This window comes from Triturus cristatus, chromosome 12 (assembly GCF_964204655.1).
Source record: "Triturus cristatus chromosome 12, aTriCri1.1, whole genome shotgun sequence".
Lineage (NCBI taxonomy): Eukaryota > Metazoa > Chordata > Amphibia > Caudata > Salamandridae > Triturus > Triturus cristatus.
Genome location: NC_140595.1, coordinates 453,222,231 through 453,366,409, shown reverse-complemented (window position 1 = coordinate 453,366,409; position 144,179 = coordinate 453,222,231). Strand labels below are relative to the sequence as shown.

At 45.9% G+C, this 144,179-nt stretch overlaps 1 pseudogene across 1 annotated transcript; it reads right to left on the bottom strand.

Annotated features, from left to right (window-relative positions):
- Positions 1–58,762: 58,762 nt before the first annotated feature.
- On the bottom strand, positions 58,763–108,780 carry LOC146776089 (uncharacterized; annotated as a pseudogene). Its single transcript, XR_014971948.1, has 6 exons — positions 108,710–108,780; positions 94,816–94,929; positions 90,606–90,750; positions 85,078–85,226; positions 66,428–66,567; positions 58,763–59,061 (listed from the first exon to the last, which is right to left on the bottom strand). The product of XR_014971948.1 is annotated as an uncharacterized LOC146776089 (transcript).
- Between the last annotated feature and the right edge of the window lie 35,399 nt (positions 108,781–144,179).

The following is a 144,179-nucleotide window of genomic DNA, read 5'->3' as shown; positions in this document are numbered from 1 at the left end:
GGCATCTATTTCCAAAGATCACCAATTTGGTCTTGTCTGTGTTTAATTTGAGGCAGTTGGACTTCATCCAAGAGCCCACTTCAGTGATGCATGAGTTTAAATTGCTACTGGTGCTGGGTGTTTTGTCCATGAGGAACAATATCAGGTGTGTGTCTTCAGAGTAGGTAAGTATGATGATGTTGTGTACCCGGATGGTGTCTGCCAGCGGCATCATGGTGATGTTGAAGAGCATCGGGCTCAGCGAGGAACCTTTCTGTACTTCACAAATTAGTTTCCAGCTTCTGAGAAATATGGTGTCATGTGGATTGTTTGTCCACATCTACCGGTGAGGAAGGAGCCGACCAATTTGAGGGCAGGTTCATGGATGCCAGCTTCGAGAAAAAGTCTAATCAAGATGGTGTGGGAGACTGTGTCGAAGGCTGCAGAGAGGTCGTGAAGGATGAGGGCTGCGTTTTTTACCTCTGTTGAGGATCATCTGGATGTCACATGTTGCTGCGATGAGGGCTGTGTCTGTACAATGGTTAGGTCGGAAGCTTGATTGCATTTAGTACAAGGCCTGAACATAAATTGTGAAAATGTTGTTGTTCATTATTCGTCCATGAGGCGACATGTCTATCACAAGAGATAAACAATTTCAACCTGGCTGAAGCCTCGACACGGAAGCATGGATACTGTTATTATAAATACACATGCATTTCCATGTTCAAATCAGAGGAGCACTCTACTGTCACTGCAAAGTCGCTGTTGTCAGAGTCTCAGCCTAGCTGATTCCTGTTAACACTCTGCGAGGAGGGATGTCCAAATTGTGACCAAGACAGGGACCTGCATACACTTATCTTCAGGTAATGGGGAGTTAGATCATCCAGTAGGGGATTTTTGGCAAAACACCCGCCCAAGTCAGCTAGGTTAGGGAGCACATAGTAGAACTACACTATACACAGAACTTGTATACCAGCATAAATACACTGTTTTAGCACAATGGTGGAATAATTTATCCGTTTCACTTTTCTCATACTGCTAATCTCTTTTATCTGCTTCTGTCTATTAATCATTGAGGCGCATATATTTTATAAAAGATTCACAATGGTTTAATAAATATTGAAAAACCCCTTTGTGTATTTCTTGTGTATCATACTGAGTATGCACGAGTGGCTGAGTGAAAAGGTTCTAAATCTGTTACCATGATTCCTTGAGAAGTCAGGGTTGTCATGTTGTGAGGTTGCCCAAACCATTTGTTACCTTAATAGCTTTAGGGGGCACATATGCTGGCACTGTAAACTAGCAGGACTATAGGCCCACATATCCTGAGGGAGTGCATATAATCAGTCTGGCACCATACCAACATTTGTGTTGTCCAACAAACAAATAGTTCCTACTGAGAAAGTGGAAACCGTACGACACTACCTGGTGGACACAGGTGCCACAAGGGAACAAAAGTGGATGTTCCATGTGAACAGGTTGAAGCCTTACGTCCAGAGAGACTACATAGTAAATGTCATGGATATGGCAGAGGAAATTGAGGAAGACAGTGAGACTCTACCTGACTTGCTGCATAGTGACATGAAGGATGGTACTGTTCAGTTAGCCCCTGAGGTAACACCTGAACGGCAGAGAGAGTGTAGAGATGTGTTGAAAAGGTTTTCCAACCTCTTCTTGCTGACTCCATGGTTGACAACTGTTTGTGTGCATACCACAGACAAAGGTGATAGTCTGCCAGTGAAGGACAGAGTGTATAGAATGTATGACCGGGTTCAGGGATGCATTAAGGTAAAAGTTACCAAAATGCTGGATATGGGAGTCATTGAGAGATTTCTTAGCCCTTGGTCTAGTCCTGTGGTTCTAGTACGAAAGCAAGGGTCAACGGACTTGCTGTTCTGCAAAAACTACCAAGCCCTCAATGAGGTAACTAAAACCAATGCCTATCCATTGTCCAGAGCGGATGAGCTTGTGGATTGGTTGGGCACTGCAAAGTATATGAGTATCTTGGATCTGACCAGTGGATAATGGCAGATCGCTTTGGCAAACAAATGCTAAGGAGAAGACTGTATTATGTGCGCCAGTGGGGCTATTTCACTTTAAGATGATGCCCTTTAGGTTGAAGAATGCTCCTGACACATTTCAGCACCTGATGAACCATGTTCTTGCAGGGTGGGAAGCGTGCTGTGTAGCCTAATCAGACGATATTGCGGTGTTTGCAAATTTAGGGAAAGACCACTTGAGGCACCTTGAACAACTGTTGTAAAGAATACAAGAGAAGAAACTGACCATCAAGGCAACTAAGTGTCAGGTGGGACAATACTTTGTAGTCTACCTTGTGCATGAAGTGGGAAATAGGAAGATTCACCCACTGAATGCCAAGATTCAGCTGTAATGAAGTGGGAGGCACCTACTACCCAGACTGAAGTGAGGGCCTTTTTAGGACTCACCGGGAAGTATAGGAACATAGTGGGAAACTATGGGAGTATAGTTGCCCTACTGACTGTTTTGACCTTTAGGAAGCAGCCCACAAAAATAATATAGACTGCAGGGTGTCAAAAGGCATTTGAGGAAATGAAGAAGGTGCTATGCACTGCACCAGACTACAGTCATCATTTCATTGTAGTGACAGATGCCTCTGACAGAGGAGTTGGAGCGGTGTTAGCTCAACTGCCTGACAAAGGTAGAGAGTGTACGGTAGCCTTTATCAGTAGGAGGCTACTACCCAGAGAGAGGAACTGGGCGGCTATTGAGAAGGAGTGCTTTGCCATATTGTGAGCCTTGCGTAAGTTCTACCCATATTTGTTTGTTACTAACTTTGTGGTGCAAATAGATCATAATCCACTTACGTGGTTGATGGCTATGAAGGGAGAGAATCCCAAGTTATGAGATGGTATTTTTCTTTGCAAGGGTTAGACTTTGTAGTGGAGCACAGAGCCAGACTGAGACACAGGAATGCTGACAGACTTTCCCGACAGTTTTAACTGTCTGACCCCCCAACTTATCGAGGTTAGTAGGTAGTTTGGGGTTTTCTGATCTGGGAGGGACATCTGTTGAGACGGAAAGTTCCTCTGCATGGTTACAGATGTATAACCCTGACCTGAGTGTCCGATTGTTCTGTTGTCTGTATACATAATGCAGATTTTTTGTCATAGGCGAACACAGATCATGTGTGTGCACCATGACATATGCCTGTCTCACAAACTACAGTGTTGTTGAACCAAGAGGGGCACCTAAAGTGCTACCCTCATAGTAGTGAAAGGCTACTGCCTTCATCAAGAGTTAAGCAGCACGAGTGTTGTGGTGGCAGCATATCAGGCATTGATCAGCATTAGTGAGCAGGTCCTTTTTATCCTGTGCCACTAGCGGGAGGCCTACAGGTTCACTCACCTTGTTAGATGTTCCTCTACTGTGCGATTAGCTTACCCCTGGCTGACATCAGCTAGATGTGGAGTGCTGTGCAGCACAGGAGTAGTGACTGCGCTGGATGTATGTGCGCCTAGGAAGGGTACAGTACCGGGATAGAGCACTACTGTGCAGTATATGTGTCTTTTGTACATGTACTGGGTGTATGTATGCCTGCGAGGAATACAATACATGAGAGATGTAGTGCTGTGCTGTGTGTGCGAAATAAAAGCATGTGCTGGGTGTATGTGTGCTTGCAGACAGTACGATACTTGAAGGGTGAAGTGGTGTGCTGCACGCACACGGTGAGCGAGTATGTTTGCTAATAGCACATCCTAGTGCAATACAGAAAAGCAACAGTACTGAACTGTGCACACAGACTGAATGTGTGTGCTTAATGTATGTGTGCCTCTAATGGTACTATGCATGCAAGTAACAGTACTAGAAAATAAGTGTGCTTTGAAAGTACACGGAGTGCAAGAGTGCTTGCAAAATACATTACAAATAGGACCCTTAGTCCCATTTTGGGAAGAGAAGTAGAGACACCCCCCCCCCCCCTTCAAGGCAGATTTGTGTATTGCTGCATTCTTGTGAGCATGGTGGGATGTAGACTGGAAAAAGGGGAGAAGGGACGTCAAAAGGTTGCTCTTTGATCAGTTGACATATCACAAGGAAGCAGCCTGGACACATCTAAGGAAGGGGATGGAGCTGATAAGAGAATCAGAAAGAGGAGGGCTAAGAGCCCGGAGTTAAAGTTCTGATGCACATATCACTGTGGCTGACATCCATGTGTGAACTCTGGTCATTTCCATTAAATCTATTGTGGGTCAATCAGCATTCCGAGTCTTGCCTGCTGTGACAGACATCCTTTCATGGGAAAAGAGCAATAAGAGATGCGGACACATCAAAAGAAGCCGAACCCCAATATAACATTTCTAGACTCAGACCCTAAATCACATTTTGGTGTCTGGAAATGGACTATAAAAAAGGGAGGTTGAGACCTCACAATTTGGCATCTGCCAAGCAGCTAGACAGATTCTGTGAGGAGGGGAAGCTCTGCAAGACTTCTGCCTGTGACTGGGGACAAAGGCCTGCTAGTCTCCCTGCTGGGTGAGGGGACATCATCCAGGAAAACCATGATCACCTGCCCTGGAGCCTGGAGCTCCGGCATGTGCTTTTGGGAAGAGGAAGCGAGGTACAGTATAGAGCCCAACCAAGAGGACACACTGAGTAAGGTGTGAGGAAAATGGCTGAGCACAAATCGGGTCATTGCCTGTGTGCAGAAACAGTCTGGTGACCCCGTATGCCAGGAGGGCCATTGTGATCTGAGCCGTGCAAGGAGTGCTGTGTGGGAAGCGCCAGGCCCGCACTGCCCCGCTATGATGACCCCGCAAGCCAGAGGTGCCCACCGTTGAACTTATTTAATTGTTAGATGGATAAAAACAGTTCAGCAGCTGACTGGGTAGAACAAAGCTGTATTCGGCTGATGCAAATGTGTATCACTCTGGGTGTGAATCAGTTGGAATACTTGTTTCTGGGAGGGCTAGCTGCACAACTAATATCTCTCCGTATGTTGAAGGTGGGATCCTAGAGGGGGCAGTCCTATAGCAGGTATCTCCTCTGAAGATCCTCTGCCCAGGGCTGGATGCCTGAGATCCTGTGCCCGGGTTGGATGCCCAAGACGTTAGGCCTATTTCCATTAGTGCAATTAACAGAGAAATTGATTGGATTATCCTAAATATAACTCCCGGCCTAAACAAGATCTCGGGGACCTCTTTAAGGCAGATAAGGACATTTGGGCCCCTTTTTTTGCTTTCTATTTTAGTGTTTTATTGTGTGGATCCCCTTTGCCTCCTTCATGGGCTGGGGCTGAGATAATCCCAACTTTTAAAAATGGATCAAGGTCGCTTCCCTCCAACTCTAGGACTATCGGCCTGTTCGACAGTTCCCAGAACAATCTTTAGTCGGATTGTGTTGAGTAGACTGCATGGTTGGATGGAAGATGTGGGCCTATTGATTCCCTTGAAAGCAGGCTTCAGGAACAGTATTAGCACAGTTGATCTGGTGTTTCACCTTCAATTAATATTTTGGAAATATGTCACCCTGGGGTGAGGCCGTTTATATATAGTCTTTGTGGACCTTCAGACTGCTTTTGATCTTGTACCAAGGGAGTTCCTGTGGAAGTTTATGATGAATTTGGGCACTCCAAAATATCTCGTTATTATCAGGCTCCACTCCAATAATTTTACCCAGGTTAGAGGTGGTTCTCTGGGTGAACTGACAGTCCCTATTCTTGTCACTCAAGGGTGTAAGGCAAGGGTGTGTGCTAGCCCTGACCCTATTTCTTTTATATATCAATGACTTAGTGGCCCAGCTGGTGCAGTGTGATAATGATGCCCGAGTTTTGCTAATGGGAGGGTTCTGGCTCTCCTGTTTGCACACAGTGGCGTAACGAAACTTGAGGGGGTCCCTCTGCAAAGTACATGTAGGGCCCCGCTCTGGGCTCATTCAGGAGCTTACAGGCCAGGGTACTCTGCTGAGGGGGGGCCCTGGAACTTGGCCCACTTTCCTCTGTTACGCCACTGTTTGCACATGACACTCTTTTGAACTCGAAATCCCCATAGGGGGTCAAAAGCTTTTGGAATTTTCTACAAGCAGAGAGGCCTGGAGATTAATCTTACTAAAACTAAGTATACAGTCTTTAATCCCTGTCCGTCGGCACAATCACATCCGATTCTAAACAGCATCCGCTTGGAGAGAGTCCGCATATTTGATTATTTAGGGGTTACGCTTAAAGAGCAGTTTAACTGGTCCCCCCATATTCAGAAGCATAGACTCAAGTTAGAGCAATATTTAGAGGCGTGATGGGGTCTCTACGCGGTTCTACATTTCGTTCAGTATCCCCAGCTCTCCAAATTTACAATTTGCAAGCCCTTTGGGTGTCACTATATGAAGGGGAGCTCTGGGGCCATGTGAACTTTAGGAAATAGGAGCTAGCAGAAAATAACTTCCTGCGCCTCCTCACTAATCTCTCCAACAGCACTCCTCTTGTTCCCCTCCAGTTAGATTTGGGCCACAGATCTCTTAACAGTTAAGTGTGTCTTAGACCACTATTGTATTTGAGGAGGTTCTGGGCATCCCCAGCACTTGCGCCATACTACTTGGGCTTGAAGGAGTTACTGAAGTTACCTAGGGTTTCTAAAACCTTGTGGTTCAGGTTTATAAAATGCCGGTTGACTGAGATAGGATGTGGGAAACTCTGGTCTACTCCAGAGGCTGCCTGTGGGACTTCTAAATAAACACTCAAGAGGCTTCATCAGCTTCATCAGCTTCATCAGCACTTTAATGATCCTATGACTTCTAGGAATTGGAGAGTGGGGTCCGTGACTGCGGCTTTCCTCGAGTGCAAAGCTGATTACATCACAGAAGTTTACCTAGATGAGATCGCGCCCCCTCTTGTTAAAGCACTGAACAAGAAATTCCGGTTTGGGGTCCTGACACTCTGTCCAGTTACGGCCAAGTGGTAGTGTACCTCTTCAGAGTCAGATGTGTTCTACCCCTTCCGTCCCCAGATGACAGAATCTATCGATCATGTTTTCATTTTCTGTCCACTCTATCACGGGTACAGGAAGAATTGGATCTAGCCGATTTGCCACAATATGGGGTTTAGAGATTACAGATCGGTGAATAGGATCCTGAGACGCGATACCAACCAACCTATTGTATTTGCTGTCTTCTGTTTCTTGCTGAACATGTGGATGATCAGGAAAAAAATCTAGCCCCTGGAAGGATGCTGCCTTAAGATAGCTTTTGTTTTAGAGCGGGAAGAAATGTGTTGTGACTGGCATATATTGCAAGGGCCCCCCACTGTTTTAGATATATGATTGGATCAGGTCATTTATGCTGTCATTTCAATTAAGTTTATGTACATCTTACTTATTTTTGCCGCTTTACGCATGCAATTGAACCATGCCCTTTGTGCACTAATTACTGATTTTATGTACTTTAATTATTTATCTTATTGTCTGTTTTTTATGCTTTTATTGTATTTTCGGATGTGCTGTTACTGCGGTTATGCCGAATAAAGATTTATTATGATGATGATGAACTTATTTGGGCCAGGAGTGTGAGACTTGTGTCTGCTGATATTAGCGACCCCCTATACCAGGAAGGGCCAGATGTAATGAGGGCGATAGCATCAGAAGAGTCTGTGACCAGACTGAGTATCGCGGTAACCTCGTATGCCATTAGGGGCTGCCAGTACCACTGTGGCCAAGAGTTCGGGTCATTGCCCAGATGGAAGGATTACTGCTTTTTCCAGCAGGTCAATGTATACAGTAGGCTGCTCAGTTGTAAGTTTGATTTTCTGTGATATGCCTTTGACAACACAGTAGTCCAAAATATAGCCCCCAAAAACTCGACAAAACCTCATTGGGTCTTTAAGCTGACTATTCAAGGTGCATGAAGTCTTCCCTTTCCTTCGTCTGTTAAAGTTAAAACGTGAATGCAAAGACACAACAGTGACCGAAATTTTAAGGTGTTATTTGTAGGTGATAGATCAAGTTTTGAACAGCCAACTGAGTTCGTCAGGATGTATAGCAGGCTGATACCAGGACATCAGAAGTAAAAGGCCCCAACAACCACAGTTGAGGCCAGTAGCCTGTGTGTGCCCCGTGGACCTCTGAAAGGGGTTCTGATAGACAGTCTTCACCGGAATTTCATGAGCCTTGCAGCTGTACAAACCCTGGCATCTGGATGTAGGCAGGAGGAGGAGTGGATAAAGTCAGAGAACTGTTTATGTTTGTTAGCTTCCCCTTTTTTTCAACAACGGAAAGAACAGGTAGATAAGAAGTAGATAAGAAAGAACGATAGCAGCACATGTTGAAACCGCACCTGTCCTCACACCGTGAGAATGTAGTCATGCTTTGCTGAGATTCCATTTTGTATAAAGCTTAACTTACTAAACCAACTGACTGCACACAGGTGTGACTCAGCTATTTCCATACATGTCAGTATATAAAGACTGCACCAGCTGCGTCTGGCAGAGCATGCTCGGAAGTTGACCACTTTGTATCTCTCAAGCTTAAGCTAACATATCTCCACAACTGTGTTTGATCGCTGTGTCTCATTCTCATTAACAGACAGGTATACCTGATTGTGCGTTCACAAACTGGGGGCCCGTCCAGGATCTAGGTCAATCCAGACTGACCATAAGGAGCCACGGTCAAGGAGCCGGTTGAAGAACCGACTGACTTTGAAGTATGTACCCGCTGAAGGGATTGTGTTTCCCGCGGTAGCAGTCTGAGGGGATCACCAGAGCCACGAGACACAAGGTTGACTCAGATGGCTCTAAAAGACCTCAGAGGCAACACAGTAGTTGAGACCTAGTAAGAAGTGCCACGGATGTGTGTAATGATGTGAAATGATATGAGAGACGTCTAAGGATAAATATGGCCTTAGGGACAGTACAGTGCGTTGTACTTTGTTACATGATGGTCCAGCATGTTGTCTTTAGTGGATAGTGGTAGGACGGGAAGCATTTGCATTGTGATAAAGAAGATTTAGCATTACTGCACTAAAATAATTATCTTATAGAAGTAGTGAACATGGTTAGTTGTTGTAGTAAATTGTGTGTTGTAAATAAACATTATGTAGATGAAGTACAGCCATGTCCAGTAGAAGGAACTCCAGCACGGAAGATGTCTGAACAAGGGATGGCGACTGGGCAGTTTTTACATTTATAGCATGAATATACTGAAAAGGATCCCTCATTACAGCTTCCATTGAATGGCACTTTTTATTTTGATGCATTGCATTATCTAAAGGAATGCATGTTTGAGAAAGGAAAGTGAGACTGTTGCAGTTTGATGTCCTGAACAGGTGGGAAAAATACGCCACGCAAAAACATATGAAGGAAATAATGAAGACGGAAAGGAAGAAAGCAAGGGAATATGACAGAAAGAAAAGGGCTGATGAGTTTGCTGAAGAGATGAAGGAACGTCATATGAAGGACAGAACGACATTTATGGCATATAAACCAGAACAGATGGCCTCGATTGATTCTATTTCAGAGGACACTATAATTAAACACATTTTCACTAAAAGACCACACCCGCCACTCTATCAAGCGGCTGCAGATCAATTAAGGCAAATACAGGCCATATCAAAACCCCTGGTTATGATATGCCTGAATTAGAAGAACAGGGAGACCCAACAGAGGATGACCCTCCTTTCCCTCCTCTTCCCCCAAATGTTCTGCATTTAGTGGGACCTGATAGAAGTCACTAAATTATTAAGAAGCATCATAACACAAGATATGCAAGATCAAATTTAAATATTCCGTCAGAACTGCACTAAACATGGCACTAAGCAGGATGCCGATAAGGAGGATAGAAATTGAAACACTTGTAAAAATGCAGTGAAAACCACTATAATACTAGAAATGGGAAACGTTACATCCTTTATGTATACGTTATAATTCAGTAAGGTTTAAACAAGGTCAGCTGCAGGACCAGTCGCTGCCCAATAATTTCACCTATTATGACAGTGGATCTGAGACATTTGCTTGACGGATGTTGAATGTAACACTGCATTTTCCCTATATCTTAAATGGATTGATAAGTAACAATCCATATGTGCTACTATGATAGCCCCTATGCGTGAAGTACAAGGTTTTGACGCCAAGCACCCTCATTATCATGTACATGTCCCCTGGCCTAAAAAGGAGCTCACTGCCTTTTCCAAACAGTACCCAGATATAAGGGAAAACCATGATGAATGGGATGCCAGGACGGAAAAGATATTGCGCAGAGGCCATTTAACATTGAATGACCTAAGGCCAAATGTTTTCCTGCATTCTCCCACCTGATATATGGAAGAAGTGCAGCAAACAAAACTTTGAAAATGTTTACTGGACCACAATTAATAATATTGGATGCCTGGAAAGCTGAGGGTCAAGTCACTGATGAAATAGCTGCACTGCCAGGCAAATTAATGGTTAGATTGCATAGATTAGTGCCCCTTGAGAGACAAGATTGGACAAAATTTAACAACTGTAAACAAGAAAAGGGCTCAAATGTAGCAGCTTTCGTCACCGAACACAAAAGCTGTTCTCTGCCTATAGTGGGATGATGCTGCTGACTAGGGGGTCCAACAAGCAATCTCCAGTTGTTTGGTAAATGACCATCTAGAATGTATAAGATTAACCATCCACACTTATGAACCAACATGGGGAGTAAATCCACTAACAGAAGTACTGGTCATTCCCCAATATTACACTGAGAGAAGGGCAGGGGAAGATTAGAATAAGGATAAGAAACATAAGGAGTTAAACAGTAAAGTGTTGTTCAAGCAACTACAGAAAGGCACAGTCAGGTCCACATTTCGAGAGCAATAAGGGGATACTCTGTACCAAATTACAGACCCCAGAATGCCAAAATATATAATAAGTGCCACTATTGCAAATACCCTAATCATTGGATTAGAGAGTGTCCATTACTACAGAAAACAAACAGGCGATGCTCCATGCCAAGTGGACATGCCTCAGGGGGATACAGAAATTCTTCTAAAAGAGGGTCACAACAAAATAATGATATGCCCAATAATAGCCCCTATGCCACATATTATGCTAATGACACTAGTTCCCGGGGATACTAACAAAACTACCTTGTTAGATAGTGAACAGATCCCAGATGATAACTGTCCCCTAGCCCAATTATGATTTTGTATAATAGGGAAGCCCGAGAAGGAGTGTGGAGCAGGTGGAGATCCCAGTAGATCTACTAATTACTCAATTTCTCAAAAAATAATCCCACATGCACTCCACTCGGGTAAGTACAACACCTCTGTGGGTTTTTCTGACATCCCCATATATAGCCCTGTCTCCGCCCCACTGACATATATCACTGGCCCAATAACTGAAAATAATCTTTTGTGTTAACAGATAAATATGCCCAAAAGTTGTTGGACATAGATTTGCTTAAAAACTGTACCAAAATGTACTGCCAATAGTATTTACCTCAACAGTACAGAAAACTCACCCCTTACTCACCCGCACTTACACTGTCCAATCCCAAACAACAATTCCATATTGGGTGTTTGACGGAGTTGACAAAAAGGCCTGGGTCTCTGGTAAAAATGACATGGGGCATATGACAAAAGCACCTGCACATATACGATTTAAACCAAATGTTCCCCTTCCACAAATAACACAGTAAAATATTTCACTGGAAGGGGAACACGGAATAGAGATAGTTATACAAGACCTGGTTTGGAAAGGGGTGATAAGAGAGATACAGGGTTTCCCATGCAATAGCCAAATCCTCCCTGTATTAAAAAAGAGTGATGACCCCACTAAGGAAGATGTCTGGAGGTTTGTGGTTGACCTCCACGAGATTCACAAAATATTGAAACCACATTTTCCCGTGGTACATAACATTGCCACCGTGTTAGCTGACATTCGTCCTATTGCATGTTACTTTTCTGCCATGGATTAGAAAAATTCTTTCTTTTCCGTTCCCCTGCATGTAGACTTACAATACCTATTCAGTTTTTCATTTGAAAATCGCTCCTGTTTCATATGTATTACACAGGGCTTCATGGAAAGCCCCTCTTCTTTTTCGCAGGCACTAAAAGCACAACTAGACACCTTTCAGTTGACACCAATCACCACTCTAATAAAATACACAGATGATATATTATTGGCCAGCACCAGCGAAACAGATTGCGCTTATGACATCATTGCCCTATTAAATTTCCTTGGTACATATGGCCACAAGGTCTCTCCCAATAAATTGCTACTTAAGCCACCTCCTGTTGAAGGGGGAAACGAGACTTGACCCTCAAAGAGTGAAAGCTATACTGAACATTCAATCCCCTACAACACAACAACAAGTACAAGTGTTCCTGGGTATGGCAGGCTCTTGCAGACAATTGATCCCTATTTTTTTCTTTCTTTTAAAACCCTTGTAAAAACTCACAACTAAAGACAACCCACAACATTTACTGTGGTTAACTGAACACCAGAATAGCTTTCTGCAAATCAAACAGGCACTTTGTGACGCTCCTGCTCTTGGAATGCCTGACTATACTAAAGTATTTCATCTTTTTGTACATGGGTAGATGTGTGCACACTTGCTGTTTTTGTACAATAGGACAACCAGAAAATGCCTTGCGCCACCTTAGAAATGGTTGGTCAAGGCTTACCAGCATGTCTTTGTGCAACTGCAGCAGCAGCTGTTTCTCTAAAACAAGCAGAAATACTGATTCTCAGACAAAAAGTGCATCTGTGTGTGGCTCACTCTGTAGATATACTTTAAAAAAAAAAAGCAGACACAACATTTGCCAAATGCCAAACTAACACATTATGAGTAATGTTTATTTAGTCCTCATTTCACAATACATTGATATACCACACTTAATCCAACAACCCCCTTGCCTTTTCCTCAGAATGATACGGACATGGCCCATGATTGTGTACTGATCACAGAAGAACTGACCAAAGGGAGAATAGATTCATAGGACACACCAATGGAAGAAAGCGATGGTGACTTATGGGTTGATGGCTCTTGCTTTAGGCTCAAGGATGGGACAACCACAGCAACCTATGTTGTTACCACCTTACACAATGCCATTGAAATGTGTATGCAATTCAAATTATTGGCACATGCAGCCAAATTAATAGTATTAACAAGAGCATGTGAGCTGAGCAGTGGATAAACTGTGAATATATATACTCCTAAGCACTCAGATCGGAACTCTCAGCCCTAGACAAGGCTCACTGCTGCAACCCAAACCCAGACATTCTTGCTAGCATTCGGGTTAAAACCTCCGAATATCATCCAATGTCAGCTGCCTGGGCCGCGAGGCGATGGCCCTGCAGATATGGCAAGGGTGAGCGGCCGGGCAGAACTCTGGCTAAGTTGCTGCATAAGCCCCACGTGTCTACTTATATGGCGGGGATACGCTCCGACTCGGGAGACAGACTCACAACACCAGATGATATTATAAACACAACGACTAGTTTTTATACTCAACTCTATACCGTGGGCTCCATAGAGGACCCTGACTCCCTTCAGCAATATTTTGATTCAATCAAGCTCTTGTGGCTCAGCCCGGCACACCATGAATACCTTGATGCCCCATTTACCAACGAGGAAATCACCCAGGATATTTTGGACCTCCCTGTCGATAATGCCCCCAGGACGGACGGCCTCACGCCCACCTTTTATAAAGAGTATGCCCCACTCTTGATACCCCATCTGGTGGAAATGTATAATGAATCCATCGAGGTCGGTTGTCTTCATCCCTCGCTCCGTGAGGCGCTCATCACACTTATATTGAAACCTGACAAATCACCAACATCGTGCGACTCCTACCGTCCACTTTCGCTCATCAATACTGACAATAAAATACTGGCCAAAGTGTTGGCAAACCGGCTGCTTGCCCTCATGCCACTAATAGAAACGTCCAGACCAATCTGGCTTTATTCCTGACCGCGACACCTCGCATAACTTCCGAACCATTTTCTCGATTATACATCAAATTAATCCCTCTCTCCCCGCGGTGGCTGCACTTCTCGACGCTACTAAAGTGTTTGACTCTCTCAAACGGCCTTTCTTGTTTCCTCTTCTGGCCCGCCTGGGCCTCACTGCGGGCTTTATTTAAAACATTAAACTGCTATATACTCTCCACACGGCTCACATCAAACTTAGCGGCCAGATCACCAACCCCATCAAAATCACTAGGGGCACACGGCAGGGATGCCCACTCTCGCCATTACTCTTTGCTGTTGCCATGGAACCTCTTGCTGCACGGCTCTGCCAACATCACACACACCGGGGCATTCGGTTCTCTGCCCGCGCTTTGGTCACCTCCATGTAAGTGGACGAGATTGCATTATTTATCCAAAAGCCGCACAAGAATCTAGATCCTATGACCAGAGAGGTCATATGCTTTGGGGGACTTTCGGGCATACAAGTGAACTGGAGCAAATCCATTTTATTCCCCCTGACGGATGCCACACAACCTTGTTCGACCGAGTTTCTGCTCAAATGGGCAACTGAGCCAATTAGTTACCTGGGCGTCTGGCTCAGCAGAAACACAGATGAAATCCGGTCCGCTAACTATGGTAGGGCCATTGAACGGCTGGAAGCCAAAATCCCAATCTGGAACAAACTTCCACTTTCCTTATCTGGCCGTATCGCAATTGCTAAAATGATTTTCTTGCCAAAATTCCTATATTTGTTCCTAAACATACCACTCCTGCTCCCCATGCAATTTTTTAACAGACTCCGATCCAATCTAATCTCCCTGGCATGGGCAGGGTGCCAACCGCATATCGCCTATGCTATACTGATGCTCCCTTTTGCACGCGGGGGCCTTGGGGCCCCTGACCTGCAACTATATGCTTACAGTGCCCAGGCTAGCTTCTTGCATTTTTGGCTCCACCCGATGCCATTTCAACCACACACAGCTGTAGAGGCGGACTTAGCCTTCCCCGGCCGCTTAGCACTGCACTGTTCTGCCCTATAAAAACCCCGGAAAGAGATAAAGACTATTGAATTATTGCGTTGGGCCGTGGAGGGACTCCGTAAATACAGCGGTACTGACACCTTATATGCTCCATCCATGCAACTTACTGCAAATCCCGCCTTCCCCCCGCTACAAAATACTGGCACGGTGCGCCGCACGAAATCGCTTGGTATTAGCATAAATGCTGACCTTTACCCAGACGGCCAGTTCCTTCCTCCCCCTAAACGCACCGCCACACTGACATCCACACTATTGGATAGCGTGCTGTATCACTAGATGCATGTGACACACAAATGCTCTAATAATTTACTACCAGCGCCACCTCCCACTAACGCGGCGTTGGAATAAATCCACACAGCCACTACACACCGTAAGCTTGTCACCAGACTGTACCCACTATCCATGGTGGCAACATCTGCTAGCGCCGAGCTGGCACACAGTGCCTGGTGGGCGGACCTGCTCACCCGCCCTACACCTGAGCAATACTGTTGCAGCCAAACAGAAAAACTTTCCCCTAACTACAGACTCAGACAGTTACATTTCAAGTTCCTCCACAGGCTATACCGCACTCCAATTGCGCTGCGCAGGATGGGCCTTATTACGGACGCACGCTGCTTGCACTGTGCGTCACCTGGCGCCTCTTTTATACATTTAGCTTAGTCCCCACAAAGTGGCAGACTACTGACTGGAAACGTGCACATCCATTGGTGCTATCGCATCAACCACCCTTGCATCAAACCCCCTTCTGTACCTACTTGGCTATGTCAAGGAGGTGCCCGATGCCCACAGGTGCCTTGTGGCAATGTTGCTGGTCCTGGCCAAACACAGAGTGGCAATGCACTAGGGGCGAAGACCGGTACCTACGCTCAAACTTTAGCTTGCTGATGCGGCATATTGTCAGACACAACTAACAGAATTTTGGAATCTTATGCCGAGCGCTAGCAGGCAGCACGATATATGGGGACCTCTGATCACTTATTTACATAGTCTGGTGGACAACACCTCGGATCACCACGACCCAGTGAGTAGCTCGGAGTGCACACCTGCGCGGGCGACAGATGCCTAGATAGGGGACACGTGGAACTCCACATATGATTACTGTTATGTCTGTATTTGCCTCTCTAAAACCCCTTCCGCTTTCATATGGGATCTGTTTCTTTCTGATGCGTATCTCAGAGACAATCACAATTCCGCCAAGTTACTAATGTACCGAAGAATGTGCCTTAAATCCTCTGTAACAGATTGATGCCATTGCTGAACAGCATGTATCATTGTGCTTATGTTAAAGCCTCAATAAAAACTTAAATCAAATTTTTTTTAAACTGTGAATGTATATACTGATAGCCAATTTGCATTTGAAGTTGCACATAAATTTGACAGGCTTTGGCCAGAAAACGGTTTCCTCACGTCTCAAGGAACAAAGATACAATATGGTCTTCTGATTAAATACTGAATGCTTTATCACTGCCAAAAAGAGTAGCCATTGTCAAATGTAATGTACACATAACAGCTGATGTGGTAAAGGGAAATGCCTTTGCTGATGAAACAATCAGACAAACACAGAATTTCATTAACATTAATTATTTCTACTTTTTGGTTTGCCCTAGATGATTCCAAGTGACAATGGGGTGCACTTCCACAATAAGGTAATGGAGTTGTTCTGCAAGGCAATGGGAGTACAACAGAAATTCATTGTGTATATCACCCCAAGGCAGCCGGTGCCATCAAATGGAGAAATAGTATCCTGAAGGCCAAGATAGTTAAAAAATGTTCAGAGTCCACAATGACTTAAGTGGATGCCTTGCCACTTGTCCTTATGAATATGCAAACTACCCCAGATACTGTAACACATCTCAGCACACATGAAACAGTGACTAGAAGGCCCCTCACCTGTTCGGGGGTCCCAAAAGACATTGCTAACAACACAAATAACTGATAACCTCCTCCAAGAGTATTGTGTTAAATTGACAAAACGTGTTTCTGCCATTCATAAACAGGTGAACGACCCCTTGCCCTTGCCTCAGTAGGGGCTTTGATACAATATTTAACCCGGCAAACGGTTGATGGTCAAGAACTTTCAGAGATCTAATTGCCTACAACCATGCTGGAAGGGTCTGTACGAGTTCCGCTAGCAACACAAACAGGCGTGAAGTGTCCAGGATGTAAGAATTGGATTCATGCCTTAAATGTGGAAAGAGCTCCCTTGCTCAGACCTTGCCACCGGCTGCAGCACACAGTATTACACCAACAAATGTGCCACCTCACCCCCCTCAGCCCATCAAGGATGCTGGCCCGCAATACAAGCCGTGCCCAGGCCTTACAGTAAGTCCATCTTCTTGACCCAACCAACTATAGTTTACTATCGGGTCCAGAGCTGCGAAGTACTGGTGACCTCTCAGGGCCTGGCGATGGTAAAGAATAAAGACCCTTACTGCTCAGGAAGGACAAGGAGAATGGAAAGGAACCATTCTGACAAAGAAATTGGGAATACCATTTGCTCTGATCATTACTAGCCTAACAGCCGTTGTCATCTGCTTGCATGATTTATACTTCCTGAAATTCCTAGGTTCAAATAATACCACACTTACTGAAGATCCGCACGATCACCATTCCAAAAGTACAGTGAAAGGGTTGCCATACAATGATGAATGCCTATCATAAGGAATTAAATGTCTCTGATTGTTGGATTTGTCTAAAACCTCCTTCTGTAACACAACACAAGATGAATGTGTTGCCTTCGAGTTTGACACTTAATGATTCTTGTTATATTCTATTTAAAGCAGTGATCACCTGGTTTTCTGACCCGAGGGGTATTGATGTCCGATGCAAATACAGAGATGAAATAGTGGTAAAAGATATAAACAAATTGTCCTAGGGAAGAATAGTTCAATTTACAGCACCTCTACCTTAATAAGCCTCCGGCCTTATGGGTAACATGAGGACACAGACAATTTTGTCAGTCATCAAATGGATCACGAGCGATGAGACGGAGTAACTGCACCCATGTATTCAATCTGAACAACGCCTCTTGGCCCTCATTACCAGTGGAGCTGGCGGATACCTCTGCTCAGGAGTTTGGTGATTTTCAGCTAGAAATACTATCTATGCTAGGGGTAGCAATGAATTCTAGAAGTATCAGGTAATTAGGCCGATTGCTAGAAGCATCAATAAATGAAACAACATGTGTCCTAGGTAATATTACGGTAGAAATGGCAGCCATGAAACAGGCAACTCTCCACAATCGTATGGCACTTGACATGCTCCTCGAAGAGAAAGGGGGTGTTTGTAAAATAATGTACACTGAATGCTGCACGTTTATACATGTAAAGCCCCGAATGTTTATAAGGCCATGGAGAATTTACATGACATAGTGTTACAAGTGCATAATTTTGCTGAACTAACATGTGGAATGATATTTCTTCACTATTAGGAGCCCGGGGTTGGACTATATTAATGGTAATAATAGGTATAATTATTACAATATTAGTCAAGTGTAAATATGCTTCCTGTTTGCTGTCAGGTATGTACCAAATTGTGCATCCCCCCCACCAAATAATGTTCACAGTTCAAGTGTCATGATACAGCAGGAAAAACTCTCCCCTCTAATGCAAATAAATATTGAATAGCAAAGCATGAATACATTTTAATGGTGAGAGGACAGGCGCGGTTTCAACATCTGCTGTTTATCGTTCTTTCTTATCTAATTCTTATGTTCTTGTTCCTTCAGTTCTTGAAAACAATGGGTAAGCTAACCAGCATAAACAGTTCTCAGACTTTACCCACCCCTCCTTATGCCTACATACAGAAGCGTACAGGGTTTGTACAAATACATGGCTCATGAAATCACGGTAAAGAGACAACATGGAGGAGCAGGTGCTCAATATCACATTTATGCTCCCGCAGGTATGAGGTGGAAGGCTGTTTGCATTATAAGAGGTGACTTGGAGGTTTGGAATTATATTAGCATCTGAAAAGACAGACTGAACCCCCGAGCCGGCATACTACCAGAATATCAAGAAGAAATATCAACATGCCAAAATATCAACAACCAGAATATCATGAAGGTAAGCATATTTGGGTATCGGTTTGCTACGCTTAAGTCCATATTATATGATTTTGAATAATATGTATCTTCCAGGTATGCAGATGTGGAATTACTGACAGTAAATCTATATTTATCAATATATACTTACCTTCATGATATTCTAGCTGCTAGTATTTTCATCATAATATTTTGGCATGTCAATATTTTTGTACTCAGTAATCTGACAGACTCCCGAAGAGTGCTAGCAATTATGAAAATGTATCTGGAAGGAACAAAGTGATCAGATGAGGAAGACACTATGTAGAAAGACCGTACTGCCAATGCGGGTAACTGTTCTCCTACCTTGCAGTGAGTACTGGAAAGAGTTAGTGAAGAATGATGAGGGAGTAGAGGACCTTCATGAGTAATTTCAGCAGCCATGTGGGCATGTAGTTATTAGGGGACGAGATGGAGATCTTTATCTATGTGGATTTCTAGGTCTGCGGCAATACCGCAGAAGCAATAACTATATTACTATACCCATAAACTATTACCATGAATACTAGCAGTTTGCACAGATACATTAGAAATGCCTTGCAAAAAGATCATTCATGCAAGCTTTAATGCAAGTATTTGTGCAGAGTAATCAACAGAAATGCTGATGATAAAAGGCTAGTTTTTTTCCACAATGTGATGCACAAGTACCACATTTGTAAGACAAGAATATTCCATTAATCTTAACCAGGCGAGTCTGATAAATGTGAGTAAACTGATTAGTACAGTTTTTGTAAATGTTGTGGTTGAGCGCCTGAGTGGAAGGTACAGATATTCTTAGATGTGATGGGGACAGAGGATTTTGGTCTTTACAGGCCAGCTTGTGCGCAGACAACTAGCTTGTCTTATCACTGCCATTTTTGATTATTTCCTTTGATAGTGCCAATGTGAAGAGACATTTTGGCCAAGCAAGTACATTTTAAAGTTAATGAGGGGGTCCTAGCCAGCTAGCCTGCAGAAAGGAATTTCTGGTTTAGTTCTCAACTGATGTGCCTGTGGCAGTCTTTCAAAGGAGTGGCAAATTTCTCCCCTTTGACAAATATAAAAAAAATAATAATAATTGCATCATATAGTGGGGGAATTGATTGAACTGGATTATGCTAGCCTCTTCGTGATGACCTCATCAGCAATATAAGGATATGGATGAGAAATGCCAAAGCCCGTTGCTTCAAAAGGGCTTTGTGGGCTTGCAACCAACTCAGCACGGAAAAGAAAGCAGAGCCAGATGAGACACACAGACTACCACCACCCCCATGGAACACCTCAGCTTCAAGTTCCACAAGGACAGCAAGTCAACCATCAGAGGGGCACTTGCATACCAACCGCGCCCCAGCTTCTACAACACCATTGCTGACTTTGACGCACCCCTCGACCTGGATTACAACTACATCTTCCTCAACTACCTCAACTTCCACCTCGATGATCCCACCGACAACACCGACAATCTTCTCGACAGCATGAACAACCTCAGACTCACTCAACTAGTCTGCAACCCCATTCAATCCACAGGACACACGTTGGACACCATCTTCCCCTCCAGCAACTGTGTCAAGTACAGCCACCTCACAGAAGTCACATAGACCAACCACTCGATCGTCCACTTCATAATCTCCAGGCCCTACACCGCCACCCCCAAGATGGCAAGTGCCACCCACTGCAGCTGGAGCAAAGTGTCAGAGATCCATTGAACAGACACCCTCCACACCTGTAACCCAGCTGCCACCACCAACGTGCACCAGGGAGTCAAAACCTTTAACACCTGGATCACCAACTGCGCCAACAGCATTGCCCCCATCAAGAGCAACAGACGCAGAAGATCCTCCAAACAGGCCAGCTGGTACACCCAATAACTGAGAAGGGCAAAACACGATTGCAAACTGGAGAGGAGATAGATGGCGCACCGGCAAGGTAACCTCTGACAGGGCGGCCTTCAAGACCTCCCTCAACCTCTAACACTGCCTGCTGAGGGTAAAATAGAAGAATTCCCTAGCCGCACGCATCGAAACCTGCTCCAACCACAGCAGAACTCTTCAACAGTGTCAAAGCCACTGAAAACAACATCACCCCCTCACAAGAGCTCTGCGACAACCTCACTGACTCCTTCCATGACAATATCACAATTTTATACAGAAACTTCAAACACCAACCCACAGGGACTTCCTAAACCAAAATACCCTCAGTGCAACCAACACAGACCCCGCCTGACCACTTGGAACCAGCTCTCCACCCTGGATATCACCTCCATCTAGAACTCCATCCCCTCAGGAGCTCCGACAGCTCATGCCCGCATCACATCTTCAACCTTAAAAGCCACAGGATCAGCCAGGAACTCACCGCCCTGCTCAACAACTTAATCACTACTGCCACTTTTCTAGAAGTCAGGAAACACGCCAAACCCCTACTTAAAAAGCCCTCCGCCAACTCAGCGAACTCATAAACTACCGGCCCATCTCATTGCTCCCATTCCGGGCCAGAGTTCAGGAAAAAACTATCAACAGACAACTCATGAAACACCTTGTGCAGAACTAGCTACTTATGCCTCCCCGACTGTATCTCGCAGCGATCACAGCACCGAGACCACCCTGATTGCATCCACCAACAACATCTGAGCTCTCCTTAACCAGGGAGAAATGGCGGCTCTGATCTTCCTTGACCTCTAAGCGGCTTTAGACACTGTATCACACCATAAACTGATTGAAAGACTTCACAACATCAGCATCCAAGGGGACACACTCAGATGGATTATCTCCTTTGTCACAGGAAGGACACAGAGGGTCTGCCTACCAACCTTCACCTCTGAGGCCAAGGATATCATCTGCAGCATTCCCCAGTGCTCAGCCCTACACTCGTCAACACCTACTTGACCCCACTGGCCAACATCGTCAGAGCACATGGGCTCAACATTATGTCCTACGCAGATGACACCCAACTCCTTCTCTTTGATTGCCCAAATGTATTGTCTTGTGAGTTAGAGATTAAAGGACCATTTAGTCCCATATGGACTATGCAGAACAGTGACGTAGGTGCTTGGGTGTGGGTGATAGAATTCATTCTGTAGAATCTTCAGTTAACAGTTGCACACTGAGGAATCAAGACGTGTAATACCAAGCTCCATGTGGGGTGTTATCCTTTACATGTACCCAGGCAGGAGAGAATGCTACAACTGACGACGATGAGAGGGTATTGCATAAATGCTGTGAACCAAAGAACAGAGCAAGCCCTCCCAGAGAGTTTGTTGTCCAGCAAACTGCTTTTGAGTGCCAAGTATGCCCCAGTCAAAAAGAAAATCGGCAGATGGCGTATGTGGAGTCAAATCGCCGCTCCAGCCAGTGCAATGCGAGCGAGAAAAGTGAAAGCCTAATCGAAAGTTTAACACAGCCTAACACACAGAGCAGTCATTCATGGGGTACAACAACGCTAAAGACATAGACAACGAGGTACAGCAAAGTGCTAAAGGCATTTATATCTGAGTGCAAAGAAGCGCTATAAGCGGAAATATTTCCAACACAAAGAAACGCTAAATGCAGTAGAAACAAGGCACAATACAAAAAGGCGAGAATGGTGAAGATACTGTGCAAGTAATCAAAACGCTACTCACCGCAAAAGAAAAAGACAGTACCTCACAAGCAGAGAGTGGGCACGATGACCCAAATATTGGCACATGGCTAGTGCTTAAAGAAGATACAGGTCTGATTGGGCAGCCGACACTATAGGAGTGGGCTCCGCTCTGGGCAGCAGAAGTTTCACAGGTTATGATGCTGTTGCATTCTTGAACCCACTGCCTCCATACGATACCGCCAAAAAGCAAAATGTAGGCGACAGATGGACTGCCTGGATCGAAGCATTTGATAATTTCATTGATGTACTGGAAGAAGTAAATGACAAAAAATATCATTAAATATCTGAAGAATACAGCGGGTGAATGAGTAAAAGAAATGATTAAGAAAAAAACACACAGTGGTGAAGTGAGGCACTGTGAAATCAAAGAGGCATTAAACACCGAGTCTAATCCAATGATGAATATAGACTACAAAAGGTATACATTCAGACAGGAAAGGCAGAAAAATGGCGAAATGATGGATGAGTTTGTTTATAGACTTGATTCCCTCATCAAGCTTTGCAAGTTCAAAATGAAGAGGACATGCATACTCATGGATGCTAGAGTGGAAGAAACAGCTGACAGACAAGCAGCTAACATGGAGGCCAGAACTGCCCAAAATGAATCTGCCCTGAGTGTGAAAAGTAAGCTGAAACACAAGGTAGAAAGCCATAAAGCAATGTCTCCAAAGAAAAAGAAGTTTTGTTTTTTTCGATGTAGATTTTCCTTTCCACATGAAGGTAAATGCTCTGCCAGTGGACAGATATGCATAGGGCTTCGGGAAAGAGAACAATTTTGTAACGGTTTGCAAAGCGTGGGGAAGATAAGCCGCATCACGTTAAGAAAATAAAATGACAGAAACATCAAGTGCATCACAATGAGAAAACACAATGGATGCCAGAAAGTAAAAGAAATTAAAACAACGCCTACAAGGCCAAGTGGCAACATCAGTTGAGGCAAGTAGAAACTGAACGATGTCGACTGACGTCAAAGTCCTTGTCTAAATGTTGCCACAGTCATTATCAAATGACAGCGACGAAGAGGGGTGTGTGATGTCAATGTCAACCACTGAACAATGTGCAGATGTAGGATTAGCTTCTTATAAGGAAGAGTGCCAGTCGAAACAAGATCGACAAGTGAAAGTGTGAAATTAATTTGGACACTCTTCCAAAATCACACTGAACATTAACAGGTGCTCCATACCGTTTATCATAGACAGTGGCACGTCGATAAACATTATGCCAGCGGAAAAGTACCATGAACTGTCTCTAGAGCACCGTTTAACCCCAATGAAAACCAAATTGTATGCATGGGATGCTTCAACGCCCCTGCAAAGTCAAGGCTCATTTATGGCAACGGTGAATCATAAAAAGACAAAAGTACACGCAGCAATTCATGTCCTCTAAGGCACTTCATCGAGTGCATGTTTACTTAATTTTAGCACTGCTGCTGACATGGAGCTGATTTCTGTAAACTACGTCAATGCCTATCACAAGGTAATACATTTATTTACATCTCTGTTTCATGGACTAGGAAGACTTAAGACAATGAAAGGACAACTTCACATAAATTAGGACATCCATCCTGTTGCTCAAAAACATTGTCGAATTACATTTGACTTGAAAGAGGCTGTTGAGAAACAAACTGAGACATTATTGAAACATGATATCAATGAGTGATCCACTGCTCCGACGCTATCGGTGTCCCCCATAGTGGAAGTGTCGAAGAAGAATGGTGGAGGAGCCGAGAGCGCATCTGTGTTGATATGCACGAAGAGAACAAGGCGATTGAAAGAGAACGACATCCAGATCCACATATTACTGTAATGATTATGCAGCTAAATGGAACCAAAGGCTTTTCCAGCCTTGATTTGAACAAAGGGTATCACCAACTCGAACTGGAAGAAAACTGCAGGTATATTACTACCTTTTCGACTCATGTTGGACTGTTTGAATAGAAACACCTACGTTTTAGAGTCTCCTCCACTGCAGAACTCTTTCAGGATGTAATTCGTTGCATGGTATAGCCAGTCACAAATGTTTTTAATGACAGTGATGACATATTAGTTTTTGGGGCCACACAAAAAGAACATGCTAAAGCTCTTACATAAGTGTGTCAGATACTTGCTGATGCAGGTCTCACTTTAAACTGCAGAAAACAAAACTCAAGGTCTTCTGTCATATCTTTTCAGATGGGGGAAGGACTCCAGATCCAAATAAAGTACAAGCCTTGTCATCCACTCCCCTCTCCCCAACAAGATGTAATTATGCTGTGATCCTTCCTTGGTATGGCCAGTTAGTATTGTTCAAGGTGTATATGTGACTATGCCACTGTGCCTACCTGTTAGAAATAGGATTTCTGGTTGGCTAAGGCTTGCGCCAAAGCCAGGCAGAAACCACCACTCTAGTCAGGGCAAGGGAGTTACACGTCAAAGATAACCCCTGCTCACCCCCTTGGTAGCTTGGCACGAGCAGTCAGGCTTATCCCGGTGGCGATGTGTAAAGCATTTGCGCAACACACACAGCAACAACATACTAGGCACACCACAAAAGGAACTCCACAAAAGGTTAGATATAAAAATAGCCTTTGTATTATCATAAAACACATTAGATGGTAATCATACAATATACACTGTGCCAACTGGCACTGGGCAATATTTACAGGGGATTATTTACACATGACAGGGCCACGTGGGCCACTGTCAGAATCATCACTTGGTAAAAATAGTAAAAGTAAGAACATATCATAAACGTAGACCACAACCAGTAATTACTGGCAAACACTATACTCAGCATCATCCTGTAACATAAATCATATCATGCACAGTATCACATCAGGCGAGAAATATATTCTGCGGCAACCTCATAAGCCTAAACATTGTAGACCATAACCTCCTAAACATAACTCGCATTAGGAAATAAACTTACTAACATTAACCACAGTACCTGGACCACAGTGGAGAATAAAATAAAACATACCACAGTAGGTAAAATCTCATAATCATAAAATCACATCTAGAAGCATAAATCAGGGTGCATAAAACATACTATATAAATTACATTTCCTAGCACCTATACAAATCACATTAGTGCCTGGCGCCCTACAAACCTAATAGTCCCCCTAGCCAACAGGCCATCTCTAAGGGGCTCAAATGCCCTACGTCCAGACGTCAGGGCACACTGCCAAAGCAGCGAAAGTCAAGGGTGCGCAATCTGCGCAGACCTAAACGTTGCAGCTGCCCACTACTTGCTCGGCAGCTGGGAAAGTATGGGGCAAAGGAGTGCATCTCACTCCTAACTCAAAACATGCCCCCAAAGAACTGTGCGCCTAAACGGTGCAGCTGCCCACTACTTGCTGGGCAGCTGTAAATACCAAATGCGGCCTGGACACTCCTGGTGCCCTTGGAATCAATTTGCCAAATGTTGCAGCTGCCCACTGTCTGGCGGGGCAGCTGAGAATGAGGAAGATGACGGGGCCCGGGCACATCTGTGCCCTCGGGGCCCCACTGGGTGTTTTCAATAAAATGTGCCCCCATGTTGGAGCACACAGGCTCTCCTAAACAGGTATGCCCTAAAAATAACTTGCCCCCAAGCGTTGGAGCATGCTGGCTCCTAAAACAAAACATGCCCCACAAAGGAACTGAACTGCTCCTTCAATGGTGGAGCGGCACGCTGCCAGCTGGGGCCGCTCGCCAACTGGGCACTTTGGGTGGGGACTCTGCAGCAGCCCACGGGACTCCCTCTTCACTCCGGGAGTCCTGCCTGGAGTATCCCGGGGTAGCGGCATTGCTCTCTTCACCCGGGCCCCCTCCTGGGACCCGGGACTCGTCATCAGTACTCGGGGAGGCGGGGTAGGCTCCCGTCCTCCCCCAGCACGCAGCACAGCTACCGGCCGCACTTCTCCTTCTCGCGTTCTCCAGCGGGCGGGACTTCTGGTTTTCGATCGGGCCGGCGGCGGTGAAACGCGGGGTGGGCTCCCGCATTGAAGTAAAGTACATTTGCGGCATATACAGCGGGGTGGGCACCCGCTAAGGAATAAACAACGGCCGCAATGAGGGGTGGGCACCCGCTATTTGAGTATAAAAATAAGCGGGGTGGGCACCCGCAAAGTAACAAGAAATGCGGCATGAAAGCGGGGTGGGCACCCGCCGCATTGGCATAACAGGGGAGTCCCTACGCAGTGGATGCCCCCCAGCAAGGGCTGCAGTGCAGCACTGCGCAGCCCACATTCTCCCCTTTCCTGGGGAATCATTAAAATTTAGCACTCACGAGGCACTAGCAGCACAGAGTCCTGAAGGATAAGGAAGAGGAAGCAAAGTCAAAGGGGTCCTAGCAAAAAGGTCCTCAAAGATGAAAAGGGCAATGCAAGGCCCAGGGAGGCAAGCCCTCATGGTAGCCCCCACTGGGCACAAACAGCAGCACGCTCTGGCAGGAACAGCACTCCAGAAGACTGAACATTTACATGGGGTCACAGCCCCTATATTTATACTACTAAATCCCTTTGTCTAAGTGCAGGGCATGGGAGAACCAGATACAACTGGTTCAGGGGCACTTTGTGTACATGACTCCTTCCTTCTTTTCACAGTACAAGCCAGGGACATCAGACGCACCACAGGAGGTTGAGCCATCATTGTGATGGGGAGGCACAGCCATATTCTGGTCCCAGGTGCAACTCCTTCCTCTCATCTACATGCAGATCTCTCTATTCACCACTGGGCAGACTCATCCTGGCTCCTGGAATTCCCCAGCCCTCTCAGCTCCTGTCAAGCACAAGCCAGATATGCAATTCACATCATGCAGGCAGACACATAGGACACAGAAATGCCAACTCCTAAAAGTGGCATTTCTAACATAACCACAATAAGTCTGCGCTCACTATTGCGCACTGCATTTTTTCACACGATTTCAGACATACCAGAGTTGACCACACAGCTCCTCTCATAACTGGAATTACCGCTGACACACACTGATCAGGGCATCCCTATGCATTCCTATGGGAGGGCAGGCCAACCTTCCAAATGTACCAGAGAGCGCACGCACTTTACACTGGGCCACAGTGCTAAAGTGCGCAGAGGCCTAAAATCACTACCACCATGTCAGAGCTTAAGGCAAAAAGTTCAGGGGTGAGCCTGCCAAAAAGGGCCAAGTCCAACACTGCCCATTTGAACGATTTAACGAAACAAAATGTTCCATTTCAATGGTCATGTGAATGTAAACAGAGCTTCGAGCATGCAATTGGCAATGTCACTGAAATGGCATATTTGGATCTGAAACCGCAGACCGAGGTTGTTGTTGATACAAGCCCAGTGGGGTTGGCTGCCATCCTTGCCCAGCACACTGGACCAGGGGTGTGGAATTCCTTTAGCCCAAAGCCCAGGAAAAATTGTTTGGTGTCAAGGACAACACGTTTTCAGTTTACTTTGTTCTTGGGACAAGTAGGCCCAACCCCCTGCAGCACAAACCCTTTGGCTGCCAGATTAGTTACCACATCATGGATCAAGGAAGGGCATTGTCTGCAGTCAAGGTAATAGTTGTGTCATATGTTAATGCCATTCCAACTTGTATTTTTGGTTCATTAATAGAAAGCCTTTATTGTTAGGGTGAGTGCTCTAAGGACATGCTGTAAGTTCAGACTACACTCCTGACACTGATTCCAGTATAAAAATGTGTAAGTATGTTTGCAAAGTTTAATAATATGAGGCTGCGTATAATGCTTCCAGGATGCTCTCTGATTAGATGCAAATATATGCAAAAGCTTGAAAGCAAGATTGATGATTCTTTAATTTCAAAATAAAATGTTCATTAAAAAATGCAACTAGAAACAAAATGTTTCCCTAAACTACACAGAAATTGTAGGTACCATTTCTTTGGAGCATCATTTAGTAAAATGTGTTGATGCATACTAGTATTTCCCCAAAAATATCTATATTCTTAAATCAATGTAACTAGTTTAAACAAAATTATAGGAAACATGACAACAAACAAGCACTGGCAAAGCCAATAGGTAGAACATTGATGATCAGCCTTTTGGTTTTGTCAATGCGTGTCCTGTTTTGGCATGGTGTATATACAACTTTATTGTTGTGGGAGCGGCTGGGCCCTCATCATTATAATAAACATTGGCAAAAGCAAAAATATTTTTAGTCTCAAAAACCACACATTGCCCCAGTAGTTCCTAGCACTGAACAAACCTACTTTGCGCGCCAATATGTTCCTTGTGAAAGAGAAGAATGCTGTCATTCACAGTGAAACCAGCCAGTAGATAGAGAGAAGAGGGAAGGGGGAGGCAGACAGGCAGATAGACAAATATTTTTTGTAAAATTCTTTTTATTAAACATAAGCAGTATGAAGGTGACATTACAGTAAAGAGGAAAGAATACTCCCCACAGTTGTTAAACAAGCTAATGAAGGTACAAATTCTTCACATGAGGATGCCGTTATCGTTAGCTGGGTACTAGTTACAAGCCGTCCCTACTATACTTGTGCGTTGAGCATCTTATGTCGTAGATCTTTATAACCCCTACCCAGCTATCCCACCCCCCACCCTCAACACAAACAATGAAAAAACAATTGCGGTGGTAACTAAATGGTGTGAACACTGGCCACGCAGCATGGTGTGTGATTCTGAAAGCGCATTTTGGGACTCCGGGGTCTGTTCAAACGTTTATGGAGGGGGACCCCCGAGCGCACCTGGGATTATCAGTGCTGGGTTCTGTTTAGCCTAAAACTGGAACAAGTGCATAGCCCGTAATGAGGGTGGGCATACCGCCAAGGGGCAGTCCTGCATGAGATATGCGACTAGAGGGCTCCATTTGTATTTCAAACATTTTTTAATCGTCCCTGAAAATATCTGCCATTCTTTCAATGATGAGTAATTTCCAGAGGTGTGAGTGTTATTGTGACAGCACCGGTGCCGCCTTCTTCTTCCATGCCGCCGCAATTGCGATTTTGGCCGCTCCTAGGCATGCCCATATTATAGCCAAATCCGCTTTCGTGTAATGTTCCAGCTCTGGGTCTCTTATACCCAGGAGAGCTCCTTCTATGGAGGTTGGAATGGGGTAGCCAAGCATATCCTTCATGTGAACCAAGATTTCCTCCCAGAAAGTTTTGATCGTGGGGCAACTGTAATTCCGTGTGAAGGTCTTGCACCTTGTCATGAGTGGCCATTGCTCGTTTGTCCAGTTTCTGCGCCTGGGTCCCCCTCTCCAACACAGAGCAGACATGCGCTCGGTTAGATCTGTTTTGAGTTGATCCATGTAAGACTTGATATCCAATTTGATTTTGGAGCGGATTTCAGCCTTGAATTCCCTAATTCCCTAAGAGAGGTCATTAGGTCGTCTTTAGTGAGCGTGATGGTGGCGGTATCTCCCCCTTGTTCCAGTGCCTGTCTTTTCTCAGTGGGGGTGATGAAGCTGGAGACTCAGCCTATCACTTTCTTCGGTGGCATAGATGCAGACCAGCCGCCCCCGTCTCCGTGAGTGAGCAACCTCCACCAGGTGACGGCGGGCCCCACAGCAGATGTGTCTTCCTCCTCTGGCAGCTAGTGGTGACTCAGGGGCAACCCCCCCCACGCGAAGGTTGCGCCTAAGAATCTGACACCCCCTCAGAGGGATACTGGGTTACCCCCTTGGACTCCACTGGACCATCTCTAAATCTGGCGCTGCACAACAGTCAACTTTAGGGCGATAGTCCCCTGGGCAGGGACTCAGATTTTGGTGCTGTTCTATCGTCACCGGTGTATGTTTGCCCTATGGAGGGCGGCCCTCCGCTCAGTGCCGCTTTAAGCTCCTGGTGAAAGTCGTGACGGCTGCCATTTTGAGGCCAGGCAGCCCGAGACCAGCACCCCGCGCCTGTCTAGATCCACTCACAAGTGCCCAAATGCTTGCGGGGGCTGCAAACCGAGACCCTCGGTTCTCAGTGGGGTCACCGGCGTCACCACCCAACTCCCCTCTCACTGTCATTCGTCGGGGCAAAGAAGGCGGGCGCGGGCCTCATCGCTGCAGCAGTCTCTTTTCGCTAGATGCACCGTCCGGTCGCGTAGCCCTCCTCTCATCGGCCCGCACACTGTAGCCTCACTACAGGCTGACACTGGCACTTGTGGCTGCTCTCAGGGCTCCTCCTCAGCGAAGTCGTGGAGTCACTGCTTCCCCGACTGATGCCGCCATTTTGGGAGCTTCAGCCGCTCTTTCTTGCTTCTTCTTCAGCCGCTTTTCTCTCTGCTCCCAGCTTGCGATAGCACTCCTGCACGGCACCACCGGTATCACGATGCTTCAGACGCCAGTTGAGTGAGCTTTTGGCTTACCCTTCACATCGCATAGCGCACTCGGACAGCTACATGGCTCTGGAGCCTAGGTGAATCACGTCCACCCCGACATCTTGCCCCAGACAGACAACATTTTAATATAAAAAAAACATGTCTTGATTAATGCCAGACCTAAATAAGGGCCCAATTCTTAAAGAAAGTCACAAAAGTGCAGCTATGGTTTATTTCCTTGCATTAGTGCAGATTTAAGGCTTTCATGTATTCACAAGAATTTACATGAGTAGGTTAGGCAATCTGACGCCTAGAATATATTTGTGAGCTGCATTTTAGCATGAGCAAATATGCATGTGTAGATTTGCTTATGCGGAAATCTGTTGAGCAGTAACAGGTTCACTTTCCCACCAACCACTTTTTTCCCAAACTCTGGATGGTTGACCTCTGCCCGTGTCAGGGGTACATTTCCAGCCTTACTCTGTAGAGTAAAATATTAGAGACGAGCTGATGAAAACCCATAAAACATGCTAGTAGGTTTGCACAGAATCAAAATGGCATTCCAACCATTGAGAACTATTGCTTACCGCTGCCTCCAGCTACAGTCTGTGGAAAGATGGCAAATTAAGTGAATTGCTAGTATTCAAATCCTACTATGGTATGAGCTCTGGCACAGTCAGAGATCTTCTTATCAGAAGTCTAATATAAGGAGATGGCTGCTATAATTTGCCACTGCACTACATAGCACCAAAATGACAAGTGGATTTTGTTACAGGACAAGTGGATTTATGAAGCAGCCTGTCCCATAGACAAGTAGATATTTTATTCAATACCAAAACCCCTGCTGGACATCCCAATGCTATCAAAAACATTGTGGCATTTTATTCAGAGATTGTCATTGACAGAATGTGCCTATTGACAACCTGAAAAAGAAAGTCTTGCTGTGGTGTGGGCTTGTGAGCATTTTCATGTGCTCCTGTATGGAAAGCCTTTCAAGGTTGTCAACGATCACCAGGGATTGGTCACCATTTTCAGCAATCTTTTTTTTTTTTTTTTTTTTTTTAAAAAAACCTTTATTCATCAAAAAACAGGGACACAGCTATTCAGCCGACAACCCGGAGGTTCGGCAGCCTCAAGAGGGCAGTACAAAGAAGCGTCCACAGTGCATAAAAGGAGAAGCAAAAAGGTTCTATTTTAAATAAACACAAACACACACCAAACCCAAGCAAGGTGAAAAACACTGAGTACAACTGGTGAATGCCCCTCAGGGGAGACCGGACCCCCCTCGTCTATCAGTCACAGTGCTGTGATAAGAGGAAAAAGGGGAAAAGCAGAGACCCAAGAAGTCAATTAACAATCAAATATATGTACAGAGCTGGAAAGAATGCTAAGGAGAGAGCTGCTCCTCGGGGGGATCCAGATCAGGGGCAAGACATATGCCCCCCCTATATTGGTTCCACCACCCCGAAATGGCATGCCACTTCCGAGGGCGCCCTCTAGCGCAATATACCGTCTTTTCCCTGAGCATACTCCAGTCCATGTTTTCCTTCCACGCAGCCAATGTGGGGGGTCCCGCGGAGCCCCACAGGCGCGCTATGTCTCGCTTAACCACCATGTTACCCAGTGTCACCCACTGGGTCTGTGCCTCATCGTGATCAGTAGGCCCCCAAACATTCAGGAGACAACACCGCGCCTCCGGCTGCATAACAATGCCCGTCACCTCCCCCATTACCGCATGGACTCTCCTCCAAAATTCCATGATGACGCCACATTCCCAAATGATATGCAGGAAGGTACCCACCATACCACAGCCCCTCCTACATAAGCCCTCCTCAGAAAATCCCATATGAACCAGCCTTGGCCCCGTAACATAGACTCTGTGGAGTATTTTGAGCTGCACCAGCTGCAGACGCGACGGGATCGCGACCTCCTTAGGAGAGGAAACCGCAGACTGCCAGTCCTCGTCGTCCAGCTCAAGTCCGTCCCTAGTCCATTGATCCCGCAGCCCCAATAGCAGGTCCGCCCGAACATTAATCAATTTCTTATAGATAAGAGAGACCGTACTCTCTGGCATATGGCCATCGAGGATCCGGTCCTCCAATGGAGAGGACTCAGGCACCTTCTCTCCTTCTACGAGGACTGACCGCAGGGCATGACGCACCTGAACATAGCGGAAAAACTCGGATTTCCCCAACTCATACTCCTTCTGCAGCTCTTCAAAGGACTTCACCCTCCCCTTAATCAGCAAATCTCCAACCCTGGAGATACCGATCAAGTCCCATTTCTCAAAACCTTTCGTATGCCAAAGCTTCCCCAATTTTTCAGAGTCAAACAACGGGGTAGCAAGGGTGAGCCTATCCTTCCAGCCCAGCGAGTCAGTCGCCAACTTCCACACCCGCACCGCCACCCCAGTGGGCCCTGTGAGGGACGAGTCCAGCGACCGCGAGTACAACGCTCTGTGATAATTACCGCCGCGCAACAACCATCGGTCCATGGCGTAGCCGGGGCTTAGAGCCGGACCATAGAAACCATGATTAATCGCGCTCAACTGGGTGGCCCAGTAATAGCGTTGAATGTCCGGAATCGCAATACCCCCGTCGTACCACGGAAGCGTCAACTTAGCAATCGCTATGCGCGGCCGCCCATCCCACAACAACGATCGTTGGAGGCTTTCGACCTCCCGAAAGTAACTGGCCGGTACCCAATCAAGAGTATTCTGCAAGGCGTAGAGGAACCGGGGAAGAGACATCATTTTGAACAAGGCGGCGCGCCCGAGGAGGGAGAGCGGCATCCTCCGCCAGCCCGCAACATCCCGCCGCAAACGCGCCAGGGGAGGGAGCAGGTTCTTCTCATACCGCAAAGTGGAGTCAGTGGAGATAAAAATCCCCAGGTACACGAAGCCCTGCTGGGCGATCTGGATCGAACAAGTTCGCGGGACAGGTGGAACATCGCCGCTCAGAACATACAGATATGATTTACTCCAATTGATGACGAGACCCGAGTTCTTACCAAAAGATGTCAGAACGTCACAAACCACTATAAGCGAGTTCTTGGGCGAGGCGAGATATAACAGGATGTCATCGGCATAGAGCGAAATACGGTCCTCGTGATCGGGCGACCATCTAAGTCCACGTATATCCGGGTGCCAGCGTATCCACGCCACCAGCGGCTCGAGGGCGAACAACAAAGGCGACAGGGGGCAACCCTGCCGGGTGCCCCTCCCAAGCTTGAACGGAGTCGACGCCCGCCCGTTTACCACAACACTCGCAAGGGGACCCTCATAAAGCAACCTCACCCAGCTCACAAAACCAGGGCCAAAGCCGAACTTGGCAAGCACAGCCCACAGATATGCCCATTCCACCGTATCAAAAGCCATCGTGGCATCAAGAGACGCCACAATAGCTGGTTCTCGCAGCGTGCTCGCCCTGGCAATCACTCCATGAAGACGCCTAAGGTTTAACGCAGTGTTACGGTGCGGGATAAAACCCGATTGATCCGGGTGGATCAAGTCTCCAAGCACCCTGACCAAGCGGCCCGCCAGAATTTTAGCCAGAATTTTCGGCTCAGCATTAAGGAGTGATATTGGCCGATAGGAGGCACACTTGTCCCGGGGTTTACCATCCTTATGTATCACAACAATCGTCGCCAGTCGCTGGTCCAACGGAAGGGACCCACTCCCCCGCGCCTCCACGAACATGGCGCGCAGGTGAGGGGCAACCCTATCCGGGAACAGCTTATACAAGTCAATCGGCAAACCATTTGGGCCTGAGGCCTTGCCCGAGTTCAGCGCGCGGATAGCACCCGCCACCTCATCAACCGTTATATCTCCATCAAGGTCATCTCTATCTACGTCAGAAAGGCAGGGCAGAGCGATGTCACGCAGGAGGTCACGCGAATCCTCAGTTGGCCTATCCGAAACCGAGGCGTAAACCATACGGAAATAATCCGAAAAACACTGTACTATACCCTCGGGATCAACAACCACCTCTCCCCCCTCTCTCGTCAGCTCCGGCACCACTCTATTAACACGTTCTTTTTTGTCCAGCCACGCTAGGAGTTTCCCGGCCTTATCACCAACATCGTACAAGCGACCCTGCTGTTCCCTACTGAGGGTCTTGGCGGCATTCGCCACCAGGTCCCTATATTCCGCTTGCTTCAAGCTCAGATTATGCAGTGAGGCCGCTGTAACCTCCCCCTCCAGGGCCACCTCTAAAGCCGCGATCTCATCCTCAACCTGTATAACCTCGCCATCTCTCCGTTGCTTGGCGGCCACTACCAAGGAGAGGGCCTCCCCTCTCAACACGGTCTTAAATGCTTCCCACAACGACACAGCCGAATCAACGGAACCCTGATTGTCCTTAAAATAGTGATCAACTGTCTTCAACAGCGCACTGCGCATCTTGGGATCACAAAAGTACCAGGGGTTAATAGGAGCAACCCTGCCCCCTCCCTCGCGGCCGACATCCAGCCGGACCCACACTGGCGAATGATCAGATATGCCCCGCGCCATATGCCTAGCCTCAGATACCAATGAGGCGTGCGCAGCCAGAGTGAGCAGGTAATCAATCCGAGAGAGACTACCATGCGCCCCGGAGTGGAAGGTATATTGGCTCTGTGTGGGGTGCCGGAGCCTTCAGCAGTCTACCAAGCCGAGTGTATCTATAAAGTCTGGAAGCCACCTCTGAGCCCCCCCGGTGTCCCTGGGCGGGTACCTATCCAGCAACCCAGAGCCGACAGCATTAAAGTCTCCCCCCACCACTAGCATACCCTCTGGGAGGTCCAGCAAGGCCCTACCCAGATCTGCAAACGTGGAGGCCTGCAGGGCAGGAGGGACATAAACCGAAACCAAAACCAACGTTCTTCCCTCCCACCTCCCCGTCACCGCCACAAACCTCCCCCTATCATCAACAATGGTGGAGTCCACCTCGAAAGGGAGTGAAGCTCTAACAAGGATGCCCACACCCCTGGAGCCTGAGGAGAATCCCGAGTGAGCGATGAATTTGTAACCTTTTCTATTAAGAGCATAGTGTCAGAGTCCCCCCCCAAGGCTTACCTTCTGCTTGGTGGGTTGTTCCTGCAGGGACGAAAATGAACTACCACCCCGTTCCCCGCCTTGCCCTAGTCGAGGTTCGGGCACCGTCTAGGATAAGGGGGTACCTGGGGTAGAAGCCAGAAAGGCGCAAGTCTAGAAGGCACTGGACCCCACGCTGTGAAGGAGAGAAGGGAACACGGTTAACTTCCTGCCCCGTTCCTTCTTCTTCCTCCTTCGTGTCGTGCCCCGTCTAAGCAACCCTGTTTTACCTGGTACGGGGTGTAGAGAGCCCGGCCTCCGCTTCCTGTTCTGGGTGGGAGTGGCCGCTGGATTGAGGGCAGCTCCACGGACCAAGAAACCAGAAGAGCGAAACCAGCGCTCCTGCGCCACTAATAGCGTACTCCAGCTTGTTGGAACATAGCATGAACCAAAATCAAGGAAACCAAAACCAGCGCTCCTGCGCAAATAATAAACGTGCTCAATCCTGTGGGGTCAGAGTAAGTACCAAAATAAAGTAAACAAAACCAGCGCTCCTGCGCAAATGATAAACGCGGGTATCTTCCCCGCACACCTTCCGTGGTGTAGTGGCAAGCAAAGTGTGTAGGGTTGTGACGGCAGAACCCGCCGTCTTTCTTGCCAAGAATCGCCTTTAGTTATGAACAGTACCTGTGCCGTAGGGGTTCCGCAGCAGCGTCCCTTCTTCGGCGGATGGTGTCTTCTCCGGAGTGGCGTCTCTCCGTCTGTGGCGATGACGAGAATTCAAAGCGGGTCTTCGCCGGAGTTCCCGGCTTTCATGCGTGAGCAACCGGAAGTGAGTATTTCGACCTTCCGTGTTGTCCCACAGGTGCTAGACCGCTAACCTCCTTCCTCGAGGAGCGGGCAGCTCGCAGAATCATGACAGCACCCACCACTAAACAGGACCCCCACCCGGCAGCCGGCGGGTCACACAGCGGTGGCAGGCCGAGGACAGCCAGGATGACCCAAGTGAAAGGCCCGAACCAGCCGGGAGGCGTGGCGGACATGAGAAAGCGGCTCCCACGACCTTTCCTCCGGACCGTAACCCTTCCAGTCCACCAGGTAGAAGAGTCGACCCCGGGTCCTCCGGGAGTCAAGAATGGCCCGGACCTCGTATTCGACGTGGTCGCCCCGAAGAACCGGAGGAGGAGGAGCGGAGGCAACACAATCAGGGTGAGTGGCTCGCAGGAGGGAAACGTGAAAAACAGGATGGCATTTCATGTGAGGAGGCAGTGCCAATTTCATGGAAACACGGTTGATTACTTTAGCAATGGCATAGGGCCCCACAAACCTGGGCAACAGTTTCTTGGAACCATGAGTGTTAACATGCTGTATGGACACCCATACCCTGTCGCCCACCGCGAACTGGGGTTCGGCTCGTCTGTGCCTGTCCGCGAAGAGTTTGTAGGACTCCTTGGCTTTGGCCAGCTCGAACCTGGCTTGCTGCCACAGATCGCGAAGGAACCCATGATACGTCTGGATAGTGGGCAGAGGACTGGTGAAAGGATCCTCCCACGGGGCCGTTCGGGGATGCCGTCCATGGAGACAAAAGAACGGGGACATGCCGGTTGCGGAATGTCTGCTGTTATTATAGGCGAATTCCACCAGCCAAAGGACGTCCGACCAATCGTCCTCCACAGACAGGAGCAAACATCGGAGGTACTGCTCCATGGTCTGGTTGGTCCTCTCGGCCTGGCCATCGGTTTGCGGGTGGTAAGCTGTGGAGAGGCGTACCTCCATGCGCAGAATGCGACACACCTCATTCCAAAACTTGGACACGAACTGAGACCCCCTGTCCGTGATCACCACCGACGGTATGCCATGTAAGCGTATCACATTGCGCAGGACGATACCAGCCAATGCAGCCGCCGAGGGCAGTTTCTCCAACGGGACGAAATGGGCCATTTTGGAGAGATGATCCACGATCGTAAGGATGGTGGTGAATCCTGTCTTTGTCCTGGGTAGTTCCACCACGAAGTCCATTGATATGGTATGCCAGGGGTACGGAGGTACAGGGATCGGATGCAACAATCCCACCGAGGGTTGAGAAGTACCCTTTCCTTGGGCGCAGACGGCACACCGCGCTATGTAGGTGTGGACATCAGTGTCTAGAGTAGGCCACCAGAAATGCCGTGACAGCAAGTCCTTCGTTTTCCGACGGCCCGGGTGAATGGCTAGAGGGTGGTCATGGCACATGTACAGGGCCCGTTGTTGGAGGTCCGGCAGAGGCAGGAAGTACCGGTCACCCTGGTAAATGTACCCATCCTTGGAGGTGAGACCTTCATGTACCCCCATCCATGACGAGGCGGACTTCTGTTGCAGGTCGTCACGCAGCTGGGACAAGAAGCCTGATGACAGTACGAGCCCCAGAAAACAACGGTTCGGGATGATCGGTGTAGGAACCTCAGCAGGTAAGGTATCATCGGAGTCCGAGAGCCGTGACAGGGCATCAGCCTTGGCGTTGTTTTTGCCAGGTCGGTATGTGATGTGGAACTCGTATTCGTTAAAGAACAAGGTCCACCGCAGTTGTCGAGCTGTCAGGGCCCTTGCTGAACGAAGGAACTGGAGGTTCCTATGGTCAGTGAAAACGGTAATGGGATGTCTAGCGTCTTTTAGGTGGTGGCGCCATTCCTCAAAGGCGGTTTTTATGGCTAGTAATTCACGGTCGGAAACCGTGTAGTTCCGCTCTGCCGGCTGTAGTTTCCTTGAGTAGAAGGCCACTGGGTACAACAAACCCGTGTTGGTATCTCTCTGGGACAGCACCCCACCCATGGCGTTTTGAGAGGCGTCGGCCTCCACGACAAAGGGCCGTTCGGGGTTTGGATGTAGCAAAATGGGGGCCGTAGAGAACCGAGTCTTCAGGGTTCGGAAGGCTCGTTCAGCGTCGTGGTCCCAGTCAAACCGGACCCCTTTTCGTAGAAGACGAGTGATGGGGGTAACAATCCTGGAGAACCCCTCGATAAAGCGACGATAGTAGTTCGCAAACCCCAGGAACCGTTGTACCTGCTTCACCGACGTAGGGGATGGCCATTGTCGAATCGCTGCCGTCTTCTTGGTGTCCATGGTAACCCCCTCCGGGGTGATGACATGTCCCAGGAACTCCACGGCGGTGGTGTGGAAGACGCTCTTTTCTATCTTGACATACAACCCATGGTGTAGCAGTTGTTGGAGAACGGAGCGTACATGAAGGAGGTGTTCCTCCTGGGTTGTGGAGAAGATCAATATGTCGTCGATATAGACGACGCAGAACCGGTCGATGAAATCCCTCAGCACCTCGTCGATAAAAAACTGGAAGGCGGCTGGGGCGTTGCAGAGTCCGAAAGGCATGACCTGGTATTCGTACAATCCGTACTTGGTCCGAAACGCAGTTTTCCACTCATCTCCCTTTCGGACTCTGACGAGATGGTAGGCCCCTCGGAGGTCCAGCTTGGTGTAAATGACGGCGTTTTTCACCTGATCCAGCAGGTTCGTGATCAGAGGTAACGGGTACCTATTTTTCACCGTGATGGCGTTCATCGCTCTGAAGTCGATGCACGTTCTCAAATCTCCTTCCTTCTTTGCCACAAAAAAGAGAGGAGACGACACCGGCGATCTGGAGTGGCGGATGAACCCATTGCGTAGGTACTCGTCTAGATACATACGTAGGTGTTCGTTTTCTTTCTCAGTTAGCGAGTAGATGCGACTACAGGGCAGCTTCGAGCCGGGAATCAGATCGATTCTGCAATCGAAACTGCGATGCGGAGGTAACGTGTTTGCCCCCTTCTTGTCGAACACCGCGGCTAGGTCCAGGTACGCCTCAGGTATTGTTCCTTGTACGGTTAAGACCGTGTTGGTAAGGGGCAACACGTGAGCCCGTATACTCGATGAGTGGGGGGTACACGGTCGGGAGTAACAGAGCGACCTACAAACATCGGAATCCAAGTGCACCACTCTGGTCACCCAGTCAATACGTGGATTATGGGCCGCTAACCACGGAAGACCCAGGATCAGGCGGAATTGCGGTGCGTCAATTGCATCAAAGGTAATGGATTCTGTGTGCGTATTCGGGAACGACATCTCGAGAAGCTCTGTTTGAAACGGATGAGCCCAGAAGTAAGATCCGTCCCGTCCACCGCTTTCACAGCCTCCGGTGTCTTCTTTGGTACCCCAGCCATTCCTAGGCTGGCCATATAATGATTATCGATAAAATTGCCTGTGGCTCCGGAATCGATAAGGGCTATCACCTGCCATGCCTGGCCAGATAGTGCCTTTAGGGTGACTTCCACTCCGAAATGATGGCAACTGACTCCGTTACCTGGGGTTGATAGCCTAATGGACGATGAACCCAGTAGCCGGACCCCACCGTTTACTGGGTTTCTTCGTTTCCCGACCAGTCACCCCTGGATATAGGAAGCGCAAAGGGTCTCTTCGGCCTCGGTTTTGAGGGTTTCACAGGGCATTCCTTCACGAAGTGTCCGCATTTGCCACAATACAGACATAGATTCTGTCGCCGTCTCTTCTCTCGTTCCTCCTTGGTCAGGGCTCCCCGAATTCCTCCGATCTGCATCGGCTCTGGTGCATCGAGGTTATTTACCGCCTCATTGGTGATCTTTTCCCTCTGTGGTAGCACTCGGGAATCCCCGCCTCTGTGTCGATCGGTCTTTCGTTCCTGTAGCCTGAAGTTCAGTTTTACCACCAAATCGATGAACGAGCCGATGTCGTCGGGTGGGTCCGGAATCTGGGACAGAAGGTCCTTCATCTCGTCTCGCAAACCCCGATAGAACACCGATACCTTCTTGGACTCAGGCCACTGGGCGTCAATTACCAGTCTATTGAAGGTGGTCACGTAATGTATCAAGTCCGTGGTTCCTTGTCTGAGTCCGAGGAGTTCGTTGTCCGCCGCCTGCACAAAGGTGTGGCGGGCGAACATCCGTCGCATGGTGTCTCTGAAGGCAGGTAAGTTGTACAACACCGGGTCATCGTTCTCCACCAATGGTATGGACCATAGAGCGGCGTCGCCTCCCATATAGGAGAGGATAAAGGCAACCTTAGAGGCATCGTCAGGAAAGGCGGTAGCACGGGCCATGAAATGCAATTGGCACTGGTGCATGAACACGCTATACTTCGTGCTATCACCAGAAAAGCGCTCCGGAGGGGCCAGCTGTACGGTATGCGGGGTTATCACCTGGATGGAGGTGTCCTGCATGGGAGTAGCGGGAGAACCACCGGGTTGAAACGTAGCGGGTCTCAACAGGCCTTCTCGCAATACCCTAGATGAGGGGTATTGACCCCAAGGTCCGGTTCCGGGATCAGCCGCTTGCGTCTGCAAGGTGGTGATATCCTGGCGTAGGCTGCGGTTTTCCGCTTGCATAGTCGTCAGGATGGCTGCGATGTCTTGAAGAGTGATCTCAGGGTCACCCATGTCGCCCGGGCAGGAGTAAGTGCTTGGGCTTAGAATTCTGTCAGAGTCCCCCCCCCAAGGCTTACCTTCTGCTTGGTGGGTTGTTCCTGCAGGGACGAAAATGAACTACCACCCCGTTCCCCGCCTTGCCCTAGTCGAGGTTCGGGCACCGTCTAGGATAAGGGGGTACCTGGGGTAGAAGCCAGGAAGGCGCAAGTCTAGAAGGCACTGGACCCCACGCTGTGAAGGAGAGAAGGGAACATGGTTAACTTCCTGCCCCGTTCCTTCTTCTTCCTCCTTCGTGTCGTGCCCCGTCTAAGCAACCCTGTTTTACCTGGTACGGGGTGTAGAGAGCCCGGCCTCCGCTTCCTGTTCTGGGTGGGAGTGGCCGCTGGATTGAGGGCAGCTCCACGGACCAAGAAACCAGAAGAGCGAAACCAGCGCTCCTGCGCCACTAATAGCGTACTCCAGCTTGTTGGAACATAGCATGAACCAAAATCAAGGAAACCAAAACCAGCGCTCCTGCGCAAATAATAAACGTGCTCAATCCTGTGGGGTCAGAGTAAGTACCAAAATAAAGTAAACAAAACCAGCGCTCCTGCGCAAATGATAAACGCGGGTATCTTCCCCGCACACCTTCCGTGGTGTAGTGGCAAGCAAAGTGTGTAGGGTTGTGACGGCAGAACCCGCCGTCTTTCTTGCCAAGAATCGCCTTTAGTTATGAACAGTACCTGTGCCGTAGGGGTTCCGCAGCAGCGTCCCTTCTTCGGCGGATGGTGTCTTCTCCGGAGTGGCGTCTCTCCGTCTGTGGCGATGACGAGAATTCAAAGCGGATCTTCGCCGGAGTTCCCGGCTTTCATGCGTGAGCAACCGGAAGTGAGTATTTCGACCTTCCGTGTTGTCCCACAGGTGCTAGACCGCTAACCTCCTTCCTCGAGGAGCGGGCAGCTCGCAGAATCATGACACATAGCAAGTATTACCTATAAGGTGTGTCTCCTGCAGTAGGGCCACATCCGGCAAAGACCGTTTCAAGAACTGCAAGACTATCCCCCGCTTAATACGATCTCCCAAGCCATTAACATTCCAGCTAATAATATTTAAGCCCCTACCCCCCATCCCCACACACAAAGAGGCCCACCCCACACCCGAAGAGCCACCATTGAATAACCCTGACAACCATTGCTACGCCTTGCAAAAACAAACCCCCAACAACAACCCCAAAATCCCAACTCTCCCCCCCACCCTGCACCCCTGCTGCAGCTTACAAAGCCCCCCCAACTTGCAGTGTGCCTGTCGCCCCACCATAACACAAAACTACAAAAAGTACCCTGAGGGAGGAAAGAGCTCCCATCTTCCTCCCGCAACCCTCCGTATTACTGCAATCAGCTCAAGTCAATGTCCGGAACCAAAGCAAGTCAGTCCGGCTCCAAAGGCATCAACCCTGCCCATCCCGGTCACCCTCCACGTCTGTGGCAGCATCCCCGCCAGTCCGTCGTCGGGGCAGAGCGTCCAACCAGTCTCCGGCCATAGCAGGCGACTCAAAGAAGAAAGTCCGGTCCTCATACACCACACGTAATCTGGCAGGGAAAAGCATAGCATACTTCAGGTCCCTCTCCCGAAGACGTCTCTTCACCCCCAGGAAACTCTGCCTTTGCTTTTGCACCAGCTGGGTGAAGTCAGGATAGAAACTCACTAATGCGTTCTGAAAAGGGACCGGGCCCGTCACCCGCGATGCTTGCAGGATAGCGTCCCGATCTCGGAAGTGAAAGAGCCGGGCGACAATCGGTCTCGGAGGGGCTCCCGCCCTGGGCCTCCCGCCAGGAACTCTGTGAGCCCGCTCGACTGCAAAAAACTTTCCAAGGCCCTTAGGCTTCAGATGGTTAAGCACCAAGTCCTCCACGAGCAGATCTGCGGAGATCTCATCCGAGGATTCCGGGACCCCAATAATGCGCACGTTGTTGCGCCTGGCCCGGCCCTCAAAGTCCTCCAGCCGGCGGGCGGAGAGGTCGTTCTCGGCCCGCAGCTTACGAACTTCGGTCTGAAGTTCCGAGACATCATCAGCGAGGCCTGTGGTCTTGAGATCAAGGGATTTAACCCGCTCATTAGTTTTGCCCAAATCCGCGCGGATCAGGTTGACATCCACCAAGATAGTATCCACTTTATATGCCAGGGCATCAAACTGTCTCCCAATCGAGGCCTGCATCCCCTCGAGCGCACCCATGACATCCTGCAACGAGAGCTCCGAGGTCGGGGATGAGGCAGCCTTCTGTACGTCCAGCGACTGGCCCGATCCACCAGGCGATTCATTCTGCTGGGCATAGCGATCCATATTATTGGATTGGGTATAGGCTCCCCGCCTGGTAGCCTTGGGTTTCAGCCTATCCACCTCTGCTTTACCCGACATGTCTGGCACCGAGCAATCCGGTGCAAAGAGACGACCCTCTCTCAGTCAGAGGGAACAGGAGAAGCCAGATCTGCAATAACCAGTCAGAGTAGGGCGCAAGGCATCAGAAGGCACTCAGAAGGCACTCCCGGGCCAAGGCAAACAAAGGGCGAGAAAGTGAAAGTGAAAGTACGGCGTTCTCCGTCCGCCAGTTCACACCTCGCCAGGCCGCTGTTGTTCAATTAGAGGCCGGGCATCCTGCCAACGCCAGCCCCTGGCATCCCTCGGAGATAGGCCTCAATCTTCCGCCATGCACAACTCCGGTTCCCGGTGGGCGATCCGAGCCCGGGCAGCATCAATCGCCTCAGCAATGAGTCATCTGCAAGATGCCGTGCATATAAAACAGGATTTAAGACAGGATAATCGACGGAGGGCGCGTGGGTCCCGGGAGCTCAAAGCTCACGCGGCCATCTTGGTCAGGCGCTAGGCTCCTGCATTTTCAGCAATCTTAAAGCCAAACTGCTCCTCGCTTTTCGAGGTGGGGGTTACAACTGCAGGAGTAGATTATACGATTGTGCACCATCCAGGAAAAGGTCAGAATCCTGCTGATTACTTCTCACATGTCCCAATATGATATGGCAATGCTTCTGAAGCTGCAGATGCTTATATTATTTTCATTCTGAAATCCATATTGTAGAGCAAATCAGTGCTGCCACTAACACTGACAGAGATTTGCAAATCCTCAAAGACATTATTATCCCTCAATCGTAGAGAAAGCATGCTTGCTCTCTTTATGATGACCTAGAATACCACAGATTCAAAAATGCACAGGAAGAACTTTCAGTTACTCCCGAAGGCATAATTTTATGAGGGTAGAGAATTGTAATTCCTGTGAATCTAAGAGAAGTCGATGAACTGGCACATGAGGGACGTCGTGAAGTTGTTGCTACTAAATGAGCTCTACGGGACCTAGTGTGGTTCCCTCGTCTGGATGAAAGCGTAGAAAAATAATTAAGGGCCTGTCATTTGTGCAACTGCTTGTCATACAAGACACCCCACACCCATTAAACATGTCTGATCTTCCAAAGCATGCATGGGAAAAGATTGCAATTGATTTATTTGGTTCCCTAGACAATAGACATCATCTACAAGTAATTGTTGACGAATACTCCCATTTTCCTCTTGTGGAAGATCTGCCATCAACTACTCATGACAGAGTCACTGAATGATTAGAAGGCATTTATGCAACATGGGGTATTCCTGTAATTTTGAAGTCTGTGAAGTCTGACAATGGGCTGACTCTTAATAGTAAAAAATTGTAAAACTTTCTGACTCATTTAAATGTCAAGCATCAGAAAAGAACACCTCTTTGGCCGTAGGTGAATGGGGTTGCCGAGAGAATTATGAGCACCCGCAAGAAGACCGTTCAGCGTGCTGCGCTGAAAAAGCGGGAACTCAAATCAGTTCTTCAGTGTACACTGCATGCATACGGGTTAATTCCCTATTCAACCATGTGTGAAAGCCCTGCCATCTTCATGGTTGCTTGAGCCATGGGAATAAAATTGCCGCAATGGATCGCCCAAAGACCTATTGAATAGATAACTTCATAATACTGATTTGTCTCACAAAATACAAAATGAAGCCCTATGCAGCTAGAAGCTACTGTGCTTAGAGCATTTTTTCAAAACAGGAGACCAAGTCATTGTCAGGCAGAAACAGAACGCAAGTCTGATGTTCCTTTGATGTTGAACCACTGAGCGTTGTGACCAGTAAAGGACACATGGTAACTGCTAATCCTCCTGGAAAGTCCATTACTTGAGATTCTTCGCATTTCAAGCCTTAACCTTTGCCAACTTCAGATGTCAGAAGTAAGACTTATCCACCTCAGAATCCAGAGAGCCCAACAACTGTACCTGTGTCTTTATCTACAGTGCAGGTAATGGACACATCTTCTGTATTTCCGCAGCCTCACATGACAAGATCTGTGCGTTTGATTCGAGCACCAAAACAACTTATAGAAGGGTTGTGATACCCATATGTAGTTATGTGTACTTTTTATTTAACAAAGGGAGTGATGTAGTGTCTTGTGAGTTAGAGATGATGGGACCCTATTGGCCCCTGATGGTATTCCGTAGAACAGTGACATGAGTGCTTGGATGTGGGTGATAATATTTCCTGCTGCAGAATGTTTAGTTAATGGCTGCATGGTCCTTTACATGTACCAGGGCTGGCGTGGACACTACACTGACCACCACCAGAACAAACTTTCACAGATACATGACAAGCATCGCAACCTGGATGAAGAACAATTGCCTGAAGCTCAACACAGGACAATACTGTGGTACAGATCTTCAGCAACAACACCAAACCCTGAAACAACTCCTGATGTCCCTCGGAACTAGGATCCGCACCCACCTCCACTGACCATGCCAGAAACCTCAGAATCATCCTCGATAGTAGGCTGACCATGAAATTGAAGATCAATGCCATCTCCTCCGCCTGCATCCACACACTACTATGCATGCCACGGAGAATCTTCAAATGGCTTCCCCTGCACATGAGGCACACTATGACACAGGCACTCATCACCAGCTGACTGGACTATGGCAAAACTCTCTACGCAGGGATCACAGCACACCTCCTACAAAGACTTCAAACTTTACAGAACTCAGCAGCCAGACTCCTCATTGACCTCCCTCGTGACAAACCCACATCACACCTTACCTTAGGCAACTCCACTGCCTCCCAATACAGAAGAGTTGGCAATTCAAGCTGCTGACACACGCACACAAAGCCCTACACAACCATGGACCCGTCTACATAAACCACCGCCTCAACCATCCAGAAGACTACACTTTGCTCCCCTATCAGTTCCCCGCATACCCCGCATCCACCTAAGCAAATGCGGAGGAAGCTCCTTCTCCTACATCACATCAAAGACCTGGACAGCCTTCCCCGCAGCTCTGGACCATCACCTTACTACCAGAACTCTGAAAGGCCCTCAAAACCTGGCTGCACTAATAAGTCCATCGGGACTTGCAAGCGCCTGTATGCCCTATTAAGTGATAAGCAGCATTATATAAATCCTTGACTGATAAATTGAACTGAGGAGTTTACCATAGTGGAGTCAATGCATGTGACATGCTTTTGGGGTTGCCAAAGAGACAAACATTAGAAGCACCCTTAAATTATGCAGCACAAAAAGAGAAAGTCAGAGCAACCAGTCTCTTGAAGAGCAGATATTGAATCAGGAGAGACTTGGGTGCTTAAAATGTAACACTAAATACCTTGCCCTGCTGCTAAAAATATAGATATTTCAGAAAAATGCCTCCTTAAGCAAATATGGCAATGGCAAGACACTGGGAACTGTGAATACCAGAACTGGACATGAATGGGGTCTGAGACTCCATTCAGGATTTATTGCACTGCTGTCTGCTCAGACAAAGTGGCCCTAGGAAACGTGGAACAAGCACTATAGACACTGACTGGTCAATGACTGAAACTAAGATATATACCTCATTTGTCAATTATAAAAGCCCCCACTCCTCATATTGTCTCCATAACAAGCGGGTGCTCGTCTTAGAGACCTATAGAGGAGATTATTTCTGCCTTAATTAATGGAGGGATGGCTAAGTGTATACAGTTTATGAGTGAGTCGTTGGTACATGGAAGTTTTAAGAAACTAAATATCAGTTTGGACAGTCTGCGGCATTCCCATAATCCTTGAAATGTTCACTACAATGACTGAAACATAGTGGACAATAAAGCCACGGGGGTATTAGTCAAAGACAATTTGTAAGCGAAGTGAAAGTACTGAAGTTGTTATGGGTCTTAATCTTGGAGTAACAGCATAATATTCAGGACAAGATATGTTGCGATTGTACTACTTAATATCGAGGATAGGAATATTGTGGCAAAAGAATATCATCGACAAAATATTGACAACCAAAATATCAAAAGGTAAGTGCATATAGAGTTAGAAAGACTTACTATTCCTAAATTCCTAACTCCACATCTATGTACCTTGAAGATATATATATTACCTACTGGTGGTCGCCAATAGGTAGTCATGGTTAGGACCATGTTTCCATAGGAAAAGCGTTTTTTGACTTGCCTATACCTTTGCCGCCGGTTGACGAATCTTCACGAAATTTTCACCAAAAAGTGTCCTGTGATTCTTATTGCGCATGGAAAGTTTCGGGGAGATCAGTCAAGCAGGAAAAGGCAGATAGGTAGCTATTGGTCCAGAAAGAACCATTTTTGTTATCTGATGTAAATCCGTTCAGTAGTTTTTGAGAATTTCTTTTTTTTTTTTAATATATAGGGACACGGATCTTCCAAGGATCCGACATCCCTGTGCTGAAATATGATTTACTGCCAAAACTTCAACCAGGAAGTGTTGACAGCCATCTTGGGACTCTGCTTCAGCCAAGTCCCACAAAAAAAGTTTTAAAAAAAGAGAAGGGGACAGGGTAGGAATACCCTCACCCCTATGCCTCTTGGAGTAGGGGAGGGGGAGGGGTGGGACACCGCCGGGGGCAAGAAAGTATGTTTTCTATATTTTTTGGCTGGATTTGTGCTGGATACGCGGCTCCCGCTGACTATTTTGAAATAAAGAAGCACTAGCTCCTGCCCTTTTCAACTATTTAGCCCCCGGGTAGGCCAGGTCCCGGGGGCACGCAGGAATAATAAAAGGAGGGAGCGCATGGGGGCCCCATCCTGATGCTATTTTAAACCTCGGTGGACTACCATCTCCCCAGGGCTGTTTTAATATAATGGAGGGGGCAGCACGGACCCTCTCCTTGGCTCTTTTGAGCCCCGAGGACAACCACTTATCCGGGGTTGTTTTCAGCTTGGAGGGGACCATACAGACCCTCCTCCTGGGGTGGGTTCAAGCCCTGGGTACCACCACCTCCCTGGGTCTAAATTAAAACCAATAAGGGAGCACGCGGACCCCCCAGGCCCCGAGGCCCACTACCTTCCCGAGGCCTAAAATGTCAATAAAACTGGGAGAAGGCTGTGCGGCCCCAATCCTAGGCCATATAAGGCCCTGAGGACCACCACCTCCCCAGGGCCGGCCCGTGCTCACAGTAGGAGGGGGCCGTGTAGCCCCCCCCACTTGGAGTCAATAGTGGGGACCACCACCCCCCCAGGGCCGGCCCGTGCTCACTTGGAGTGAATAGTGGCCCTGGAGACCGCCACTCCCCAAGGCCGGTTCCTGATATGTCCTGGGGTGCCCACCCCTGGGATATATCTGTTTGCTTTGACAGCACCTGCCAAGACAGAGAAAATATTCCGCTTCCAGCAGGCGAGAGCTGACAAAATGCTCTTGCTTCCTGGAAGCAGAGGATTCGTCTGTTTCTCTGCCCGAGGCGGCAGGAAACAGACAAAAGGATTGCTCCTGCATTCCCACAGCCACTCACTCACCCATACACCCACTTACACACCTATAGAGCCACTCAGACACCTACTCACACTGATACACAGTCACACAGCCACTCACATAGTATATGTTAAAAATAGTTTTGTTTGTGTTAATAGTACAAAAAGTATAGTAATTAAACTTTTGTAGTATCTTAGTATATATGTTGAACACTCAGAAACTTTTATAAAACACTCACACTCACCGGATGATATCATCAGTAATGTCATTTGGGATATCATCATTTGAGATATCATCAGTGATATCACTGACCATGTCAGGAGTGATGTAATATGCGGGGTCATGTCCTTTATGGTGCTGTTTTTCACCATTCAATTTCTTTTCTTTTTTCATCCTTTTCGCACACTGTTCCCATACTCTCACAGTTTTTGGTGGTGGCTCCGCGGAAAAGTTTCTCCGACGAAAACTGATGTCAGTGCGCCAGGAGGGGCTTATATGGCTCCGCTGACGTCACATCTGTCGACGACGTCAGGGTGGAGCCGTGCGACGCTGCCCCTGGCGCGCAGAGGTGCTGCTGCTGAGAGTTTTCCGGATCCAGTCTGACGCCTGGGGATATTCTAAGTTAAGGAATCTGCGGCTAGACTGTGCCTCTACCAGATACATCGTTACCGAAGGTAAGTAACTTAGCCGTTACAGGGAATTACAGGTTCAGACAGCGGACATGTTAAGCCACTTATGGAAGCTAGGGTCTAAGACAGCAATACTTGCTATAACTCAAAAGTTAGCTTTAAAAAAAAAAAAATATATATATATATATATATATATATATATATATATATATATATATATATATAAATATATATAGAAATTAAATCCGCAAACAGCAGCTTCCAATTCAATAAAACACACACATTTTGTTATCAAATATCAGCTTTTCAGTCAGCACAAACAAACTTGATTCCTTAATGCAAATGTTGAAAAGTTTAATAAGAATGCTAACTTTTCTTTTTTTGCAAACACGTTTGGTGCCCAAACATCAGTTTGCCACACACAAATAGATTCTGCTCTTTATGCACATGCATCATCTCATGTGAAGAATGCCTGCAAAATACCAAGAATTACCACACTGAGGGGGCAACTATCCATTGTGCTCCTGGGTGGTGTGGTGCAAGGATACCAAAGCCAGAAACCCGATTCTCTTATGAAGCACTATCACTGGAATAACTCTCTTTCAGCAGACTCCCCTTTGTGTACCAAAGCAACCAACAGTGTCAGAAGGCCAGTGAAATGATGAACAGTGCACTTCACAAAAATGTGTAAGATAACAAATGTTATTAGTCAGTAAATCAAAAGCAAACTATTAACATACTACTCACACAAAAATGTAGCTAACCCAGTGTCGCCTGACTGTCAAAAAAAGTAAAGGACTCAAGGTGTGATGGCAGCCAAAAGATTTTTGCCCTGATCCTTGATTAGTTCAGCGAGATTGAGGATTCAAAGAGCGGGGAAAAGAGATGGGGCTCTCACCAACTATATCCTGGACATAAGTCACAAGGTTGGACCAGTATGGTGATTACCTTAGTTATGTCAATGACTCTGCAAGTTACACTTACATACTTTGAACCTCCCCTTTGTTCTGAAGGAGATGAAAACCAGGCCCACCCTGACTCAATGCTCCCAAATAATTTTAAACTCAATTTTAAAGAGCCTCCCTGGCCCCATCCTTGGTGATAGCCCCATCAGGATTGACAACCCCCTTCGAAGGCACAACTTAGAGAGATAACTCTGGGCTGAACCCCGCCAGATCTATGAAAGACACAGCAAACTACTAGTGGAGGCTGCTGTAACTGCTGCCTTGGCGATAAGACACCAGTGTGCAATCCAGAATAGGTGCTATACTGTGCCTGGGCTGATAGGCCCTCCTCAAAACAGAAGAAATACGTCTAGGAAGATCGCCAGAACTGTGCGATATTTGGTGAACCCCAGGGTTAAAAAGCCAAGATAAAAGAAAGGCCTGCCTATAAATGCCAACGCTCACGAAGTAAGAGCCATTGGTGCAGAGACTGGAAGGAACAATCCAGAAGGAATCTTTCGGTCAGCCGTAGTCCAGATCAATACCCCAATACACAACCGATCACACTCTTCCCTAATGGCAAGAGACAAGGAACCAAAGCCACAAATACAAGGGAACATGGACAAATATGCAAAAGTGCTGGCCGTTCCCCCAGAGACAGTGGGGGGGACGGTGGATGTGCCTGGTAATGCAATCCTTTTGCAGGCGATACAATCCTCCAGAGGAGTATTGGAAGCAAAAGAAATGGACGAAATCCGCTCTGACGGCACCCTACTGAGACAAGACCAAGGCAACATATCAGAAAAAGTCACATTAGCAAAACAACGCATATCGGAGGTCGAAGATACAACTCACACCCTGCGCAAGGAGGTTACTTGTCTTTCAGTCTCCATGAAGGAAATCCCCTGGAAAGTAGATGATGCAGAAAATTGTACGCATAGAAACAACCTACGATTCATAGGTTTTCTGGAGGCCATTGAGGGATCTGCCGAGCAAACCTTTCTACATAAATAGCTCAAAGACTCTCTTCCGAAGGCACAGTTCTCGTCCTGTTTTGTGATTGAACTGACTCATAGGATGCCGGGCCTGAGACCACCGGCGGGTCCCTCCCACAACCACTAATTGCCCGTTTCCTGAACTACAAAGACCGGGACCTTGTACTCCACGAGATGCAGCAGATAGGGGAGATCCGACTTGCCAACATCAAAAATAATAGTGTTTCCGGACTACACTTGAGAGGTCCAGAAACAAAGGAGAACTTTCGATTCGGTCAAAGAAAAACTATAAAACCTTCATATTCAATACATGCAACTTTTTCTGGTGAATTTAAATGTCATTTTCAAAAGCAAAACATTTTTTTTTCAGATACCAGAGGAGACATGGAGCTGGATAGAAGAACCTCCCTCCATGCGGCAACGAAGCGATCCGGCAGAATATCCGGCAGTGCTTCACATGCCAGACATCAAAACCCGGTCACAAAGGCTGAAACTAAAGCGTGGCCCAGGACAAACAGGCAAGCTACATAGAGGCACCCCTCTCACATCGGGGTGGATCACAGAAGAAGAAATCCATGCCTTGGATACAGATGAAGGTCAGCCACAAGTTAAAACTGGGAAGAACCTCTGTAAGACCCGACCGAGAACACAGTCAACCCCTGACCCTACGGAACTGGAACTCTCGACCGGTTCTGAAAGTGAGCACCCTGTTTTGCAAAAGATCACCCGCATGGAGGACAGGAACCAGGCACACCAGCACAAGAAAACCCCCTGCAACTACGCCATGAAGAGAGCGAGGAAGGATGAAACACCCTGGGCCAGTCAGAGGCCGAAGAACAGTAAGACGGCACTGGGTGCCCCTTTTGGGACTCTCCTAATACATCAAAGAAGGGTCTAAAGGTCAAGTTTTTAGACACATCCCTAGTTAAGTTGGTGTTGTTCTTTTATTAGGGGGCTGGGGGGGTTACAGACCTCTCAGGCTTAACCTACGACAAAGTTGTCATGTTGACAGTTCGGGGAAAGTGCATGGGCAGTGGGAGAGAGTGGGGTGGGAGGGAAGGCCAACACCGCTTCCAAGAAACAGGGGAAAGGGCAGCTTACGATGTATTATAGAGCTGCTAGACGTCAAGAACGCACACATGAAGACATATCCACACTTCAGGCAGCGCACAGACAGGAACCATGACAGACCCAACCGTTCAGACTCGTGATGAGGAGGGGTACTCCAATATGACATGGATTGTCAATGGCCTAGCACACAGGATTAATAGAGGGCTGGTGACTATCTCAAGAGACTGAAACCAGATATAGTCCTCCTCCAGGAGACACACCTCAGAGAAACCCACTGCGCCTTTCTCGGAAGGGGGGCATACACAACACTGGCACATGTAGGATTCCCTACAGGCTCCAGGGTGGTGGCGAAAGACACCACCCTTTCAGATACATAGAAAATGGGTGGATCCAAATGGTATATACACTGCAGTACTAGGAGATTGGGGGAGACAAGAACTCACTCCGATTAGTGTCTGAGCACCCCCAAGACTACAGTAACAGACCCTGGAAAAGGTAACAGGGATCCTAACGGGCTCTGAATCCTCTACATTTATAGTGGGAGGAGATTTCAATGACGTGGCGGATCCGTCTATGAATCGAACACACAGAAACCATGAGCAACGAGGAGACACACCCTCGGCCAGATTCATGCAAACGTTGGACCTAACCAACCTCTGATGCCTACACCACCCCACAGTGCATGTGTACTCATATTTCTAGGGTGCCTATAAAGCCCTCTCCAGACTGGACTACCTTCTAGCCCCAGCAGGAGATATAGGGCCGGTGATCACGCTGGAATATTTGGCGTGGGGCTTGTCCGAGCACACCCCCTTATGGCTCCAAATAGAAGGGCGCCTCCAAAAAACATATAATCAATGGTGACTCAACCCATGGAATCTCCGAGACGCAGATATCGCCCAAGATAGTAAGAAAAACTTGAACTATATTTCTGCGAAAATAAGGGCTCAGTGTCCTCCGCAGTGGTCCTCTGTGAGGCCTTCAACCCCGAACTACGAGACAGGGCACAAAATACCATAGCACAAAAAAAGAAGAAGAAACAGCAGGAGGTTGAAGCCTTGGAAATTCAGCTCCTGGAGTTGGAAAGGGATATAGGCCTAGACACTGACCAACTCCTTCTACATCAGATATCAGTTACACACAAGAAATATCTTGCCCTGGCCCGCCGAAAGGTAAAATCACTCTGCCTGGCCGCACAATACCGCCTTTATGAGACTGGGGACAGGACGGGGAAGCTTTTAGCATGGTTGGGAAGGAAAGAGAGAGAAACTAGATGGGTGTCCGCCATACACAGGAGAGGTAGTATACTAACAGCAGCACAAGACATAGCAGACGCCTTTGCAGGGTACTACACAGATTTATATAAAGCCAGGACCTTGGCAGAAGGTACCCAAATTTAAAAGTACCTCCAGTCGGTTGACCTCCCCTCCCTGTCCTCAAAAGACTGAGAGGCTCTTGAGAAAGAACTTACCCTAGAAGACGTAGTGATGGCAATAGGCAAACCAAAAACTGGGAAGACCCTAGGACCAAATGGAATACCGCCAAATTTTACAATGGAAATTCTAGCCTACTAAGTCCATACCTTTTGCAAATGTACCTGGAAACACAAACAGAGGATATACTTCCCCCTAACCTCCGAATGGCCACAATAGTAGTTATTCTTAAAGCCAGGAAACCCCGGACAGAGTGTAGATCCTACCGGCCAATATCACTCCTAAATATAGAAACCAAAATACTTGCCACCATCTTAGCGACGAGACTGCTGTCAGTTATTACTTCTCTTATGCATGCAGATCAGTCAGGATCATGCCAGGAACATCGACAAGATTTAATCTGCATAGTCTATTGAACTGGTTATATAGGGTTAAAAATAGAACAGACCCCCACATTATCCTAGCCTTAGATGCAGAAAAGGCTTTTGATGCAATACACTGGCCATTCATGCGCCACACACTAAGGAAGTATGGCTTCGGTCTGGTATTTCTGGCTTGGATCAAATTATTATATACCCCACCGCAGGCAAAGTTATGGGTCAATGGTGCTATCTCAAAACCGTTCTCACTGGAACGGGGCACTAGACAGGGCTGCCCCCTATCACTCTTGATATTTGCTTTAATACTAGAACCACTAGCATGACTAGTCAGGGCCCACCCAGAAATAAGCGGATTTACCTAGGACACCGATTCAAGTCATGACGAAAGGATCTCTCTATATACCAATGACATCCTCCTATATGTCACCAACCCCACTGTGACACTCCCACTCATACTACACATATTTGCGGAATATGGAAGGCATGTGGGATACAGAATTAACTGGAATAAAACCAATCTTTATCCAACTATGGACCTATCCACACCCATGAATTCCCTTGCCAACTGCAAGTAAAACATGAGGGATTTCAATACTTAGGTATCTACATAACTACCAATAATACGTTGAGCCTCACCCGAAATATCCAAAGGATCTTAACAGACTTCCATGAGGAGGTAGAACGATGGCTACCTCTGACTTTACTAGGTAGAGCAGCCATTTTAAAATGATCACGCTTCCGAAAATACTGTAGGTTCTCCAAAATACCTATAACAAGATACCTGAAGATGTTTTTAGAACAATAAACGACGAGCTGCAAACGTTACTATGGGATGGGGGCCAGCCGAGGGTTGCACTCCTAACACTCCAACGCAACCAATACAATGGTGGGATTGACCTCCCAGACATAAGATCATACTGCTGCGCTGCACATTTGATAGCCATCAATGAGTGGGGACACTAACCAGGGGATCACCCAACATACGCACTTGAGAGGAGCCAATTTGAATCCCGCACTTACCTTTACTAAATACATGGGGCAAGGGACCACAGCAACTCCTACCTGCGCCCCAGAGGTCAATAGAGGCCTGGAAAGGAGCTGAGAGACACATAAAAATTGGATAAGAAAATTACAAAGGAGACCCCAATTTGGGAGGGCACACGCCTACCAGAACTAGGGAAACTGAGGGGGTTTTGGCCCTGGGATGCAATCGGAACATCCATGCTGGGAGACCTCCTTGAGGGTCACTGACCTCCTTCAGCTCCCTACAATGGAAATCCAGTTAATTGATAACCAGGGATATCAATACCTGCAATGATAGCATCCCTGGAGGCCTAAGAGGGTTGACATGTCCAAAATACCCGACTATGCACCACTTGAGGAATGACTCCTTATTGGAGAAATACCTGAAAAAGCTGTCTCATGGATATATATAAAACCCTAATGAATAATATCCCAGATAATCTAAAGGGTCTTAGGGCGCAAAGGGAAGACACCCTGGGAGAACTAGAATACGTAGACTGGAAGGCGGCTTTTATGTACCCAATGGAGATAGTTATTAAATTGCAACTACGGTTGATACAATTTAAAAGCTTACACAGGACATACTTTGACAGACACCACCTCTATAGAATTGGGTGGGCGGCATCCCCGGAATGTCTGCGGTGCAGCAGGGAAGTAGGGAGTTACATACACACCCTGTGGGAATGCCCCCAGATACAAAAATACTGGGCCAAGATATTTGAGGAACTACAGCTGCCCAGAGGTGCCACATACGCTCTATTAGGTATACCCTCAGACATAGATGTACCCAGACATACCCTTATTTTCTGTGACTTAGGACTAGTAGTAGCCAAAATGGATATAGCGAAATACTGAGGCCCCCAAACATTCCAACGATGGCAGAATGGAGGTCGGGGATGAACCTCTATATGGGGGAGGAAAAAGTGACATAAAGCAAGATGGTGCCCAAATAAATTTTCCAAGATCTGGGGCTCCTGGCTACGAAACTATGGACTGAAAATGTGTGATGAGTCAGGCAACTTCCATCCGTCATTAGTAAACTGAATAAGGAAACAGGAAAGCCCGTACATACAGGGGGTTGCAATGTTGATATATACACAACAAAGCATCATTAGAAGTGAGTCATGTGAATATTAACCTGGAATTGTATGGTTTATAAATTGCCACTGTGTGTTGGCAAATATATGATGTTTTACAGTAGCTCTGTACACTATGTAGTTTCAAAAGTGTTAAACAAAAATATATTTTTTAAAACCATTATGTAGCGGAAGTGCAGATTGTGAAACTTCACCATAGCGAATTTAACTAGGCCTTAATTTGAAATGCTCTGCATATGTGGATTCAAGGCTTCAGTAGCTAGAAAAAGGATGAATGTGTATTAGAGATAGTGAGGCGTGAGAAGAAAATCTTGGCAGAGACGTGACAAGCTAATAATCTGAAGAAGCTTTCTATTTATCGAGTATCAGTAACGGTGTACTACCCAAGTTATTGTAAATGTCCAGAAAATCTGAAGATTTTGCCACAGAGCAATGTGAAGTGCATCTCCATTGGTCCACAGAGGGGAGGTGTGAAGATCGAATGACGAGAATGTATCTGTATGCTTTAATTAATGTATACACTGTTAAGAGTTTACAGCAGACCCCTTTGAACTCTGAGAGGTACAAATCTCTCTGCTTGAATATGCCACCTCACAACGCATTCCTTTTCCCGGCAGGCTATTACAAAGTGGTCATTACTAATGCATACCATTACACCGCAAGTCATAACAACGACTTGCACTAGAGGGGGTGCTGGATGTTGGAATAGTATAATTTACTATTCCAACTCCAGTCTGTGCAACAGTAGGGAAGGTGTTGGATTTTAAATCCAACAACTTCTGACCCCTCCGCAAGTCCTTGTTATGATTCGCGGGGTAATGGTATGCGTTGTTACAACGCAGTTGTTGTAACGACTGCGTTGTAATAGCCTGCGGGGAAAAGGATTCGTGGTAACCCTATTCTCACGAGTGTGAAGCTATATGCTAAGCACTCGCTCCCTTTGAGAAGATCTTTACTGAAATCTTCCCCATACTAACACCTTACTACTTTGTTAATGTTACCTTCTTGTTTCTTAAATTTCTCTGAGATTTTCAATTCTGAACCATCCTCAATTTAAACTTGGAGTCCTGGTTAGAAGGCTTTAAGCTTTATGCATGCTGAGAAGGAGAGTTTGGGTTTCTTTAAGGAACATAAACTTCTGTTTTTTGCCATTTGTACTTGTGTGGCTATGTTGTCCCAAGTCTGATGCTACCAAACTGAATTTACATCTTTGACTAATGCTTCCAATTCAAATTCTGTTTCTAATCTGATGCTTAATTTGCATTGATTATTAATGTATAAAAAACTCACCGAATCCTGGTCCTTATTGTGTTGTCAAATACGCTACACAAACTTTAAATTGTTTTATTGACTGCTAACTCCTTTGCCTCTCAGTCAACCACAAAGGTCTATTGAATAGAAATGGTAACGGTGTTCTAACACACCAGCAAACTGCTTCATCCATCTCCTCCATGTTCCATGATCTCCCACAAGTCTCCTTTTTCTTCTCAAAATCTTTAAAATGAGTTAGTGCTGTAGTGACCAGTAAGAGCTTCTTCTCTCTTTGGTCTTTTGATAATCCAGTGAGCACATCCCACTCTAACAATATATTTATGTCTTTACAACATTCCGAAATGGTCTCAGTTCCTCCTTGCAGCAACCCTCTTAAGAACTAGCCCCAACTTCAGAGGACATGTTACTCATCACAATGTGTTCTTCCACTATAAAAAAAACAGGTGCCAAAGCACAGCGACCACGACATCCAGGAAAACATTGTAAGACGTGAACTGCGCCAGGGTAATTTCCAGTTGCATGGATCATGCTGCTAAGTATGATGACGGATGGATTCCATGGTGAATGTAAGAAAGTGCTCTTTAAAAACTAGGGACCATTAGACAGTTGGTTCTGTCTCCCACTTATTTGTATTCTTTCCTGTAGAAATGGGGTGTGAGGAGTGTCACTTCCTGTGGGATGGAGTGATTTGTGTCACCCCTTAAAGCAACATCAAATATGGCCTCCTTTGCCACAACAGATGTTTATGGTTACAGCAAAGACTCAATAGGAAAGGACAGAATGGGCGCCAGGAACACCAGCGATGCCAGCTCTTTTATGCTCATACATCCATTCTTAATGCGTTATAAAAGAAAGCGCAGAACAAAAAACAAACATCTGATACTTATTTTTTACTTTTTATCATGCGTTTTATGCAGATATATCAGAACTATAACTTAGAAATTACGAACAAATCTACCGATCCAATAATTTTATACTAAACGCCTAATTAAATTGTTAGGCACATTATTCACATTATCGCCCTGTCCTTCACATGCACCACCGGTGCAATCATTGAGCTTTATAAGGAGTTTTCTGGCCCTTTCAAGACTTGAGACCTGTACAGCGGCCTTTTAAAGTGTCTCCATATGACAAGTATGAGCCGAACAAGAAATGCAGCGCAAGCCACGGCCAGCAGCACAGCTGAAAAGGGAGAACAACTAGATAAATGTCAATTGATGAAATAATACAGTCCATGAATCAATCAATCAACATTCTAGAAAAAACACAAATGCTTTTCTTCACGTTCTTGGTCAGCAACTGAGAGAACAAACCAGTCTCGCCAAAGAACTGAGGACGGAGTTGCGGCAGTGACTCACCATATATATGCCATACTGTACATCTTGAGACAAAATATTGACAGAATTGAAACTATGACTTTCAATATCAGGATTGAATGATTGCTGCTGTGGGTATTTTAGGCTGTTTCTAGCTCAAACGGGAAATGAAATTTTTTAAAACAACGAAAGTGCATGCAAAAAAGGAAACAAGAATCTTGGCAGCACTTTCTAACTGCCAGGTCATTGTATAAATATGATAACAATTTCAAAAATGGTACACGGGGAGAGAGGCAGGAAGCAGGCTGAGATAAATCTAGGAGAGTGAAATGACAGCACACCTGGGGGGAGAGGAAGAGTGAGACTTTAGGTAGGTAAAGAGCAAATGAACATATTAACTCCAATGGAACATTCAATACTGAAAAAAAAGTCGCCTCCATCATGCATTGGACGGACACACCTTTTTCACTCAGAACATCAAGAACAAAATGCTAATCAGCAAGACAGACATAAGCATAGGGAGTACAACTATCAAATCTTGGGCAGTCTACTAAGATAGTCAACTGAGTCGCCCAATCATGAGCAAGGGACTGCACGAAGCCCATTCTAAGTAAAGATTATGGTGCCGATTCCGATCCGGTAAAAATATTCCCCCTATGAATCGTATTCGGATTTTTTTACGTACGAATCGTACAAGTCCCGTACAAACTGGCAAGTACGATTTGTATGTTAAAAAATCCATACGAATCGCATTGGGAAATTCCCCGACACGTCCTCAGGTCGGAAAAAGTGTCCGACACGTCCCCGGACAGTTTTACGTACGAATCGGTAAACTGAAGTCCGAGCGTGCAAGTACGATCCGTCCCATCCATCCGAATGCACAACCGTATGGAAAAAACACCGTACGGAGCGAACTCCCATAGCAACCATGGAGACGTCCAAACATGTGCCCGCATATGCGCTGAACACCCCCCAGCCCACCCCCCCAAGTGCGCGCCGTACCCCCAGCCCCCCCATGTATGCGCTGTACCCCCACCCCACCCCCGTACGTACGGAGCGTACCCCCACCCCCTATGGACAGTGTGTACCCCCACCCCGTAGGTATGGAGTGTACCCCCACCCCCATAGGTACGGAGCATACCCCCACCCCTTAGGTACGGAGCGTACCCCACCCCCCCTATGGACGGTGCGTACCCCCAACCCATAGGTACGGAGCGTACCCCCACCCCCCCTATGGACGGTGTGTACCGCCACCCCGTAGGTACGGAGCGTACCCCCACCCCCGTAGGTACGGAGCGCACCCCCACCCCGTAGGTACGGAGCGTACCCCCACCCCCCTATGGACGGTGCTTACCCCCACCCTGTAGGTACAGAGCATACACCCACCCCCCCTATGGATGGTGCGTACCCCCACCCCGTAGGTATGGAGCGTACCCCCACCCCCGTAGGTACGGTGCGGATCCCCAGCGCTATGCACTGGGGGTCCGCACCGTACCTACGGGGGTGGGGGTACGCTCTGTACCTATGGGGGTGGGGGTACGCTCCGTACCTACGCGCTGGGGTTCCGCACCGTACCTACGGGGGTGGGGGTACGCTCCGTACCTACGGGGGTGGGGGTACGCTCCGTACCTATGCGCTGGGGGTCCGCACCATACCTACGGGGGTGGGGGTATGCTCCGTACCTATGCGCTGGGGGTCCGCACCGTACCTACGGGGGTGGGGGTACGCTCCGTACCTGCGGGGGTGGGGGTACGCTCCGTACCTATGCGCTGGGGGTCCGCACCGTACCTACGGGGGTGGGGGTACGCACCGTCCATGGGGGGGTGGGGGTACGGCGCATCCATACGGGGGGCTGGGGGTACGGCGTGTACATACGGGGGGCTGGGGCTCCGGGGTGTACATACGGGGGCTGGGGGTACAGCGCGTACATACGGGGGCTGGGGGTACATCGCATCCATAAGGGGGGCTGGGTGTATGGCGCGTACATACGGGGGCTGGGGGTACAGTGCGTACATACGGGGGCCTGGGGGTACGGCGTGTACATACGGGGGGCTGGGGGTCCGGCGCGTACAGGTGCTCCTTCTGCGCGTAGTCCTGATTTCCCAGCAGTTTTTGGCTGCCGTAAAATATAATCCGTGCGGAGTGACATGGGCACGGATCGTACTTGCTGGTTCGTGAAACGCTGTCTGACTCCGTCCGGACGTCACGTCCGCGGTGTCCCGGATCGGAATTGTGGGTATGTGTTTTGTCGGTCGGTGGTTTTTGCGATTCGTACGGAAATGGTGTTTCCGTACGAATTGTACTTGTATGTTTGTAAGGTATTTTTCCCGGGTACGAGTCGGACGGAGAAAACGCTCCGTCCGACGATTTGTACCCGGTTTTTCCAGGATCGGAATCGGCCCCTATGTATTGGAAACAACAGGTCGGCCTACATACGGTTAAATCTATCTGCAGCCAAGACCTAAAAACAAAGCATGTGCATCTACATTTTGTTTCCATAACAAATGAACGTTTATTGCCAGCAGTTTCTCCTGGGGCTGAATCCTATCAGTCACTAAAACAATATGTGCAATAACAGTATAACTGGATGGAACCTGTTCTAAAACTATTCTTTTAGAAATGCTGTAACCAATTCTGAAATAGGAAGTTTTAGAAAATGCATGCAGGACAAACGAAGAAAAACTTAAAAAACATATTCATCAACACAATAAGGAAATTACATCGCCTTCCCTAGTGGACGCATAGCTTCTATTGATCAAGCTCTGACTAAAACTGAGATCTTTCAAGGTATCCGAAGAGGCCAAGTTATCTACAAGTAGTTGGTCCTAATCACATAATGATCAGCCTAGAAGAAACACTAACCTTAACCTAACTACATTTAATGATTCTCCTCTTCAGACAGGAACACTAACAAAGTCCAAGGAAAACACAAGAAAACGCTCACTTTCAGCCACAGAGACAATAGTACGTATAAGCTGGCAGGCAGCGATATTGGCAATGGTAACATTAAGGCTCCAATCATGAACTTTCCTAGTACGATACAAAACACTGTCACCAAGGGGCTCATTTATGAGCTTTTGCAACACTGTTACGCCGCCGTCACTTTTTGTGCCCTACTGGTGGCGTAAAAAATGAGCCTAGTTGTGCCCTATTTACAAAGTGACGCATCTAGGCAGATGCGTCACTTTGTAAACCCCTGTGCACATTATACCTGCTCCAGGTATAATATATGCAGGGTAGGCATTCGCCCGTATAAAAGCCTCGTAGAAGTGGTGCATTGAAATCTATAAGATTTCAGTGCGCCACTTCTAGGATGCCATAGCGTCAAATCCTTACGCCTTCCTCATGGCAGGCGTAGGGAGATGCAGTGCATTAAGGGTAAGCCTCGCCGACTCATTGGTAGAGTTGCTTCATGCTTGCAACACAACTCTAGCAATGCATGACTTTTGTGCCGACAAATACGCCAGGATTCCTGACATATCTGTCTTCCCTTGCGAAATGGAGCGACGTACATTCAATAAGGCACATCCATCGCATCACAAGGAGGGCGCAGTGAAAACTGTTGCATCGCTGTTTTGTCACAGCGATGCAACGGTTTTCATAAATGAAGCCTCAAATGTGATTTGTCCGAACAAAAATATTTTATTTGTTCCTGGTTGGCGGAGCTAGTCACATAGGGCCATATGTATGAAAATGCCCATTTGCGATTCTCAAATGATGATTTTTTGCGAATCACTATTTGAGAATCGCAAAACCCTATGTATGTAGGATTTGCAATAAATGTTGCCAATCCTACATATTCGGTAATTGCGAATAGCAAATTGCGATGTGCAATTAAGGTATACCTCTCCATTCATTCCTATGGGCCTAGAGGCAAATAGGGATGAATGGGAAGACATTCTCAATTTGCGATTCCCAATTAGAGAATCGCAAATTGCAAATGCCCTGTTGCACCCCTGAAATGAGCATGGGTGCAGATTTGGCACACATACATGCCCTAAGGGCATGTATGTAAGTCACATGGCACTTTGAAAAATACATAAAAGTGAATTTTTCAAAGAAATCGCAAATTTCCACCAACTTGAAGTTGGTGGTAATTTGCGATTCATTAAGTCCAAATTGCACTTTTTCTGTGCTTTTTACATTGCATTTAAGGAATCAAAATTTGCGATTCCTTAAATGCAATGGCAAAATAGGGCATCGCAAAATTTGCGATTCCTTATTTTGCGAGGGGTGGTTTGTGTCATACATATGACACTGCTGTTTTGCGATCGCAAACGCTGAAATTCTCTGATTTCGGCATTTTCGATCGCAAAATTGCCTTCATACATATGGTCCTATATTTGTAAAATGTGCTTAAAGTGATTTTTGGTAAATTTGGATACGATAGCCAAGAAAATTGAAAATATCTTCACTTTCCAAGTAACTTATATCCTCCTTTGGAATAGCGGGTCTGGATACTGGAGTGTTTGAGAAAGCGGCCTTACAAGACATTAGGAAACTGAGAAATAAACACTAACAGTACATCGCCGTATTACAAAAGACAAATAGCTTCTGTAAAAACTGGGTACGCACCCGCACCAACCAAGTCCCAATTTGTATCTATCAAAGAGTATGTGTGGCGAGTTCTAAACCCTCAGTATCCTGCTGCTGTAGTGACTGCTTGGGCATTTTGGTGTTTCTTCGAAAGAATGGGAGACTCCTTGAATTCAATGCAGATTTATTGATATAACCACAATTTGTTAACCTTTATTTTCAAACAAAAATTCATAATTATGATTCCTGGTCATAATTTGTAAAGTATCATAATAGTTTATTTGAAAAAATAGCCAACTGCAAATATCTCACAATAACATATTACATTTCTCCAAGGGCAATCAACAACTGTTTCTTCCAGAATTGACTTTATCAAGGCAGGGCCTTTAGTGTGAACAATCATTGGTTACCTGTGAAGTAAACGTTGGGTAGTGCAAGAAGACAAAAAGAGGGAACTTGCATGTTTTATTTGAAAAGAAATCTTGAGTAATTTTGTTGTGAGATATCAATAAATCTGTGTGATTCTCTGGTGATCTTTCGCTCTTGTGCTTCTACCCTGTGGCCTCTGTGTGGCGCTTTTCCCCTCCCACCCACTCCTTCTTTACCCCCCAGCCACTCTAACACCTGCCGTCCTTTTTTTTTCTAATTGGGGCTTTCACGCAAAAAATACCATACTTTTTTTTTTTACCGATCCAAGTGGCATTTGTCATCTTGGATTGGTAAATACAAAACTAAAGGAAATGGTGCACGCTGCATTGTGCTATTAAACATTTTTGACGATGCTGCACAGTGTCCCAACGCTGGGTAGCACTGCCACAAGTGATTGACAAAGGCAAGACCTACTGGCTTTGTTAATGCTTGTCTTGAATAGCCCTGTATACAGAACAGTGCCAAACAAAACTGCTCCCTAAAGGCCATAACAATCTATCAATTCTTTTGCAGTAATGGATTAATTTGGGATCAATTCTTTTACAGAATCTTTGTCTAAAATACTGTGACAGTTTTTGAAATCCATGGGAAAAGAAAATATGTAAAACACACTACATCCACAACTGCAAAGCTGGAAGGTCACCCCTTTCATCTTGCAAACCAGCTTGCATTTATCCTAGATAGGATAAATGCAAGCTGGTTTGCAAGATGAAACCAGTCTGTGAAGTGGTAATATATAGGGGCTTATTCAAGCCCCTATATATTACCACTTCACAGACTGGATTACCTGAGGGACTTAGTATTTACATTGACCAGTAGAGCTGCAAGGTCATAAACAAAGACAACTCCTTGTGTATCCTGCATGTTTCTGGCTCCATCTGTCAACTGACCGCGTTTGGAAGCTTGCAACGTACCCTCAAACCACAAGAGTCAGTAGCAGAGTAGAAGGGCTCAGAGTAGGCTCTCTTGCTGCTCAAGTGACCAGTCAGCCACCTATATAGGGGAATGCGCGATGCGGAACTGTAGTACAAGATGGTACCCACTGACTTATAGATTGTAAACTAAATATTTCCCTCATCCTGTGTCTTGATGCCACCCTGTTCTGCCATTACTCGCTGGACCAAAACACTGCTGTGCCAAAGCACTAGCCACTTTTGCAAACCAATGAAACAGCCTTAAGGGTGATTGGGCACTTATTCTAACTAGACACTTTACGTTGGCAGTCCACAAAGCTCATTTACCCCTTCCGGCAAGATATAAGAATTTAGAGATGGCCAACTCTGTTCACAAGGCTCCTTCCCTCTTCTTTACGGCTACCTTATTTTCTCCATCTTCTTCATTTCTTCTACACTGCCCACCTCAGCATTTTGATGCAACCATAGAGTGTCATAGCATACTATGTAAGCAATAAATAATTTTACTCTCCGATGGGTTTATCCAATCCATCCTTGGTTGCTGCGTGTTGCATCAGCCAAACTTTTAACCCGAAGGGAGCAGCACCCCTTGATACCTGCCAAGCAATTGGACACCAAGGTGATAATGGCAAAATTGCAGGTAGACTAAGCAAACAAGCAAATTAAGTAATACCATACATTTTAAGAAAGTGGAAGGTTTTAGGTGACTCTGGGGAAAACAAACATATTGCCCTCATATTTATGGGGCTCAAAGGAACATTTGCTCCTCCCAGTAAACATTTTGTTTTGCTCTCTCTTTATTTGTGTACATTGAATGGGAGGTTCCTATTGGTGTCAGACTCAGCCTCCTCCTCCTCCAGACCCCACACAACTTACTTCAACATGCTGGGCGGAGATCTCAATACGCCATCACGATTTGTTTGGAACTTATTACTGAAGAGGAACTTTACAGTAAGTGCAATTTCCATTTCTACAAGACTCTCAGGAATAAATAAAGAGCACACATACATCTTAACAATGATCATAGATCAAGGGTAAGTTGCACCTAATTTGTTGGCCAGTGAGGCTCAATAATGGTATCCACAAAGAACTGAAGAAATCGACTCACTGAATTAGTGTAATAAAATGAAAAAACATATATTGTAGACTAATAATCAAAGCCTATTTCCTCTCAATTTCAGAAATAAGCTACATCAAGCATAGTTTCTCTAATGAACCGACCACTGCAGAAGTTTTCCTGATCCAACATGATCACAAGAATGACATTTACATTTATTTGGAACTTTTACTGCTTCCACCAAAAAACTGAAACGACCAATGTGACCATTAATTTTACTAAAAATGTATTTGTACCTAAAAAGATGTTGTTGCGTCCTGGATCTGATGATACAAAGTGCTTGTTAAGGCTTCCAGATAATGAGACAATTACCACTGGATATATAGTGAGGGTGTAACGAACATACTCATCGAAGACAAAGTTTTCAAGAATAAACCTTCGATGGGAAAACATTTAACAGGAAACAACAAATTAAAATACGGCAACCAGTGACAAGATGCAAAAACACTTACATTGGCTCAAATAGGAAGTAACATCACTGGTGTATGTTTTCTTTTCAAACAAAGACAGACACATCAAGAAGGAGCAGGGCTATTGTTAAATGAAATGCATAACCCAAAATTGATCTATCACTTGTTTTCAACATGATGCCATCTTTTTACCAAAAATGCTAAATCATAGACAGCTGTTGGAGAAGCAACAACGAAAGCAAAAACAAGCAGCAGCTTTTTCCTAGACGTTTCAACGAAACTGACGAGCACTATCAACATGTTTTTCGATTACCTGAATTCTTTTAACCAATATTGTTCAATTGGTTCTTCATTTTCTTCCACCATAGTGTCTTTACACGTTTCGCATCACATTCTGTACTAAGGGTCACAATCCTTAAACAACAGGGAAGTACTGTAGTTGTTTCTGCCATTTATACATATCACGAGCTTCCGTCACCAACATCCATTGTTCACTGTGCATGAAGCGCTATAGTTCAGGTGCTACAAAATGGTACTTCACCCACACATAAATGGCGAACAACCTTAGGAGTAGAATCACAGGCGTGTTCTCTTACCTTCATAAACAAGACAGGTCCATGAGAACAGGGGAAGGGTAAGAGCTGCTCCCTCTTTGAAAAGTAGAATGCAAGAAATTAGGAGTTTAAATGCATATGTGTTAACTCAGAGCAGGGACACCTTGGCTAGAAACTGTGCTACTTATAGCTTAGACATGCACTGGAAGTAGTTTGGTTTATGAACTAAATTAAAGTAAAAAGGTCTGCCACAAAGCATGAGTAATCACTTAAAAGTTGCCCAACGATCAGTCTTCTTGTTAATTTTGCAAGCAATTGATTTGATATATCTGGAGAGCTGCAAGTAAATGTATCGATTAGAGAGAGGAGGCTGAAGTAATGACCAGGAGACTTAATAAAGATGTAGATTACTTCTTTATTTGGCAACCCCGAGCGAGGCCCAGGCAAGCAGCAATGTCACCAGCTCCAATGCATCTCCCTAACATTCTAACACACATTAATAAGTACTGAGAACACTCTAAGTGTTCTGATTCTTAATTCCACAGAACCAGTACAATTCTTCCAAAGAGAAATACAAAAATAACAATACTACACATCCCCCTTCTTACAGAAAAAAAGAAGAAAATTGGAGAAAAAAACTAAAAAAACTGGTGAGACTGCACAAGATAAAATGGAAATTGTGATTCATAGTCTTCAAGTCACTTCAGTTTCACAATGGTTCTACCGAAGGTGCTAATTTTCTTTCCGCTAAACTCACCTTGCCCAGAGCCAAGGCACAGCTCAGAGCAAGCTTCATTCCTCAGATCATCTCCACTCTGAACACAAATATTGGAATCAACAGGATTGGGAGAAGAATCTCTCAGTGTGGACATTAATCCACCAATAGTTCTGCTCGTTGTTGAGCATAATTCAACATGTGACAAGGAACATTCTTAACTAAAGATAAACGACTCATATGGCATACACTGCCATCAGTTAATCTCACTGTGTTGTTCATGACCTTGACAATTTGTACAGGGGCACTAAATTTGCTTTTACCTTTAGCTACCTTTCTATTGGATTTTACACAAAACCATTGACCAACAGTCAACTTTACATCACGGACACCATGTTTCATTTCAAAGTTTTTTTTGTCCTTAAGTTGAGAAGTTAAAATACAACTCCTGATCTTTTTTGTATCTCATTCCACTTGTTTGCTTCTATTCATCCAACATGGGTTGATCTTAGAGTGAGGAATACGGCCTCTCATAACACCAAAGGGACTCTCACCTTTGGCATCGTGACTAGTAACCCTGTAGGTCCATAGCATTTTCTTAAGTTCACAATCAATATTTTTCCTGCTTTGATTAGTCATTTGCAACACATCCTTAATAATGCGGTTGATCCTTTCCACGCCACCATTTCCCCTAGGATGATAGAGAGCAGTGCATCTATGTGAAATCCCTACCACCTCAAGTAACTCCTTCATTTCAACACACATAAATTGGACACCATTATCTGTAAGAATGGTTTGAGGGAAACCTTCACACAGAAATACACTGTCCAGGAATTTAATGACACAACTAGTGTCAACTTTATTGACAACTTTAAGTTCAATCCACTTTGAAAACAAGTCCACTAACACGAGAATAGAGACTCATCAGACCACACAATGGGACCCATAATGTCCAATGCTTCATCATACCAGGGAAGAGAAGTGCAACCTAAAGAGCTTAAAGGAGGGTTGAGGGTTTTCTGAGATTTATCAGAATCCTCACATTCCATGCACGATCGCACAAACCTCTCTGTTTCAATATCAATTTTAGGCCACCAATAGAATGATTTGATGTTTTTCTTAGAACATGTTATACCAATGTGACCTTCATGTTAAAAAATAACTAATTTTACTCCTTAAGTTGCGTGGGGGAATAATCTTGTCCCCTATCTTAACAAACAAACCATCAACTCCTAGTTCATTTTTAACTTCCCATAACGCTTTTAACTCACCAAGCAGTTTGGATTTAATACAACCCCAACCACATTGAATTTTAGTCCTGACAAGGTTAAGAGTTTCATCATCCTTTTGAGCTTTTTCCCACTCTTCTTTTTGTAAGCCTTTTTCATTGTCTTTCAAAAAAAACTCGCAAAACACACATCATTCCAAGGACTGGCATCCACTTCCCTCAGAGGGAGAGACATTCTAATAAACAAATCAGCAGTGAGGTTCTTTTTCCCCGGAACATATTTAACATCATAAATAAAATCTTGTAGACGCATGGAAAGTCTGGCAATTCTTGCAGATGTCCTAGATGATCAGTAGTAAGCAATTTAGCTAAAGGCTTATGATCAGTTTGAACAGTAAACCTCCTTCCGCAAAAGAACTTCCGAAAATGTTCTGAGCCCATACGCAGGCCAGTGTCTCTCTTTCAATAACGGAGTATTATTGTTCCGTGGGGGAAAGTGACCTGGAGGCGAACGCTATGACAATTTCTGCGCCACATCATCAATTTGAGTGAGGACACAGCCCAAACCCTTACCACTCACATCAGTAGCGATAAAGATTGTGGCAGAGGGATTAAAAGCTTGTAATTTAGAAGCTCCGCTGATGGCCCCCTAATATCAAGAAAAGCATTTTGACTTAAGTTAGTCCATTCAAACGCATTTCATAGGTTCGTTCTGAAAAATTTTCAACAAATTTAGAGTTAATTTCTGCCAAGCCCAGAAATGAGCATAGCTCATCTTTGTTCTTGGGAGAAGGAGCTTCGTTGATTGCTTCTACAAGTTTCTCCTTGGGTTTGATACCTTTCTCGCTAATTTCATATGCCAGGTAAGTGGCTTTTTTTTCAGCAAACTTACATTTACTCATTTCAGCAGCTAAACCTTTCATACAAAGAATGTTGAGTACTTTCCTTAAAATTTCATCGTGATGCTGTTTAGTTTTACCCATAATCAAGATGTCATCTTAAAAATGTCACCTCTTTTAAGTCACTGAAAAGTTCAAACATAAGCCTTTGGAAGAAGGCTGCTGCAGATGCTAAACCAAATGGCATACGTTTGGATTGGAAGCATCCAAAGGGTGTGCAACAGGCTGTAAGATGTTTACTTTTTTATTCAATACAATCTGGTGATAAGCAGCAGACATGTCTAAAGTGGAGAACCATTTGTCATTTCTAGTTAAAGTTAACATTTCGTCAATGCGTGGGAGAGGAAACTGATCCACGATGATGTTATCATTGAGACCTCTCAAATTCACACACAGATGCACCTTGCCATTGGCACGTCTGCCTACAACTAATGGAGATACCCATTCAGAGGCTTCTATGGGATCTATGATACTAGAATCCTGCAATTTATTTAATTCTGACTTAACTTCATCTCTAACAATGAAGGGAATGCTGAGTGCTTTGCGAATGAATTTTAGGTGGGGCTTCCTGTTTTAACCTAATAACATGAGCGAAACCCTTCAATTTTTCGATTTTGCCATTGCGGACAGCTGGAAATTCATGTAAGACCCAGTTCTTAGTGTTTTCTCTGGACTGCTGGGATCTAGGATAATCTCAAGTTTTTTCTGATCCTTCCAGACCAAAACTGAGGGTCCCTCTTTAGCCACGTACAACTTACATAATGCATGTCTACCCTTGAATCTGAAAACAAGTTGCCTAAAACCAATGACATCAATCTTCTCCCCAGTGTAGTTCACAAGGTTGTTGACCCTTACTACACAGAGATCTGAGTACCGGTACCTTAGCCCCTCCTCTAATCCCAACCCTACCTCTTAGTGGACCTCGCCTTTACTGACCGTCCTCTTTTCTGCCACCCCTTGTCCCACTGCTGAGAGGGCATAGTGAGTGTTTGTTGCCCCTCCCCCTACATGGAAATGCCCCTCCTGCTCTTTTCCCAGAAAGTAGGGTACAAGTCTGTGATGCCAATGGTGGTCCAGTCAGCGTTCTCCTCGAGTCTGAGGATGTGAAGGAGTTGGCCTAATGGCTAGGGTGGTCGACCTTGAATCTGGGGAACCGGGTTCGAGTCTCGGCAAGGACGCTGAACATCCTGTGATTCTGGGCAAATCACTTCATCTCCCCGTGCCTAACAAAAATGAATGTGTCCTCATGTAACGCAACTGGTGCTATGTAAAGCACTCTGATACCCGATACCGGGTCAAGTTCGAGCTATGTAACAATCCATATAAAAAAAAATGTGAAGAGGTAAAGAAATTAAGGGAATTGAAAACCTAGGACAGCGCCAATACCCGCTCGTACTCTCTCTTTTCCCAACCATGGGAACTGGCACAAGAGGAGGAGTGTGTGTGGGAGGCAACTCTCATATCCTCCAAAACACACTGCTGCCCAACCACAAGAGCTGACATATCCCTCATAGGGGAACAATTGCATAGCAACAGTGTCACAGTGTGCTCCCAGGCAGTGTGGTTCAAGAATTCCAAAGCCAGAAACCCAAACCTCTTATGAAGCCTTGGTACTGGAACAGCTTTCATCCAACAGACCCCCTTTGTGTACCGAGGCAACCAACATTGTCAGGATGCCAGTGAAATGGTGAACAGTACACTTCACAAAATGTGTAAGATAACAAATTATTAGTCAGTGAATCAAAAGCAAACTATGAACATATTACTCACACAAAAATGTAGTTAACCCAGTGTCGCCTTACTATCAAAAAATGTGAAGGACTCAAGGTGTGATATCAGCCAAAAGATTTTTGCCCTGACCCTTGATTTGTTCAACGAGATTGAGGATCCAAAAAGCAAGGATAAGAGATGGGGCTTTCACCAACCATTCCCTAGACATAATTCACAAGGCTGGACACGTATGGTGATTACTTTAGATCTGTCAATAACTCTGCAAGGGACACTTACATACGTTGAACTTCCCCTTTGTTCTGGATGAGACTTCAAAAACAACTATGAGCCTATATTTTACAAATATCAATCAATAAGCTTTATTTGATCATAAAAAAAATCATAAAAGCACATCAACAGTATACAAAACTCATAGAAATACAAACCCAGATTAAAAGATGATAAACATAATAAAAACAGCCTAAATATATATCCAACAGTTTAAAACAGTAGAGACTGCCTACAACGCAGGGTAAATTTGAGAAATGTTGCAATGCATGCACAAACCTCAGGGAAACAGAGCATCTGTAAATATAATAACACAAGATTACATCTGGTCAATGCGGCACTCCGGGGTGGCGAGATTAAAAACCTTTTGGTGTAAATACGATAAAATTTACAAAAAAATACAAAGTTTGCCAGGGTTTCCGGAGAGTGCTCAACACAAAGACAGGTAAGGACAGCAGATGAATTAAATTGAGCCAAGCAAAAGCAAAGCTGGCATCTAATGGTTACAAACCTAAATCTAGGCAGGATTAATTTATCCCACGTGTTGGTCACCATGTCGATGTACGGCTCCAAACGTTGTGTTGTTTGAATCAACATATAATCTTTATTTGCGGGTTTCTGAAGTTCAAACATCCCTATTTCCCCTTGCCTGGCGTCCATGAAATGTATTTTAAGCAGGTGTTTATCCATTGTAGATAACAATTCCGGGTTTAAGAAGAAAGAGGGCCAACTAGCTTAGTGAAAACATCCTTGGTATAGCATAACCAATGGATCCAGAGGCCCCTACACAGGATAAGCAGTCCGTTATACTCTTGCCTATAGCCACTGAATCCTGTTCAGGGAGCCAAATTAGCATTGTTTGCCCACAGAGCCACCTCGAGTTTATAGAGGCCCATGGGCACCCTATCTGGACCTGGGATTTTATTTGCAAATCTAGAAAAGATAGCCACAGGAACCTGCTCCAGAGAAAATTCTGTTTCAAGGAATAACATGGGACAGTATTTATTTGATACTAACCTTGTCTTTAAAAAATAAAAAGGTATAATTGTAAAAAATAAATAAAACATTAGCAGAGGCGAGTAGTGGAAACGTGAACAGGTTGTAAATACCAAAAATTTCCGTGTGAGGCTGTGTCTAGCCCTGTTATGTATTCATTCATTGTTTCAGTCATCCACTGATTTGTGATATGTATGTCCAGATGCACCTATTCATTATAGTAAATGTACCTTCCTGATAACGTTATGAAATAATTGTTATTAATGAGAACAGCTGTTTCATAGGAGCAGTTTCTTGGTGTGTCTGGTTTCAATTTTACAGTGCACGGAAATGAATGCTTTTGGTCCTCTAAGATGTCATTTCAGTGCTTGGAGGTAGATGCTCAAAGCTTCGAGGACGTTTTGGTAAGCTCCAACATTGTTTTAATTAACTCAGAGCAAGGATGTTCATATTGACAGTAGTTTGCTCAGCCTTGGAAGGTGGGATGTCTTTCCCTCTACAAAAACTTTGCTTATGCTGGAGAACTAGAGGTGCACATTAAGACACAGAACCCACCACTGTAGTAACATAGAGTACCATAGAGCTTTTAGACTGCTGAGGGTACACTGAGTTGGAAATCAGTTAGGTCAGAGTAGTGTCTTGGAAGGCAGGTAGGTGTGGGGTATAGCGTATTGCAACCTAGAGTGTGTTCACGGTGAGTTCCCAACGTCAGGAACATCTGTCTGTGGGAAGCACTGGAAACAGCAGTAGTACAAATGTTCGGTTAGACATATGTTAAGTCAGGGTAGCTTGACAGCCTGTGGATCTGGGACAGACTTGGTAGGGATGGGATACATAATTACATGGTAAGTCGACGCGGAAGACTTAGGATGCCCTCAATCACAAACACGGATGGGTAGGCTGAGGCCTTTAAGATGTTGGCAGGCCTAGATTTAGCAAGTCATCTGACCTGTCATTGATCATTGAAGGTTGATGGAGGTGAGGCAGGTTCTTTCATATTTAAGGCTAAAGTGTGAGCATCGTCCTGATTCTTTTCATGGCTGTTATCTTTTTAAGCTTTGTCAGTGCATATGGATGTTTATTGCAGGTATTTAGCCTTGCCTCAGTTCTTGGGAGGTTTTTACTCCTATATGATATTTCCTCCTGCATTTTTTGACTCTTTGGAAAACACTCCCTAGCGGGCGGAGGTTGTCACAGGAAGGAAGATGGCGGAGGTTGTTACGGGAAGGAAGATGGCGGACTAGTGCCGCCTCGTCTCACAGCACAGCGAAGCTCCTGGCTGGCTACCCCAGTACCTGTCATTACCGCTAGCCGCTGAATGAAGGCTATGAGGCGCCTACTTACCTAGATGAGTGATACGCTAGAAGGCTTATTTTTCTGTCTTCCCCAGCGTTGTAGCTGACTCCGTAGCGTGGATGCTTGGACCGAGGTGTAATTTTCAGCAGCTTTGACGGACGGCGAGGCGAGTCTGCTGGCTGTCCGGCCCCTGCAGATCGGGGCTCGGTTGGTCGTGCCTTTCTTTTTTCGAGTTGGAGTTAAAGACCGACATGGCGCCGCTGAAAAACACAGCGAAAGCAGCCAGTGTTACAAGGACTACGGGCTTACAACCCCCACCGCTCGGTGAAGAAGGCTGGACGGCGCTGAACAAGAATGAATCTAAAGTCACCCCAGCTCGAGTGGGCAGACCCGCACTTCGGCTCCTGGAAGCACATAAAACCGCTGATTTAATTGCGGAGGAAGAGCTTCTCATACAAACGGCTGATGCAATAGCTATAGCATCTATATTGTGTAGCGCTGCGCAGAAAGATACACAGGAGCCAGCCGCTAACAACAGACTGTCTTTTGAGGATCCAGTGGGGAACTTAGAAGTGGAAACCGAATGTGATGATGCTGGTGAACCACCCAGAGTGTTGGACCATTGGGGGGCCACTGAATCGGAGGCGATTCCAGTCACTCAGGAGGATGCCATCGCAGAAGTGCCTAACGTAGCACTGGGGGGCACTGAGGCTATTGCGTTAGATGCTAACAGCGATAGCCCTAGTAGTACTCTCCAGAGCTGTAGCCTGTCTAGTCCCGAGGTGGATCAGAATGGTTCAAAAAGGTTATTATGTGGCCAAGACTGTACTCCCAAGCGCTCTGATCTGGGCACTAAACCAAAAAATAAGAGTTTAACTGTATCTAATGCTATGCCTGAGGTCATGATTGCAGGGAAGAACCGACGGGATCCACAAAAGACCCTTAACACTACTGGGAATAAAAATAAAAATAACAGCAAAAAGGAACTCAAGGTAGCCAAACCTCGCAAAAGATCGATGGACCTGAAAGGGGCTAGCTGGCATAATAGCTCTGTAGGTCGGCGGAATGGAGAGCAGCCCACTAAGAAAGTGGGTCCAAGCAAAGGGAGAGGTCAAGGCTCTGAGTTCTCATCTGTCGGGTTCTGGTCCTGGCTGGTCAAGTGGCCAATGTGCGGAGGACTCTGTGAATTGTGAAAATATTGAAACCATTCGGGAACAAGAGATACCCTTAACTAACTCAGCGGACTACTCTAATGGGAACAGCTCTGAAAGCTCGCCCGGTCAAAATGAAGAGCTAGGTAATATGACCAAGCCAACCTCACTAGATTTGGTGCAAGAGACAGATGAGCTGCCTTCTTCTAAAGAGTCGTCTCTTGCGGTAATACTGCAGGCCTTACAAGAACAACAACGAGAGGCTCAGGATCATCATGCTCAGATTAGAGCGCACTACCTTAGTATTAAGTTATCATTGGATGAGGTGACGGGTACTGTGGCCGGAATTACAAGAGATATGGTTGAGTTACAAAACTGGGTAGCAGAGACAGAGGAGTCAGTTACTGCTATAGCGAATACTGTGCAGTCTCACAACCTACAGCTCTTGGCTTGTCAAGCTAAGATTGAAGATTTAGAAAACCGGTAAAGGCGAAATAATTTAAGATTGTTTGGTGTTCCGGAGGGTAAGGAGGGCGCTGACCCCCGAGCATTTGTGGTCCAACTTTTTCCAAAAAGCCTTTCCGGATCTGTCTGATTGGGATTGGGTTTGGGACTGCCAAAGAGCACATAGACTCCCTATTACTGCGCAGAGGCTGAATGCTCAGTATCCTCGGCCTATTCTAATTTTTGGGGGGAAATATTTGTTAAGACAGGCACTGTCTTTTAAAGCCCTGCCAAATTCGCCAGTAGGGGTTGACTCTTTATCGATTTTTTAAAGATCTGATTTGAGCCGCACTACAATGGAAAAAAGATGGAAAATGAGACAACTCATCGATCCATTTCTCAGGTCTTTTTGCAGGAACCTGCCAGATTGAAAGTTATCAAGGATGGGCAGTCACAATTTTTCGTTTCGGACCTCGAGGCTAAGCAAGTATTAAGCAAATGGCAAATGACATGAACCTTCGGCAGGACTGACCGATCCAATAGGAATTGATGTTCTGGTTTTTTTTTCTGCAAAGGGGATCGGGAGGCGTAGACTAGAAAAGTATAGAGGCTGGGTTTGGGGCCTTTTGTTGCAGCCTCTGTGGCAGCTAGGGGTTTAGCTTGTTATATTTCATTTCTTTTCTTGCAGCTGTGGGGGGCTAGCCGGGGCTGGCTCTGTGGTGTGCTGAGACGTTAGCTGTCATTTTCAGCTTTTTGGGGAGGGTGATTCCTTCTTTAGGAAACTGGGAGGGGGGGTAGGTAATTTTTGAGGGGGCTGCAGATGGGCACTCCTGGGAGGGTTAAGGGTATAAAGAAAGAAAAAGTCAAAAAGAAGGTTTACAGCTTTTTGTTTTGCTGGTGTGAACTTTGGGATTATTACCTTTTTGCTTTGATGATTGGTAATTATATTAATGGGTATGGCAAGGATTAGGTGTCTATCTTGGAATGTGTCTGGGTTGAATAGAGGATCTAAAAGACAATTAGTACGGGAAGAGCTTAGGGCTTATAAACCCCATATAGTACTTTTAATGGAAACGCATTTAGCGTATAAAGATCTTGGCTTTCTCAATCAATTGGGCTTCCAGAATATAATATGTACTTCACAAAATGTGTCAATCAGGGGGACTACCATTTTGGTGTCTAAAACACTCAATTGTCAAATCCATAAGGTATTACCGGACCAAAGAGGGAGGTGGGCCCAAGCTCATATTGAGATTAACACTTTGAAATACGTGTTCTGTGTTCCATACGGCCCTAATGTTGACGATCCGACATTATTTGATGATATTTGTCTAGAATTAATGGGATGGTAGGGTGTGCTTGTTGTAATGGGAGATTTTAATTGTTTTATTAACTATGGCACGGATTCTACAAGCCGGCCACTTACTCCTAGAATGGCCAAGGTGAGGGCTTCCATTTTAGAATTAGGGCGTTTGCACTCGCTGCAAGATGCGTGGCATTCTCTATTTCCAACTGCACCGGGGTACACGTACTATTCTATGCCACATTGGCAGTACTCTAGGATTGATATGGCCTGGGTTTCAGATACCATACTGGCGGGGTCAGACATGGAGATCTGTCCTAGGATCACATCTGATCACAACCCTATAATATTTTCCTTTTTGGCCAATTCTATTTCTAAAACGAACCGTTCCTTTTCTTTTCCACAGTATTTGGTTACGGATTCTGAGTATTTGGCTTTTATCTCTAAAAAAATCTCAGAATATCTTACAGATAATATAGGGTCTGCTTCACCATTTGTGGTATGGGATGCTATGAAAGCATTTATTCGTGGAGTCACTCAACAGTTTGTTTGGCAACAAAATAGAAAGCGGGAGAAACTAACTAAGGAAGCTTATCAAAGGCTTGTTATTTGCGAGCTTCAACATGCTGAGGCTGTCCGAATGTGAAAGGTAGATCAAGACTCTCTGTATATATCTCTTCGAGAGCACAGGGCCGCGATTAATAGGGTACTTAAAGAGAAGGTAGCGGCTTGTTTTACCAAGCAAAAGACACTGCAATATGAGTATGGGGACAGGATAGGGAAAGTCTTAGCACATCAGCTCATGGACAGCCGTCTTAAAACTAAGATTAAAGCTATTAAGGCAAGGGTGGAATTGTATACAGGCACTCCCAGGAGATCGCAGATCAGTTTTCCATTTTCTATCAGCAACTATATTCTCCCGGTTCAACACAAGATTTGATTGGGATGCAGAGTTATTTGCAAGCGAGCAATTTACCGACGTTGACAGAAGAGGATTCTCTTTTATTAGAGCAGGAGATTACCGTGGAGGAAATTGCGAAATCAATTGGGGGGCTCCCTCTAGGGAAGGCGGCTGGTAACAATGCTATTCCGGCAGAGTTTTATAAGTGCTGTAAGAGCCTCCTGGCCCGGTGATTCGAGATCTAATTGCCCAAGTGTGGATTACTGGTCGGGTACTAAATTCATGGAATATGGCCAACATAATTAGTTTTCTAAAAAAAGATAAAGTCCCAGAGGAACGGGCTTCGTATCGCCCAATCTCTTTAATAAATGCAGATGCTAAGGTGTTTGCTAAGATATTGGCCACCCGGTTAGCTCCAATGATGGCCAGCCTGGTTTCTCTGCAGTAGCATGGGTTTATTCATGGGAGAGACACCAATGCCCATGTCAACACGGCAGTGGCGGCTTTTGATGCTGCGGGGAAGTTCAAAATCAACCTGGGCATGGTCTTATTGGATGCAGAAAAAGCATTTGATCGGGTGGCCTGGGAATATCTCTGGGCAACACTCACAGCATTTGGGGTTAGGGAAAAATTCCGGAAGCTGGTTGGTGCTATGTATTACAACCCTATGGCTAGACTACGATATTTTAATATTCAAACTACTCCTTTTTCTATTCATTGAAGCACAAGGCAGGGCTGTCCCCTTTCTCCCCTTCTTTTCGCTCTTTATATAGAGACATTTATTAGGGCACTGTTGGCCAATAATACGATTTGTCCTTTGAATATTGAACAGGGCCTCTTGAAACTCATGGCATATGCAGACGATATCACTATTTTCACGGAGGAGCCTAAGGAGGCAATAGAGAGCATTAATAGGGAGGCAATGAGTTTTGGCCTTTTTTCAGGTTATAAACTGAATAGTGATAAAACCCAAGTTCTTCTTAATTTTCAGCCGGAATTTCCAGTGGAAGGGACTTCTTCGACCGCTACCTACTTGGGGGTACGAATCTCGCCTAAGATTGAACTCATTCACTCTTTAAATTATGATTTTCTAATAGCTGCTGTTATTAAGCAACTGAAGTTGTGGCACGAGCTCCCATTAAGTATCTTAGGGAGATGCAACGCCATAAAGATGAAGATACTCCCCAAGTTCTTGTATTTATTTAGGTCGATCCCGCTTAGGATTTCCAATTCGTTTTTGATAAGCTGGATGGGGCCTTGAGCAGTTTCATCTGGGGTTATAAAAAATCAAGACTTGCCATTGGGTCTATTAAGCTCCCATATAATCAGGGCGGTTTAGACCTCCCTGACTTTAAACTTTATTTTTGGGCTGCTTTCATTGGCCTTTTGCGCAGCCTTCTGAACCCAGAGCAAACTGATTTTTGGTATTGGTTGGTTCTTGGTTCTGAGAGCCAGATGTTTCTATACTGAATCAATTACCCTTATTATTTTAAACGTGTACGGTTTAAGACCATTCAAGACTGTGTATATATTTGGCAGGGCATTAAAACCAGATCCTCCTTATCTCTTATACATGACAAACTTCCCCTCTGGGGGAACCCAATGCTGCCCCAGAGTATTTCAGGATGCAGCGGCCAGTCAATGGGCTAGGTACGGTGTGCATTGTCTTGGGCAATTACTCGATAGTAATGGCATTAAGTTATTTGTGAATTTTCAGCTAATTTTTGATATTCCTCAACGGTTTTGTTAAAAACTGAGCTGCTCGGAGTGTCTCTGGTTCTGATATGTGTGAGTGTTTGTATTCCCAGAACCGGCAGGCTACCATTAGTAAGGCGTATCAAATCCTCCATCAGCATAGAGTAGAGGGCTGCGAGAAAATAGCTTCTAGCTGGAGCGAGATCTTGGGGGAAAATATTGCTACAGAAAAGGTGAAGATAGCCCTTAATACTATTGCCCTTTGTGTACATTCAGTGAACTTACGGTTGCAGCATTTCCGGACACTTTGCTTACTTTATTACACCCTGGAGAGGATCGTCAGATGGTCTCAAGGGGCGGCTGGATTGGGAAGGATTTATGGTGGATTGCGTCATAATTGCCCCAAATGCGGGCTATATGCGGCTGGTATTACTCATATGTTTGTTTTGTGTCCTGCTTTAAGTCTTTTTTGGGATCAAATATCAGTGGCAATTAAAATTAGACTTGGGCGTGAATTCATATTCACGACAGCCAAAAAGATGCTAGGACGCAAGGAAGATTGTGGTCGGTATAGTTCCATAATGGCAGTCATGTTGGTTGCTGCCCGGCTGGCGATAGGTAGAGTTTGAATCTCTCCCAAACCCCCACAGTGTTGGAATGGTGGTTAATTCTTAAAGAAACAGGGGGAAGGGAGAAGGTGCTAGCTAAAGCAAGGGGTATTCAGGCCCTGCTAAAATATAGGTCTATATGGGGTTGTTTGGAAGAATCATATGGCTAATAAGAGGTGGAATTCTAGTTGTTGGTTCTCTGTGATTCCTTTGATATTTGTTTGCATATAATCTTCTTGAAATGTTTGTTTTCTCTTTACAGACTTTCTTATGTATATTTGGATGTGTAACTTTTTTGGGGAATTCCCACCCCTATTCTATCCTGCCTTTTCTCTTTGCTTGTACTTCTTTTTGACAATAAAAAAATGTAAAAAAACAAAAAAGGACAACACTCCCTAGCTTTGTGTAATGCATTGGCTGGCTGGCAAAGTGACTACCAAGAGCACTCACCCTGACCTCAGGTTCAGGGAACGTGCGACCAAGGCGAGAACCCCCTGCATCCAATCCTTAAGAAAATGGGTTGAAGATAACATTAGCTTCAATTACTGGATACATTTTAGCAGCATCATTCACAAGTGTGAAAGGTCTCTTATGATCTATTGGATGCAACAAATAAAGCTTTATAAAATATACATGTGTTTGTCAAACTTCAAAAATTAAACATTTTGGACAGAACTGATGTAAGAATGATAATCACTTTTGTGAGCGAGTAAAGTTAGATGCATATTTATCTATATTAGGAAGTGACAAGTCAGCTCATAGTCTGATAAAGACCATAAAATGTGGTTGCTGAGAGCAGTGATATGTGCTAAAAGAGATCTTCTGGGAAATGGAAGCTCATTAGGAAACCTAGGGTAGAAGTGGGACTGGGGGTTTGGTACATTTCACAAGTGTGTACAGAGCATCCTTCAGAGTAGAAATCAATATATAATATTTTGAGGATATTTGGTTCAGCTTGCTAGAAGTATACATTTCTAACTAGAATGTTAGGGCTTGAGAAATTGTACTGCATGGTAAACATCCCAAACGCATGCTTTCCTTCTTTATCTATTTTCCTGACTTGATAGCTAGGTCTATTCCTGCTCCTTTCCTCTATAAATCATTCAGCTTATATGAGAATCACGAATGAACCAATATTGAATGTTGTTGGAAAATACATTCGCCATATATAGATATATTGTAGCAAGAACACTCAGGTACTTTGAGAGTAATAGGGATAAGTATAACTTTTGGAAAACCTCAAGCCATATTCTACTTTGAAGTGTTTCAGCCATCCTGCTACTCCTCATTTGGAAAGATTTTCAGTATTAAAAGAGTGCCCCGCAACTGGTTTCCCTACTGGTGAGGCATTGGCAGATGTAAAAAATGCCTTGCATTTTGTAGTAGTGTGAACTACAGACTAGTATTGATGCTTTCTAAACACCCATTGTTACACTGCCCCAAAAAAAAACCTAACATCATCCAGTCTCTCACTGAACTGAAAACTGCAATGGCCCTATCGCAGGTATCAGTCCATGGCAGAGACTGCAAACTTGAAATAACCAAACCAAGCCTGACCCCAGGGAATTAGGGAAATCTTTGGGAGACTACACCACCCTCCAATCTGAAAGCTGTTCAAGTGGCTGTTCAGGGTATTTTTTGCAACTATTATCTTATGTGTTCATCTTGCTCCATTCTGAGAAAATATCTGTGACAGAGCAAACGTCCACAGGTCCTGAAGAGAACATGGAGTCTCAAGCTCCTCAAAATTCCATGAAAGTGGCTGGCTTCTCTCAAGTGCAACTTCCTGTTCCTGGCAGTCTAATGAGTAACAGCTTACATCTGGTATGTGAACTAACATCAACAATCTCAGTGCACAGTAGCATCAAGGTCTACTAAGTAACCATATGCCAATAGCAATGAGCCCCTAAAGATGTACACACACAAAGCTTTATACCTTGGCAACCATAATTACTTGGCAAAACAATTACTCACCCCAAGGGCCCGTTACTCTCTGTAAAGCTCAGAATCCATGCTTCTGGAGCCAGCCTGACTCAAGAAAAAAAGAACTAGTCCTAAATCACTTTCAGGAAGAGCCCTGGAATTTGGAACTCAGTTTCCTCTGTCATGCACAAAACCCCTCTTTTGAACCTTTGAAAAAACAGAATTTGCCATAACCTAGTACTGGCAGGAAGGCTTGCTCGGCAGTCTGCCCGGCTTCGGTTTCACAGCACAGGAGACTCACTGAATGAAACTTCCGTTTAAGCATTTAAGCTATCTGGAATTAACCGCACCGGGACAGATGTCTTTTCACAAAAAGTAGGGGAACGGTTTTTCATAAGTTAAAAAAAGTATGGGCACTTTGTACCCCTCCGATCTCGCCCACTTCAACCTCTGGGTTTTAGACTGTGGACATGGGAGAACGTTGTTAAATGCATCACATATCGCAAACACTGAGGACACCAGCAAACTTTCATCCAACCATACGTCACATTTACCGTCAGAAAAGGGTACATTATGGCCTCAATCCGCAAAAAAGGGACATAGGCGAGAAATAAAATGAATTTATGATAGTAAGTTACACTTTCTGATTCACAGAATCAAAAATTGGATATGTTTGGGGCCATAAATTGCAATGGGGTGGAGTGTCCTCCAGCATGGCAGATTTTCCAGTCACAGATGTAGGTTTTGGGTGGAAAGGGTGCTAGAGGCACAAGGCAACAAATGTGTACAAACGTGTGTGTTTGTGCATTTTCACAAACATATCACAGGAATTTTTGCACCCTGAAAACACACATCAATTCACTCTTTGGAATGAAGTAGTAAGTGACCATCTCTGATGGAAAAGAGGTGACACAATGCTGGAATGAAAAATATGTAGTCTGAGAACCCACAAATTTTCGGATGTAGAAAATGGGAGGGTTGAATAGCAAGTGAAGCCAGTCAGGGTAGAGTCAAGAGAGAGCAGAGTCAGAAGGAAGAGAGCCACAGACCTGCCAGTGTGCAACAACCCACCGTGTGTGATGAGGACACCAGGACGGGGCGAGACCTTAAATCCACTACCTTAGAAGATCTGAAAGTGCTTCTGAGGGGGTGTGGCTTTTAAGGCAGGGAACGGGGCTTTGGGCACTGCCCGTGAGTTAGAGTGACCATCCTAAGATAACAATCTGAAGTTTCAAAGGCTGACACTGACGTCTTGGGAAGGTTGTAAAATCTCGATGGACATCAGCTCAGCCTTAAACACAATGTGAGTTGGAAACACTCCTTATAAGAGCATTCCAACTCGCATTGTCCTCACTAGGTGACCGAGTGAAAGGAGCCGAAATCATGTAAAAGTGACACACGGTGGCACTGTGTGAGTTGACAGGTCTGAAGTCAACATCAGCACACCAATGGCCAGCAATTATGTGCATTATTTTTTACTAAGTCTGCCTCCGAGAAAACTTGTGTGCAGAAAATTGATCTGGCTCTGTTGGCCTAAAAGAGACTTTGTGTAATATATGTTAAGAGATTTGCAACATGAAATTGTGTGGATGAATTATGTGCCTGCTGATAGCTATTATGTGTAACCCAATCATAATCCTGGTAAAATAGCTCGGAGGGTTATGTGTTAGCTACAAACAGCAGCCTGTAAGCCTCAAGGATAAACATTAACATAGGTTTTTCACCAATGTTTCATTCTTCTGAAGTTGATAACATGAGTGCAACTAAGTTAGGAAGAAGCAATTAACAATTAAGTTCCAAAAACACTTATTTGTATTGTCTGTTAAATAAACGATCATTTTAAATGTAATAAACCATATAACGCTATATGTTTAACATACAGAGTGAGTTTGAGAGAGTAAACTATTGTCTGTCTATTTCTTTGCAGATGTTTGAAGCTACCCTGTTGGCTGATTCTTTGTTTCTACTGACACGATAATTACTGACACGATAAAACTCATAAAAAGTACTTTCTAATTTCCTTTTAAAGGAGTTGTCATGGGGAAAAGACCCAGAAATTCCTTCTTCTGCTTGGAGGCAGCAGCATCGCTCCACATACACTCTGGGGCCTTTTTACAAACCCCTTGTGCCGCCAGTACATCACTTTTTCCCATATTAAAAGTGACTTTTAAATAAGCCCCAGTATGTGCGCATACACCACTGCATGTTCCCTAGGTAACAGGGAAGCAGATTCATCAGGGACCCTTATGCCTTTTAGTAGCTGCCAGAATTGAAGTCCACTCCAACAAGTAACACACACATATTTCACAGAGAACTTACAGAGAAGAAAATACTCTCCCTGCTATAGATTTCTTTAAAGCTACATTACCGAATTATTTGCTCTTCCAAATTTTCAGACTTGTGGGAAATAAGCATGAATTAATTCGGAAAAATTAGATTAATGCTTGGAAATCAACTGACATACATTTATACTAACAAGCCTAGGATTCTTCTTAATCCCCTGAAAGTCAGAAATCTACTCCAACTGTAGGGCTAACCATACAGTGGTAGATTATCAACTTTTTACATGGCCTAATATATTTAAATAAAACAACAGTTGATGGAGAAAGCAGCTTGTCACAGAGCCTTTGGGTTACTAAAAAATCCCTCAAAGCATTAGGAAACACAAGTGCAATTTCTGCCACAGGAAATGTTTCCTTAATTTGAAGAGTGTAATGATCAAATGAAAGCTGTATATTTTTATTAAATATATTGACTTCACATACCATAAAACAAACTCGAAGGATAAAATTGCTAATGCCACCGTAGTCGAAGTCGCGTTGGCCACATCTCCACTGTACGTTAACACAACGGAAAAGTTCAAAAGTGTGGCTATAGTTGTCCATGTAGCATAAACTGCAATTCCATTATGGACCTACAAAATAATTAAGATCTTAAAAGTATGAATAACATTACGAAAAAAAGGGTAATTTTTTCCTATGTATTCATTCTCGTTTGCATGAATCTCTGGAGATCCAATGCCTAGTTGAAATAACCTACTGCACCAGTCTAGGGAGCCCCTAATAAACGATGCACTGAGTCCTCTCCTTTTTAGGTCTCGCCTGACCCAGCGCATGCGCTGGTCTGGCGAGACTTATTGAGAGGGCTCCAAAAAGTGCTACCAGGCCAGCCTAGAGCTACAGTGTATGTGCGATTACTTTCACTTTCACGGCCGCACGGCCGCTTTGAAGTTTGATCCCGATCGCGATCACTTTCGCGGCTGCTTGGCATAGCCAATAGGTCTCGCTTTTGGGACCTTATAAGTATTTAGTTATGCAACTGTTGCATGGCTAAACACTTATAAGGTCCAAAATTCGAGACCTATTGGCTATGCCAATGCTTGTTTTTATTGAAACACAAAATGTCTTAGAACATTGGAATGTTGGGAGCTCCATTAAAAACAATGGAGTGCTCCGGGCTTATAATGGCTGGTATAAGCCCGGAGCACCAACATTCCAATGTGTCTTTGTTCACAGCTCTGGCTGTGAACAAAGACTTCATGGAGCCTGAGGGGATTTCAGTCCCCTCTCGCTGCCTGAAGGCTTTGTTTTGTTAGAACATTCTGCCCTCTAGTGGCAGAATGTTCTAATATCCTTATAGCCCTTCGTAGCAGGGCTATACCAGCTTTTAAAGTCCCTCTGCTTTGTTAAAGTCCCTCGCCTTCGGCTCTGGCCTTTAATGCTGCAGCGGGCCTTTAACAGCCGGAATAGCCCGCTACGGCGGGCTATAAGGCTATATTACAGTCATCTCATAATAAGCAACAAGGCAACACATTTAAGCACTTAGTGGAAGGAGCTCATGTGTAATTCATATTTTGAAGAAATGAGATTGCGCCATGAAAATACTTTAAGGTACAGAATTTATCCTTCAGTCCAGTATTCTTTTGGAACATCTAACTCTGAAAAGTGGTAGTGGAGTTTTCCCAAACAGAGAGGGATGACAATCCCTGAAACCAAACATAAGACACTTGATGAAGACTTATTGCTACTAAAGAGCTTTTACAAGCCATTTATCATGGAACGGTGTCAAACTGGAAAATGTGGAGAGGTCACTGAAGAAGAATATCGAATGATCCACATCGATTTTGTGATTTAAAACAAAGTAACGTACAGTAACAAATTCCTTACGTTCTTGTTCTATGTGGCCCTTTTCTACCATATGAGTGAGATTAGTTTGAGAGCACAGCACAGTGAGTAATCACATTCAAGTTTTGCATTTTATTAAGGCGTCCAACAGCTACACAGTATGATTCTTTGCTGAATGTATTGCTCCATGTGGGCTGATGTTTAATAAGTTTGGCAAGCTGCATTTGGGATTTGAATTCTGAGTTCAATTTTCCATCCAGTTCTCTCTTTTCTTAAACAGGATAAACTTTACTGTCTAAATTGGGATAAGGTAGACTCGAATGTTTACTGCATTTGCCCCACTGTGGGATGTCTCTTTTTAAAAAAGTACATAAAACCCTAACCGACATTCTTCATCATCGAGCTCTTCATGGCCAAGATCGCAACACTATTATGAGGTGGGCAGCCTTGGGAGCACTCTGCGAGGTGTTTTACTGTGTGTTGAGTGAAAAAAGCTATTGAAGAAGACTACTCTCAATTGCTGTGAGAAGAGTGAGTATTCAGCTCTCAAGAGGAAGGGGTCTAAAAGTACAAATGCATAGGGGATGGTAATTGGCTTGAATATTCTGTTCTGAACCTCCATGCTGCTGAATTATAAAGTTAACAAGGAAATATGGTGGAATTTTGTGATGCATCCCCGGCAGTCAATTTTGGATATTTAGACCACATTTACAATGACAACACAACATGGACAAATTCCACTGGTCTACAACCACTGTCTGTTACTATCTCCTATCCACCCGACCCCTCTGTTGTCTTGTTTCCCTATTAGCATGTCTGTGTCTCCCAAATAGTATTTCTTGTTGTCGTGTATTTTACTTTGGCACATGATGAATAGTGACCTATCCACCTGACCTCAGGTAGCATGCCTTATCACACTCTACAGGAGGCATCTTGTGGGTGAGCAAAACTTACAGTGTATTGGCACTCTCCTTATGCATGGTCAGCTAGTGTTTCTACATGTCAGGGTGCTGAATGTGTACACTGCGTGCATGTGTATCACTGATACCCAATACCAATATTTTCCCCTGAAAGTTTGTGAGGATTTTGCACTGAACCTAAATGCATTGAAGATCAGTTGTGGCAGACTTGCTCGATCAAGAGGAGATTCTGCATTGAGAAGAAGGGCAAATAGAGGAGTATACTTAAAACAACATAAAAGCTATCTGAGAAAATGTCAGAATTTAAATCAAAATGCTTACCATTTACTTTGCACACAGTAAAATCTCAGATTCACTCTGGAATTTGGCCCTGGGGATGCTGAACCTCAGAGTATCAATCTCATCTAAGAAAAAATCTACACCAGTTTCACCTTCTGCCTTAGAAGCAGGCCCTGAGTGGGAATGAGGGAGCTGTAAGTACAGGGGAGGAAGAAACTGAATATGCAGGGACTGATGTAGATTCCCTCAACCTACCAGCCAACTCTGGATTTTTCATTCAGGGAAACTGGTTGTCAACAGTGGTGGCTCCTCTGCTAAGGTAGAGGAACGTCACCCCACTGCTTCAGCTGCCAGCTGAATACAAAACATAAAATGATAATAACGCTCGTTATTATCATATCATTTTTTGTATTCAGCTTGAAGCTGAAGTCAGGACGGAGGTGGCAGCACCTAAAGTGCGCATGATGCTATGGCCGGCAGTCTTGGGCCGTCCAAAGCCACATGCGCACTCTGAAAGTTATCCACGCTGGCTGAGAACATGCACAGCCTGCCTGCCCTGGTGTAAGCGCTGAACCATGGCGCTCTGACCAATTACACCGCTGCTAAGGCAGCATTTTGATTGGTCAGGGGATTCTGGGAGGCTGTGCACTTCCTGCCGAGAGGAGGATAGAGAAAGAATAGGGGGCGGCCAGCGGTAAAGATGTAAGTGCTTTTTCTTATTATTCCTCTCCCTTTCCTCCTCCTGCCCCACATTTGACCCCTGGTCGGTAGCAGCCGCTACTGGTTGTCAACTTCTGTAGGCTCACCGCATTGGCTCCTATATAGACACCAATAGACACCAATTACCATTCATAGTCTGTCCAGCCCCCACACAATACGTGTACCTAACCATGCACAGACGATAGAGACTATACAGCTATTCGACAATGGGGACTATACAGCTTTTTAGGGGGAAAGCTTGTATGCCCTCTCCTTTCCAACTGTACAAGTGAAAAGGCCTGTGCCTGTGCAACTATAACCAGCTTACACCAGCCAACAGTAGTATTCACCCTCTACAGATAAAGCGCTAAGTGATAGTAACTTTTTGCCTACTCTTGTAGCTGCTTTGTGTTCTGCAAATTCTATTAGCGTTGAGTTCCTCAATGTTGTGCATTTGGTTTTAATTCTTCACACTCAAGTGCCCGTGGCGTGCATGTTTTCTGAGCATGCACAAAATAGACCAATCTACACATGTTTTAGAGACTTTACTCCATCACCACCCAAAAATGTACTTTACCTAGTTTTACCTATTTGCCCCGATGCACAATAGGGGCCCTAAAGGGTAACATTCAAGCCAAACCTATAGTACTAAAAACTGATAACTTACAGAAAGCATCATTGTTTCCTCTGCGAGGTGCCCAGGGAGTATCTTTAAATATTTCTAAACATTTTCTTCGTCACAATCCAGCATCCATGCCAGAAAATAAGCATGATACGATAGTTAGCTTTTGATGTTACCATAAAAATTTACACCAAATATGTGAAGTAGTTCAAGTGAGTCTACACATCCAGGCACAACCATGCTACATTAGCTTCAAGAGGCGCCTGAACACTGAATACAACTGAGAAATGATAGACAGGAAATAACTCCCTAAATCAGACCACTTTCTGACTTCCTGCCATCGTCCTTATCCAACTGTCGTTTAATTTGTGCCAGTCGTTGGGGACCAATAAGGATTTTTTATCATCTTTGACCCATAGCAAGAGAGAGAAAGGCAGAAACAGGAGAAAGGAGGAGGAAGAGAAACACAAGAAAACAGCGATTCACAGGGAAAGCAGAAAAAAATTAAAAAAACAATTATGGCAAAGTCAATAGGTCTAGCCTTCAGCAAACCAATTGGCAAAGCAGCATATGGCAAAAAGAGGAAAGAATAATAACAAAACAAAAGTCAACATAGGCATAAGTCATCACACTTGTGGGCATATGCATCATGATGCCAAGTCAACTAAGCATGCTGTGTTAAATGCCTGCATGCTTCACCACGCATTCACATATGGCATGGTTCAGCATCCATTTTGTTTGTACTCACCGTTCCAAGACAACGGACGCCAATCATGGAGCCGTAAATATAAAGAAAGTCAAATGTACACAAACATAAAAAAAGGAGTAGTCTGGCAACAAATTGAAGCAGCTGAGCCCTCCAAAATATTTTGTAAAAGCATTTCTTAAATGAGCACAATGAGTGAAACACAGAGGCGTGGGCAACAAGAGATGGAGGGGGGGGTGTTGCACGATCAAGGTAGGAGCCTGAGGTGAGAGGGAGAAATAAATGTAAAAAAAGAAGAAAAAAAAGAAAAGATATAGCAACTATACAGGAAGGCTGAGGAGGGAGTAACACGGGGTGGAGTGAGCATTTAGGTGGAAGCAGCTAATGAGGAAGAGAGGGCAAAATAAAATGTCTGCAATCCCATACAGTGATGAAAGACAGCAAAAAGTAGTTCCCTATATGTAAGCAGTGGAAGGATAAAAGCCATCCAATTAAAAGATTGGTAAAGAAACTGTGCTCCAGAGGAGGGGAAAACACAAGGAGGAGGAAAGCCATTGAATAGGAAGCAAGCAAATGAGACTGCCAAGAAAGAAAGTCTGTGCCAAGAAACAGGCTGGCACAAAAATGTACTAGTGCAGGACACAATATGCCTTTTTGACAACATCACCCCTAAAAGCTGCCTGTATGCAAGGCCCAAAAAGTGAGATAAAGAAACAAGAAGTGTAGAGTGGTGGAGGAAAGAAGCATGGGGTGGATTCAAGACTAAGCTTCCTTAGTAATGACAACCCTGCCATTCAGCAATGGGCCATAAGAAAAAATTGGGCACCTGCACATTTTATTTTGTTTGTTTGTTGTTTTTTATTTTATTCAACAGATATCTGTGAAGTAGCTAATGGTGTGGTACTGCACACAATCCTTATATTAACAATAAAGAGGAACTTACGAGAATCCGGATGAGCCAAAGGTCTATTTTTCTAGACTTCTGCAGCCATAAGCCATTAATTTACAGTGCGCGGTAAGAGATGATGAGGACACAGTAGTTTGTGAAGGCAATGAATGCCAGGAACACCAGTGCTGGAATGATATACCTGTAAAGGAAGAAGTGGAACAATAGGTGCATGGAGATAGTGTGGCATTTTCACTATATAGACAAATTAAAAGAATTAGTCTGGGGTTCAGTGTTTAAGAGCTGGGAAGTGCTGCTACTGTTCCATCAAAAGCACTACACTATGGGCAAGAAGTTCAGCTACTTGGTCATAAGAGCACCTCTGCTGAGAAGAGCTGGTACTGTCCCAATGAAAATTCAGCAGATCTGCTGATAAGTGCTAGCATTGTCAAATAAAGAGTGGCAGCCATGCAGATCGATACAGATGCCTCCTTCTCCCTAAAAGCCGCAGTATTGTGTCTTGGCCGTGAGGTGTATAAAATGTCTACATGCCACCAGATACAGATGTCTTTGGGTGTCAGAGGATGACAGGGAGTTGCAAGGTGAGCAGCAATTTTTTATAGCTTTCTGAAATCAATACCAGAAGGGGGGTGGCGATGGAGTGTCCCAACACCGAGATAGCCAGTCGGAAGAAAAGGATGCAATGCGATCTGTAATTTTCCTCTCACTACTATTAAGCAAAGGCTGGTAGGATTCTGCTTGCTTTTTCCACGACTTGAAAAAAGGGACGAGTTATAAACACATTTTTCATTGAGAATTTGGATAAACCTTTAAAAATCTAAAACCAAACCCCCAACTTGACTGGTGAAAACCCATGCGGCCCTAATGAATGCCTTCTGGGTATTTACTAGGATGATCCCATCCCTACCTCTAATTGCTGTTCGCTACATCAAAAAATAGAGATGGCCATATTCATATGAACAGTGATCTATCTACTAGGGATACATCCATGCTGCATGGGGGAAACCAATTGATGTATTATCCCAGCCAAACTATTACTCAAGGCTTTCAAAAACACCAGTGTTAATCAAAGGATATTAGGTAGTAAGAAGGACATTTCCTGTGGTGTTTATTTTTCTCCAGGAATATCACTATGTTTATTTACATTTTTGATAAAGGGACCTTTAACCCCTTCCCCGCTCATGACGGAACCGTTCCGTCATGAGCCACGGTTGCCGTGTGCTCATGACGGAACGGTTCTGTCATGACACGACCGTTGGCGGCCGCTCCGCCTACGCGGCGCTGTTTCCCCGCCTGTGCGGGGGGACAACGCAAATGGGCGGAGTCATGACGGAACCGTTCCGTCATGAGCACAGCTCAACCGTGGCTCATGACGGAGCGGCTCCGTCATGAGCACAGGCCCACCGCGCTGCCCCCCTGCCCCCCCCAGCGCTGCAGCGGAATGTCCGCAGCAGCGAAGGGGTTAATTGCTCAAAAACCCATTGATTTTATCAAGGAAAAATGGGCTAACATGCCATTAAAAATTCAGATGGAATTAATTTTGAACCAGTGGACTTACTTCCAAGCTGACCTTTTATTCCGATGATTTTCTCCCCCAATGTAAAAGGGTTGTTCAAATTTAAGTAGGGAGTTCTTCATAAAGACGCATTTTAGCCACAGCCAGAATGTCCTAGGATACTCAACAGAACAGTCTGAGTCTTCATTATAAAGTTCAGAATAAAATTCCCAAAAGACATCTAAAATTCCCACAAATTTGTTTTATCATCATACCAACGATATTATATACCCTAAAACTATATTTGTGATGTCCTTTTCGCTAATATTAAAGGCCAATGTCTCACCCACTGACTACGCTCGAACATTGAGTGCTTATGATACACCCTTTCAATAATGTCTCTGAGCTGCTTTTATGCAAGCAACATCTGACCACTTAATGTTTGTAAATCTCCTGTTCCTCATCCAGGCACAGGCGAGCGGATCAAAAACCCATACTCAAGCTCTAGATTTGAAAGTTGTATACACGTGTTTTCCTTTTGCCAGCGAGCTTCTTGACCACTATGACTAGTAACACTAAGCATGGCCCCCTGTATCACTACCTTAGCAGTATTCTAAAGGTGTTCAGCTGGGGAGCCTCCTATAAGCTTATCTGATCATTCTTTGTTTTATCAATAACATCAATAGATCAGCACATGCAAGCTCCCTCTGTACCGATGCAGAGAGGAACCGGTGGGCAGCCATCTTCCTTGAGTGTTTGAGCAAGCCTTAAAGATTTCTCAGAGACCTCATCACTTTTGGTAAGAAAGTCTGTATGTTCCCTGAAACAAATCCTTTATACTGCCTTTCACAGCGTCTAGGGGGGCAAGATCTACTCCCCTCTATTACTTGCCAAAGTGAAGCTCCACTCTTGTCACCTCCTCTCATGGCAGTCCAGGGCACTTTGTCTTATTTTCTGTTTTGCCTCTGTATCCCGGCCTCCTAGCATCTGCCACGGGTTCTGCTCTCACCATGAGCCAGCATCCAGCAGGCCACTGAGCTGCGTGCAAGGAGGAGCTTCAACCCCTGCTTCCTATGAGAAGCTGTGTGTATGGCTAAGCACTCAGTACTGCACAAAATCCAATTCTACACCCACAAGCAGGTAAACAATCAAGCCTCCATTGATGTTTTTCCGGGAAACAGTCTTTACCACGAAGGCTTTTCTACGCGTTACGTTTACAACGGTACACTTACCTCGTAAACGTATTGCTTCCACGACCGTCTTTACCACGCAAGCAAAGTCTTCACGGAACGAAAAATCATTCCGTAGTAACGCATGCGTGGTAAAGGCATGCGTTGCAACGGAATGCGTAGTAACAACATATATTCGTTTTTCCTTTTCACTCCCTCGGGGAACCACATGCATCGCTCAGCAGCTGCACGAATAATGTGCTATCAAAATCATGTAAGGCAATTTATGATGACAGATCGGCAGATGCCACCCCAGGCAGCATCATTTCCACCCATCCCTATCTTTCTTAATGCAAACCTCATTAAGTAAACTGTGTTTTCGAGAGGAGTCACCCATCCCTTTATACGAGCATTGCTGGGAACTCGAGTCCACGTACCAAGTCTCAGAGACTTGGGTTAAGAGTTGAAGTCAGAGTTACTTTTGTGACTGTCACTCTTATCTACTGCAAATACACCATAACCTGTTTCATTTCTGCTCTACGTTCAGCTTTGCTGTGTTATGGGGAAAACATATACACAATTTCACATGTATTTTGAGAAACTGCATACTTATGTTTTGTGGTGTAGGTTTGTATTTGAGGGTAGGTGAATGGCGATACAGGGCCTCTCCTCCACCATCCCAGAGTGAATACATTCACCTGCATGGCTTTGGTCACTCTGCTTACAATCTCAAAGTGATGTTCATCAAAAAGATCCGAGGAGTTACCACCTAAAAGTATCCCTTATAGGTGCCATCTAGAAACTTTCCATTCAATCTTTCCCTTCTGTGTCAGTTGATTCCCCCAGTCTCCCTCCCCTCTCCACCTATCCAGCTAACCACAAGCCTACACAATGTGTCAGTTGTCAATTCTTTTCAGTCCGAGTCCTTTCCAAATGTTTGTGTGCCTCAAGGCACCATTTCACCAAGCAAAAGAAAAAACCCCAAAAACTCCCTACACAATTCTCTGTTCTTCCCCTCAAGTCCTCCCTCTTATCCAGGACCATGGAGGTCCCACAACACCCTGCTGTTTTTACCTGCTCCTCCACAGGATGATACTCATCAGACTCAGATAAGCCTAGTCAACCTATCTAGCTTTTTTCTTGCTTTCTTTTTCCTGGTCTGGCAAGGTAGGCGTGGAGAGAGGGACTCTGCTGAGGGTCGGGTTTGCCGTTTCCTCCTCAATGTTGGCAGCGGGGTACTTGTTTCTGGCTGTCGCTGGTGTAGTGATATGATTCCTGGAGGCCCAAGTGTATGTCAAGCGGTGCTTAGTGGAAACTATACACACCTAAGGTGGTAGGTAATAGAGCACAGGGGTTCAGCAGAGTAACAAAGATGACGGTAAGTATTTGGCACATTGTATAGGATGGCAGTAATCGATAGGAGCAGTTCATCCTCACCAGAGCTCCACTGACCACCCTCAACGTCTGCATCCTCTTCTGCAAGACGTATCTCAGTTTCTCTGGTTGAGAACATTTTATAGCTTTTTTTGTTATGACTTTAAATGGTGAATACTCCTTTAGATATATCACAGTTTAAACTTATTCTCGATCCCACAGGAAAAGCCAGCCAATGTTGAGAGCGCTGTTGAGCATCCACACAAGGTAAAACCAGATTTGGAATAGATCTGGCTTTATATACATCCATCCATTTTCGTTTCTAAGGTCAAAACAAAAAGCAATGAATTAGCAACAATACATGTGTTAGAAAACTAGAACAAAGTATTTAATCTCATATAACCCTAGGTTATAGGCATCTCCATAAAGACAGCTCTCAGATATGCCAATGTTCAGGTTAAATGGAGAAAGTTCCCAAAAAGAGGTGCTGCAACAAAAATTGCCTATGGAAAAAGAACAGCTTTATAGAATTTCAATATTTTCAAATGGCTCAATCATTACTTTACGCCACTGGTCTCCGGTCCAGACAAGATGGTGGTTTTGGGAAGAGCTGCTTGAAAGCCAGCCAGCCTAGTTCAAACTGCAAATGAGAGGCAAGTGAAGGTATTGAGATATTGGTTACTTTCAGGATAGTAATGTCTTTTTGAGATGATAAAAAAGCAAATTTTAACTGTCCACCTGAGAAAAAATGAATGGGTGGCAAAGTGAGCTAAAAACAATGATGGATTCAACCCAGATCTGTGACTGGGAGTGTGTGAAAAGTTTTGGCGCTCCGCCCATCATCTCCTTGTGTTTGCTTTGTTCAGTTTAAGTTGGCAGGGAATGCCCTGACGTGGGTCCCTTGCTCACTTTGCCACTGGATTCAAGCTAGCCTAGCTGATGAGGGGTGTTACCCTTAAACCGGTCCCAGAATGCTTGTTTCCGCTCCAGGGAAGACCTGGCTTGGCAGTTTGGGTTGGACTGTTCCCATGAGGCACAGGGTCAAGACTGATTTGCATATAGCTGGGTCTGAACTAGGGTGGCGTAGTGAGCTAAAGAACGGTGATGGATTCAACCCAGATCTGTGACTGGGGTGAGTGTCAGAAAGGTTCCAGTGTGCCGTCCATCATCTCCTTGTGTTTGCTTTGTTCACACCTTCAATTAAGCCATTGATCAATAGCTACTGATTACTCTACTCCACGGGCTAACCCAATATTCCTCACCAAGAAAAGAGGAGTATGTTCTGGAGATGCAAGAGTGCCACCTTAGAGTAGAGTACCAACTTGCCATGGATAAGTGATAGAAATCGGAGTCTCTAGTTGGCAGTGGTATACACCTGTCCAAGTAGGGACCCTACCTTCTAGTCATGGTAAGGGGATTACACAGCTAAGATAACCCCAGCTCACCCCCTTGGTAGCTTGGCACGAGCAGTCAGGCTTATGTAAGAGGCAATGTGTAAAGTATTTATACATAACACACACAGTAACGCAGTGAAAACACTACAAAATGGACACCACACCTGTTTAGAAAAATAGCAAATATTTATTTAATCTAAACAAAACCAAAATGACAAAAATCCAACATACACAAGGAAATATATGATTTTGTAAAGAATAAAGCAAAAATACAGTTTCTTGAAGTTGATAGAGCCAAACAGGGCTATCACGGAATTGTGACCAACAAATCTAACAGTTCAGTCCGACCTGGATGGAGTCGAGCGCTGGTTACAGTGTCTGGGAAGACCCGCAAACAGTATCTTGGATTTGAAGAGGCCTCGAGGACCTTGTGGTGAAGTGTAGAAGTGAGGCGTCGCTTGAGTTGAGCGGCATCGGTGCTGCATGTCAGTACGGAAGTCGGTGAGCACCTGATGTCACACGCTTTGCAGATCAAACTCCATGAAGTTGAAGTCAGGAGCGCTGATGACTGCTGTGTCATCGCAGGTGGTGTGTCGTGCCCTTCACGATACGGTGTCCGTGGCTTCGGTGCAGGCAGCGGCGTGGCGTTTGTTCAGCACGGTCGTCGGTTGACCCAGGGAAGCGATGTTGTCACGGTCGGTATCTCGTGCTCCTCACGAGGCGGTGAGATGGGCTTCAGTGCAGGCAGCGGCGACAGGTGACGATGTCAGAGTCGGTGGTGCTGTCGTCGGCAGACCAGGGGCTATGGTGCCGTCGAGGGCGGTGACCACGGCTACAGTGTAGGCAGTGGAGTAGGTGACGGTGCGAAGCGGTGTCGTCGGTATAAGTAGGGTTGTGTGGTTGTAGAAGTCAGTGTCCACAGCCACGGTGCAAGCAGCCTTGTTGCTGACAATGTGAAGCGTCGTCGTTGCTGAGACTAGGGCTGCGGTATCATTGAGATCGGTGCTGAGCTCACCCAGTGAGCGGTCACTGTGATGGCTTCGGGAATCCTTTTCTAGAAGTTACAGCCCAGCAAACACCTCCAGTGGCCCAGAACTGGAATTGACGCCACTTGGCAAATTCAGAACTACCAGCAATGGAGTCAAGGTGCTGTAGGTGAAGTCTTTGATGACCCTGAGACTTCCAACAGGACGCAAGCAGGCTCAAGCCCTTTGAGAAACTTCACAAGCAGGATACACAGCAAAGTCCAGTCCTTTTCCTCTCCAAAGCAGAAGCAGCAACTCCAAGCCACCACTGCAAAGCAACACACAGCAAAGGGGTAGTACTCCTCCTTACAGCTCTTCTCCTTGACAGAGTCTCCTCTCGTTCCGGAAGAGTTCTAAAAGTCTGCGGTTTTAGGTCCAATACTTATACCCCTTTTGGCCTTTGAAGTAGGCATTCTTCAAATGATTGTCTTTGCAGTGCACACATTCTTGTCCTGCCTGGTCTTATCTCCAGCCACACTCCAGGGGGCTGAAGACAGCATTGTGAGAGGCCAGGCATAGCCCTATTCAGATGTATGTGACAACTCCTCCTACCACTCTAGCTTAGGAAGGCCCATCAGCCTGGTGATGGGTCATCAGGATATGCAGGGCACAGCTCAACTCCCTTTGTGTGACTGCCTAGAGCGAATGCACAAACAACCCATCTGTCAGTCTGAACCAGATGTTGATTCCACAACAGGAAGAGGCACAGGATGATAAAGCAAGAAAATGCCACTTTCTAAAAGAGGCATTTTCAAACACACAATTTAACAACCACTTTCACTAAAAGATGTATTTTTAAATCCTGAGTTTTGGGCCTAAACTCCAAATCTCTCTCTCTTCCCAATTGATAGGTACACTTGCAAAATGTTGCAAGGCAGCTCCAATGATAACCTATGGGAGAGACAGTCCTTGCAATAATGAAAAACAGAATTATCAGTAATTCACTATCAGCACATGTAAAACATACCAGTACATGTCCTACCTTTCACATACACTGCACCCTGACCCATGGGGGGCACCCTGGGCCTACCTTAGGGGTGCCTTACATGTAGTAAAAGGGAAGGTTTGTGTCTGGCAAGTGGGTGAACTTGCCAGTTCTACATAGCAGTTTAAAAACTGCACGTGCAGACACTGCAATGCCAGGCCTGAGACATATGTACAGGGTTACTCATGTGGGTGGTACAACCAGTGCTGCAGGCCCACTAGTAGCTTTTGATTTACAGGCCCTGGGCAACCATAGTGCACTTTACTAGGGACTTACCAGTAATTCAAATATGCTAGTTATAGAGAACCAATCGAAGTACATATGCACTTTAGCACTGATCCGCAGTGGTAATGTGCCCAGAGTCCTAAAGCCAACCAAAACAAGTCAGAAAAAATAGGAGGGAAAACGTGGGGGGGGGTAAACCTGTAAGAAGAGCCAGGTCCAACAATAAGCCTACAGATAAGCCTGCCGATTTCCCAAAGGCATCCTAGATAGGTTCATCAGAGGAACATAAGAGGTGGACAGTACTAAAGAGCAAGTGAAGCCAATCTCCAAATTTGCTGTATTACAGCCCTGAAGCTGGAGGAGTCAGTTAGAACCCACACAAAAGGGTAGATTGGTGCTTACCATCATCTCAGAAACATCTGATCAGCAAATGGAGAAGAAGACACTAGGAAGATGATAACAGTTATCATCACCACTTGGAAAGAAACATTGGCTAGTTGTGGTGACCCAGTGCACTAATGGATCTACTACAAAGGTATGTATTTGCTCCCACTGTCATAGCTTCAAATCTAAGTCAATCCATTGAGAATGTCATTCTTCTGAGAACCATACAATGAGAACTATTGAGTCAGATAACAATAAATAATTGTTGTCAGCCCAAAACAATAAGCCCTCCCACTCCCCGCCACGGGTGAATTGTCTGCTTTACAAATACCCCAGTTATGTTATGTATGAGACATATCTGTTATTCAGGGCCCTGCACTGTGATGCCTCAAACATTGCCTCTTCCTACCATTAAGCTAGCATATGTCAGACACCAGGTTCTAGCGGTGATCAAGTCCTCAATCTACAAGAGAGTGCTGCTCTCTGATCTGATGCTTTGGTGGAAAGCGAGGTGACAATGTGTTTCTAGGTGTTAGGCAACAGAACTGGGAGAAAAATCATCACATAAGTTTTCAAAAAAGCTACTGGAAAAAATGAGTGCTGATTTTTGTGTCACCACCAATGAGAGATAGCTGCCAATAGTTGTCGACAAATACTCTCTGTATCTAGAAATGAAATATTGAATACTCCCACAGAAGAGGCAACACACACTTTCCTGGCTGCTGTTGTCATGACAAGTCTTACTGCCGTCAACATCTCTGCTCATTCATCCTGGCATCCAGCTACCCTTCTCCCTTGACAGAGGGAACGGCGATCAAATACCAGTAGAGTAATAACAAGGTGAAGCAGTGGAGATGCACCAGAATCTCAGACATCCGGGTAGGAAATCTCATGCAATACCCAGGAGCAAAGCTTAGGATGCCCTTCACATCATAATCATTCAGGGAAACTACCCAGAGAAATGCAATGGTTTTGTCAAAAGGATTATTCACATTAAAGAGAATGTGTCTGCATATAAGAGCTATCAAGGTCTTTACTCTGAAGTTTATGAGGACTCTGAAGACTCTCCCAAACTATATGACAGTGACAGAGCACGTGACAGGTCGTCATCACTACATCAAGGTACAAGCCAAGGGGCACTGAGCATGCCATTTTGGAATATTAGCCATCCAGCAGAAACATACAGGCGCTCTCTACAACTAAGTTCTTACAGAGTGTCAGCCAAAGACAAAAAGACTTGATATACCTTGAGACCTGACTCGAGGCATGATCATTAAGCCTGACCCCTCACTTGGACATGATCAAGCTTGTGACCCCCAGTTTTATTACAAACAATTTCCCCAGAAATTTTACTCATCCAGTCAACTGGATCTCCACCCAATTGAACCTCCATTCAACTAACCGCCAAAGCCACTTCACGTGTTTAGGTGTTGTCCTTCAGTCAATTATGTGAAAGAATGTTATGGTTACCAAAATGGTTGTTACTCAAGTTCTTTATGTGAAAGGATAACACTCATAGTGAACTGTGGGAACACGCCCTCAACATCAGGCGTGTTCTGTGCTTGGATGTGAAAGATTGAATAAGAAATTGAGCTTGACGATGATGATTGTAACTGTGCCACTGCAACCCAGCCAGCAAAGCTTGACATAAGCACTGTGGGTCTTATATTTACTGCTGAGGACAATGCAATTACAGTATCTAACAGGTACTAAAAAAAGGTATAACTCCCACTAGACAGTGACAAAGGGAGGTGTGTGTAATACTTGAAAAGCTATGGTGTACTAACCCACTCTGATTTAAAAGGGTTTTGTATTTCATGTTCAAAATGTAGTTTATTGAAATTCTATGAACTTAGACTTACTTACTCTTCCTCACTTAGAAAAGAGCAAGGAAAAACAAAAATAGATATATTTTGAATATGATTTTTTATATCTATGTGTGTGTGTGCACATCTAAATATATAAATGCATACACACACACACACACACACACACCCACACACACACACACACCCACACACACACACACACACACACACACACACTATATGACTTCACACCAGTGAAAGCCAGTAGGCAGTCTACCGGCTAGTCTGTAGGGATAGTAGTCACACTTTACAAAATATTACTACTATCAATGTACCTCTAGCATGCAACTGATTCTAGCACTCTGTTGGTGACCTACAGACAAAAAGAAGTACACCTCTCAGGCATCTAGTGACACAAATCTCCTGCTCGGAAAAATATATCTGGCCAGTCAGAATGAGAAACGAGGAGAGGCAATGCACAAAGCTATTGTGCCATGGAATTTCACTCACCGGGAGCTAGACCAACTTCTCATTGCCGAATTCCTCTGACAAAAGTATAAGAAATGATCTTTAGAAAACTCTCTGCTATTCTGCCCAATATACTGAAGTGTAATGAACACAAAAATACATTACCTGCTCCTGTGAAAACACAATGCTCCCAGGTCCTTTTTGAGACCCAGATATATTTGAATACTGCATTATATTTCTCTTCCCACCTGCCTGGATTACAAGCAATATATTTGAAAAAAGTGTTGTGGGATTGCCCCCACTTTCTTTTTGTGAAATAATACACAGATTATGGAGTAATCACCCTAACAGTTCCATAGATTGTCGGGATATCTCAATCAACAATTCCAAAACTTTTAATCAACCAGAATCTTTTTTTTTAATTAATTACCAGGGGTATTTAAGAAGAATACATTAACTTGAAGGTAGATAAATAGGTTCAGTGCTCACTGCTGACACATAATGTGATTTACATGTCTCAATTTCAATTCAGTATAGTTTGGCCCACAATTTCATCCTTCCGAGGTTGGTAAATGGAGAACTGTTAAAGTCGGGATGGTCTAACATCTTCTATTTACATGTCATACAAATGGCACAGGCTACTATGCTAGCTCACTTGGTTCAAAATACAGCTTGGTTTAAAACATTTTACTGGGCTAGTTTTCACTCTCAGTCCAAACCACAAAAGTTGGGGCTAAACATTATTTTAAATCCCTAATTATTTACAGTGACCCAAAAGGTTCTGCTTTCTGCATCAACGATGAGCATGTCGTAATACATATTTCTATGGCATTTAATCTATTGTCAGAACCCCTCTTAGAAGGCCACAGGGTACGCAGTGGCCAGGGCCGGACTGGGAATCGAAACCGGCCCTGGCATACTGCTTGGCCGGCCCCTAGAGGGGGGAGAGGAAGGTGCGGCCAAGCTGTTAGTTAGGGCCGGTTTCGGCTGATTTTGTTACAGGGTGCCGATATTGTCGGCCCCCGGTAACACAAACACTCCCCCAGGGTCCCAAAACCGGCCCCCACCCTGGTGGCCCACCGGGGAAACGCCCAGTGCCTGCTACCGGCAGTCCGGCCCTAGGAGTGGCTACTGGGTCCAATCATGATGGTTGAAGCCTTTTACTCCTGATGTCCTACGGCCTGACCTACTATGGGTCCTACTCACATGGGCCACATACCTCTTCTGTACTTGAGTCTCAGTGGTAGCTGTGGTCGACCAGTCAAGGGTCAATCAGGAGGGATGTAGATACAGGTCACTCAAGAAAACAACTCAATGTGCAAACAGTACGAACAATAAATCAATGTCCAGCTAAATACTTGCTTTCATAAGAAAAGTAGCATTTTATTTCCAACTTCACACATTCAACGAAAGACAACATTCAGAAGCAACACAACAATCCCCCTTGAGGCCGTGGCTCTAGTAGTTGTCAGGCAAATCCCTGTCCCACCCTCCTTCACATAACATGTTCTGGGCTATTCCTAAGCCTGGGCAAAGCACTACGCTACGCTCGCGTAGTTTGCGAATTTTGCGCTACTTCGCACTACGCAAATTGCACATAGCACAGTGCGAACACGCGTAGCGTAGTGTTGCATAGTGCTGCGGTCATTTTTTCCTTGTTCGCGATCAGCAACATGAAGTTGGCGATCGCGAGCATGGAAAATAAACCTCCCGGCGAGATTCCCAATGCGAGGAGGTCAGGTTTCTCATTGCGAGTAGTCGCGTATGCTCGCGACCGTTCGCGATGAGAAACTACCAGTTCGCGTTGAGGAAGCTGCCGCTCGAGTAAAAATCTACTCGAGCAGGAGAAAAGTACAGCTCGCACTGTGCAAGATACCATTTTCAATGATTGCACAGTGCCTGTTGCTTGTCCGCACTGTGCAATAATTGAAAACGACATCTGGCACAGTGCGAACAAGGTACTACGCAGTTCGTGAAGTGCGAGGTGCACTTTGCGTAGCTTCGCGAAGTGCTACTTCCCGAACTACGCCCAGGGTTAGTTATTCCCCATTCACCGGTGGCCTCTTCCATGGAACTATCAGGCCCTACTCTAAAGTTCTCCCTTTGAATCTTTAGGAATTCAGTCAAGAGTGTTGATGGTGTCGCAGCACTGTTAGTAGCGAGTCCCCGGGGACCCAACTGGCCCAATTCCCAACTTAGCCATTCTTGCAGCACGGAAGAGTTCAGTCATGCAGTGGGTGCCCTCAATGTGCACCCGAGAGTCCTACTCAGTTCAGAGAAGTTGGGCTGCTTACTGCCCTCACATCAGCACCTGGTGGCACAGGCTCTCTCTCCTGAGAACCCCTGCAGGAAGTCGCTCAGTTGTCGGAGTAGCTCTCCGCTCATGAAGATGTAGTAAGTTGACTTTGCTCAACGGGGTGGGGGGGATTGGTGCTTTCTTCAGCTCCTGTCTGAAGCCAGCAAGGTTGCAACCTTGACCACGGGGTCTCTGGCACTCCTCAGTGGGGAGTTGGGGGCTGTTCCCTCAAAGTATTGGTCAATCCCACTGATTCTAGCCTCAGTCTATCCTTCGGACGGCGACTTCAATCCTTTGGCAACATTGGTACCGACACCCCCTCCTGGCATTTGAGGTTGTTGTGGCATGTGATTATAAGGGTGCAAGCTCTTCCAGCACAGGTGCTTCAGCTCAGACTGTCCCAAATCTTGGTACTCCTCGAAGTGGTTACTTTTCTGGTGGCTCTCTCTGGCAGACGGGGTCACTTTAGCACTGTGGCACAGTCTGTGCAAGACCTGCATGGAGCTTAAGACATGGCTCGGTCTATGGCAGCCCCCTCCTGATACACGGGGTCGTCAAAAACAATCCTGCACGTGGACTACGGCCCAAATGGTGCACAACTGAATTCTCACACCTCGCATATGGCGTTCTCACTGTAGGGCTCCACACTGGACCTTGCGCCCTCTAACGCGCTCCTCTTCCTCATTGGGCACAACAGTCTTGGCATGCAGGCAGGCGCTGGTGCTCCAGGCTTCAGAGCAGGTGATTTTAGTTTCCCATAGTAATGTCTCCTCACCCAGCAGGGAGACTATCAGGCCTTGGTCCCCAGTCCTGGTCACAGTCAGAAGTCTTACAGAGCTGCCCCTTCTCACACAGCTCATCTGGCTGTTTTTAAGATAAAACATTTTTAGGGTCTCAACCGCCCCTTTTTATAGTCCTTTTCCATACACAAAATGTGATTTAGGACCTGGGTCTTTGAAGTTTTATGTTAGGGTTCTGTTCTTTTGAAGTGGACACTTCTCTCTTTCTTCTTTTCTTCTTGTCTCCTGAAAGATGTTTGTCACAGCAGGCATGACTTTAAAGCTGACCGACCCACAACACAAGTCATAGGATTGACCAGAGTTCCCACGTGGATGTCAGCCACAGTGATTTGTGATTGAAAAGGTTAATCTCAGCTCCCCCAAAACTACTCTTTATGATTTCCTTAGCAGGAATCTCCCTTATTGGGATGTGTCCAGGCCCCATCAATTTGATCTATCACTAAATTAGAGAAGTCTTTTGAAGTGTAAAGGGAGTCTTCCCCCACCTCCCCCCCTAGTGTGTCCTCACCTGGCTCACAGGAATGCAGCAATACACAAATCAGACTGGAGGGTTTCTGTCCTCCTCATGTCTTCACCAGCTAGGCCTGGGCTTCCCAAAATGGAGCTCAGAGTCCTCCATGTAATGAACCAATGCAGGTAAGCTCACTCAGTGTACATCCGAAGCACACTGTCTGTTCAGCACGGTTCCACCATGCATTGTACCCTTACATGTGCAAATGCATTCAGCACACACATTCAGTCTGTGCAAACTGTTCAACACTGAAACTTTTGTATAGTATATTTAACCAGGTGTGCTCTTTACAAACACACACACACACACCACAAACTGACAGCACACATGCTCACCCCTCATGTATTGTACTCCACACATGAACACATGAACACATACAGCCAACACATGTTTTTCCAGTGCATGCACTGCACAGCACTGTTATGTTATGTTATGTTAATTTATTTCTTCTATAGCGCACGGCTACTCCCAGGAGCGTCCCGGCGCTTTGCTGAAGAACATTAGCAGATAAAAACAAAACATAGCGACTGCAAAAGGGAAACAGAAAAGAGACTCGGGTTATCTAGAAGTACTTAATTAGTGAAGAGCCACGTTTTAAGCTCCTTTCTGAAGGCAAGGAGGCTCGGGGCCTGTTTGAGAGAGAGTGGTAGTTCATTCCACTCCTTCGGGACTAGGTAGCGGAAGGATCGACCACCCATCCTTGCACGTTTAATGACCGGGACTGTCATTTTGGATAGCAAAGATGATCTCAGGGCCCTGCCCGGTACATATCGGGATAGACGTTTCCTTATGTACTTGGGGCAAGAGCCATGTAGAGCCTTAAAGGCAAATGTCAGGCACTTAAAAAGGATTCTTTTAGAGATCGGCAGCCAGTGTAAGTCTCTCAAAAGAGCCGTGGCGCCGGCTCTTCTTGGGAGCCCGTAAATAGCACGGGCCGCCGAATTCTGGACCACTTGCAAACGGGTCAGAAGATATTTTGGAAGGCCCAAAAAAAGGGCGTTTGCGTAGTCCAGTCGCGATCCAATCAAAGCCTGAACAATAGTCTTCCTATACTGAACAGACAAAAGAGGAAGGAACTTTCTCAGCATACGTAAAATGCCGAAGCATTTACCTGAGAGGCACGAAATATGTGGCCCAAAAGACAGTTCACTGTCCACAATTACTCCCAGGTTTTTTGCTTTAAGTGACACACTGTCAGGTGGAAACAAATCTTGAGGCCACCAGGCTTTCCAATCTGGTTCAAAGGTGCAACCAAAAAAGAGCAGCTCCGACTTGTCGGGATTACACTTTAACCCATTACACCTGAACCACTCGAAAACCGCCCCCAAACAGTCCTTGATCTGTACGCCATCGAAAGTTCCGCCCCTGTCACAGGTGAACAGGAGCTGGGTATCATCGGCGTAAGATATGACCTGGGCACCAAAAGATTCCGCGACAGCCGCCAGAGGAGCCATAAAGATATTAAATAGCGTGGGGCTAAGGATGGAACCCTGCGGTACCCCTACCTCTAATGGAGACATATCCACGGAAAAAGGAGGCGCCCAGATCGTTTGTCGGCGGCCGGCTAGAAAAGATTTAAGCCAGCTCCACACCGTTCCCTGAATGCCGCACTCCCAGAGTCTTTTAAGGAGGCGATCATGGGGGACGGTGTCGAATGCCGCCGATAGATCTAACATTACCAGCATAGCACAGCACTATATCTCTCATGTAATGAATTCTTCTCAGGCATACATTCACCCAGTACATCTACTAATAATCATACATACACTGCACAGTACTGCTCCATCTTGTACTGTACCCTTCCCCGGCACACTCCTGCACAGCACAGCACTCCACACCTATCTGATGTAGGTCAAGGGTGAGTTAAGCACACAGCAGCGGAACATTTAAAAATTGAGTGAGCTTGTAGGCCTCACTCCAATGGCACAAGGCAAAATGGTCCTGTTCAGTACTAATGAACGCTACACAGTATGATGCCACCACCATGCTTGTGCATCTTAACTCCTGTGGAGGTGGTACCCTTCCACCACTATGAGGGTACCGCTTTGAGAGCCCCTCTCGGTCCAAAACGACCACAATCCATGAAACAGGCCTATGTCATGGTGCACATGCTTGATCTGTGTTCGCCTATGGAAAACAATCTGCATTAGTGATAGTGACAAAAATACAGCTTGGCACTCAGGGCAGGGGTACACCTCTTTACCATGCAAAGGACTTTTCCATCCCAACATCTAACTACATTGTTCTATGCAATGCCATGTTTCCTATGGTATGCTATTGACATTTGTTACTGAGGTCTTATCCTTCTGGGTACCATTTTTAAATTGTTTACCTACATTTGGTATGTGCGTTGAGAGTGCATTGATAATATTACGTGTGCTTTTGTTTCCCACTTAAAAACATTGCACGCTCTTAAAATAAAGACATATTGGGATTGCAGGATATCAGGATGATGCGATCCACTTTCTTTCTTGTATTAGTTTGAGTTCAAAAAGTCAATCTAATCTCTTGTGTACTCTGACTGTCAATGTTCTTCAGCTCGGATTCTGAAAAACAGGTTCTTTGTTGTTGCTCAATGTTCTTCAGTGCTGCAGTGAAAGCAGTTCTGACCCCTCGCGCCTTGACTCTACAGAGCTCTGAACTGAACTGAAATTTGAGGTTTTGGATGAAGAGACATTTCAAAAGAAAGTCGGATCTGTATCATGGTAGAATGACACTTGATGCTGACTGAGCATAGGTTATGTGGTTTGATCAGTTTGACATTCAGATTCGCCAACTACAAAAAGTGTTATAGCTAAGGCATTTCATTGCTAGAATTTAATACAAGGTTCGATCTTTTTTTAGGTCTCGCCATACGCAGCACACATGCGCTGCATGGGCAAAAAGACCTTTTGCGATCGCTTTGGCTTTTCAGCCAAAAACGTGCATGCGTTCCATTGCCTTCAATGGCAACGCGTGCACGTCTGGAGATTCACTTGCGGGAGCGCGCGGCGCCATATGGTAGCAATTATCGCTCCTGGCGCTGCACGCTCCCGCAAGTGAAACACTTTCACTCGCCCCCTCCTCTCGCCCCTCCCCCTGCTGCCTCCTTTTAGCGCGAGGAACGCGCTTGTTGTAATTTGCGTTAACGAAAATGTTTCTTTGCTTAGGTACGGAAATAACATCTTTGGAAACCACTTCACCTAAACCCGATAACACCAAAAAATCGTTACGAGCATACTATTGGACAACTTTTAGCTTTTGTAAGTACATTACTACAATATTTAAAATCAAACTGTTTCGTGTTTAGATATTTTTACTTTTAACCGACATTGCATGTTTGCTTGTTTAATTTCTTAAATAAAATACTATTTACCCATAAAGGCAAACAAAAAAAACACTTTATTAGGAAAGTTACAAAATAAAAACTTTACGCTGCTGCCAGCGCCCCAATACTTATTCAGGGCCTTTTTTTAAACCAGTGTTTAACGGGACGCGTATATGCAAAATGCATTTAAACCTGCTATTTCACTACAATATATACCGTGCGGAACGATGCGGTGTTTACTATATAAAATTTACAAGGCAAAGCTTGCCATCTAAATACTGTTTGCAAAGCCGTAACACAAGGATGTTTTTATTTATCCTAACCACTTTTAGGGCTTCTTCTAAGTACATAACAAATAAAAAAATGAACACACCCTATCTCTTCTTTTCTTCCCCTGCCTCTTACGCTATCGCAAACTCAACTGCATGTGTCTAACACTTCTCAGCTCAGCAAAATGCTAATGCAACCAAAATGTAACCCAACCCCCCGCTCCGCTGTACCCAGCAACGCGCACTTGTCCTTGAATTACATTTCTTTCAAAGTGAGCAAAGCTTTGGTCTCCGAAGTATAAATAAAACGAACTCCGACCAGCAGCACTCAAGCCATTCACAGGCTTAATTTAAACTGGGGTCCAACGTAAAGCTTACACGCAAAAGTCTGTAAAAGATACATCCATTCCCATAAAATATCTACCATCAGATAGCACAATTTATACCTAGGGTTTGGGAGTAGTGAAAAAAATCACAGCGTGTCGTTCACTCCCCTGCCTCCTGTACTTTCGCTTACTTTACTGCATATCTGTGACACCTCTCAGGAAAACACAGTCTGATACTGGCAAAATGTACCCCAAGCCCTACTCTGTTGTAGCCAGCAAAATACCCCACAGCCTCCCCTCCTACCTTTTAAACACATTTTTCGGGGGTGAGGTAGGACGTGTTTGCTGGAGCTCCTGCCCGCCGTCCACCGACATTAGCTTTGTTTAGCCCCTGTGCGACCTGCGGATGACTGCTGACACTGGCGCGGACTGTCCCGGGAGGTGCCGACCCTGACTGCCGAGGAGCTTGGCGGCGTCCGACCTCTCTGTGTAGCCAGGTGCGGGGCGGCAGTGAAGCAACCAGGCCGTGGAGGCTTCACAGGAGCGGCGGCCCCGCGGTGGGACCGTCGAGGCCAGCAACCTTTATCCCGGCCTCTACCTTAGGGCCCGCCGGCCGGCACGCCGGGTGGGCCGCTGGAGCTTTGGGACTGCGGCGACCTAGGCGGAGAAGAGAGGCGGCCTGCCAGAAACCGCGGAGCCCTGGGATTCGGCGGACCCGGGGCGGGGGTCGTTCCTCCCCCACGTCAACGAGGCCTGAGCTGGCACTGGACGCTGCCCCCTGGGGTTGCGCCAGAAGAAGGCGAGGACCGGACGGGGCCCCGGAGCTGGCGGAGGGCTGCGCTGGGGGGGTCCGGATCGGGCGGCCCTCTACACACATCTCTACCTTCGCGGACTGCCTTCCTCCTATCCCCGGAGTACCCCGAAGCCCGGCGGCGGTGGTGACAGCGCCCGTCTCTTGGTTCGGGGCGGAGCGGTGTACTGCGGCGCTATATCGCGGACACGTGGTGGAGGCCCGGCCGGATCCCTGGCCTGGAGTGTAGAGAGCGGCCCGTAGCATGGTCTGGCTGGGCCCGGAGGCGATGAGTCTGAGACACGTGGCGGCTGAGCCCAGGTAGGAGACGCCTACATTTATCCGGAAGTGGGGAGCTCAGCCCTCCAGCGCAGCAGCGGGAGAAGACCCAGGTGGCTGACCCTAGCCTTGCACAGCGGGGGAGCGCCGGCCGGAGGGGTGACAAGCCGGATAGCTGGGGGCCGAGAGATGACCCGGTGGAAGGCCCGCGGGAGAGAGGGATTGTAGTGGCTGGACACCGGGCCCCGGGGTGTGTGGGCCCCTTCCCTCTGAATACTCGCATGGACAGTGTGGCTTCCTGGCTGGCACCCCCACGAGACACTCAGCTTGGCCCTACTTGGCGGCACGGGGTGGGGGCCTGGAGACGGCTCGTGACTTTGGATCCGCCCTACTGGGGTTTATGTCCTGGTCCCCCCCACTCCTCGTAGCGGGTCCGACGTGCCTCTTGGTGTGAGCCCTTTAGCGGAGTCCCTATGACTATGCCCTCATCTAGGGCGAGGAAGCAGAAACCTCTAAGAGGCACCTTTGGGCGCGCTCATTCTGTATCCAGCCCCGTGGGCGTGACCCCCGCGATGGTGACTCCTCAACACCCTCCCAGTGCCGGGGATGAGCCGATCACTAAAGCGTACATGGAGTCCCTCTTCCAAACCCTCAGGGCGGATCTTCAGATGGTGAAGGCTGACCTCACGGCTGAGATAAAAGAGATCCGCCGTGATGTTGATGCCGTGGGGGAGCGTGTGGCCACCCTGGAGGACAAGAGCGATACCACCGTGTCGGACATCAATACACTCCAGAAGGAGGTTCTCCGCCTGCGGGATCAGCACCTAGACGTCCAAACTCACCTGGAAGATTTGGAAAACAGATCCCGCAGACATAACATCCGTATCCGGGGAGTGAAGACATCGGACGACACCAAAGACCTCTCCGCCTTCGCCACAGGCCTCTTCCGCCATATCCTGGCTACCCCGGATGGCACTGAGATCGTCTTGGACAGGGCACACAGGGTTGGCCCGCCTCGGGGGCCTAATGCCCCCCCAGCAGACATGCTGGTGTGTGTTCAAGACTTTAAGACCAAAGAAGCGAACCTTACGAAGGCGAGGACCCTCCATCCTATTTCCTACAGGGGGCACTCACCGGTGCTATACCAGGACCTGGCCCTGATTACCTTGCAACGCCGCCGGCAGTTTCGCCCAGTGACTGAACACCTTCGGCAGCGGGGTATCCCATACTCGTGGGGTCACCCCTTCCGCCTCATTTTTAGACTAAACGGCAAGCTCCACCAGCTACGCTCACTCACTGAATCTTGCAGATTGCTGGACATGCCACCGCCAAGCGGGGATGATGACTGTCAAAGCACCGGCTCAGGGCCCGAGGCCTCTACATCGGAGTGGCGATGTCAGGGTGGGCGACGGCGTGCCTGGAGACCCAACAAAACTGACATAGCTGAGAGCCAGCGGGATGCATTGGCCTCCGCGAAGGATGCTCTGGCCGGGGCGGGTTCTGGCGGCGAGTGAGCGGCTGACGCACATGCTCTACCGCGCCTGGTCCAGGACCTTCCGGTGGACGGCGGGGGGGCCGAGCCTCTCCCCCTTGGTCACATCATGGCCCCCACACAGACGCTCTCCTGGTTTACCAAAGGAGACGGACAATTTCTATGGATATTGCTTTCTTTGTTTGTTTTTGCTAGTGGTTTTTATCGCTGGATCAGTTGTTTAGTAGGGGGTATTGGGGTTTGTTTGGGGTACGAACTCCCTCGTCCATATATCTCTATTGCACTTCGTATGCTGCTGCGCTGTTGAGCCGCCGTTCTGGGTTGTCGCTCTCTTGTGTTTCATGTGGCTCATGGCCTGCACCGCTACCTGCTCTACCCCTGATCCCTAGATGCCACACACCCCTCTTAAGGTCCTCACGCTAAATGTCCGAGGCTTGAATAACCCCGTCAAACGGCGAGCAATTCTCAGCTACTTGGAACACTCGAGAGCGGACATATGCCTCCTACAGGAGACCCACCTTCTGGCTAAGGACCACCACCGGCTACAATCCCGGGCCTTCCCTACGCAGCTGTTCTCCTCTGCCAACTCCAAATCCGCTGGGGTAGCTATATTGGTGTCCCGCTCCTTTCCTGGTAGGGTCCTGCAAAAAGGGGCGGAGATAAAGGGCCGCTTACTCACATACCAATTCCTATCGGGGGGTGACATTTGGGGTTGGCTCCATATATGCGCCCAATGAAGGACAGATCACATTCCTCCTCCAGGCCCTCGAGGAAGCCACGGCAGCCGTGGACCGCCGCCTGCTGCTGGGTGGTGACCTCAATATTGTCTTTGATAACACCTTAGATCGTTCCTGTCAGAGAACTGGGCAAAAGGGGGTTCTCACAGCTATTGGACGGGCCCGACTTCGAGATGTGGGGCTGTCGGACCTATGGCGTCACTTTCACCCGACCAGTCGCGGTTATACCTTTTATTCCGGGGCCCATAAAACATACGAACGCTTAGACTACTTTCTCAGTTCCCTGCCACTCCAGGCCCATGCCTTGAGCACGGAAATTTTAACGGCCTCCCTCTCAGATCACTCCCCGGTCCTAGCTACATTTCAGCTTCCGCCCTCCCTGCAGCCCCTTCGACACTGGCGCTTGCGCGACACGCTGCTGCACCAACCCTCCGTCACCGAACAAATCCAGACAGCTATCACAAATTTCCTCACTCACAACGCGGACACGACTCTGGCGACACAGTGGATGGCGCTGAAAGCAGTCATGAGGGGGGAATTTATAGCTATTTCCTCGGCCCACAACCGCGAGCGAAGGCGCAAGCGGGCGGAACTGTCTCAGCGCGTTTCAGAGCTCGAACAGATGCATCAAAGAACGGGCGCCTCCCGTGCTTGGCGACAGCTATGCGTAGAGAGAAAGCAGCTTGCAGCCTTAGACCAGGACAGGGCTGAGTTTGCGGCCATTCGGCTCCGACACTCGTATTATACGGGGGGGATAGATGCGGTCGTCTTCTGGCAAACAAGCTGCGGGAGACCAACCAGAGGCAGGGGGTTCACACAATTCGGACCTGGGAGGGAGGGGGGGGGGAGGCAGTGACAGACGATGCAGCCATAGCAGAAGTATTCCGAGACTTTTATGCGGACCTCTACACAGGGGAGCCCCTGGAAACCCAGTGCAGTGCTGATTACATAGACGCGGCCCTTATGCCCTCTTTAACCCCAGCGCAAGAAGATCACTTGGATAGGGCTATTCAGACAGAGGAAGTCATCTCTGCAATATCGCGCCTCAAGCTGGGTAAGTCGCCGGGCCCGGATGGTTACACAGCTGCCTTTTATAAGACATTTTGCGGCCAGGTGGCCCCACTCCTGACGGGCTTGTTCAATACCTTTGACCAAATGGGAGCTATCCCAGGGGAAATGTTAGAGGCCGCGATAGTGGTCATCCCCAAGCCGGGGAAGGACAGGACCACCTGTGGCGCCTACAGGCCCATATCCCTGCTGAACATAGACATTAAATTATACACTAGCATCTTTAGCGACTCGACTGGCCCGCATATGGCCCAGCTGGTTGATCCTGACCAAGCGGGCTTCATCCCTCAGAGGCAAACAAGCGACAATACTAAGCGTGTTCTACATCTGATTGAAAAGGCATCCCGCACACAAGGGGAATATATGCTTCTGGCCATCGACGCGTAGAAGGCCTTCGGCAGAGTGCACTGGCCGTATCTGGAGATGGTTCTGGTACGGGCCGGCTTTGGGGAGAAATTGCGCACCAGAATTCTAAACTGTTATTGTTTCCCCCAGGCGACAGTCCGAGTTAATGGCTATACCTCCTCTCGCTTCCCCATAAGTAGGGGCACTCGGCAGGGATGCCCCCTGTCGCCCCTCCTATTCGCGCTCTACATGGAGCCCCTGGCCCTTCGAGTCCGGCGGCACCCCCTTATCACCGGGATTAAATTTGGAGGGGACGTTCACACCATTAGTCTTTACGCAGACGATATTCTGCTCTCCCTATCCGACCCAATACCAGCTTTACGCGCTCTCTTTGTCGAGCTTTATGGCTTTGCGCGCGGGTCGGGGTTTAAAATCAACCTGGACAAATCCATAGCGCTTAACATCTCACTTTCCCCGCCCACTCTGGCCCATATTCAGGAGGAGCATACCATGAACTGGGCATCTGCCTCGATCCCCTACTTGGGCATTCAACTGGCTCCAACCCTCCAGGCCACGGCAGACATTAACTACTCTAGCCTCCGGTCCCACATACGCAAAGAATTGAACAGGTGGAAAAATTGCACACTCTCCTGGCTGGGCAGGATCGCGGCCACCAAGATGACAGTGCTTCCGCAGATTCTGTACCTCTTCCAGACCCTCCCTCTTCGCCCCCCGTCGGGTTGGATCCAACAGACTCAGGCGGATCTTGCACGTTTTATCTGGCACGGCCGCAAACCCCGATTCCGACACGCAGTAGCAGTTCTCCCACCGGAAAAGGGCGGGGTGCGGCTCCCTGACCTCCAGCTATATTTCCACGCCTCTCAGCTTAGGTATTTAGTAGAATGGCACCAACTGGAATCGGAGAAGCACTGGTTGTTCCAGGACCAGGCGGTGGCAACCAGGCCGCTGCAAGACATTCCCTTTCTCCGTAAACAGCATAGACCACCCAAATCGTTATGCCTCTTACATTACCAGCACTGTTTTGGAACCCTGGGATCGCACTAACATTACCCATCAATTGACTTCCTTTCCGTCGCCTCTCACTCCAATATTTGATAACCCAGAGTTTCACCCTGGTGCCGATGAGCGGACCTTTCGCGCCTGGCGTTCCTCCTCTTGTAGGTCTTTGGGTCATCTTTTTGATTTTGACGGCATCATCACATTCCCGCAGCTCAGGGAACACTACGGCCTCCCGGAATCAGAGCGCTTGGCCTATTTGCAAGTCAGACATTGGGCACTCCAGCCTCAGATCAGTCCCCAGGCACAGCGCCTGCTGACCCCTTATGAAAAATGGCTGGTAACGCGTACGTCCGATAAGAAAATAATCTCTGACCTCTACAAGATGCTGTTAGACACTACCGCACACACATACAACACTGGCAGGACTCGTTGGGAGAGGGACCTAGGTAGGTCCCTGAGCCACAAAGAGTGGGAAGGCATCTACCATAGAGCACGGCACTCAGCATACCACATGGGACTTACAGAGACCATGACTAAACTCGCCACTTATTGGTACTACACGCCGGAGCGCTTGCATCGCTTCGACTCTCGCCGAGGTGCGTTGTGTTGGAGGGGGTGCGGAGAAGTGGGCACTTTGGAGCATGTTCTCTGGAGTTGTACTTGCATACAACCGTACTGGTCCCAGGTCCTAGACGAAATAGACCTCCACCTGGAGACGCAGCTCCCGCGATTTCCCGCCTATATCCTCCTGGGTCTGCCCAATGCGCTAACATACCCACTCAAGTCTCGGAGAGGCCGGTTGATTGCCATTGCTTTAGGCGCAGCGACACAAAACATACTGACAACACTGGCGCTCCGCTCAGCTCCCAACTTTCTCCGGATGGCTCCAAAGACTCTGGTTAGTGCTAGGCATGGAGAAACTCACCCTCACTTCAGCTGGTAGAGGGTCCGAATTCCCTGACTTATGGAGGCCCTTTCTGACCCTACTGATGTCAGAGTTTTGTGAGCTGACCTGCCCCCGTTACCTTCGATTGTTGCGCTTAGCAGACACACAGATTCCAGGGGTCACCTCCCAAAACCGTTGTAAGCGGCGGCGCTGATCCCTAGAAGGTGTCCGCACTCCTTTTGTTACTATGGACGAGGGGAGGGGAGGAGGGAGGGGGATATTATTGGGTGTTTGTATGTTTTCTTTTATTTTTGTAGGCCCGCTTCACGCTTGTTGCCTTTGGCAGCGATATGACAGGCAACTGGGTTGTCTCATTGGCATTGTGCCTACGGGGATGTGGGTTTTTTTTCAATGCTTGCATAAATCAATAAACATATTTAAACCATAAACACATTTTTCAAGGCATCACGCGCACTCTGCCCATAAATTACATTTCTTCCCAAATGTACAGAGCTCTGGGCTCTCCCCCCCAAAAAAACAACACTACTGCCAGCAGCCCAAAAGTCATTAAAAGGGTTACTTTAAACCAGTGTCTAACGCAGCACTTATATTAAGAAGGAATTAAAATATGCTTAATTAGCGGTAAAATAGCAACCAAAATATAGGACTGTTCACACCTAAAATTTCGAAGCTGCAGCTTTAAATTTATTTACTATTACTAGTCGGTATTACTAAATTCTCGCACAAACCGTGTGTTTTTTAAACACCAGTCTTTACGCTTATAAAAGCTGCCAACATTTTAACACAAAGGAGTCTCTTACATTAAAAAACAGCTGATCCTATTTACATGTCTCTACTAACCCTCTAATGCTCCTTTGCTACTTTTTTCTACACCTCTATGACATGTTTCAAATAAATACATATTTATTTTTTTTTAAAACCATTATGCAAGTCTCCTTTTAATTGGTCACTCATAAGATTATATACTAGTAAAAAACTGCTTTGCATTACTTCAAAAATTAACCTGAAGGCTGCTCTCCATAGCTACCACTGCGATAGTTTTCAATAAAGGTTGTATAGAACCTATCACCTACATTCAACTACCCCTCTACTACCACTCTTCAACCCCTCCACTAACCCTCTTCTACCCCTCTACTACCCATATACTACCCCACTTCTACACATCTTCTACACCTCTACACCTCTACTCCTTTACTACCCCGCTTCTACCCCTCCTCTACCCCTCTACTATCGCTCTACCCCTCTTCTACCCTGCTTCTACCCTTCTACCCCTATACCCATCTACTACCCCTCTATCTCTTTACTACCCTTCTACCCCTCTACTACCCCTCTACCCCTGTTCTAACCCTCTATCCCTCTACTATCCCTCTTCTACCCCTCTACTAATGCTCTATCCCTCTACACTTCTACCCTCTTCTACCCCTCTACAACCCCTCTACCCCTCTATCCTTCTACCACAACCATATAATTACATAACACATAATAACAAAACAATGAATACAACATACACCCCACATAATACAACTCACTGCAACAAAATAACTTCTAAAAAATCACTTAAGGTCCCAAAAGCGAGACCTATTGGCTATGCCAATGCTTGTTCTTGCATGCCTGCAGCTTAGCAGCTCCGGGTTGGAACACAATGTATAGTTTAATGTGGTCCTTGATTTATGATGAAGTAGATATTACATTGTGCAACGACTGGATCAACATTTGATCAGTGCTAACACTCAGACATGTTTGGTCTATGGGGTCATCGCATAACAGTTCCAACTCTGTAGATCGTCAGGATATCTCATTCTCAACCAACAATTCCAACACTTTCATATAAGCCAGAAATCTGTTTTAATTAGGTACCAGAGGTATTTAAGCAGAATGCATCTGCCTGAAGGTGGATACTTTGGTTCAGCGCTCACTGACGACACGTGCTGTGATTTACTTCTCAATTTCGATCAGCAGACATTGACTCACAATTTCATCCTTCCGAGGTTGGTAAAGGGAGAACTGTTAAAGTGGGGATGGACTGATACCATTTGTTTACAAATCTTACAAATGGCATAAGTGTTGTAGGGATGCCACATAAAAAACAACATGTTATCAATATTATTAATATAATTACTAGTACCAGCCGTTTTTCAATTCCTATATAAATTGTTCGCTTTTGTAGGAAGTAAATCTGATTTAAACTGCTAAGTAAGTTAAGCAATCACTTCAGCCCCAGTGATCTTTCAGTCTAGGAAATCTACTATTGACCTATGTTTTTATCTATGTTCAAATCTGATATACCCCTGAGTAATAAAGGTAAATTCCTTCATTTCTGGGACAACTGTTTAATTTCGGTGAAGAATACTCTCCCTCATCGTGTTTCTCCTCTTGGTCTTGAACTTCCGCCAGAAATTTTAGGATTGGCCATTAACATCCAAATCTAAATAAGGTCCTTTGCCAGGAACAGTTGTTGAACGTGGACAATATGTTCATTGGGAGTTTAGCTATACATCTAGCTGTAATTATAAATAACAAAACAAAACTGATTACGTATAATAATTTTGCCTATCAAACATTTTATAATGCGTGGAACACTAGAAAATGCCTTGCTTCTGACAGTGCTATGCAGAACTCTGTGTTAGCCCAGTGTTGCTTGGATATGAATGTACCTTAACTAAATGAAAAGACAAGAGGCGTTTGACAAAACAGGAACAAGTTGGTTTAATTAAACGCTGCTGCTGGAAGAGCCTGGACAGAATGCGTCTTCTCCAATCTCTCGATGTACAACGTTTTGGCTGTCCATTTATACAGGCCATGAGGTACAATAAAACACTTCACCACATTTCAAAAAAGCATCTCAATTGCAAATCAACAAACGCGGGCATCTGATAAGGACACAGATGGCTCTTGACCTTGGGGAAAGCTATTGTGGGCCAGTGTGTATGTATCCAGATGTTCGGCATGAGGAGCGTGTGATCACTATGTGTGGTGTGCCTGTTATGTCCTTATTGATTGAGTGTACCTATCAGCATGTGGCACTTCTGGGGAATGCAAGCCTTTTGCCAAACAGGTTTTATTGGGGCCATTTATCTCAGACTTGTTTGTGGTGTAACTTTCCATCTGTGGAATCAATCAGGGTTTTCCCTGGGTGTGTGTTAGTCTTTGGTTTATGACGGACCACACCTGTGACCTGTTCTTCGATAGGCGTGGACATGGGTTGCAGGACCTGCCTGACCACGTATTTCTGACTCAGGGTTGATGGAGAAGTCACGTTGGGTCAATCTGACATCAATGATGTGAGTTCATCTAAACTCCTACAAGTAATATGGCAGCCACTGGTTAAATTTTTATCGACTTTATCAATATTACGCATACAGTTGTTATTTTGTACATTAATATTGCTTGTACTGATGTTAATGAGATTATGTCAGCTCTGGCCTGGAAGCACGTTGACATTGTTCTTTAATATTATCATATGAGCATGGATCACAGAATACATTGGTATCATGATTGCTGATGTAGGCGCTGCTGTGCGGGCACAAGTACAGTATACATTGACATTGCATTGATGGGCATTGTGGGGCTACAAGCGGTGGCATACGTTCACAACACATTTACTGATATTCCTCCTCTGATCTCCTGAGACTCAAATCCTCAGGACCCATTCCCGCCCGCGTTGCAAGTATGGCCCAGGCATGTGACATTCTTGTTCCCTCTGGTTGTCCGACACTTGATTCTCCCCCCAATCCCTCTCTCCCAACACAGCAGACCACCACCTCTTTACTCATTTATTACCTTAACACCCGGTCGCTCATCCGCAACCAGCTCGAGATCTTCCAGTTACTGCATCAGAGCTCTATCGATATCCTCTTTTTAGCAGAAACCTGGATCTCAGAAACTTCGGCCCCTGATATCCTTGCAGCAATCCCTATGGGATATTACATCATACACGCCAACCGGCCTGCAGGGAAGTCCGGTGGTGGAGTGGCGGCGATCATCCGCTCGGTTCACATCTTTTCCGAGATTACGGCAACCCCGATCCCCAAAACTGACTACTTAGTTCTAAAATTTACCTCTCCTAAGTTGTCTTTTATTTGCCTTCTTGTTTACAGACCTCCCGATCATATGCCCCTCTTTCCTAAACTTTTCAGCGACTCCATCGCCCAATTGGCAATTATCCATGCTAACATTATGGTAATTGGCGATTTTAACTATTGGCCTTCGGACATCCATGAAAGCCAACTATCGCTGGAATTTACAGACCTTTTAAAAGGAATGAATCTCTCCCAACACATTCACACTCCCACCCACCAGAAAGGTCACATTCTAGACCAGGTCTGGACGTCCGACCTCGACATCTCACCTCCTTCAGTTTTTCCCTGTTCTTGGTCTGACCATTATTTTATTTCCTTTGTCCTCCACTTACACACTATGTGTCCCCCCCCCCGTATCAAGAATTTTATGGCTCGAAACTGGAACAGAGCGAATTTGTCCGAATTCTACGCCTCACTAGCCTCTACCGCACCTACCTCTTCGACCACACTTAAGGCTCAGGCGGACAATCTCGATACTTGGTTACGCCAGGCCAGTGACAAAGTAGCCCCTTTTAAGAAGATCAAAGCTAAGCGCCCTCATGACGCTCAACGCTGGTTCACGGACCAACTTAAAGTGGAGAAACTCGCCCTGCGGCAAATTGAACGCCGCTGGCGTCGCCACTATGACCCTCAGCTCAAACTTGTCTACACTGAGGCTCTGAAATCTTACAAACTATCGATCCTGGCAGCCAAAACGGCATATTTCTCTAAACTTATCTTGGACTTCAACAACAATTCGAAAACCATCTTTTCTATCGTAAATGAGCTATCCCTGCCGGATAGGGTTACCTCCCAGCCTCTGCCGACTCAATCCCTCTGTGATTCACTCAACTCTTATTTCATAGAGAAAATCACTACAATAAAAAACAACATTCCGACCCCGGCATCTCCTACTCCCCCTCTCCTTCCCCCAAAAAACACCAGCTCCTTGTTTAAGTTTCCCCCCATCTCTCCACAAGAATTCGTCTCTCTCCTTCTTAAAGTCAGATCGGGCTCCCCTAATGATTGCTGCCCCCCTCAGATTCTGAGAGAAGCCTTCCTTACATGTCCTGGCCCCCCCCTTGCTCTTCTCAACAACTCTCTTGCCACAGGGGAGGTCCCTCTCTCCTTTAAGCAAGCATCCATCGTTCCTATCTTAAAAAAACCCAACACTGATCCCTTAACACTCAGTAATTACAGACCTATTTCCCTTCTTCCTTACTTGGGAAAAATTTTGGAGACCCATGTCACCCGCTGCCTGAGTTCATTCATAGAGGAATCTGCCTTTTTGGACTCTCAGCAGGCGGGTTTCAGACCCCTCCACTCCACCGAGGTGGTCATAGTAGCAGTCATGGACACCCTTAGGAAGGGTGCCGACAATAACACCTCTCAGGCCCTCGTCCTTCTGGATCTCTCGGCGGCTTTCGACACGGTCGATCATACCATCTTGATCGACCGTGTCCGCAATGCCGGAATCCAGGGAGTGGCTCTTGACTGGCTCAGATCCTTCCTTCACCAGCGATCACAGTCCGTCCATCTCTCCTCTTTTTCCGCACCTTACACTTCCCTCCCTTGCGGCATCCCACAGGGCTCTGCATTATCTCCTCTTCTCTTTAATCTGTACCTCCAACCCCTCCTAGCCTCTCTCCGCAACTCGCCAGTTACAACTTTCAACTATGCTGACGACCTTCAGTTAATCTTTTCTATCGATTCTTCCCCTTCCTCCCGTCTTAATTTCCAGTCTACTATGTTGTCCATTGCGGAATGGATGTATCATAGTCACCTGAAGTTGAACCCTACCAAGACTGAGCTCGTCTTGGTAGGCAGCCCCAATTATCCTTGGAACTCCTCATTCTGGCCTTCATCTCTGGGGACCGCACCGGCTCCTGTGCGCTCAGTCAAAAGCCTGGGGGTCATCATCTCTGATGACCTTTCGATGAAGCCACAAATCAACTCGGTCACCTCAGCCTGTTTTTTCCACCTCAGACGGGTCCGTAAGATCAGTAGGTTTCTCACCAAAGAAGCCCTGACCTTAGTTGTTATGGCACTCATCACCTCCAGGCTCGACTACGCTAACATACTGTACGCTGGCATCCCTGCCTGTCATCTTCACCGTTTACAGCTGGTGCAGAATCAAGCCGCCCGCCTGATCTTTCACCAGCCTAAATCTCAGCATGTCACCCCCCTCCTTCACAGTCTGCATTGGCTTCCTATCTCCAAACGCTGCATTTTCAAATTGGCATGTTCCACCTTTAAGGCCCTCTCAGACGCAGCCCCGGCCTTTATTTCCTCAAGCCTGTCTCGTTACATCCCTCCTAGAACTCTCCGTTCTTCATCTCTCAACCTCCTTGAGATCCCTAAGTATAAAAGGAAAAAACATGGTGGCCTATCCTTTTCTGTTTTGGCTCCCTTCACCTGGAACTCTCTGCCATCTGCACTTCGCATCTGCCCCAAGTACGACTGTTTCCGTAGACTCTTAAAAACCCTGCTTTTCCAATCTGCATACGACTAATTCGCTCACCCTGGCTCCCTGTCATTTGTCATTCAGCGCCAAGAAACCGATGGTGAAAGTGCGCGGTACAAATATTTTTAACATAACATAACATAACATATTGCTGTTGTCAGCCCTGCGCATATCATGACATTCATTGACATTGTATTCACCTATCTCAACATCCCTCCCTCTATTTGATTCATCAACTACTCTATCCTCCACATATTTCATGACAGTTATGTTATTTGAAAGTGTCTGTGTATAGAGCTGGTTGTTTTTTCTCTCACTAGGTGCATACTACCTAATTTGTGAACTGAGCTTTTACAGCAAGAAACTCGTACCTGTAGGAAACCACATAACAGAAGTGCAGTAATGAAAACTGGTGTGAACAACGTAAATAGTTTGGATACTCATAAAGGAATCCATGAAAAAATGTAATGTAACCAGTCCTGCTCCGTAGCATCTCCCTCCTTCTTCATGTTGGTTTTTAGACAATGTTTTTCTTAGATAGCATGGGCTGATGACCCATTATCCAGGTCATTCCCAGGATAAAAGTATAATAGGAAGCACCAATTTTGGAACACACCACACCAGCCATATTGGTCATCAAGCCCTACACATACTGATGTTGCTTCACCATAAGGCGGATAGCTCTCAGCTCCTCTTTGATGACGTTAAGGGTGGGCTGAGTACTGTTCATGCGTTTCATCATCTCCCATCCGGTTATATGTAACCAGTGGGTGTTGGCTTTTGTTTGCATGGTGGAAAAGGGTATTGATTCCAGTGGCAGCTGGTGACATTTGAAACTGGAGAGCATAACATTATAGTTGGAACAACCTATAGTAGGTTTAGGGGGATTCTCCCCCCAAGAAAATTTTGAAAAAAGAGTGGACAAACGGTGCATTTTCAAGCAAATTTGAGGAAGCAGGAAGGTTAATAAAGCAATTAGTGCTGGGCCTAATAAACATAGATCAGTCACTGCACCTCCCCTCCCCTCACTTCACACAGCGTGGCTCTTGTACCTTCACCCAGCTCCACAGAGACCCATGCTCACTCACAGGTGTACACACACCTCTCTACTGAGGATTGCCAAGTAGACGGACAAATACACAACTAACAAGCAGACACATCTCAGTCTAGGAACTGTAAAGCAGAGACACCCAAACAGGTCTTATAATAGGAATTATAATGCAGACAAATAGTCAGACACTCAGCCTCCTCCCACCTTCCATCTCGCTCCTGACTCCTGCCTTTCCTCTTGGTTAGTGTACCCCCTTTCTCTGCCTCTTATTTCCCCTCTCACACCTGCCCTTGGACTGCTTGTGCCACCTGCCTTCCCTATGCCTGCTGCATCAGGGACAGTGCCAGCTCTCTGCCAACCCTTGACCTCCCGCTTCCTTCGCAGGCATCCCGGGATTTCCCTGAATGTCTTTGCCACCCCTTCCCTGCAGGGGCCCTGCTGCTTTATGGCCACGGTGATTTGAATTTGCTTAAATATTTTACTGTCCTGCCTGCGCACATTTCGTAATTATGTTTTGAACTGACTTAGGCAGTTTGTCCACATCTGGGAATATTCACTGCCGGGCTTTATGATTATTATTTGTATTCATTTCCAATGTTTCGATGTTAAGAAACACGTTAACACAATATATAGCGACAGATTAAAAAGCGTATGTTAATGTAACATCATTAGCGAGTCATGCTCGTTCATCTAGGTACCAATGTGTGCTGCAGTCAGTATTCACAGAGCTTTGGGTGCCCAATTAACTGTCAACATTTAACGTTTGTGCTTTTGGCATTAACTGGGGGCCCGAGAGGCAAGTATCAAACACACACACACACACACACACACACACATACACTTTACTACTTCCTCCCTCCCTCTTTCATACCCATCATAGTCTTTCGCTCTCACACAAGGTCTTTCCAACACAAACCTGCTCTCTCTCACACACGCGCGCACACACCTTACCCTCTCCCCCTCCTACTCTCACACACACAAAACACTCTCTCTCACACACACATACACACATACTCAACTCTAACCCTCTCTTTCTAATCCGTAAACACTCTCTCTCTGTCTTTCTCTATCTGAGTCTCTGGCCTGCAGGATTCTTTAGAGAACTGTACACAAATTAGAAATAAATACACCTCTATCACTAATACCTAAACACAAACGCGTGGAGAAGAACCCTTTGTAATCATGCCATGTTTACAGCTGTAGAAACATTTGTTCAGAAAAGTGAACTTACTCCGGGAGCAGATTGAGGTTTTTCACTATTGTTTTCCTTTGCACATAATTTTACTATTTCACAAACCCCCTGGGCTGTTGGAGATGCTTGTTTGTTTGACAGAGCTGTTATCATTCTGCAGCTACCCGTGCTGTGCGAATGCTTTACATCTGTGGGATGCTTGGATTATCCGATAGTAACAGAGTGGTTGTTATGCAGAGGCCTTAGGGGACAAGCAGAGGCGGCCTGGTCTGTAGGGAAACGATGGGTCTCCTAGGGAAGGCCCAAACTGTTAGCGACAGAGCAGGGCAAGTCACACGTCAGTTTGTGCCTTGGAAAGGCTGGTAGGGCTCAAGCAAAGTCAACCGCATGTCAGTTCTGTGACTCTGAAGCGAATGTATGACTGGGGAAAAGTTAGTCAAATGTTCAAGCTTGTACCTCTGAACAATTGTCAGAGTCGTAATTGTTTCACGCCTGGATTATTCCTTTTGTGGAACTTCCATAATACCTGTCGTATGAGCAACTGCTACTTAGTTTTCCTCATCATGCCTCAATGTTTGGCTGTTTTTTTTAGATCTCTACTGACCCGTCAATAAACAAAGAGGAGTTGTTCAAATATTTCTGTATTTGCTCAGAACCTCTGCACAAAACGGCCCCTCCATTATTCAAGAACTACATTCATTCGACAGGCGCCTTACCTAACATCAATAAATGTTGTCAAAGATGGCTCTGTTTTACTTGTTAGGCAGCGAAATCCTGAAACTGAATGCCCCAGCCCCGCGACCAAAAGTCTGACGAACCTTGAATTTTAATAGATAACTGGCTCCATCTTTTCTGCTATCCAGGAATTGTAACCTGTGTTATGACAACCTTTATGGCAACCATGCGCTAATTATCAGCGAACGTTCATCTCACTGAGCCATCCTCCCTGACGTGCTTGTCGATGACGTATCTCAACACAACCGACACAAAACACCATATTGCAAGCCAACCTACCAATACACAAAATAACGTTTCCCCACAAGTAACAAGGCATCAGCACTAGGCCTGGGCTAAAATTCCGTTCCGCTCGCGGAAATTGCGAAAATTTGACATTTTCGCGTTCCGCGGAGAGCGCGAAAATGTCAAAATTTCCGCAATCCGCATTTTACCGGAAATTTTTTGCTTGCTCGCGCTGTAAAATAATACATTCTCGCGTGCACGCGATCGCCTTACCTGAATCTCCGCGTTCGGCGACAAGCTTTCCCGATCCGGTTGCGTTCTCCATGAGATGTTGGATTGTTGGTAGCCATTTGCGCTGTCTCGCGACAGAACGTCATTCGTCGCGCGATCACGTCTTTCTTCTTGCGATCGTGCACCGCGAGACAAGTGAAAACACAAATGGCCGCGTCCGTGAGCAACCGCATGGGTAAGTTGGCGAGCCGCGACCACCCAGAAAATACCGCGAAAGGGCGGGAAAAAAACTTCCACATCTTCACGATATTTCCACGTGTTTCCACGTGTTTGCGGAGATTTTTAACATTTTCGCGATAATTTGCGAAAGTGAATTTCGCAAATTACGCCCACCCCTAATCAGCACATCAGCAAATCAACATAACAGTGAGTACACTAACACAACACGATACAATGAAGTAACATCCTTAGAGCATTGTACAGACAATTTGCGGTTTGAAAAACAAAATGAAATGCAGTCCAGAGTTTAAGAACAGCAATCAATTAAAAAATGCTCTATGAAAGGCAGGGACGTAGTGACTAGTGAGCTATCCAACAAGAGCATCTCATGCTGGGCTGCCACCGAGCCTGGTGAACCCAGTCCGACTAAAATGTAATTAATTATTCATGAGCCTCTTCTGTGTGGTGCTCATAAATAACAATGCTGGGAGCTACCAAGACTGGGGAGTAGGGTGCGGGCAGTATGCCGACCCACGGTGAAGGAAATAGAGAAAGCAAAATGACCCCAATAGGTGAAAAAACAGAGGTGTTGGAAAAATAGAAAACGTCATAACTAGAGAGGTAACAGTAAGGAAAGATGAGAGCAAAAAGAAGGGTAGCTAGAAAGGGGAACACATGCAGCCGTGGTCGGCATGCTCATGGGAGGGGGGGGCGCGGGTTGAGAATAAAATGAAAACTTACGTACCTGTACTGCCGAGTCCGCTCCTGGCCGCCTGTTCTTAATCCTGGTGGAGGAACAGGAAGCAGCCAGCAGGCAGCCTTCCGCCCCTACCCTAGGCTAATCCAAACACAACGCTGCAATGGCAGCGTTGTGATTGGTGAGGCGCAGTGGAGAGCGCCCCAGCCAGGCCATTTTCTATATGTAGGCTGCATCATGCAGGCTACATAGAGAAAAAGGGAGAGTGCTCATGACTGGGTTGGTCAGTCATGCGCACAACAGTCAGTGCCCACAACAGTGGGCAAAGCCAAGCCCCCCTGCCCTAGAGCAGGACCGCCCACCTGCCCGCCCGCCCCCAAACAGGCACTCCAGGCACTTTCTGCTTTCTCGCAGTGTGAGAAGCAGAAACATAAAATGGTAGTTTTACCATTTTACGTTTCTACCTTCTCGCACTGCGAGAAAGCAGTGAGGCGACACCCCCTTGCCCTATGGAGGAGCCACCACTGATTGATTCTCCAGCATTTACTTGGGCTTCTGTGAACAGTCTGAATTATTCTGGAATTTCTTTGTACTGAGCCCAGCCAAAATACTCAGTAGTTCTTCTTCAAGCCTGATGCAACAGAGTTGTTTTCTCCTGTAATGGATATTGAGACAGTTTAGATAGATCTTCTCGAGGGATAACCAGGGTTGGGGTGTGTACGGTCACAAGGGTGCAAAGGACATGCCAGCCCGGGATGAGCTGGGCATAGGAAAGGTCCTCGCATTGCCAATACAGATCGATCAATGTAGAGGTGCCCTATTGCAGGTCCGGTATGTGTATTACTGCACTACAATTTTCATTGTACAGCATAGGTTTCCATAGAATCATAAGCTGTCCCTTCCCCTCCAACCATGCATACCTATCGATCTCAGAATCCCAGATTTCTTGGCACGGGGTGTCTATGCTGGCATTGGACCCCCTCCCATGGCCCTCATTCCCCCCGCATGATTGAGAGGAGCGGCTCTTTGCTGGAATTCCATGTCCAGGGTCATTAGCAAAGTTGGTCCCAATAATGTTACGGGAGCGGACGTGCTTGTGCACTGGTGTAGTGGTCTTGCTACCTCAAGTAACCTCGTTTTGACAAAGTCCCGGGGCCAAACAGTGTCCTCCCTTATGGTGCTGCTCCCGCACATCCTGTCTACCTTGGATTGGATGCTTTCACAAAAGGCAACTACTGATATCTATTTCCAAGAGTTGTTCAATAGATCCCCGGGCTCAGGTTTTGAATCAGTTCCGGTGGTATTATGTCTCAGATGTTGTCCTGGACCATAACCATTCTAACTCGTTTAGGAAATCCACAGGTATTGGAGAAGACGCCTCACTCACTTAATAGTGACATGCTTCATCATGGGCGTCTTTCCACACCCAGGTAAGATGGTACTACCTGGGCGGACTCAACCAAAAGATGTTATGGGAGTTCTTATATACATTTTTCTGGTTATGCAGGGAACCAGTTGGATAAGAGGTTTAAAAATACCTACAGGTATACCCCAATGCTTTGCTTTATTCGTGGGGTACCTGGGGTAATAGATAAAAAAACGTATGTTTTGGTAGGGTTATTATGATTAGAATGGTTATGGTCCAGGACAACATCTGAGACATAATACCACCGGAACTGATTCAAAACCACAGCCCGGGGATCTATTGAACAACTCTTGGAAATAGATATCAGTAGTTGCCTTTTGTGAAAGCATATATATTTGGGAGACTGCAACTGTACTGTTCTTTTCTATCACTCTCTTCAGTGATATAAAATACCTTGGATTGGATAACACTTGACTCAGTGAAAAGTTATAGTGCAGTGGGGTTGGTCTCATACCGGGTGATGTTTACTAGAGTCCCAAGGGGTTCTACTCGGTTGGGTTGTATTTTTGCTTTGATGCTACATAGATACAGATGGATGAGGTATTTTGCTTTTTCGAGGACTATCTCCTGTGTTAAGTAAAGCCTGTTTGCGCCTATGGCAGAAGGTATCAGTGAGCATATGTAACATGATCTATTCGTAGTTTGGGTACCTATACTGCTAATATGCCAATACCAGGTGTTGTGTAGGAGTGTGCTGTATAGTGTAGGAGGAATACTAGAATTTGGTTCAGTGTAAGTGTAGGTGAGGTCTCTGTGCATGTGCTGCAAGAATGAAGAATTAGAGCTTACAAAATCATGTACACTTTTGGTTCTGGAGGGTCTCGAAAGCACCCTGGCTAAGGAGAGCGTGTACAAAAAAATAAGGGTACATAACTTGAAAAGCCTTTGTAGAATGTAGAATCATCTTTGGGAAAGATGTCTGTTGTTTTGGTCTGTCTTTTGCTGTTCGTTGTCTGTGGTCTGGTGTCGGCTGGTTGTTGTCTGTGCTTCAGTGTCTGATATTTATTGTCTGGGGGGCAAGGGTTGTTTTCGCCTTGGTGTGGTGCAAAAAGAATGCCTCTTAAAAACAAATTTACAATGGTAAATTGAATTCAGAAGTACTTGAGAAAATAGTCTTTTGAATGTCTTTTGAAATTCTTAATTAGTTGAATGGCGGGTTACAGCAACATTTGTGCACTTACAGTTCAATCATGGACCTGTAGGGTAAGAGCTGTGGGACATTGGTTGACTGGGAAAAACACGTTTGTTAGGGAATTCATTTGAACATTACTATTTCATCTGTAAAATGATCCTGCATATTGTTTTGCTAGTGAGCAAATTTTCCTATCGGAATTAGACAGAGGTGATAGACTTTTTAACAGCATTGGTGAGGTTTTCTTTCAGTGAGCATTAGAATTTTGGGGACAACTGGGAATTTTTAAACTAATTTTAATGTGTGTCGCATTATTGGCACCTCCCCCTTCTCCTTGCGACAGTGAGATCAGTATTTTCTCTGCAAGCTATTCTGTTTAGAGCATGATGTTTTAGCAGGTACGAAGGTGTCCTTTTGACCTATCTGGGCTGCATGCAATTGTGAGGAGAGGTGGATGTTTAAATTTTAGGATCAAGTTTTGATTGACACATGTGTGCCCCTTGGGTCTTTCATGTGTCATGCAGCGTGGTTATTCTGATTGGGACACATTTCCAGGTCCCACCCTTCTTTTGGAAGGGTTGAGAACCTTGGTGCTCTATTGTGTGGGTCCCAGTGGGCTGCTTCACAGTTCTCGGGCATTGCCACTTCCAACAGAGAATACTGGAGGTGGTTGAAAGGTCACGTGTGGCACCTTGTTCGGGACTTCCAGTGGAAATTATGTCTGGGACTGTGTTTTCCTGCAGTGTTTTCTTGGTGAGAGTCAAGGGTCCCATTGGGACTCTAGGTTTCCCGCCTGATGGAGGTGGCGTAAACGAACTTGGTGGGACTTTCCAATAGATTGGACCCCATGAACTGCGTTCTTTCTTCTGGGTTTTGAGGGTCTGGCACTGGGACGTTGTTCTCTGGACCCCGTGGCTTGAACGCAGCCATGTCTGGGATCAGGCCGTTCACTTCTTAGGATGCTGCCTCATGGGGCCCCGTGAGTGTCATTTTGACCAGCCAAGCATGGCTGGTGTGACCATCTCTGTACCCTGGATGTGGACCAAGAAGGTCACCTTCCACCGCTCCACTCTCCCCTGGATGTTCTGGATCTATCTCTTAGCGAGGTGTGATCCAATGGGTCGACCTCAGAAGGTTTTGGAGGTGCTTTAGGGGAGAGGAAGACGGGGCAAAATGCTCTACCCCGAGGCGAGTCCGGTGTGCATTTGGGGGCTTATTGCATGGTAAGTGAACTGAAATGGCTGCTCGCTAGTTGATTTATCTATTGACTCAGTTCTGGACAGTGTGGGGCCAGCATAGCTCCAGGGTTCTTTTTCAAACCCCCATCCCCATGATGCCTGAAAGGTCTGGCTTCCACCAACAGAGCATTTCCCCCCATTTTGATACTATAGGCGGGTCTCTATTTGGGGTAGGCCTGAAATGCTTGGAGAGTGGGGTCCTTTCGAACAGAATTGCACCTTGGTGGTATGAGCACAAGGATCTGAGTGTCCACTTTCATGCACTAGTGGAGGCCGTTCTGCTTCCCCCTTGGGGTGCGGTCAGCTAACCTGCCTCAGTGGATCAACCACTGAGGGGGCCACAGGTCTCCTGTGGGCAACCGGATGTAGAACTCTAGTGTGGATTCCCAGACGATAAAGCACAGCCATCCTGAGTTTTTCCTGTATGCACTTAAAGGTTTTACATTACCTCTACTTTTGCTGTTAATTAAAAGTTTTGAGTTATTCTTATTGTTATGGTTAAATGAAAGGTTTTGAGTTATCCCTACTGTTGTGATGTTGCTTTTTTCATTTGGGGTGAGTTTCTAGAAGCGAGTGTAAAGAGGGTGCTGGTGCTGATGCTCTAAATTCACTGCGTGTTTGATGGGGTCTGTCCTGTGTGTAGGGCTTCTGCGGGGGTTAAGCCTGATGAGAGTCTCTTCCGTTCGTGGTATACCTTGAGGTGACAATAGGTAGCCTTGTGGTTTCTTCGGAGGCAGTGGTAGCACTCTTTGATGGTTTGAAGCCACCTGCCATTTTGGCTCACTGATGCAAGCATCAGTTTCATTCCCCTGGGGTCTCGTGGCTGAGTTCTTTCCCCATTAGGGTCCCTCTGTACAATCATGGTCTCTAACCCCTTTGTCAGTGCTTTCGTCAGTTGCGTGGTCGCTCCAGCAGAACCATGGGTAGGAGAGTGCAAATGATAGCCTGTCCACTCCTGGCCCAGGGATTTCCCCCATGCCACTGGCAGGGACAATTCCCTTAGGCGGTATCCTGATGGTCAAACATGTCACTTTCCTTGCCGTGGTTATTTGTCCGGGCCTAGTATCGGGTAGCAAGGAGGGGGCTCTTAGTACAGAAAACACACCCCTTGGCTGGGTGCTGCTTCACCTGTGCTGCTTCCTCCTTTGAGAAAGCACCAGGGTGGTGGCGGAGGCCGAATCGGGAAGCCCTGAGCCAGCCTCTCCCCTAGCCTTGGGGGATGTGATGGTTCTGTGCGTGAATGATCAGGGATCCCCGATTCCCTGCATTCGATACATGCTACAGGTTTGGCTATTTCTAAAAAGTGATGGTGTACCCGGCGGGTCCACTGTCACGCTAGGCCATACAATTCTAAGAGGTTTTTCATATAACCCCAGACTGCTCATCTAAAGAGTGCTCATCAGTCCGGCGTTGCTCTGGCTAGCATCCCTAACGAGTTGGCGGATGGTGTTGGTCCATACTCTATGGGGGAAGAGTCCAGGGGAGGAGCAGGCTATAGTTCCGTTCTCAGTGAACTGGATGTACATTCTTAATTTGGGCAATTGATTCTGTCCAAATATATTGATTGGGGAGGCGGGATAGTACTGTAACTGTTTCATGATCTTACTTCCTCCTATTTCTAGCTCAATGGGTTCAGTGAGAGGGACTTTGGCCATGGATCCCAAAATCCCCTGTATTGTGGCAGTGGTCTTTGATAGAGCGGCTGCTCCTTTTGGTAGGCAAGACCTAGCCGCCCGATGTCCACAAGAAAGTTGTATGGTGTTTTGCTTATGAGCAGTGTGACTGTGACCACGGAGCCCGCCTCAAAGCTGTCTGGGGCTGCCAGGGTGTTAAGCATGTTTTTCGGTGCCTAAGTGATCTTTGGAGAGCGCTTCCTACCTGTCCCCTGGCTGGGCAGGCCCTATTCTAGGCTATCGCCCTTGCTGTTGGACTCAAAGGAGATTGAGCCTTTGCTCTTCGCTGCTGCTAGCTCTATGGTCATGTATGGTGCATGTTAGGGCCGTCCCTCTGTCGACCCACATCCTTAACTGGGTTATTTGGTGTTCGCTCTATTGACCCTTGTGTCTGGTCTGAAATAAAGTTTTGGTACATTCTATGGTACTGGTGTTGAACATTCCCCCCTTAGGCCAGGGAAAGGTGCATGTCTTAGTATAGGTGTGCCACTCACTGCAGTGTATTTCTAGTCTCTAAGCCTGGTGGGGGAATTTTGCTCATATGTGGTATAATGGAGTCTCTATGAAGGATTGGGAAATTTGTTTCTTTTAAAGGTTTGCTAAATTTTGGTTATCTCAAGATTTGGGGAAGCTGTGTAGACAGGGGTGGTATTAAAAACTCAATCTACTGGTTATAAGCTCAAAAAACAACCTGATACAGCAAATAAAAATTGGTTAACATAGAAACAGAGAAAATAATGCACTGAACCAATAACAACATGTAGGAAAAGTGCAACTGTTAGTTCAGGCCAAAGTGGATTGTTTTTGAGCAGCAAATTAGCAATAATGAACTTCTGAGTAGAAAAAACAGTTATCATTTAAAAGCATAGAATTATTAACGAGACATAACATTTAAACATGCAGCATGATTTGCAAAATTTCAACAGCACCATAACATCAATTAACATGTAATAAATGGGAAAGAATCTAATAGAGACTAAAAGTTTGACAGAAAAAATAGCTATTTAGTTCAAAAAACAGAGGGGGATGCTCTGCACAGTATGAGGAGCTGGGTAAGCCTGATAGTCTGTCACTACCGGCTCGAGGGACAAAAATTTGCAACAATTTTAAAGGAGAAACAGGAATAACCTGATACATATCGGCCCTCCATGGCCAGACACAAGCTATATCCGATTCACCAAGGTAAGATATATTTCCCTAACTGGTGAATTACACCGTATATTACACCCAGGGGTTGTGTGTATCACTGACTAATGCCCTGTGATCCAAGCTGATGGAAAAAAGGGAACACTTCTCACTTTTTACAGCTGCTATCAGTGTTGGGATCAATAGCCCTAAGTGCTTTCAAAACAAAAAATCAAGTTTGAGATATTGCCTCTCACACCCAGGGTCTATGTGAACCGACTTGCCACCACACCCAGCGGTCCAAGCTATCCCCTACTGACAACTGGGGACTAAGAGTATCCTCTGAACCATGCCCAGAGATACAAGCGATTCCTTACTGACACCCAGGGACGAGCAGTACACTGCACCCAGGATAAAACACCAAAAATTGCAGCTAACCACACCTTCTTCTTGCTTGCTGACTAGGAGAAAAAACTAAAGTGATCTAAGCACTTGTCCTAGTTTGCCACACACCACTACTGGGACTAAGGATCAGATGTAGCTCTCTTACCCTCTGATGGCTGCCTCTAGACAGACCTCCGCCCCGTGGACTCAGCAGAACTTATAATCAATTATGGCTTTGCCCACCGATCATTTTTGTGCAGAGGAATCCGTTCGGCCTGGGGTCCTTCCTTCGACAGCAGTCGGTCTTGATGAACCAATCTCTCTTATCTGGCTCACCAAAATGTTTCTCAGATATGAATTTACCTTGAATAAATGAAAAGACAAGAGGCATTTGGCGAAACAGTAACACATTGGTTAAATTAAACACTGTGGCCAGGAGAGCCTAGACAGAATGCATCTGCTCATACTCGCTTGATGTGAAAAGTTTTGGCCGTCCATTTATACAGTTCATGAGATACAATAAAACAATTTGCTACATTCCAAAAAAGCATCTCAGTTGTAAATCAACAAATGCAGGCATCTGATAAGGGTACATATGGCTCTCGACCTCGGTAGAGCTAATGTGGGCTAGTGTGTATGTGTCCTGATGTCAGCATGAGTAGCACTTGCTCACTACGTGTGGTGTGCCAATCATATCCTGATTGGTTGAATGTGCCTATCTACATGTGGTATACAGCTTTGTGATATTTCTGGGGAATTCAAGCCTTTGGCCAAATGATTTTTATTGGGGCCAATTATCTTGGATTTGTTTGTGGTGCAACTATCTATCTGTGGAATCAATCAAGGTTTTCCCTAGGTGTATGTTTGTCTTTGATTCATGGAAGACCACACATGTGATCAGTTACTCGATATGTGTGGGCCTGGACCACAGGACCTGCCTGGCCATTTATCTGTGACTCGGGGTTGATGGCTAGGTCACCTTGGGTGAATCTAATAGCAATGATGTAAGTTCATCAGAACTCCAAAAAACAACATGGCAGACACTGGTATCATTTTTATTGACATTATCATTATTAAGCATACAGTTGTAATTGTGTACATTGATATTGTTTGTACTTGTATAAACCAGATTATTCTTGCTCTGGTTTGAACACACGTTGACATTGTTCCTATTAATATTATCGTATGAGGATGGATCACGGAACACTTTAGTAGACAGATGCTGTGCAGGCACGAGCTACAGTATACATTGACATTGCATTGATGGGTATTGTGCAGGTACAAGTGGCGGCATACGTTCACATTGCATTTACTGATATTGCCATTGTCAGGCCTGCACATATCATTACATATATTGAAATCGCATTCACCCATCTCAACACCAGTTCTAAAGCAATGAGGCAAAAAAACATGGATAACAAATTCTGTTGTTGATTTTCAGGATTTATTGTAATAATGTTGCTATCATGTGCAGAAGGAGCACTTTTTGCACCGATGGAGCAACCAACATTATGATGTACGTATATTTCTAAAGGTACGATTGCTTTAATACATGCAAATAATATAACGCAAGCACTGGTTGTGTATTTTTTTAATACAGTACATTCATTTTTGGATGGGCTTTCTGCAGTAAAATGTTTTGTCCTGACAAGACCACATGTTATTTGAACTAAATGCTACCCCGGTCCTGAGGTCTACTGGGTCACCTCATTGCAGTATAAGGAGATTTATCATGCCGCACATTGGCGTTTAATGTTGTGAAACTGCGGTACATGAGGTTTGCATATATAGCAATCTTTTGAAGTTATTTCCAAATTAACAAACTCACATCATATTTCATCATTGTCTTCATGGTGTGTTCATTGGCGCTGCTTCCTTAGTGACTGGCATTATGCAGAACTAAGTGATAATCATGGCGCGTGCAAAAGGACAGTTCTCCTACAGCTGTATGCTGCCTTAAATCTTCCGGGTCTATCTGCAACTTGATGGAACAATTTACAAAGAAAGCAGTACACTTGTAGTTTTACATCTACATCACAGTAGGTTTTTTGCTTTATGAAATACACAAACATTTCCAGCAATCCACAGGTAAAGGTGCACCAGACGCTCATGAGAGCTCCTGGGAACTCATGTGATTTTCCCTTTGGAATCCCATTCCCACAGTGCAGAGTTCTCGATGGTGGAAATCCACCAGTGGTGGAATATGGTCTCCTCTGCAAATGCCCATTCTTTATTTTTTTCCTTAGGAAAACTAGTTTTCCCCATTGAGAAACTTCTTCCTCAACCCCCTCCAAATGTGAGGGTGTTTCATTCCCCTTTCAGCCTGAAAAGGGATTTAAACTATCAGTGGGCTGAAGTAAAAATCTGACCCTTTACAAGCTAGAGAGGGAAATGTAAAGAGGTTATGAAAGCCATCATATGTGACTGTTTGTGCGTATTTCCAAAATTCCAAGCCTAACCATGCTTTGGAATGCCCACATTTCCACCCTTTTAGTAGGACTTACAAGAAAATTCCAAAGTTATGATGGAGGTTTCCACATTCATAAATGGGACTGCACCTGCCAGGAATCCCTTTCTTAATTCCTGACAGGAGTTGTAAGGTAAATTTGGTCATAAACATATGTTTACCACCAAATTTACCTTTGTGACTCATCCCCATCGGTTCTGGCGTGACCTTTACCAGGGTTTCTTCAGTTTACATGCACTGGTGCAGACTGAGTAGTAATGGAGCTGTAGGATTAACAGCTGCATTTACTTCTTGTAGTACCGGGTCCTACATTTCAGTTTTCTGCTACATTGGGCTTTGCAGCGAAAAATAGTGCCTCGCTGGGCCGGACTGGCAACCCAAAGCAGCCCTGGCAATTTTGTCAAACTGCTTCCCGGGGAAATGCCCGATGCCCGCTATGGCCAGTCCAGCCCTGGTGCCAATGACTTCTTCCCGAAGGCCTTCGAGCTGTGCTGCGCAGAACTTGGCCTTTCACCTCCTGTAAGTCACTGTGGTTGTGTTGATGTGTCCTCGGTGCAAAAAACATTGGCAGATTTTGAATAAATTAGCCTATAATGTCTTAGGGCATAATAACACACTCAGGCATGTATATGCAACTTAGGAATGTGCACAGAAATTCTTACTGTGCAAAAAGTGATGAAATTCGAAGGTAACTGTCATGAGTCCATTCAACTGATAAAATAGATTGAGAGCCACATGAAATATTTCAACTTAAAATCAACAGTTATTCCCCCTGTCTCTACCATGCACCTAAGTGGAGGCTATCAAGCTTGTCTAGTACACTGTCTTTGACATATTCCACCATTGCATGCACATTAAGCCAATGGCTTGAGGCCATGTTAAAATTCAATCGCATTTGATAAATCTGCACTTTTGGGAAATGGCCCTCTCTGAAGGGTCCCCCCAAACTTTATGCCTTCCTACCCCTCTTTTTCTGACCTTTTTTTTGTTTGCATTAGGAATCTGACCTCCTCACCTGCTGCTGCGCTCGTGCCGGCCCACAGGATAGGATAAACTGTTGATCGTTGAGTGCGCAGAGTGTACGCAGTAGACTGGAAGGTGCTGATTTTGATGCTGTAAGGGGTGTCCCCTCGCTCCTCTGCCCACTGAAGCTATTTTGACATGGACCCTTTTGACTGCTATAAGAAAGCTGCCCATTTTTCAACCACTGCCGTAGCTGTCACAGCCACTGTGTCTGACTCATACGGGGAGCTTAGTGAGTACGGGCGTGCAGCAGGGTGTGGTCCTGCACTAGTTTGACTTCTGCTGGGGGGGTTGAAATTTGACAAAGGCTTTTTGAGGCTCCCCTCCAGGGACAACTCCTTCACTAGCGCGGAGTAGCATCGCCCCACTGCTTTCTCGCAGAGTGAAAAGCAGAAACATAAAATAGTAATAACTACCATTTAATGTTTCTGCTTCCCGCACTGCGAGAAAGCAGAAGGTTTGGTTGTGGGCGGGCGGTTGGGCGGGTCTGCTGCTTGAGCAGGGCTGGGCAGGGGAGGAGTGGTGTGCCCACTCCTGAGTGTGCATGACTGGTTTGGTCTGCCCTTCTCCATGCAGGCTGCAATGCAGCCTACATGGAAAACAGGGCCAGGCCATTAGCCCTTGGCTGGACGGTGTCTTCAGCGTTGTGATTGGCTTTGGGATGGGACTGGGAGGCTGACTGCTTGCTTCCTGTTCCTGTCAGGGGAAGGAGAGGAGCAGAGACGATGCGGGACCTGACCGGCTGGAAGGTAAATTAATTTTTTTATGATTAAATTAAACCCGCCACCCCGCGCGACCCCCATCCTAAAGAAACAACGCCCTAACCCACCACCCGTGAGTCATGCCGGCTGCGACTGCTCCCCTCCCCAGGGAAGAAATCTGTGGAAGATTGAGGAAGAGTGTTTTGCTGAGCATTTCATGCACAGTGGAAAACATTGGAGACATCAAAATGCCATGAAGCGCATCTAAATGCTTCTCTGTGTGTGTTAGTGGGTGGTGGCGGCCATCAGTAAAGATCAAGCGAGGAGGTAAGTGGATGACACTGTTTGACACGCAATTCTCTGCTTCTCTGTAAGTCCTTTGGCTGCATGAAGGGGGACTACCTGTCCCAGTACACCACAGGGGGGAGAGAAGGACCCCTACAATTCTCAACTTGTGAGCTTGTTTCCTGGTACTATATAGCGCATTCTGCTAATCTGAGCCTGTCTGAGCCCGTTAACGCCTGTCAAAGCCTGGAGGTGACTGAGCTGAGCCCCTCTGACATCTTGCCTAAAGGACTGTCAGCACTTTAACACCAGTAGTGGCCTATTTCCAGCTGGGCTCCCCTGTTATCAAACAGGCTGCATAAATGGGAAAGAGGAAGGCAGTAGATGTGGCCAACAGGCCCTGATTGCAAAGAAGGCCTCCAAATCATCTGGGGGGAACTGTGTTATGGAAAGAATCAATGGCTCCTGGGGGAAGTAGATGAGATTTTAGGTGTCCCTGTTGTCATCGAGGTTATTGCTCTACCAAATTCAATCTCCAATCAGTTAAAGAAAAAAAGACCAAAGATTAGGGTTCCAGACATGCTCACAATGAAAAAGAACCTGGTTGCACCCCCTCACAACACTAAGTAGAGAACATTTTCGAATATCAGCACAGAGGATCAGTGTATCCAACCTAATGTCCCGGGATCGATTAACCCTGATGTTTTATGCAAAAATAGGTTCTCTGTTCTCTGTACTTTGGATGAAGGTGGGCTAGGGGTAGGACAGTCACAGTTGCTCCCGCGAAGCAGTAGTGAGGCCGGGAGGGGGAGGGGTAAGGGGGATAATATAAAAAAACATCACTTAAATGCCAGTCGGCCGCCACTTCTCTTTCCTCATCTTCATCCTTCTCCTGGCTTCTGTTTGAACAGGAAGCTGGATAGGCTCCCCATAGCTAATCACAACCCTGCAATGCAGCGTTGTGATTGGTCTGAGCACTGTGGTGCGGCGCTCAGATGAGGAATGGGAGCCTGGGTGTGTTCTCCACTCAGGCTGTAATGCAGTCTGGGTGGAGAACATTCATGCGCACTTAGGAGTGTGTCACCACTCCGCCCCCCTGAGCAGCCTACCCCTGCCTAACAAAACTGCCTCAGCACAGGAAAATAAGATGATAATAACATTGCGTTATGATCATTTTATTTTTCCTTTTTTTGCCATTCTGAAATGCAGTGCTCCGTCGACTAAGTGGAGGAGCCGCCCCTGGGGGAGGAGAGGTGAAGTATTGATCATATTTCTGACCATAAAACTCAGGCCATTGAGCCTTCCAAAGTAGATAAACCTATGGGGTGATTAAGGGGCTGAAGGGTGAAGTCCAGGACTTGAGGCAGGGTATAATAACCTTTGAAGAGAAAATCAATAAGGTGATGTTGCTACAGAGAGCCACTAAGACCTGTTCCCATGTTGCAGCTCAGAGGGAGATGAACACGTCAACACCACATGCCTCTCTCTCTCAGAGCAGGCAGAATTACCTCCTAGGCCACATGTCCACAGGGGCTTGTGGCCTGGTCGGAACTCTTTCAGGGCCATTTTGCCCATCCGCAACCTTGTAAATCCTAGAAGTCTTTAGTTCTTTCCACAGCCCAAATGGAGGTAGGGGCTAGTGGAGTGGGGGTCAACCCTGTAGACATGAGCTGCGATTATAACAGTACTCAACTATGTACCCGACAGGCACCACAGATTATGGGGTATTTCCTTCCTGGACCCAGCTAGATGATCCCATTAAGTTTCCTATGGTCAATCAGGATTTACCTCCTGACTCAGCTTCTTATGTATTGGTTATGGTGGGGTTGCCCTACCCTTCAAGAAAATAAGTCTGAACCATGGAGTGAGCTAAAAAATAAATGATTGGGATTCAGGCTTTACATGACCAATGTTTTGTTTCAAAATGTGGTAATAGTTACACTGGTCAACTGGATGGGTAAAAGTGCTAAGATACAGGATAGGGATTGCATTGTGATCAATTTCTGCGATCCTGCCTAAGCTGCGAAGATCCTTCATATCTGTTTCAGTACCCCCATTTTGCCTAAGTCCATTATGGCTGTCCCATTGGCCTATTTTTATAGACCCTCTAGGAGAATCTAAATCTCTTCCATGGCATGGTTTGAACTCTTCCTCTTACTGATAATCACTTTTGCCTCCAGTGCCTTCAAACTGAAAATGATTGTAGGAGGGGTACTCGTTTTGAACGGACAGGATTGACTCCCTCTAAATAGCCCGCAGCATGATTCCACAGCGGTTGATTTGTCTCATTTACCTTTAACTTGGCCCTCTGGGAGCATGGGTACCTTATCCCCTCAACCCTCCATGATGGCTTATTCTGTAATCACCAATAATTACAATAGTCTCTTGTCGAAGGTTGAGCTCCTTTCATTTAACATAGTGAGGCTAAAGAAACAGTTGGACTTGGTGGACTGGAGGGAGTTCATCTCTAGCTACCATATCTTATGTTTCCAAGAGATGTGGGAGCTTAGGAAAGATTCATTGATGGTTACTCAATGTATAGTACATCGGCAGAGTCATCACGCTCAGGTAGAGCCAAGGGTGACTTACAGACATATGTAATAAGCATCTTACTCGGAGGTTGGTCAGGTTCATTAATGACTGATCTATTCCATCTACTTGTGTTCGATGTGTTGGTAGAGTGAGATATGATTCTAGTTAATTTTCACAATAACTTTTTGATGCTAGAGGATCTCATTTAGGGGACCGCTCTGGATGATACTTTCCAGACAATTCTTAATGAGCACCCTAAGTCTGTGTGTGTGTTCTGCTTGGGTCATTTTAATGCCCACAAAAATCAATAGGAGAGTGGATCACTGGTCCTGAAAGAACCAGGGTATTGCAAAGTCAGTACATGGTACAGTTTAAGAAACCCTCATTCACGTTTGGCAAAGGATCGAGTGAAGCGGTATATCTTGGTTCTCCGCTTAATTGTTATCAACGTGACAGCATAATCATTGGGTTAATCCAATGCTTCCTCCACCAGGAGGTTGTACCACTGGTAGTCTCAGTAGTGATCGTGAATAAAAAAGTGAAGTGACTTGTGGTGAAAGAATACTTAGTAAAAATCTCGTAAAACCAGTAAATGTCTTTAATAGTACTGGGTTCGAGACAGTTTAATAAAAAATTGTATTGCAAGTGTGCACTTATAAGACTTGTTATGGTCTAGTGCACTTTTAAAAAAGGTGTCCAAAAAAAAGGTCGACATGTTTCAGCCCTCATAAGCCCCGAAGGGTCAGGTGCACACTGGTCTTAGACTGACGCATAAGAGAGCGTGAGGTGACCCCCCTAGAGTACCCGCTGTAACCCGCAACAAGGGAGACCAGGTTCAAGTTGAACGCATAAACAAGGGAACAATCACCATCTCCCTTTACTTCCACGAGAGAACCTCTACATATTAGGTTACTCAACATTGCACCAGGTCCTGAAGAAAGCCCACCTGACCCTTCGGGGTTTATGAGGGCTGAAACATGTCGACCTTTTTTTTTTTTTTGGACACCTTTTTTTAAAAGTGCACTAGACCATAACAAGTCTTATACGTGCACACTTGCAATACAATTTTTTATTAAGCCGTCTCGAACCCAGTACTATTAAAGACATTTACTGGTTTTACGAGATTTTTACTAAGTATTCTTTCACCACAAGTCACTTCACTTTTTTATTCACGATCACTACTGAGACTACCAGTGGTACAACCTCCGGGTGGAGGAAGCATTGGATTAACCCAATGATTATGCTGTCACGTTGATAACAATTAAGCGGAGAACCAAGATATACCGCTTCACTCGATCCTTCGCCAAACGTGAATGAGGGTTTCTTAAACAGTACCATGTACTGACTTTGCAATACCCTGGTTCTTTCAGGACCAGTGATCCACTCTCCTATTGATTTTTGTGATTAGTGAGAAAAGGAAGGTGAGTGGACCTAAGCCTCTTCTTACTCCCTTCTTTGATTTTTGAATCGTTTTAATGCCCACCACTGCAGACTGTCTGCTAAGTTAGTCTGTGGCTTGGTGGACACAAATAAGGAGGCCTTAACTTACTGGTTAAATATAATTGTATTGTGACCAACAAATTTGGATGTAGTAGCTACAAATATCACCCCTACCTTCTTGAGCAATTTTTGTAATTCAACCATTGATTTTATTTGATCTTTGAAACTTTGGGTGATTGTGTTAGTGATTTTGAAGACAAAATTTACTGTGTTCAGTGATAATGCAGCCTTAACAGTGAGGATCGAAGGTTTGTTAAAACCCTGCTCTGAAGTTGGTTACAAACCAGTCCTGGTCCAGAAAAGTGATTTCTCTATTAAATGGGCCAAGGTGGATAATACTAGTTTCCTTTCATCACTCTTCCAACTTAACCCATCAAAGGTTGCTACCTGCCTTGATACCAAAAGCTCAGGCCACCGAGGTCAGGTCTGCCTTTACAGATATCCCAGCAATTATCTGGCATTACCTTACAAATGTAGCCTGACCCCGCTCACGAAAGCCATGTGGCTGCTTTGACTCAGCTTGCACCAAACCCCTGTCAGCCCTTCACTCTGAACTTCACTTGACACCCTGTGTTGTGGATCTAATCAGGAATGCACAAGCTCTTCATAAGGCAGCTTTGTCAGCTAGGAAAAAGCAGATGAAGGAGGAGTTCTGGTATGCCCTTCATTCATCTAGTATGTTAAAAAAATAGTGCAGCTTTCTGGTGGGTAATTAATGCTCCCTTTTTTAGCAAGACATTGGGTCCCACAATCGAAGTCTATATAAAGGAACAGCAGTGGGTAGATCACTTTTCTAGTATATATTCCAGCCAGAACCCCCTGGTGGCTCAAGATGAGGAAGAGCACAAGGTGTTCTGAAAGACCACCTGTTTGCCCTTGGTCTTTGTAGGGCATTGGCAGAAAACAGTAAGGACAAGGCTCCAGGCCCAGATGGGTTTCCCTTGATATATTTACTAACAATGCTGATTTGTGGGCCCCTTTGCTCACTAATGTGTACAATGCTGTTGCAATGGTAGGCCCACCTCCCACTTGGAATTGTTCAGTAATAATACCTATTTTTAAAAAAGGGAGATAAATCTCAGCCTAAGAACTACAAGCCCATATTGCTTTTAGATTCCACTGTTAAAGTTATGGGGCAAATTCTATTGCATAGGCTGGATGACTGGGCAGTGGAGAATGCTATCTTAACCGACACCCAATATGGTGTTAAGAAAGGTTTGGAAACCCTAGATCAATTCCTGAATTTGAGTTTAGTTATTGGCAAATATACAGCTGTCAAAAAGGGTTCTTTCTATTTATCCTTTATGGACCTCACAGCAGTGTTTGACTGTGTGTCTCACTCCAAATTATGGTCCATAAAGGAGGAGCTGGGTGTGGAACAGGGCTTTATTTCTTTTATCCAACAACTTTATAATGATGCCACTGCGAGCGTCCACTTTGAGAAGGACAGTAACTGCACTTACTTTTTTAGGATTAAAAGAGGCACAAGACAAGGCTGTGTCCTTGCCCCATTTATGTTTTCTTTACATTCAACAGAGTTGATAAAGTTTTAAAATTGAAATCTAAGGACATAACTTATATGTGGACCCATCCTCGCCCCATTATTTTCTATGCTGATGATGCAGCCCTTGTGGTCAGAATGGGGAGAGGACTAAAACATTTAATTGATGATGGGCTCTAAACCAGTTGAGCTCTAAACCAGTAGAGGAGTTGTTGGAGATTAATTTTAGCAAAACTGTTGCTATTGCTACACATGGGGCTGGTATCTGGGATATAATATATGTACATAGGTTGCAAAAATAGAAAATACTTTTTTGAAGAATATCTTGGCGGTTCCCAGAAGTTGCGCCAACCAAATCTGGCATGCGGAATTAGTGGCATCCAAATATTGATGAAATAATCAAGCTATTCCCCCTTGTTATTATGGCACTGTATTTGTGCAAGGGATGAGACTGTCCTCAATATACTAGTTATAAAAGATTGCCTTCAACTTCATGCAGCCTTAAATACCCCCTGGCTTGCTTACAAGAAGGCAACCTCAGTGCTGATAGGGCACCCAGGCCGAGTCCTGCCCCTTCCTTGAAAATAAAGCAACTATTTTATGAAAAGGCATTGTTGAAAAGAGCATTTTTAGATAATCACAAACCAACGGCGTGCACATATAATTTAGTTCACATCAACAAGGGCCTTCAGCATTACTTGTCTTTTATTCTCAATGGACAGCAGTGCTTTGTACTCTCCAGATTTCATTTTAATTTAATATCACCCTTGGTGGGATTTCCAGCTAATATTTGCACTTTTAAAGATTTGATCCTAGGGGCTGCAAGTCTTTTCAGTCGACATTGCACATTATGATTGTTTCCTCTATTTATCAGATACCTAGAAGAAAGTTGTTATCGCTACTTTTTAAAGATTTTAAATTTAGTCAATGCAGACATGTTGTTTTTACAACAGCTACATAGTCCTCCTATATGCTGCTCTGAGACTCTTTTATATGGCAACTAGTTAAACTAAGAACATGGGAAATAATGTGAGACTGCCATGTATTTAGATTATGAATTTTTGTACAGTTGTTCTTTAATATTTGTGCACAGGCATTGTGATTTATTTACTTGTTTGCATTGTTTTTTTGTTTTATGCTGCATAAATGTAGCAAATAAAGATATACTTGACTAGAGTTCTGAGCACTTTACCACTGCTAACCAGTGTTAACATGCATGTGCATTCTCCTCTAAACATGGTATGATTGATTTCCAACAGTTTGGCATAATTAATTTA